Source organism: Pomacea canaliculata, linkage group LG9, assembly GCF_003073045.1.
Source record: "Pomacea canaliculata isolate SZHN2017 linkage group LG9, ASM307304v1, whole genome shotgun sequence".
Lineage (NCBI taxonomy): Eukaryota > Metazoa > Mollusca > Gastropoda > Architaenioglossa > Ampullariidae > Pomacea > Pomacea canaliculata.
In genome coordinates, this window is record NC_037598.1 from 23,350,006 (window position 1) to 23,461,950 (window position 111,945).

At 42.3% G+C, this 111,945-nt stretch overlaps 2 protein-coding genes across 6 annotated transcripts; one reads left to right on the forward strand and one right to left on the reverse strand.

Annotated features, from left to right (window-relative positions):
• Positions 1-4,734: 4,734 nt before the first annotated feature.
• LOC112571578 (filamin-A-like) lies at positions 4,735-88,201 on the forward strand. Of its 5 annotated transcripts, none has more exons than XM_025250660.1 (42): positions 4,735-4,887; positions 5,664-6,149; positions 29,154-29,405; positions 29,753-29,850; positions 32,403-32,669; positions 32,898-32,975; positions 33,353-33,515; positions 34,086-34,292; positions 35,465-35,470; positions 37,959-38,096; positions 38,500-38,763; positions 39,086-39,276; positions 40,553-40,810; positions 41,122-41,242; positions 41,495-41,719; positions 42,226-43,362; positions 44,465-44,638; positions 44,966-45,076; positions 45,401-45,613; positions 45,834-46,004; positions 46,235-46,358; positions 46,887-47,040; positions 47,601-47,790; positions 48,516-48,760; positions 60,565-60,609; positions 64,396-64,510; positions 65,783-65,923; positions 66,401-66,529; positions 67,618-67,791; positions 68,019-68,180; positions 72,900-73,103; positions 73,445-73,597; positions 74,752-74,880; positions 82,344-82,508; positions 82,704-82,805; positions 83,405-83,542; positions 83,817-83,947; positions 84,201-84,318; positions 84,718-84,891; positions 85,379-85,594; positions 85,966-86,163; positions 86,291-88,201. In XM_025250660.1, exons 2-42 carry the CDS (start codon positions 5,807-5,809, stop codon positions 86,476-86,478), a joined length of 7,812 nt encoding a protein of 2,603 aa, XP_025106445.1. In that variant the 5' UTR covers positions 4,735-4,887; positions 5,664-5,806; the 3' UTR covers positions 86,479-88,201. The 5 variants fall into 5 exon arrangements, with proteins under 5 accessions (XP_025106445.1, XP_025106444.1, XP_025106447.1 ...); XM_025250659.1 differs by lacking the exon at positions 4,735-4,887 and adding an exon at positions 5,028-5,330; XM_025250662.1 differs by lacking the exons at positions 4,735-4,887; positions 60,565-60,609 and adding an exon at positions 5,028-5,330.
• A 101-nt stretch (positions 88,202-88,302) lies between these two features.
• LOC112571580 (pseudouridylate synthase 7 homolog) lies at positions 88,303-107,903 on the reverse strand. The gene is made up of 17 exons (XM_025250666.1): positions 107,843-107,903; positions 106,989-107,188; positions 106,409-106,601; positions 106,212-106,299; positions 104,116-104,223; positions 103,539-103,668; positions 102,757-102,889; positions 102,252-102,329; positions 101,770-101,835; positions 100,793-100,855; positions 100,345-100,470; positions 99,930-100,143; positions 99,238-99,385; positions 93,226-93,345; positions 90,906-90,975; positions 89,547-89,698; positions 88,303-88,837 (listed from the first exon to the last, which is right to left on the reverse strand). Exons 2-17 carry the CDS (start codon positions 107,185-107,187, stop codon positions 88,710-88,712), a joined length of 2,016 nt encoding a protein of 671 aa, XP_025106451.1. The 5' UTR covers position 107,188; positions 107,843-107,903; the 3' UTR covers positions 88,303-88,709.
• Positions 107,904-111,945: the final 4,042 nt, after the last annotated feature.

The window sequence follows — 111,945 nt, forward strand, 5'->3', positions numbered from 1 at the left end:
CAGTTGCTTCATAACATTACTGAATTGCTTTTTAGCCCTCGAGAGGTCAACGACACGTCGGTCAGTAAAGGTGTGTTTATGCCGAATGTGCTGATTATGATTCTCTGGCACCTGTCTCAATGTTAAAAAGTTTAAACAAATTCTTTTACTGAAACACATGTTCCTTAGAATGAAGTGGCTTTATTTTTATCATCTCACATTCCAATGAAGCACAATGATGAAGAATTGAACACTTTGATGTTGTCAAATAGTATTCGGTATTCTGACCATGAAATACTCTGTGCGCGCGAAAACAAGAATTTCACTTATCAGATACTTTTATTTTCATCATGATGTATGACCACGTGGACGGAGGGGTAGGGAACCCGAGGTGATGCATTTGTTTGTTTTCTTGCATTTTTGTTTCCTTGTGAAAGCTATAAGTAAGGAGGCAGATCCATCAAAGAAAAAAAAAAAATTGGTTGGATAGCCAAAAAACGGGCAGCAACCGTTTCATTTCTATCTCTTCAAGTGCTTCTAGGCCATATTTCCTGGTTTAAGAGGGTCTTGAGGAGAAAAAAACTTATTTGAAAGAGCAACTTTAAAAATCTGGAGTGGTTGTGCGCAGTGGCAATTTTAAAACGAGCCTTACGCGAGGTTAGTTTACGGTGATGTAACTAGAGTAGTCACTGGAAGATACAGTCCTGGCGGCAGAAGACTACACGAGGCCATTTGACGATAAAACCACTAGAGCGGGTAGTCTGTTCCCGGAAGAGAATCTTATCTAGTCTGTAGCAAGAACCGACAGTTAGTGATACGGAGGGCACATCGCCAGGCATTGCCAAGGAACGGATGTGTCTTGGGGTGTGGGAGGTGCTGATTTCTTGTACAGGAGTCCTGCACTGCGAAGCGGGCCAACGCTCGGTCATTTTTTTGCTAATTTATACATGAAACTACAGGTATCTCCTACAGTAACACGCTTTTCATAGCAGTTTCAAGTTGTTCATGGTTAACATGCGTGTAATGTGTGTGTACGCGCGCGCTTGTGTGCGTTGTGAGAGGCAGAGTACTAAATGTTTTCAGAATCCTCTCCCATCAACTTCTGTTTTTGTATTCTTTATTGGTAATTTGACCCAAATGCTAGGAGTCGCTGCTGTACAATAGGTAAATATTATACCCACCTGTACCTCCATCTACCCCACCGCCACCACCACGGCCTGTCCATCCTCCTTCATCATGATAGGTAACAATATTTTTTTTTAATTCAAAAGCAGAATAAGATACAAAGAGAAGAAAACTATGTGCATCTTGTACCGGGATAAAACCTGAGAGTTGAATGTAGAAAGGAAACATGGCGTGATTGGCAATAAAGTACACCTCGACCCTCTCTGTGCAAACCAAGCGGCATCTCTGATGCACATCGTGGGCGGCACTTGCCGGGGCTCATGACCTTTGCCTTGCGAGGTCACGTTTACGGAGGGCGGAATCTCTGTGGAGGCGAAAACCTACACCGAGCGACTTGGCGAGCCTAATCGCTGACCGGAGTGTTGAGGAATGCAAACGTATATAATACAGCCTCAATCCCCCCTCCCACAGTAATAGTTCATGCACTTATATATATATAGGGAGCTACTTGAACAGAGCACGCAGTTTAGAATCTTGCATCAAATCCAAATTTCCTGCTCTCTGCAAGTACATCTAACTCTTCTTTGGTGGGTGTATCTGTCAGACTTCGTCGGGGGGAGCCCAAGTAGTCTACACTGTATTGGTGTCCACACTATAAACCTGTTCCTTGTCAGCAAGGTCCCGGATGTGGTCTGGCTTCATCAGGGATTATCAATCATACAAATAGTCCATCGGTCAAAATAGAATTTTTTTCAAATATGTAAAGAATTAATGTAAAAAGGAAGTGGAACGCACGCTGTCAATCAATTTGGCTATCATAACTTTGGACAAAAGCATGCTCTACTGTGCCGGAAAACCAAGCAACCCAAACCAACCAACCAACCAACCAACCAACCAACCAACCAACCAACCAACAACAACAAACAAACAAACAAACAAAAAAAAAAAAAAAAACCAACAAAGAAAACCTAAGAAAATTAAAATAATAATTCATCAAAACGGAGGTTATAAATTAAAGTCCAATCATAATATAATGTAATTTTAAGCAAATCTTATTGCAGTCGACGGCGGGCTCCATGTCTGGCTGTACGTCACAATGCTCGCGGGTCAAGCATCCCCTTGCTGGGGTCATGTAAAAGGCACAGTTAAACAAACATTTGCCGGGGAAAGGCTAGGCTCAGCCTCACAAGGTTAACGTTAGGACGTTCACGAGCTCTCACGAGGGTTGGGCAACACCAAAGAGGTGTGAATACCCAGTCATACATAAAGATACGTTTCCCCACACACTTATGTACATTTATGGCAATCTTATATACATGTGCATGCTGGTGCAAAGATGGGTTTAAATTTCTAAGCCAATCTAAGGCAAACCTCGAGACAAGATGTTTGTATGTGTGTAGGTAGTGGGAGGGAGGAGAGAGAGATGGAGTGAGCAGAAGTGGTAGTGGGGAAGAAAGAAGAAAGCGCTCGTGCCTATGCCTGTGCCTGTGCCTGTGTTCGCTTGTGTGTAAAAGTAGGAGATGAGAGGTTGACTACCTCATGTAAATCAACTTAATGTCATAGTTTGTGTAGCAACAGCTCTTAGTGACACATTTCAAATATAATGGAGGGGAAAGGTTGCAAAAAATATAAACTTAAACAGGAAATATTATGTCAAGCAACCACCCACACCTCCACCACCATCATCATTATTTTTCTGGGCAGCCCTTGAGTTTATGATGCTGAGATTAGGATGACAGAATATTTTCCCCTAGCATCAGTTCCTCATTTGTTAACGGTTAAACAGTTTGATGGGAACTCTACACATCAACACAAAACGCGGAAGGCTTACACCAGCCACCCACCATCACTCTCTCCTCCTCATGCCAAAAAGAAAAAAAGACAGCTGTTCTGGAAAGTACTACACACCCCAATACGTGCAGCTGTGACTGCATCTGTTGGAGAATGCTGATACAGCGGCTGCTGAGGGCGCATGCGCGGTACAGGTGTTTCTCTGCAGGTAAAATGGCGCTGGCGGTGTCGGTCTTCAGGAGGCAGGTCCAAGGTTGTTAACATAGACACACTTACTACTGCCACAGACCTCGACAGTAACATGACCGTGAGATGACACTCAGTCTCGTGCCCCTAGAGGTTATCTTGTAGCATGCAGACGTCTGGAGGAGAGAAGGGTGGGGAAGAGAGAGAGATTGCTGAAGGGAGAGATATGGTAAAGGGTGGGGGTGGGTGAGGAAGAAAAACAGTGAGCAGGACGGCCCAGAATTCTGCTTGTCTGTGGCTTATTAGTGGGCAGCCGAGGGTGTGTAAGACTAGCGAGAGCCACAACACCTCACTGAAGGTGTTAGAGAGAAAGTAAGAGGTGTGTATGTTTGTGCGCGCGCGTGTGCGTGTAAACAGTAAACATGCTGCGAGGAAGGCGGTTCATGCAAGAGTTCTACTGTGATTCCTCATTTGCCAAAAAGGAGTTGATACATCCTCCGTGTGCACTTGAATGGAGGTGGAAATGAAGGAGCAGGTGTATTTTTTCTATTCTTATGCATACATGTGAAAGCATTGAGATCAGTAAGCACGCACGCACGCGCGCCACCGCGATGTCTACATAGACACATGAGGAGAGAACGAGCGACACACACTTTCTCGAGCCACCAGGGGGACAATGCACAGCAAATTATTAACAAACAAAACAAAAATAAACAATAATCACTAGACCCACATTGAGTGGCGATCTCGTTGTGCCTCGTCACACACAAACGCAGTCGCTCACCTGGTGTTGCCTGTTGAAAGCTTTCTCAGGTAATATGGCGTATGGAAATTACGGGTACCCCATGCATTTCCCTTACCCACAAAGTTTACTCTGTAGGTGCAGCCTTACATACATTCACGTCCTCAGGTCCTCCATGACTCACAGGTAAGGACTGACTGCAGTGGTACAAGAGGTTCACTTTACCTGGAGGCTGTCTGCCTCTGCATTTCTACACAAGGGTGATCACAGGTAAAGACACTTACAATTCCATCCTGACTGCTTTCATTCCATAATTTTATTAATTCTCTCACTTCATTTACTTTCTTTTATATCAGAGCACAGTTTGACAACCGTTCTGCTTTTTTATTGTAAGATAAAAGGGTTAGACTCTTTTAACTGCAATGGTCTCTCATTAAGCCCTCGGCTTTACTTGCACCACTAGCATGGAGTGTAAGAGTTAATGCATTTTGATTTAATTTAAGAGATCCACCCGCCTACCTGTACCCGAACTAACACACGTTCAGGTTCTGTACATGGGGTGGCGGGGAAAGAGTAAATAACATTCTCTTCTAACATCGTTCCTTTGCTATAAACAGAGCCTCCAAGCATCCCTTCAGGTCACGTGACCTCTGCTACGATTTTGTTGCAGTCGGCAGCCGTGCAGTTCTCTACAAGACCTCTGTATTTTCTTACAAACAAACAAGCAAACAAACAAAAACAAGTGTGTGGTTGTCTTTAGAGTTGCGCAGAAGGTTGTTGCGACTGCGAACACCAGCTGAAAGGCGTTTTAGCTCGTGCGAAACACCACAGCACCAAGTTCCGCAACCACTTGGAAGTGCTGGGAGTAGCCGCAGTGCTGTGGGCGAGAGCTGCAACACGGCCGTTGCCGATATCTGAAGTACATCAAAGTGATTAGCAACAGTTTGTCGCAGCATCGTCGAAGGAGAGAGTTTGTGTCTCCAGAAACCTCGGTGGTTGCACTGGCGTCTGCGTGCCCCAAGCTCGGGTGGTAGTGGTGGCGGTGGTGGTGTTCGAGGAGGCAGGTAGGTGGTAGTGATGATGAGGACAGCAAGGCGATGGGAGGGAGGAGGGAGGGAGATGTCTCAGTTTACATCCCGTTTCCAAATTAGGCAGGAACGGTGTCGACAAGTGTGCGGTGCACGCGCCGCGCTCTTGTTTTATCAGAAGCCGGCCGGCTCTCAGACAGCACACTCACAACAGAAGGCACACACACTCGCACACATACGCGCTCGCGCGAGAGCACGCGCGGTACAGTGGAGTCTTACTGCCATCCCTTAAGTCTTGGGCCTCGGAATCCATCTACTTCTGCCCTTTAGGGCCCAGGGACGCAGGCAAGCCAAGTCTAGCAGGCAACATTCTCTGCCTCTTGGCTCCTCTCATTTCTTTGCCCGTGCTCAGCCTCCAGTGGGTTCTTGGCCTTGGAAGGAGGAACGGCTCATCGAGCTTACTCTGCAACGAGGGCTTGGTATGTACCACAACAACTTTTCACAACTTTTTCCACGACTCCAAAGTTTCTGTTTGGTTGTGTTTCCCAGACTACTCGGTGCAGGAAAAGCGATCCCACGATTGTTGGATTGCTGCTATGCGAAGGTTTAAACAGAAGACCTTTGTTGTTCGTTGCTTTCCTAAGTTTTGTATCAGTCGGAAAAGGCGTCGTCTGCTTCTTCCGGTAGCAGACGACGCAATAAGCCCTCGATAGTGTGACGGTTTGTCAACCCCAAGCCCCTTATAGTTCGCTGTAAAATTGATCTTTGTTGGTGTCTATTGTGAGAAATAAAGTTTCTCGTATTATTTTCAGGAACAGAGTGCAGGAAAGCTGAAAAGGGTCAGCTAGGGACGAAGAGAGGACAGTCGGCAGGTGACACTCCTGCCTTAGCCACTCGCTACAAATATTCAAATCATCTGCGCGAGTGGGTCACCCAAGGGGGATAAATAAGCAAGATGCATGCTAATGATGACGAAAGAGAGGCCGGCTTCGAAGACGAAGAGGAGATGCAGACGACAGAACGTGAGCTCGCGGACGACGCGCAATGGAAGATAATTCAGAAGAACACCTTCACGCGCTGGGCCAACGAACATCTGAAGACCGTCAACAAAAATATCTCCGACTTGGAAGGTGATTTTTGCGACGGCTTGCGACTTATTGCGCTGGTCGAAGTGCTGTCGGGCAAAAAGTTCAAACATGTCAACAAGCGCCCGAACTTCCGCACGCAGAAGCTGGAAAATGTTACCTTGGTGCTCAAGTTTTTGGAGGAGGACGAGGGCATTCGGATTGTCAACATCGGTAAGTCGCTGCTTTTGCTTGCTCTTACCTGCCTGCCATTTTTCTCGTCATATTGCTGACTCAAGCGCGTACCGGCAGACATGTGGCCTAGTTAGGAGCAACTCAGTACACACAGCACTCGCACACCAGCCTCGCCACAGCTACTGGGCCTTTTTACCGGTTACCGGCCGCCGGGCCACTTTCAGCAGGTATCCACATCCACACCAGCATTTTATTTCTTACCGATACCCACTACCTCGGTGCCTAAACCCTTTTAACAGTTTATGTTCAATCCTAAATTCCAGTTGGATCGTGAAGAAATGGCCCAACTCGGCATTCTGTACCTGTGCACACTAACATTACTTGGCACCTGTGCTATGTCACTTTTATCTCAGTACCCTCATGATAGTTATGGAAAGATAATTTGTAATAATATTATACGTATTAATTTAATTTTGTTTGAGTGGAGGTTGAAAGCTGTCCATTTTAGTCGTTGCGAGGGTCACATTTATCAATAAATAATTCGCTAGGAGAAACGAGGCTGTTGAGTAGTCGAGTGGTTGGTACAGGACTATTTATTGATTGAAAACCAGTTTAGAAAGTACTGCACATCGCAGTTTTATGATTAATTGTTAAAATTCATATTATTGCGTGAGCAACCGGTTTACAGTTCTGTATATAATTTGAGTTGTGTGTGTGTGCTTGCTGGAGGCTTATTGACAGTAGTTATCTCCCTTGAGGTAGCAGACGACAGAGTGAGGGACTAGGTGTGCGGGTGAGGAGTGAGGTAGGTGGAGGAGGGGAACTCGCTAGACAGGAGGTGCGGTAGGAAAAGGGTGCAGGGACGTGTCCCTGGTGTAAAGTGGAAGAACCGGCCACATACCAAACCCTATATAGTCATTTACACAGCGCTCACCCCACCTCCACCCAGTGGCTACATGATAGACCTGTCAACAAATAAATAAAACGGTGAGGGTGGGTGTATGTGAATGTAAAGGCTTTTGAGTGGGATAGGATTGCTGGTTCATAGTGAACAACAGCACGGGAAATCAAAAACAACCCCAAACAAATCAGATGGCAAAATAGTAAACATATGTGTTTGTTCACTTCGCCTAAATATTACAAGGATCAAAAAAAAAAAAAAGATAAAATCCCCTTTTTTTCAAAACAGTTTGGCTTTTGAAAAATAGAACCTGACAATATTCTTTCTAAGGAAGATACTATAGTGTTTTGGGGTCTATGGAGTACATTGTGCACTGTAAACAAAGTATAGTTCCTTGTGTGTTCGTCATGAATAAACTACATTTGTTTTTCAGAGTTGAAATGTGTCCAGAAACAGGGATAACATTTAAATGTGCATAATTTACTCTGAATAACTCTGTTTTAAGGAAAAGGATTACTGAAGGTGTGTCAGCATAACTGCTGTAGATGTCAGAAACTACAGATGACAATAATGAACATATTTGTGAAATTGTCACATACAGGCATAGCAAGCTGTGAACAAAACAAAAATGCATTTCCTTCTATCAAAAGAAGAGTTGATTGCATGTTGAGGTTATTAAAAATACCATTTCCTGTATGTGGGAATACTGCAGTGTACGCACAAAGTTTTAAATTTTAATATTGGCATTTAGTTCTTGAAAGTAAAACTTCTTTACATTATTGCTCTATTTCTTTTATGAGAACCTACAATTTGAGCCTTGAAATTAAGCCAACACAGGCAACTACACATCACAGTGCAACCCACTCCAGGAATCTAAACTATTCCTGTTCATTTACCTGGTGAGATAATCCCCAGACCTCATTGCAATACATCACCCTTCCTGTCCCCTGAAGCCACATTCAGTCAGTGAGGTCATGTAGGACACAGAATTTTACATACTACACTTGATAATGATCAAAAAAGTCTGTCTACAACTATTTTATAAGTTATATATGAAGGTAGCAGAGAAGTAGATCAAAACTAACAACATCTTTAGTAAAATTGTAATATCTCTTCTAAAGTGTCTTAGTGCTTACATATGTTTACACATTTCATAGATAAAATCATTTTTGTCTATAAAAAGCCATATTAACTATTATTAAAAGTAAAGGAAACAGTAATCAAAGGGTAAAACAATTTGAGAACTGTTTTCTTAATTTTATGAAGCAAACAGAAAGTTGATAATAGCTTCATTGCTTAGTTTTGAAATGTAATGTTTCTATGTATTCTGTAGGACAGTTATTGACAAATTTATTTCTTCTCTTTTATATTTTTTTTTGGATTGCTTATCCATAAAGGGAATAAGCTAGAAAAAAGTCATATGAGGCAGGTGAACGAGTTTCAGAGTGTGCACACCATAATGTACAATTAATAACTCCTGTTTCATTTACCATCCATGTTTACTTCACACTGCAAACAGTAGTTATACTTTAGTAATTACATTTCAAGAGGTTTGACCTCTTAAGTGAGTCCATGGTGTGTTGAGCTCTTGACTGCATGTAAGTGAAACAATGTCTAAAAAATGTGTTCAGCGAAGAAGTATTTTGTGAGTAATTTTAAGTGTAATAACTCTACTTTTCTGGAGCTACAGTGAATGAAAATGTAGACCAAGTTATTCTCCATTTAACATGTCATGCAAAAAAACATTTTGCCTACAGCAGTATACATTAGTCTGACATTCCTTAATGCTACAGAGTTTGTGTCAGCAGTAAAATTTCATGCATGGAGTATTCAAGCCAACACTTTACAATGTCATGTTAGAATGTAAAATAGGACTTGGAAGACAAGAAGCTTACATAGTTTGTGCAATCACTGTTGTAGCAAAAATCCATTTGCTGTGTTGGCTTATGAGGACAAAGTATGAAATTAAATCAACAAGTATATCTTTGTTCTTATAAATGTAATTCAATTGAGCTCATATATTTATATAAAATATACAAATGTATGCACATGTCTTGAGAGCATACACAGTAGTGATTTTATATAATCATCTATATATTATTATTCTTTAATATCAGTATTGGTACTGTTGAATAAGATGTCTTATAAAATTATTTAGAAAGGTTCAGTCCCACCCCAGGTAGTCATGGACAGACAGGGAGGGGGAGAGACCTTGTGACAGATTATTACCGAATATTAACCAGTCTCACATTTTTGTACAGCTGTTAAGCAAGCTGTATTTTCTTGAAATTGAGAGTGTATTTGTGTGCTGGGGACTTTGCTGTTCAGTAAGTTGAAGGAACTGGGACAACGGAAATCAGTTCACTGAAGCGTTCACTGGCAGGATGTGTGCTGCAGTTGTTGTTGGGAGTTGTTTGCGGCAAGCGTGGGGCACAAGAACAGCTTCGTAGTCAATGTTAGCGGGACGCCCGCCATTATAATAAATTCATGAGTTACCTGTGAAGACTACCTGAGGCCCACAGATACCTGGCTGAAGCGTGCCCGGACCCCACGCGCTGTACTCGCCCCGCCCATTGATGAATGACGGCGCTCGTTCCTCTAGATAATTAATCGGTTTATCAGCTTTACCTGGCAACAGGTAAGTATCGCAGCAGACACGCTTGACTGCTGAGAGACTGGTCTGACTCAACCCCTGGACGTAAAATTTTGAAATAAATTCCAACCCTCCTCCCGATCTCTATCTTGTCTCGGATTCAGAGCTTAAGGTCAAGGGCAAGCGGAGCGTTCCTGCAGATCAGCAAAAACATGTTTCCTGTTTTCTGTTTACCTGACAAACATGCCAAGCGTGTACAGAACTTTCCAAAACTGACGAGGCGGGGAGGGTAAGGTCATTTTCCAGAAAGTAACGGTAGTACAGGAGAGTTGCCAACCACCTCTTACGTCACTAACGTCAGGGGAGCCATCCCCCTTATCTCTGGGTGGGGACGTGGGTGCAGGGAATACCGAGAGAATACACACTCAGGTGAAAAGAGATCAAAGGTTCTAATGACCGACCTTACCGTTCCTACAGATAATAAACCCAACAGTTATTTGCCGTGTTCAAATAGTGGCGATATTCTTTATTTATATTTAGGAATTTATTTTTAAAAAGACAAACACTAAACTATTTTTGAAAGTTGTGTATTTAATAGCAATGTCAGCAATGGCCTTCGTGCCACGACCCGCTCGACACGGCAGTTGCGTGCAAGCCTCGCGCTGTGATATAACTCAAGTGTCCTCTTCCTGGCTCCATCTTGCGCGCGCAGATGCGTACAGACATCCGACCTCGCTGACCCCTGCAGAGGTGCCAGGAGCTCACGGCAATAATCCCCCCTTGTGTGGGACACAAGGACAGGGTTTGACCGCGCAGGCCCCTGGCTGGGCCGGCGATGTGAAAGAATGTTATCTCCCATGATTCAGGCGTTGGTGCATGTCTGCAGGGGGCGTCAGAGGAAGGGGTCAAGGGGAAGGTTGGGGGTGGGGCAGGTCTGGTATGGGGGACGCAAGCTCAGCGAAAGGATGGCTTTGTCTTACTGTTGTCGGAGTTGTTCGTCGACACAGCAGGTCGGTCGCGAGACATCGCTGGATGTCGGTCGTCATCCAGGTGGCGCTGTGAACTGTTCAGAGAACCAGATGACTGTGTGAACTGGTCAGGCTGTTCCGATGAATGAGCACACTTTGCAGACCACCTAGAGTGTCAGCAGACTAATGAGTTGGTCGAAGACTCGAAAACACACACACAGCCTACTACAGTGTATGATGACAGGTGATAGTACATATAACGATAATAATGACATGATGACAATGGGGAGGTAAGGATAGTTCCCTGACCTTTTGGTCCTTTGAGTCTGAGGTGATTAGCCGCACTTTTCTCGGGACCATCCTGGTTTTTTCTCCCTTGCTGTCTTTTCATCCCCAATCCTTTTTGAAAGTGGGATGTAGCCATTGGACAGCTGGGTCAACAGTGGGAAGTAAGCCGCATCACATGGGTGTCGTCCCACCTGCGACCTTTCCCACATCGTTTAATCTGTTTATTGAAAAAAACTTTAATGTTTAGAACATAAGGTGTTAACGTTCACCCCTGTATTACAGCTAAACCCATATCAATACTCGGTATGAAAAGATAGGTCGCTGACCAGCTGGAGTTCACACTTCCGACCTTTGACCCCGGTGGGCTGTTTGCTCCCCCCTGATGTTGGTGGTGCGGTCTGGTGACGCTGCGTCTGAACACTTGTCGCCAATGCAATGATGTTCTTTGTCTGCACGTGGCACCTGTTTACCGGTGATGTAGTCGTAGTTGCTGGCTTGGTGTAAAATATCATTACATAAGAGTGAGGGTGAGATAGGAGGGTGGATCCAGATGAATGCTGCAGATGAGGTGAAGGGCTGAGGCCGTATACTTACCTTGCCTCACACCGTGAGGTCACCCGAGGTTCATTGACCCCGAACGCTGCACAGGAAGAAGTAAACTGAAGGAAGTGCGGACTGTGCTGTCTGGCGACAACATCCTATCTTCACACTGTACAAGAGAGTTCTGTTCACTTTAGTTGTGACACAATTGAGTGGTTATCGAGTTGTTGTGTCAGGTATCTGGCATTGTCGAGGGCTGAAAATTAGGCACTCGAATTTCATCGCGAAAGGCAGATCCTACATTTTAGAGACCGTTTATTGGCGCCGACATAATGTAGTCAGAGACCGGAAAGCTGGCTTTTATTGGTCAATTAAAAGCATGTTTTTTGTTTAAAAGAAAGAACTTGTAGTCGGGTTTCATTTCGTCGTGGGGTGGAGAAACACAATTAACAGGGTTGATATTATAAAATGAAAGAAAGCTAAAACCAGAGTTGTAGAGTTGACCTCGCGTGACCTGAAATAAACAGTTCTGAGGAAACAAATGGCGTGAAAAGGAGAACATGGCTTTTCCATAAGAGTGTAAAATAAGAGGGTGATTCGATCTCATTAGTAGTTCAATCATTAACTTCAGGCAGCCGTTAGCAGAACCGAAGTATTGTTGTGAACAAGGTGAGTAGACCACAAAAAGTAAGATGAGGTATCGCGCCAGCCTCGGTCGAGTTGTTGCCGCGCCTGAGTGAGTTCACACCGAGAGTATGGGCGTGTGTGTGAAATGATGAAAGCTAAGTGTTGTGGGCGAGACACAAAGCGCAGTTTTTTGTTGGTGTGTGTGTGTGGAGTCTCGGGAGTGTGTGACCTGTGTGGGTGGGGTGGGTAAAAGGTCATGATAGTGTTTTCCTTCAGTTTTGGTGGGCGCAGTGTGCAGGAAGAAGTAACCCTGCTACCCAAGAGTCGACAAGTTTATGTCTCGAAATAGGCCCGGCCCTCATCATCACACCACCACCAAATATTCACCTAACTCACCCACACACTCGCCCACCGATTCACCCACTCACTGGGACATAACCGAGACTCGTGCACGTCCATTGTCGTGGGCTTTACCGATGGCAGACGTCTCGTCACGCTGACTCATTCTGAACCTTAAGGCTGTTCCCGCGGCTGCGTGCTCGTGCATTCCACACTTCTCCCATTAGTGTGAACTGCACTCACTTGAACGGACGTTACGGTGGAATGTGCTTGAGAGGCGTGGTCGCCTATCCTACCCCCTCCACCTCCTCAATATGCAAGAAATAAAAACATCATGCAGACACTGTGTTCGCACACATGCACACGGATGTGCGTGCGGAGACACGCGCATCCGCATACACATACGCACGCACTCGCACGTGCGGGCTGTTTCCTGTGCTCGACAGCGTGGAGACGCCGCCTCTTCCGCCTGCAAATCTTTGCACACTGGTGTGCCAGCATGCACGTGCCTTTGTTCGGTCTAAATTGTTCGCAGCTCCACAGGCGCACCCAAACTTACAAAAACTTACAAACCAACTTACACCGTGTAAGTACTTTGTAAGTAATTTTAAGTGTAGCAACCTCTTGACACCTTTGAGGTCACGTGGAGGCTACACAAGTCTGCTGTTTGAGGGACGTAATCCAGACGTAATCCCGTAACTGCTGTAGCGTAAAGGGAATCGAACGTCACGTGTAGAACGGGCCCACGCGCCGGTGCACGCACACCTTCTGTTTGTTGACGCTGATCAATGGAGCGGTCGCAGCTTTGTGGACTGCAGGTGACATCCATACAGTTAACGGTAGAAGGACAGCCATCGAGCTTAACTGAGGGTTTTATTGTGTGGAAAATCACACGAGCATCTTGAGGCCGCGAACTCTGCAGATATCTTAATATTTATACCCACTAAACGGATTTACAGCTATGGTACACTCTTCAAACATTGGTAAAATAGATGATGTATGTTTTTAGCGGGTCAGAGCTGTATAAAGCTGTATATGGTATAGGTGCGAGATAAGTAACACTATCGTAATACGGAAAAATGGACTAGCAACCTACACAATTGCACTGTTACTGGCGGAATATCGTAAGAGTCTAATAGTAGCCAACACAATAGCTGACTTGTGTTGGCTTGGAGGGCCAGGAAGCAGCGCTGTTGTCATAGAGATGACCGAGTTGGGCATTTACCTTCATCTCGCACCTAGACAGACTGTACGTTTCCCGTCCGTACGTTTTGTACGTTTCCCGTCCGCCCCACCCTACCTCACAACCACCCACTCCCACCCGGTTGTTCTCTCCTTCTGTGGAAGCGATGGCCTTTCGGATTGTGTTTCCCTCTCCCGTCCTCTACCTTCTTCCCGTGTGTGCAGAAAGTTCACGTGGTGACGAAACTGCTCACTTCCGGCCTTCAGGAGGGGATAACTAGGGCCGACTATCATACGTGCGGCAAGTGTGACACTGAGCTTGGCCAGCAGATCAATGCCTGTGGAGGTCAATGAGCTACCCCGAATAATGTGGGAGGAAGGAATACCAGTGCGAGGCCAGCTATCTTTAGCATCACGAGCATGTGCACGCAGGAGGAAGGGTGGTGGTGGTGGCGGTTGTTGATCTCCTAACCCATTCTTCCTCCGTCATGGGTCGATAAGGTTTCCTGCTCCGAACTGTTTTATTCATGAAGGGGAGAGCTGCAAAATTGTAGGATTGGGAAATATCGTCCAAAGAAAAATATATGAAGCATGCAACAGGTGCAAATTTTTTCTAAAATAGTCTAAAGTACCTTTAAATCTTGACATCACACCCTGCTCACGTGTTACCCCCCCCCCCCCCAGTAACGGTTCCCCTTGGCAATCAGCCAGAGAGGTAGCACTTCCACAGGATTCTGCTGATGCGGCTTCATTGCGAAAAGGGGGTCATCCTATTGCAGTTGCTTTTTAAGGGGGTTGTTTAGGCTCAGCTGGGGAAGCGATGGATCAGCCCTTCGTCGGCCCTCGTCAGTGAAAACAAAGACTGACAAAATGTGATGGAATGTTATCGCGCGCTCATACACGGCGAGCTACTACGTACGGCGCTGTCCACGTGCGCAACTCGTTTGCGCAGCGTTTCCCCTTTCCACGCCCGCAATTAATCTTAATTTCCGCCTGAAAATGATAGCAGTCATCCTTTTTCTTTGTGCTGTTCTACCTGTCGTTCCAGCTTCGCAAATTGTCAGGAAGTTAGCAGAGGACGGAGATATTTTTAACCACGGGTAGGACCGGATCGTATTCCTGTTTCCCCGAGGAAAGCTCTGAAGAAAACAGGGACCTCTGTTTACTTTCCACTTTAAATACTCCTCAAAGAGTGGGGTGGTGAAACTATTACACGACCTTTTTTGGTGTCAAGGAGAGCTTTCAAGCTGACTGCATCATGGGTGAGGGCGACCCTGTGACCTGCTGTGATCAATACTCGTCTGTCTTATCGTATGTAAGCAAAAAGCCAGATAGGAGGAAGAGGAGAAGATGGAGGTGAAAGCATTTCAAGCATTTGGAGCTACACAAGAGACAGGGTGGGACAACCCACAAGCCTCCCATTGTAGCAGAACCCTCGCAATGGCGGCCACTTGGAAGACAAGCGGCGCTCGGCAATTGTAGAGACAGTTACTAAGTTAGGCGCGGTTGTGCAAACTGTATAGCTTGTCCTATCTACATGGCTGATCGATGATAAACATTTAAAATCAAGAGTTCCGTTTCCGTAATAATTCTACATAGTACCGTGTGAGCATGATACAGTAAAATCCGTGTCAGACCACCCTAGGACAGGAGCCAGCCGCCAGTAACCTCACGAGTGTGCATCTCTAGACAAGTTTTGCCCTCGACAAGGGCCCACAGTTTCAATCGCCTAGGGACACACCTTTTCTGGCCATCCTGTAGATACAGATGCAAGTTAGCAACAACACACCCTTTTCCTCTTAAAGATTATGCGCCAGCATGAATCCTCTCACTGTCTGGCGTTGGGTTCTGTTTGCACGTGCATACGCGCCCGCGGACAGTCTTCAGGGAGAATTCATGTTTGGAGATAACTAGAATATAAGGTTTCAGTAGTTTAATAATTAACGAATCATCTGCATTCCATTATTTACAATAATTGTTTCCTGCTTCTTGCAATGCTCATAAAAAAATGTCTGGTCTTTTCTTCTGTCCGTGTCGCGGGGGTCAAGGGACATCATCATGACCACTGTGACAGGTGTGCGCCCTCTGTTACTCTCCTGTGCAATTCTTTGTCTCAGGTTCCTCTCTGTGATTTTCCTGTCACTGCAGTGTCGATGCCAACAGTCTTTCCTTTCGGAGAGATTTTTTGGCAGTTGGTTGTACCGTTGCCAAGTAGACTCCAAGTAGTTGTTACTGGTAGTCAACGTGCAACATTATGTTTAAAAAAGTTGCTGCCGTTGCGTGCATCCTTCAGTTCATCTCAGATTACCACTTGGAGCTTGGCGACTGTGTCTGGCATATTGTGCATGTTGTGCACTGACGATATATGGGGAAAGGCGCGCGTACAGAACAACACAGACGAGCACCCTCATCCGTCCGAGAGTGCGTGCGAACGTGAGTTTGTGTGCAAATATAGTTATCCACATTTTGTGGAAAACCCACGATGACAATCTCGTGAACTCTCACGTGACTGTGGAATTCCACAACTGAGAGAGGCGGCCTTGGGCTGGTCCTGGTCGTCCTTCAGAATATTTATGTGAGTTTATGTAGAGGATGTCTGTTTGTGTGTTTGTGTACATGTGTGTGTCCGTCTCTCTTCCTCTCACATGTGTGCGTGTGTTTGTTTGTTTGTTTGTTTTTAAAGAGTGCGTTCATGCATGGCTTAGATGGCCAACGAAGGTTTCCCAGCTCACTTGCATCAAGGCAGCGGCAAGATGGAGAGCATCAGATAAAGCGGGTACACACAAAGCAGCAGCTTGTTCTGCTTGATGCTCCACGAAAACGCGCCGAGAGCTCGTGGAATGTGAAACACGACAGGAACTTCACAGATAATCTACAAAATAAATTTTCTTCTCCCTTTAACCCCCTCCCCCTCATCTCTCTCTCTCTCCCTTTCTCTTTCTTTTCATCACACACAGTGAAATCCCGACTTCCGGTTTATAATTTCCCGCCTTAAAAATAATTTGACTAGAGGAAGAGTGTTGCCATGGTGACACTGTTGTTATGGGGTTTTGTCCAATGACTGCAGGCATTGCAGGAAATATTCCAGTAGTTGGTAGTCCACTGTCAAGGTATCATCGTGTCTTGGGTGGTTCCAACTCTACCTTCTTCTTTCTCCAGTACCTCGACTGGATTCCACGACTGGGATGATATTTGGGGTAGATATGTCATTACAGAGTCCTGGGTGGAAACTGCAGGATGAACAGGTGACATGGCCGTTCAATCGTCACAATGGCGCCGTTGAGATTCTCTCTCTTGCAGACGAAATGCTCAGTAGAAAAAATTTTGTTTACAGCATCAAAAAAATAAATTTTCTGTATCTGCGTATAACCAGCCTGCTCATTGACAAAACTATTTTTCGAAACAAATTCTGGAAAAAGCAGACCGTGATCCCGGCTTGCAATCGCAGCACTACTCTTTTTTCCCCACTTCTTCCAGCAAAGGGAGGAGGGGGTGAGGATGAAAGTGCCTAAGGTGCGTTATTTACCTGTAGACAGGTATCACTGTTACGGGCCGACCAACATGGCAGACAGACACTGTACTGCAATCATTATTAGGCTGAGTTTGGCAACGCTCTTCCTCTCCCACCTCCTGGTATTACTGTTTACCTGAGCTAGGAGGGTTCATCTGCGCATGCGCCTACTCGGCACGCTGGCATCCGAGAGTTCCGCTGCTGTTCCAGAAATCTGTGCTGTCAGCTTTCTTTTTTCATTTTGGGAGGAAAATAATATGGAGGATGGGCTGGCGGGACAGGGCTCGCTGTACCTGTAGCTGCTTCACACGTGGACGAAAGTTACCTTTCCTGGTTTGCACGCTTGGCTGAGGAAGATTAGCCCGGGGAAAGGTAGATAAAGTGCGGATGATGTACAGGCTTTAGGGGCGGAGGGATGCAGAGACTCCCTGCTATAGGTCTGCAGTATCTGCTCTTGTGAGCTTCTCCCACCTTGGGTCGAGTATCTTCTACCTGTCACGAGAAACATTTTTGAACTTGTTAACATCCACTAGGATGCCGCCTGTCCTGGGGGGGCTCGTCATCATGGAGGAGGAAGGCAGGAAACGAATAACCCCTACAATATCACTCCATCATCTTGCGACAAGTTATTGCCACCTGTTTCTGTACCACACGACAGATGTCGCCGTGTTCGTCAAAATTGTTTTTTCTTGAATGTGATTGTGAGAGAGACATTGTTGATGACTGTTGAGAACACGTGTCACAGGTTAGCGCGAGCGCAGCAGAGCGAGAACAAGACACGAGTGGCTGCAATGGTGGTTGAGATGAGGAGCAACACAGCTTTGTGTTTGTCATTCAACAGGGAAGCATTGAAAAAAAAACAAAACAAAAAACAACCTTGAAATCGAAACATGTTTGTTTCCATGTAGGAAACTGTAGTACACGCATGAGTAATTCACCACAGTGGAGTCTTGTTCAGAGGGTGGGTGGGCACCGAAGAACTAAATAATTTTTTTTTACATCGAAAAGAAATCTTTCACACTGTATTCCTCTTTCTTTCTCTCTATATATAGATATGTGTGTGTCGGTGAGAGAGGGAAAGGGGGAGGGAGGGAGGGTAAGAACGAGGCTTGTTTTCGAGGTCGACAGCACGGTGGAGGAGCACAGCAGGCGGTGGGTTGGAGGTACGTGACACCTTTCTTCACGAATGGTTTTTTCAAGACCATGACTTGCAGTGCTATTCTTCTCTCTCTTATGTGTGCGTCCAGCCGGCTATCTTTCCTGTTTATTTATTCTCTGTTATGGAAAAGGAGGATTGAAGTACAAAGAGGACACTCCCTTGCATTCGTACATCAGAAGGTAGACAAAGAAATAAGAAAACAAACGATAGTCTCACAGCCTACAGGCTATAGGGCATGGGTGGGAAATGTGCTGCCCGCGGACATCTTTGGACCGGCCCGTCTGCCAAAATATAAAATACACTTATTTTCATTAAAACAAATTCAGCCCAGGTTAATTAATTGAAAGTTACTCAATAAATTCAGTAAACGAACTCCATATCGACTCATTTGTTGTTCATACCATTATCACGAGGTATGTTGTGTAGTCACCTGGCCTGGTTTTTTTTAAAATTTTTACTGGGCGGCCACATAGCTTAGAATTTTAAGACCGGCCCGCAAAAAGTAAACTTTGCAAATTCCTGTTGCAGGGTCAGTGATACTGGTTCACTGTTTCAAGGGCTCGACATAAAAGCCAAACTGGTCTCCCTTCGCTGGCATTATCTCCCCCGATAAATACTCATTCCTTGAGAAAGATGGAGTTAAACTCATGGTTTCACTCCAACGCAAAAGCTGAAGTGTGTTCCTCGGCGCCTGGCAGTTCAGCTTTTTAATCCTCTCGTTTTTCCCTCGACATCCCTGGCTTCAGCTGTGGGTAGTCGCAAGCTGTGTCGCAGTTTGGAAAGTGCCACACTGAGATTCACGACTCTACTGGCGCTCAGTTGAGGAAGGTTGATGATGATGATGATGATTATTGACAGTATCCGCGTCTTCTTTATAGCCGGCTGTCGGCAGTGCATAGTCCACATGTGCACGTGCACATCTTAATCTCTCCAGGGAGGGCGGAGCGGTCACGGGGAGCTTGTTGCCGCCATGTGAGCTTGTGCTACAGGTGCGCGACCCAACCTTTCTGATGAAAACCAAACCACCAGAAGTCAACGGTCGCTTTCGCTTTCCTTTCCGTTATCCCCTCCACCCACCCAGCAACATTCCCTTCAAAGGGAATGTTGCCGCGGGAAGAGTGCATGACGGTATTACTGGGCTTGCCTGCATCGGTTGGGCTTGCCGGGAAACATGCGAGTTTTGGGTTTAGTAGAGAAAAACAACAGGGAAATTTTCTGCGAACTCTTTTTCCCCCATTCATTAAAAGAGAGGTGCAAGGTTGGGTTTTGTTAGCTTTTTGCTAAAGCAACATATATATACACACTTTACGGAAAGTTCTGTGTTTGTGGAAGAACGTGATCAAGCAGATCAAGCGTGACCTGAGAATGAACTGTGTGTAAATTGTAAAATATTCCTACACAAGGCCCTCGCCAGATTAAGTTCTTGGCCAATGTTTACGGTATGACGGAGTTAGGCTCCCCGTAAATACCTTAAATATTCGTCAGTCAGTTATCCTGGAAACAGGAGATGTTCAGATGTTATTTTCGGACACAGAATGTGGAATATAGACCCGCCCACCCAGAAAGACGAACACTAAAGGCGCGTGCACGCATGCGCGCTCACCTCTGCACCAAGACTTTATTTAGCATCCCGCTGCTGGTCCCGTGCTGGTGGGGGGAGTGAGGAGGGGGATGTGCTGTTGTCAAAGCACAAATGTTCCCCGTACCTACTTGAAAGTGAAAGTAAAGTGTTTCGTATCCTGCACAGAAATGTTTTCTCAGAATTGAGGATTGGATAACGAAGATTTCGATAAGACAGGGAGCGCAGTAACAAACAGGAGTAAACAAAACACTTTTGTGAGATATGTATCTGTTTGCGAGATATGTATCTGTGTAGTATGTAGCTACCTGCAGCACTCACTGACACTGCAAGACTTTTATATATCGGATTTGTATACAATCATACACAGAGATTGCCTTGGGTATCTGTCAGATCATGATATCTCTTTCTTCCCCTTCACTTCGCTTTCTCTGTCTGTCCGTTTTCTGAGGTCGTATGTCTTGTGTGGTTTAATATCAGCCACTTATGTAGGTCAGTTGGAGCTCAATCGTCTTATCCGAGGGCCGTGCTCAGTCCGTTTCGTTACACTTGCCGAGTCTTTATGATTTAACGAGGCATGATTCCGTGTCTACGTCAGTCGAAGGTGATCTCGGCTACCTCTCGGAAGGATAGCTTCAACGTTTCTCTCGGCGGACTTCCTAACGGACAATTCCTCGTCAAGGAAATTTAGAACTAAAGCTGTAAATGCAGCAAAGCTTAGTGAAAGTAGATGAATCATTAACGATGAGCACTGCACGTGAAGTAACATGCCGGTCTAATGCAGACTCTAGCGCTGCTGCACCTGACATTACATGTAGAGTATTTTTGTGACATCTTAACAGTTTGCATTACTGTGTAACGCAGACCTGGGCAAACGCCGGCCCGCGGGCCGGATCCGGCCCGCCTCCTGTCTCTGACCGGCCCGCCCGCTGGCCGCCCACCAGTAAATATACTATATATACAGTATTGGGTAAAACTGAGTTAACTATATTAGTCCGGCCCTCTAAAACCATCCCAGTTTCTCATCCGGCCCCTTGGGAAAATTAATTGCCCACCCCTGGTGTAACGTATATCATCCAGAGACGTTACATTCTACTGTGACGTCACAAAGAGCTGATGTTCTTCGTTGACGTCAGCAGGACAGTTTATTCCGTTAGAATACCGTCTTGCACGTTTCTTGCACGTTTTTTTTTTTTTAAATAAATGTCATTCACTCTATCAACAGTAGTTTGGAGAAGGGCATAGTACAGCTTTTCGAACAAAGTTTATTGAGAGTTTATGGTAGAGGGGTTATCTTGAACACACCTGCTGGGGCTTTGAAGACCAGAGAAATAAGTTGTTAATACTGTGGTGAACAGTCAACAGAATGAGTGGGCAGCACATGGGTGGCCACCTGACCAGTCCTATAACGCCTAACATACGCAGGTAAAAAGGGTGGGTGAGGTGCGGTGAATCATTATATAACACTTGTAATTGTAAATGTTAATGAAGTGTCACGTGTTCGACTTGTGAAACTGGAGAGAGAGTGAAGAGAGAGAGAGCTTTGTTGGAATGCAATGGTAGGCAAGACGCGTGCTTGTGTGAGTACAACGTTACCTTATATGGATGGGTGGCAATGGCGGTATTTCCGCACCAACTGTATATATAGGCTGGGGACAGCGCGAGCACACTCCTGTCGGCTGCTCATGTATGTACTCAGGGCTCGGTAAACATGGAGGGAGGGACGTAGAGAAGGGATGGGAGGTGAAACGGCTTGGTGGTGGTAGGCTGGCTTTAGAAGTTGTTGGGCCCTCTGCACCACCAAGCCACCATCTAGGAAAAATACTAAAGGGAGACCACTGTCAGCCTTTACGACGGTTTGTGTGTGTGAGGTGGGTAGGGGAAGGGGGAGTGAGGTCATGACTTATTCTAGTTTAATTACAGCCGGTACTTTTGTGTCGGGGTTTGCTCGCGCGTTTTTGCGTGTGTTGCTGTTGATGTGGACCGTAGCTATGAACCACAGGTATGTCCGACCTCCGACCGGACCTTCACATGCAGTCAAAAACAGCCACAGTTTGCACCTGGGAGAACTTCCTTTTGCCTTGGGTCAACAGCTGCCTCGGAGGTAGTTCTACTCCCAGCTCACAGCTCCAGTCTCAAAGACAGATCATTCGCACTGCGTTGTTTTTTTCTTATAGAAAAAAAAACCAAACTTCTCGCTTCCAGTCTGGTACACGGACGGGGAGTGGGGAGGGCGTCGTGAATTTAGGGAATACACAATGCAAAAACAAACAACACCTGCAGCTTTGTTCCCGTGACCTATCCCTACTATTGAAGTAGAACCAAAGTTTCCCGAGTCTGTGTTCAGCTGCATTTGTTTGCCGCCAAGTGAGAAGACCTCCATTAACGTCCACCGGAAGTAAGTCGGGGGAGTAGCGCAGCATCGTTAGTTGTTACAATAATGGCATTGTCAGTCCCTCGCACTGAACGAATGTTGATCAATTTCGCGACCACCAGTCATCGTCCTGTGGAATGCAATTGTTTTAAAGCAGCTGAATTCGAAGTTGGTCTTTCCAGTAGGTTCTGTCGATCGCAATACACGCGAAATGCGTAGTAGCTGGAGGATCAGTGCGCGTGCACCTTGTTATATTATCCAACCACCGGCACATTCACCCTCCCCTTCTCAAGAAACATCTCTCAGACCCCTCCCTTTCCGATCATTGCTAGATTAGCAGACGGCTGTTAAAAAAGTCTTCTCGGTTTCCATTCATCTGCTATTCCCTTTCTTGTAGCGACGCCCGTCCGTTCTCCAGCACGCCCATTCATTGGCTTCTCCCTCGACACAGCCTCGTGCCTGCGGGTTAAAATAAGTTCGAGCGGCGGTGTTATCAAATTCCTGTACCCGTTCGTTATCGTGAGTTTGCCGTAGACACCTTGCTAGCTTATGTGTATAACATCAGGGTGGTTCACTCACCCGCACTCATCCTAACAACTTGTTATTGTCCTGTTATCGCTTGTTATTGTCATCGTTTCGGGGATGTCCTGAACCTGAGATCAGTCCAACAGGATGTGTAGACAGTCGTCGGCGGGGTGAGGCTGGATGTGGGGCTGCAACCGTGGCAAGGTCCTTGCAATGAGCGACCTGACCTGAGTTAGGCGTGGTTGGAGGCCTTCCAGGGCAACATGTCTGCTGCACGCCGATGTGCCAACTCTGCTCCTGGCACCTCCTCGTGCACTGACGGTGGGCAACCTTACCACGTGACGTGAAGTAACAACAGAATAAGTACCTCGCGCGCATGCGCACAGATGCAGTTACATCACTATAAGTGGTAAACAGCTAGGAGGCAGATCCTGGAAGTGGCACTTGAAATTTAATGGGTGTTCAACGATTACATAAGGTGAGAAGATCACGCGCTGATTAACTTCAACCAGCCTAAGCACGTGCGCGCACGCGGACATCGACACGGGTGCAGACTCCTTCCCTCTCGCGCATTCCATTTTACATGCATTTACATAGATAAACACCTGTTTAGTTGTCAGTGAAAATACACAAGCAAAGTGCATTCTTAGAAGATGAGCTCAACCCACCTACCCCGTCCTCCCCCCATACACGGGATGCTCATGTACACACACACAGAGAAGTAGAGAGAGTGAAGGAGGAACATTTCTCAAGCCACTGATGTTTTCCAGTCTTGTGGCTAAGATCAACGAGTAATGTTTAGTCTTATCGCTCGGTGGCTCCCAGACCAAACCGTTCCCATCCCCGTGACTGCTTCGGTAACTCGTCGCACGTTGGACCTTGAACATTGCACAATCACACCCCCACACACACACCACCGCCCCCACCCACCGCCTTTGTCCAGCCCACACCTTGTTGACCTCCCGGGTTGTCGGCAAAGGTCGTTTTGACCTCGCTAGTTATGCAGTGCAGGTGTCTAGCTATGCTACCAAGCATCCTCTGTTTACCTGGGTCCAGGTGAGTCTCGTCCCGCGGTCTCTTTACCTCGTGCATCGCGCTGGCTTGTCAGGTTAGGTTTAGGTTCTCCCCCTCCCCACCACACACCTTGTTTAAGTTTTGTTTCGAACTGAATTATGTCGGTTACTATGTAGCTTAGTTTGCTGGCCCTGAGTGGTTAGGGTGGTGGAGGGAGAATGGAGACATACGAGCCAGACGTACGTGAGAGTGGAGATACGGATGACGAATGGATGAAATTGGTGCACACCCTGATAGATATCTCTCAACATCAATGAGTGTGGAATGAACAGCCACTAACTACCTGGCTATGGTCCCGCCCAAGATAAGTCGAAGGATGTGTGACTGTGGGTTTGTGTGGAGGCGTGGTCACGTGACCGAGTACCTCAACGGAGCGATTCAATGCTCAACCCACTGTTATGCTTGCACTTGGAGGGTTACTCATGTGTACACAGTCGTTCACACGTGTAAAGCGCATCCCCTCCATAGGGTTATGCTGACTCAAACGACTATAACAATTCAGTTCCATCTGTCAATTACCTTTTATGAACAAACCTGATTGTACAGTGGAGGGAAAGGATAGTGAGAAATAGAGAAATAAAGCTGTGTGTGAGAGAGAGAGAGATGGAGGGAAGAGATGAGACTGAGAGTGTGAGAGTGTCTGCGAGTGTGGCGACAACTAATGTAAAGAGTTACAAGGTGGACGACATTTACCGCAGTAGATGTATATATCCGCCTCTTGTACTTACTGTAAAAAAAAAAGCAGAGGAGAAATGTGTGTGTTGGGGGGGGGGGGATGGCAAGTGGGGGAAGAGAGATAAAAACGCGGATGTTTTATCACAGTCACCTTTAACCTCCTGACGAGGAGGGAGTTATGCAGGAAAGGCTGACATGTCTAGGGTAGTACCAGGGTCGAAGTCGGCGCCTGGCTGATACTCCTGGGGTAGTACTAAGCTGCAGGTCGGCACCCGGCTGATACTCCTGGGGTAGTACTAAGCTGCAGGTCGTCGCCCGGCTCGACCTGGTGGCAAGAGTCGCCAGGCGTGTTTACCTGAGGGACTGCTGTCAGTGGCGGGCTTACCACCTGTTGCTCCCTGGCGCATCTTGACAGCGTGAAAAGCTGACTTGGCCGATCTGCCTATGTACCCAGAGCTGGGGTGGGACATTCCCCACAATGGCACCCAGTCACTACACAAACAGGAGGAATGGTGTTAAGAGCCCTCATGGTGTCTTTTTACCGCCGTTGTACAAACTGTATATTCCTCACCACGAACTATGGGGAGGTCACCCTGTCGTCTGCTTAGTACGCGTGTATTGTGTGTGTCGATCGCTTCTGCAATTTTTATATTTACAAATAAGCAAAAAGCAGAAAGCGAGGATTCCGTTGCTTAGAGAACAAAGAATACAAGTTCCATAACGATTTAATAGTGACCTGGATAATCTAAAAATAGTAAACCACGCTGTGAGGACTTTATTTAGAAGGTTCTGAAAACAATGTATCGTCCTCAAAATAACTTATTGACTGTAGGACGGGCTGACAGTATAGCAGGTCTGAAAGTTTGTCTGGGAAATACAGTAACGGGCATTGTACCTGGTGTAAACAACTCTCCAACTACCACAGAGAGGGAGGGCAAACTGCATCAGGGAGCGAACTTTGACCTCGTGGGCTTATTGGCATCGGCAGTGGGTAAGGCAGCGAAATGTCACCTCGTCACATTTTCTCTTTCAAACTGGAGGCAGTAATATGTCGGATGTCTGTAATATCAGCCATTGCTGGAATCGGTAATGGCACTTAAGGTCGAGAGGTGGCCTTATATAGACTTCTGCTCCAGCAGTGATTTCCTGAAATAACCTGTTTGTATTTTTGTACAAGTAAATGCCACATGTGTGTATATACATACTGTGGTTGCTATACGATCTTCAGCGATTTCAACCAGCCACATTCACAACCCTTCATGATTAACACATGGACATAAATACTTGCTTCCACAGAGTGGTTGACAAAGCATGAGACAGAGAGGTGCGAGTGTTGTTCCCGGGTTTTTGTCCCAACTGACATGTCTTAAACTGCATTAAAAAAGCTGGCCTAGGGGAGCCACAGGTTTCATGTAAAATGTCAGAACTAAGTTTCTAAAGCACACCTCTGCTCTCGTCCTTATGCCAATGCAATCAACTTTGACATTTTATATAACTCCCACATCCACTCGAGACATTTTCGACTGGCCATAGGTCTTACAAGGTTCCCCGTTCTGAATGTATCAGTTTTTTTTTCTCTTATTGAGCTCGTCGATTTTTGTGATGAATTATTCTTTCAGTCTGGTCGTTGATATTTTTTTTTACATTAATCTTTCTAATGTGTTTCCTGTCCTGCTGATGCAGACCTTATATCTGATGTGAAGATGCTATCATGTATTTGATAACGAGAACTCCAATACCACATCGACAACTCTTCAGAATTCACATCATTTTGTCTTCAGCAGGTTATTTTAATGTTAGTCTTAATTAAACTATTTCATAACACTCGCTATCATTGACTAAAGCTAATGTAACATGTGAGAAGCTAGCAGCTGCACACAGCAGTTTAACAAACCTTCCTGCGTTCAAGATGTAGCAGCTGTCTGCAGCCAACAATAATAAGTACATATAAGCTTTTCCTCTTCACCTCTGCCATGTTCTTTAATCCTCTTATGGGAGAAAGTAGTCCTGATGACTTCCAGCAAGAAGTAGTCCCACTGACTAAACCTCTGATGCTCAAGGCAAAACCACTTAAAAGATGAACCACGTGATCACAGACAGGACATGCGATGGGGGTGGGGAGAAAAGAGTACATGGCTTGAACCTGATGATGATACCTATGTCAGGCTATGTGTAAAACCTTCTGTTTCCCGCGTGTAGCAGGCGCGAGGGTCGAGGGAACATCCCACGTGTGACCTTTGCAAATATCGCGAGTGGCGAGTGACCTCCGGTGCCGAGAGGAGCTGCTGTTAACAGGCCGATGATTTATTGGCTATTAGGTTGCGGCTGGTGTCGGCGAAGTTAAGATAGTCTCATATCCAATATCCAAAGTTGCTGGGCAGGTCGTGTTGTTGATACGCTGAGCCGCGAGGTGTTGAAACCTGATATTATATTGCTCGGCAGATGATTCGTGAAAAGCTGCTGAACCACAGGTGTTGATGTCCTGCGTGAATAGGAAAACAAAGTGAGGTGACAATAATGGTTTTGAACTTGTGAAAGCGATTCTACTCCGAAAACCAAGGCGGATGTTGCATACATTTTAATATCATTTTAATAGTTTATCGACTAAAACTGCATACAAATTGTACAAGATGAGCGGGGCTTGCGGGCATAGTCATTGCTGCTCCATAGCTACAAGATCACTATAAAAAAAAAATTTGAAAAATAAAGGAAACAAAAATTCAGTGATACCCCATGTAGTTACCACCTTCAGCCTGCACCGCGCGAAGTAGTTAACATGCTGGGGATTACATTTGAAGTTGAGATTAGATATCGAGGGTTCATTTGACAAACAAGAATTTAGTGCCAGACCCGTCACAGCTCGTCAATCTTCTGTTTAACAAGTGGTTGTGGGATAAGTGAAAGGTAATTGAGAGAGAGGGAGATGAATTGAACAGCGGTTCCTATAAGCACCAACACCTCCACCCGTCTGTTCCCCCAATGATAGATTTGCATGTAATACCCGTTTGCTCGAGATTTTATCGGCTAGCAGAACGAACAAGTCCTGTGTTCACACAAGTGCATTGTACCTGTGTGTACAGAGCATCGACAGGGTGTGTACCTGTCAAGTTTGCAGTGAGCGCTACGGTCCGCCAAGCAGGTCGCCACGGTGTGGTGGTCACGCCTGAAATAATCGAACTTTGATGACTAGCAAATATTGCTGAAGTCGATCGGAAGTGGATTGGAAGTTGTTAGGCTGTTATGTTCTTCAGACAAGCATGTTAACTAGATTTTTGTATACATGGTGGGCACTGTATTGTATAGCAGCATCCTGCGCAACCAAAATATTATAATTTGACATAATTCATCCACAAATCTTACACACTGTACTGCATGAGTTTAATGGCAGATGCTGCAGGGCCTTGCATGCACCTGTTGTTTGGTTTCTGATCGCATCTGTGATCGATCTTCTCAAAACAAACACACACATAAGCACCCACCCACGCACTGACAAAAACGCGATCAGGCAATTATTGACATAGTTGCAACAGAGAACAGGAGGTGACAAGCTCAATTCTTGCCACGTACAACAGTCTATGCATACTCTGGTTGTCCACATCCTTGTAAATGACTCATCTTAGCACACAGGCAAACACTCCGTTTGATTACACATCTTGAACCTGCCTTTTTTTGTCACCAGGGAGTGTCACTCTGAATTAATTTAAATCAACAGTATACGCTTTCCTTCTGTAAACTTTTGTTTAGAAAAGGGTATGGTGACATTTCCTATTAAGGACATTTATTCTGTTTATTTTATGTGTAAAGGTTGTTCAAATGTGAACAAATATTTGAGAAAGGTTTTATACAACAGTCATGTAAAAACATTGCCAAACTTGGTCAAAGTTTCCCTGGTTAAGAGAAGCCTTAAGAAAACTGATAACATAGGGCATTGGTAAAATAAAAATGTTTAACAAGCATGGAAAGGACAGTAAATTGAAATGAGAGAAGTAAGATGTTACTATGCTAAGGGCAGATAGGGAGTTACATGACTAGCTTTGTAAACATGCTTTCTAAGAACAGGAACACCATCTAACACAAAAATGGTTGACTTGAAAGGATTTGGGGGTCGCCTTGATTATGCAGTTAGAAAACACATTTATAATGTTTTCTTGTTTACAAGACCTGGATCATTTTGATTGAAACTGATGTTAACTCCTTCATAACACTTCCTTAATAAAGCCTGCTGTAAAATTTGTGCAGAAAATTGATTTTGAAACTTTACAATACTCAAGTTAATGGGAAGCAAACATGTGTGTGTAAATGCATGCATTTTGTTTTTGTTCTTCCTAGAAGGCAAGAGTTTAAATTGTCCCATTAACCGACATCTACCATCCAATATGTTCATTTTTGTAACAAACATGTCAACAGCTCTTCATGACATACTTGTGCTGTTGACACAGGTGTTTGTAATATTGCAGTTTCATGATAGATAAATAGCAGAATTAAAAAAAAAAATTCATTGATGTTTCCAAATGTGCCGTGTCTGTAAAATAGATGTTCTCAAATGTGTATAAAACCAAAAGATAGGTACTTAAGAAAGACAGACCTAAATACTTCATACATGAAATACCTTAAAGTAGTTTATTAGTGCTGCAACTGCAAATGCAAAATAAAGAGAACAATCCATTAATGCATGATAATTAATCTTTTACATTTTGTATTTTTACAGACAGCTCCGACATCGTAGATAAGAAGCTCAAATTGATCCTTGGTTTGATATGGACCCTCATTCTTCACTATTCCATCTCCATGCCTATGTGGGAAGGGGAGGAACCCACCCCTTCAGAGGGCGGTCCCACCCCCAAGCAGCGTCTGCTCAACTGGATCAACAGCAAAGTACCTGACCTGCCCATCAAGAACTTCACCACTGACTGGAATGATGGCCGCGCTATTGGTGCCCTGGTTGATGCCTGCGGACCAGGCAAGTAGATATTATAAGCAGAGTTTCTTCTTAAAAACCAAATTATTGGTAGTTAAAAATGGTTAAAAAAAACTCATATGATGAAATATCTTTGGTAACAAGTTCATTAAATGTCAGAGGTCACTACCACTGTTGTCCTTAGTTACAAATCTTTTTTTTCTTTGTTGACAGTGAGTGCTGTTGCCTCACTTCCTGTAAAAGTGACTTGTGCTTAGATCGGCTGCAAAAAGTGATGACATTTGCAAAAATCATTTCAACCTATTTGTTATCTAAGTGCTGGATGGTCACTTTAACTGTCTTGTTTGTTAAGAAAAGAAAGTGAAGACATTATTTTTCTGTCTTTAAAGGTCTCTGCCCTGACTGGGAAGATTGGGATCCCAAGAAGGCCAAGAACAATGCTAAAGAGGCCATGGATGCTGCTGAGAAATGGCTGGATGTTCCTCAGGTGGGTATTGGCAGTAATTTGCCACCTATGGATAAGACAGCATTCCTCTCACTTCCTGATAACAGAGCTATGGCAAATGGAAAATGCACAAGGAAGGCTTGTTTGATGGGCAGCAGTGCTCCCTGTGTTTATCTGGCAGCTGGATAATCAGATGTGACTTGATCAGGGCTTCTGCCACTGACAGAGGCATGGTATCTGGATGATTAAGTGATAGCCAGAACCAGTGATGAGGATGAAGACGATGGCTGTACCAGAGAATGTTTAGCTATCTAAATTATGGGGAAATTAATGCAGAATAACAAAAGGGAATAAAAAAGATGAAATGCATCTAAGCAGTAGAGAGTTAACCCATATCTTGAAAGTATTGGATGTTAAGCATCCATCCTGGCTATAACAATTGTAAATACAGTTATCAACAAGCAGTCAAAATTTTCCAAAACTTTCAAGTTTCTCATTGTAGTGAGGTACAAAAAGAGTTGATGAACAATGGAGACCAAAACAAGCGACCATAAAAACAATATCAAATTCACTGTGTTGTATTTAAAACATTTTCCAAGCTTAGCTGTGCCAGAGTCAACTGAGTACAGAGAAGCTAAGAACATTTGTTTCTGCAGTTTTGCAATGTTTCATTTTATAACAGAATAGATTTTCCTTTTTTCTAACAATCCCCCTCTCAAATTTGTTAAAAGCAGCCTTGACACTATGTCATAGCATCCTAAAGGGATGCCTTCTTTACTTGCAGTAGGGTGGTGGCTCTTATCTGTGTGGGATGCTCTTCTGATAATCAGCTGTAAACATCTGCTCTCCTTTGGCATTTCTGACCTTCCAGGCATCATGATGCACTCTTATGCATCCCAAACCATCCCCATCCTCTTTGTAGTCTTGTGTAAGGGCATTAGTGTCACTGGGAAAAGGAAAGGAAAATGTTCATGATAGTGGACTACTTTGAAGTTAATATTCTTGCTTGCCTTGTGTTTTACATGTGGACTTAATGTTTACACGCTTTCTAAGCTTTTCTGTGGGGATTAAGGCTAGATAGTCTACTTGCTTGTTTTCATTGGTGAAGTTGCAGCTATTACTAAATCCCTGGCAGTTTTTTCCAGTAAATATAGTGAGCAGAAGGCTCACTCGAAAGGAGACATTTTCTAGTGTGTTTGGGAAGTTTGAAGCTTTTCTTTCTCTCTCCATGGCTGAAGCCCTTTGCGGCAGACAGCATTGATCTTAACTTAAAAAGTTCCCTTGAAAACTGGAAATAGCTTGGCATAATATGTATGTCATTCACTGCTTGCAGGACATTCTCTCTACTCACATGTGTAAGAGCAACATTCTTGAGTGTGGGGCAAAGGGGTCTTAAAATAATATGCAGCATTTTCCATGAGAAAAGGTATCTTGTCAGGTCCACAGGAAAGGAGTGAGCAGAATGTTCCATTTTGGCTAAGCTTAGTAGATTAAGTATAGGAGGTGGCATAGGGATGGAGGGACAGTTGTGAGCTTGTGCAGAACCAGCAAGACAACTTAGCATTTATAGCTCTTTGTCATGATTACTGAGGAGGAATATCCCAGTGGACAGGATGGCATAAGTTTGGAAGGTTGTCTCCTGCTGACTTAAAAAAATAGTTCTTCATTACAAAGGGAAGGAAGTCATGTAGCATGACAGGATGTGTCTGTAGATGTAAGAGAGAGATATGTGCAAATTCTGTGCTATGCCCACAAATGAACTGGTTGAAATGATCATTTTTCATATTCCCACAAAGTCTGTTTGAAAACAAAAGCATCCCCTCCAAAAGAGGCACACAGAATATGTTTCCGCTAACTTTCAGAAATGTATAAAATTTTTAAAAAGTTATTTTAATATTTTATATATGTGTGTGTGTGAGTATGTATGGGTCTGTTAATGCTTCTAGGGATTACATTTTGTTGCTTGTGCACTGTGTATTATCCATATGCATTTCCTACCCAGGCCCCACCATTTGGAATTCTCTTCTTCTTTCTCTTTGAGCTGTGTCTACTTTTGAAGCCGTCAGCTATGGGTTCAAATCCCATCTCTTTAAGAAATATCTTGTTTAATCAAAACTACTCCTTAGCAACATAAAATATTGAAAACAGATAGGTCCCATAGAAAATATATGGACCTACATCCTTCATCAGGAGACCCATGTATTTTTGGCACTCTGTGCTACTAGGGGTGTTCCACCCACTTCTCAAATCTTCATCTATGCACTATTTTTGTCATCTGTTTGTCAACACTTATGTTTATTATATGGTTGACTGTTGGTTTGTTTGTTGTCTTCTGTGTGCAGTGCATTGAACTATCCACATGGGAAAATGCACTTTCCAATTCTTCTTCTTCTTCTTTTTTTGCATGCATGTTATGTGCTGTTAACGAGTTTAAGTTTTGATGCTTGGAAAATGTTCTCAGTCCTTTGATTTGTTTCTGTCATTTTGTTGGTAGTGGATGGCTTTTATCTCCCCTTGGAAGTGCGTAGACATTTTCATGAGCTATAATTACATGAATTTGTTTATTGATATATGTTGTGGTCTTTCTGTCGCAGCTTATCAAGCCAGAGGAGATGACCAGCCCCAATGTGGATGATCTCTCCATGATGACATACCTCTCGCAGTTCCCTAATGCCAGGCTCAAGCCTGGTGCACCTGTTCGTCCCCGTGTCAATCCTGCTCGTGTGCGTGCCTATGGTCCTGGACTTGAGCCCACTGGCAACCAAGTTGGAGCACCAGCTCGCTTCACAGTCGAGACATTCTCAGCTGGAAAGGGTGCCCTGGAGGTCGCTGTCCTAAACCCCAAAGGTGTCAAAGAACCTGTAAGTATAGCCTTTGGATGGTTCTAGAAAAATTAAAAAAATTATTAAGAATATACTCAAAAAAGAAAGTGAATGTGTATTTTTGAACAAAACATTTGCCTAAACATTTTTACATGTTTTATAATCCTTTTAAATCAATTTTTTCCTGATGTAACTGATACTTTTATACTGCTATTTATTCATTTTATGATTATGTTGTTCTTACGTATGTTTCTTTCTGTGTTTCAGTGTGAAATGATCTTCAACAGTGATAGGAACATGACCTACTCCTGTGTTTATGTACCAAGCATGGAGGGAGAATATCGGGTGTGTTGAAGAGACACTTGTTTGAAAAAGAAATCTTTCAGAGCCATTAATTTTTTTTTTTGCTGACATGTTTGTAACAGTAAACATTTATCTGACTTTATGAGAGTGACAATGATAATGAACAACTTTATTGCTGCCTGTGGGAAATTATACTCGAGAAGTGTGCTCAGATACAAAAAATAAAACAATAAACAAAACAAGTGTTAGTTACAAGATAACAATTATGACAAGATAAGGATAAAGTTGTGCATCATAGAAAACTTAAAAAGATATGCAGGAGGAGAGCACTTTACTAGTATTTATTTAAGGTTATCAACAATCAGAAGTTGTGATGCTTGTCTTTAACAAATGCTTGTTGCTGATATAACTCTTTTCAGGTGATCATCAAGTTTGCTGTGAAGGAGATTCCCAAAAGCCCATTCAAAGTCGTTGTGGAGGGTGCTGCAGGTGATGCTACCAAAGTTACTGCCAAAGGTCCTGGTATTGAGAAGACTGGTGTTGTGGCCACTAAGAAGACCTATTTTGAGGTGTACACCAAAGGTAAAAAGCAAACAAGTGTTATGTCACGGTGTTGTTTTCTCATGCTGTGTGCAGGATCTGTATTTCTGGTGTAATAGCAATTGCTGGTTCACCACAGTCCTGTAATATGTATAAACCATGCAACACAAGGAGGAAAGAGTTTATCCTGCACTTGCCCATCCCAAGAACAACAAAGCAGCCCTGCTGGATTGATTGCACTTGGTGCACACTTTGCACAAGAGTTGTTCTGTAGAAATGTATTCATGCTCTTGGACTGCCACAAGGATGCAACAAAAGGGAGACAACCTCTCATCCTACTTGTAGTTCTTGCAAACACGCATTCATGTCACACAGTTGAATGCAGACTGAAATGTGCATTTGTAAATAAATGATTACAGGCACAGACAAACCATGGGGAAAACCTTTTAGTAAATATTTTATTTGATCTTGAATGGTGTTAAGAAATTTTTATTTTTTTATTACGAAAAATATTGTCAGGTTAAAAATTAAATAATGTTTCACTTTGGAAAATCTTGTTTTTTTAAAAAAAAAAAATGTTACCACTGCTTCTATTTTGTTTTGCTTCCTCAGGTGCTGGGAAGGGCAATGTTGATGTGGTAATTTTGGATCCACATGGCCGCAAAGACACTGTCCGACCTAGCATTCAGCCAGTTGCTGGCAAGGAAGGAACATTCTTGGTTGAGTATATTGCCATCGAGCAAGGCCTTCACTCTGTCAACATCTTCTTTGCTGGTTCACAAATTCCCAACAGTCCTTTCGGGGTCCAGGTTGCACCTCGTAAGTTTTTTTAAATTCCTTTTTAGTTATCTGTTTGAATTCGGCTGGTTTTCTTTAAAAGGTTTTTGACTTTGGTTTTATGTTGCATTTGTTCGTAGTAGTATTACTACTAGTATCCGTAGACGTTTCTCAATCCCACCACCGTTATTTATTTTTTTGGATAGTTTATTATCTTGTAAGGCATTTTATGAGGCATTATGACCAGAAATATGATGTCCTTAGTTTGTGAATTCAAGATATTAGGCTCATAAATCTGTCTTTTTCAGTTTCGGCACTTTTCTGATAAATGCTATTGTCATTCATTAATAAAAACAATCCATATTTTTTTGTAGCTATTACTAAATTTTTATTTGCAAATTGTGAAAGGAAATCAAAGTACTAAGATATAGGACAAGTTTCCATTTGCAAGCTGCCTTCCAATCATAGAACCAGAAACAGAATATTAAAGTCAAAGGCAACATCTTATGCAGGAATCACTGTCATAACCATTGCCAGTGGGATTAAGAATGAAGATCTTTATACTTTCCATGTAAAGCCATCAGCACACTATAGCCATATCTTGTATAAATGGTTCAAAATTCCTGAACACATATTTAAGCAGGTTTTGTTTTTCTTTTTTTTTTTTGAGAGAGAGCTTTTATTATTTTTTTTCGATTCACACACTTAGTTTCAAAGGCACATGTAGATATGTGTAACTCTGTGTGCATGTAGTTCATAAAGGTGGGGCAATGTAATTAAGGTAACAAGTCTATTTCATGTGCTTCATTGTCACCAAACTTTCGTCATGGGTAGAACTGACAACAACAGTGTAACAGTAGAAATAACAGAATAGTGCTTGTAGTAATAAACTGGATGAGCTTGAATTTAGAGAGTTTAGGAAGAACATATAACTGCTGTCATTGTAGGTTGTGGCATACGTCTGGAGCTGCAAGCTATATTTTTCTTTATCTTTTCTAGAGAATGGTTAACAAGCATTATTGTACACTAGGTACTCAGTTGTCATAATCTTAGAAAATTAATTTCATAGTGCCAGTTGTGTGGTGTTGGGCATAGTTTGTGGTGTGGGAGATGCTGTAGTTGTATTTCTGCAAATGATAGTAGATAAATTTGCTTGGGGCCTGGATGTTAGATTTGCATTTTTACATTTTCTTTCATTTATTTTATTTGTGCAGCAAAGAGTGAGTAGTTTGCATTTTGATGGTACTTGTTTTGTGTCTTGAGTCTGTCTTTATTTTATGCTTGCCTTCCCCTTTCTTTATCTTTTATTACTTAATGTAAAGAAATGGCTAGAGAAGTTATGTGTTGGAAGAGAGGGAGAGGAAGAAAGAATTAGGCCAGGGGAAAATAAAAAAACAAGATGTTTTCAATTTTTCAACATCCATATACAAAATTCATTATTTTTATATATATCTATAGTTGACGATAAAAGCTATAACATTTTTTTTTTAAAAACCCAGAAAAATGTACACCTCTGCGCCTTAATTTTTGTCTTGGTAATGATATATCTTGATACTGTACATGGCTGTAAATCTGAACAATTTCTTTGCATGCTTCACTGAAATTTTTATGGGTCAGGTGCCCATGGCCAACTGACTGACTGACATTTAAGTGTTGCCCATGTTGTTTATCACACTTGAGCTGCTTTTTGTAGATTTGTTGTTGTTGGTTTTTTTTTTTTACATTTTTCTAAAGCATGATGAGGAAAGTACTTCTTCTGTTGTTGTCAAGAGTTGTTATTACTGTCAGTGGCTATTTTTAACAATAAGTCTGTTATCCCACTTAAAGGAATGCAATCATGACAAACTAATTTTTATTATCTTTGAATTTATCAGTGTTGTAATATTTAACATACATCTGATTAAGGGAAATGGTGGAAACATGGCAGAAAGGATAGTTCTCTTGAAAGTTATCAGGAAAATCAAATAATATGTGACTGACAGCCTCAAAGATATAGACTATAAGGAACTATGAATAATTAAATAGGAACAACAAGCAGAAAAGGTTGATGAATAGAAATAGATTACAGGGAAAGAGAGCAGACAATTATGACCAATAATTTCAAAGTAACAAGGGGACACTATTAATGGATTAAATCAGTAGCTTCTTTTTCCAAGACCTAAAATGATATCACTCTGCATAAGTCCTTTATTGCTACACTTTCAGATATTTCTTTGCTCTGAACATCTGCAGTACTATCAGCAACCATGACATCAGCAGTCATATGATACCATGCAGTAGTTGTAGTGATAGTATATGTTGCTTATGCTATAAAGTATTAATGGCAGCTTCTCAGCTTAAATCTGTGCAGGGCTTCTGCTTACGCAAAAAATTGTGTACAGTACGCATTAAAAGTTCGGAGGACCTCTTCAATTTTCGTCAATGGGGTCCCCTTCAAATTTGGGCGAAGAACAGGAACCCCTTAAAAATCTGAAGAAGGGGTCCCTGGGACCCCAAAGAATTTAGCCTTAGCAGAAGCCCTGCTGTGTATCATATACTGCTGAAGCTATCACAATACAGTCCATATACCTGATTTCACAAATGAAACATAAAAATATCCATGCATATCAATTACAAATTTATCACAATTCCATAAATTATGATTATCAGCAATATTTCATAATGTTCATTTCTTTTTCATTCATCTGTCTTAAGCATGTGGAAGAGCGCATGGAAATTTATTTTTCATTGACTCATACAAAAGTGTCGACATACATAATCAGTGTAGTATACCATTGACTTTACCACTCATCGAAACTTTGTAACATTTGAAAACACAACCTTTATCATGTGTACAGGCTTGATTGTGTGTCACATGTCGTAGATGTACATGTTCAATGGCAAAGCTGAAGATTCGTGAGTTGTGAACTTACAAACTCACATACACCTTCAAAAATTTATCTTCCCTTTTCCACCTATTAATTTTGTGTAAATTTTGAAAATACTTTTTTCTTCTATTGTTATTGATTTATGTTTTTGCATGAAATAAATAGCTGCTAGTGACCTCTCAGATGTCTTCACATGTATCCCTGGCCAGTTGTCCCTGACCCTAATAGCATTCAGTTCATTGTCTTCACATTCTTTGGTTGTTACTTCTTCCATGGCTTGCATCATTGTCTCTAGCACTTTTGGAATTCACATGAAAATCTGTCTGGAACCACCTTTTAACATTTGCATACAGCCTCTGCATGTCAGCTAAAGAGTCACCTTCACTTCTGTAATCCGTCGAAAAAGTGGTGGATTTAAAAATTCACTCAAATGATTAATATTCATTGAAAGCTGATATAAGTAGTACAAAAGTATACAAATGCCAAACTATATAATTATTTAGTGTGCAATTTTAAAGAAATAAAGACATAAAATTAAGTAAGTTTTAGCATATTTTTTTGGTATTGCAATACAAAGTTTTTAGCATCATTCTGAAGACTGTTAACTTCCATGTTTTTCCCATCATTATATTCAGCATTTCCATTAGAATCTGACATTTCGTTTCACCAATAACTATAATAAAGAAGGTTTCACCGATATTAAAAAATTAGTAAACATAACAAGACCTTCATGCCTTACAATATACTAGACAAGAGCATTATGTTATGTATCATGTTAATGCAATATACATGAAAAGTTATGTGTATTCTTTATGACAACCTACTTTCATCTTCTAAACAGCATCTAATGCCAAAGCTTGCTATGCAACTGGACGTGGCATACAGCCTCGTGGCATTCGTGTCAAGGACAACGCAGACTTTTATGTTCACACTAAAGGAGCTGGTGAGGGCGAAGTATCCGTCAACATCATCGGCCCAGGTAAGCTTTCTGGTGGCAGTGCTTTTAGTTCCGTGCAGGGTTCTTTTGACTAGTGTGAAGAACAAGATCCAAGAGGTGTTAATACAATCAACACAACTTACAGATTGGTGAGAGTGATTTCTTTATACATGAGGCTATATCTTTGTTATCAGGACCCTGGACTTTATATTTTCAAATAAAGCAGATTTTTCATTTCATCATACGACTCATAAGATTTACATTAGCACATTATTATGTGTTTAAAGAGTAACATATGAAGTTCTTATACTTAATAAACCTTGTGCCCACTGATGTCTTAATTACCTCATTCCCTTTATCTTCACTTGACAAGTTTATCATATTCTGGATTTCTCATGCCTCTCAGTTTACTGATAAAGATCCTGTAAAAACTTTTCCTTGATAGGAGGCTCAGAGGAGAAGTGCAAGATACGGAAGTTGCCAGATCAGCCTGATGTGTGGGAGTGTATCTATGTGCCTTCAAAGCCTGGCAACTATATCATCAATGTCACCTTTGGTGAGCAGCACATTTCCAAGAGCCCCTTCAAGGTTGAGGTTGGCCCAGTTTGGTCCAGCAAGATCGTGGCCTTTGGCCCTGGTCTTGAGGGCGGCGTTGTGAACCAGCCAGCTATCTTCACTGTGGAGACCAATGGGGAAGTGGGTGCCCTCGGTGAGTAGTGTTGCTGTATGTGGCCTGGATACACAATGTCTAAAGAAAATGATCAATTTTGTGCATGTTTGTGGGTGTGTGCAATCATCTGCATGCCTATATGCATTCATGTTGTATGTATATGTATATGTGTGTCTATATGTGTGTGAGGTGCAGTAGAAGCAGAATATGTATCCAGATGTGTGTTTAATTTTTTCTTTTAGAGACAGACGCTAACAACACTAAGTTTGTTAGTGCATTGAAATTTCAGTCAAACGACATCATAAATGAAAAATACACAGCAGATTGTGGTATAAACATGCCTGTCTTTGTTGTACTGTAGGCTTCTCCATTGAGGGCCCCTCTCAGGCCAAGATTGACTGCAAGGACAATGGTGATGGTTCTGCTGATGTGACCTACTGGCCAACTGTGCCTGGTGAATATGCTGTGCATATCCTGTGCAATGACCAGGACATTCCAAAATCTCCCTACATGGCAAACGTCGTACCTGCTTCGGACTTCAATGCATCACGGGTATGTACTCAGGGAATCTGATATTTGGCTGTGAGAGTAATTGTTGGCAATGTTACAAGAAACAGCAGGATTCTAGCTAACTGAAAGTTTCAACAGCTCATGGCTCTTCTTACTAATACTTTCCATTTTTGTCAATTAACATTTCTTAAAAATTCTTCTTCTTTCTGTAACATTTTTTTTATTTTGTTAAAATCATTTTCTTTCTATTATCCATTATTCTTCAAAGTATTGCTTTCTTTTGACAACATAATGTGCATGATTAGAAATGTTTCAAATGACTTCTGGAAAAAAGATGATGTTTATAATAATATCCTATTTTTAATACAGTCAAATCTCCCTACTATGCCACCTACCGGGACCGAGCAAAAGTGGCATAGTAGGGAGAGTGGCATAGTAGAGAGGGTTCGTAAAAACGGCTTTATTTGCTCAAGTTACCCGTCAGTCCAAAGCAGGGGTGGGCAATTAATTTTCCCAAGGGGCCGCATGAGAAATTGGGATGGTTTTAGAGGGCCGGACTAATATAGTTAACTCAGTTTTACCTAATACTGTATGTATAGTATATATACTGGCGGGCAGGCCGGTCAGAGACAGGAGGCCTTTGCCCAGGTCTGGTCCAAAGCTCTCAAGAATCGTCGGCTTCGCTAGCTGTCTCCTCTCATTCTCCCCCTCACCTCTTCTTCCTCCACCCCTCCCAACCACATCCGCGCACCTGCATCCTGTCGCTAGTCGACCCCCTCACACCTTCCCTCTGTCACGTGGCTGTCACCCGGCCAGCGACCACCCCCCCCCACATTGCCAGCCTCCACCCTCCCTGTGTGCATGCTATGTTCCATCCCCACTAACAGCGATGTCCCACACTACCATACAGTATAATAGTCGAGCACTGCGCGGAATTTCACAACTTGTGTCTTTTAACAGTCACAAAAAGTGGCATAGTAGCGAGAGTCTGTGGTGGCATAGTAAATTTTTTTTTACATTGAATTTATAGTCGGGACCGAGCAAAAGTGGTATAATACCGAGAGTGGCATAGTAGCGGGGTGGCATAGTAGGGAGATTTGACTGTATATGCCTTTCTACCTTCTAATGATGTATTTAGTATGAAATAATTTCAACTCCTTTGTAAAAAATATTAAGAAATAAGGAAAAAACATGGAAACACAACCATTATGCATAAAAGACCCACCTTCTTTATTTAAGACTATAAAAGGGATGCAAACTTCCATAGAGACAACAACACTCAAAAGATTGTCTTATGCACCTATTTGTTTTTAAACAGGTGATTGCTAAAGGGCCAGGTCTTGAGAAAACAGGTGTAGTGGCAAACAAATGGGCAGAATTTACTGTTGACACACGCGCAGCTGGCAAGGCCACCCTGAACATTACTTGCTTCGATGTGGAATACAAAGCAGTGGAAGTTCAAGTGAAAGACAACCGTGATGGGACCTACTCCTGCAAATACATGCCCACTCGCAATGTTAAGCATACAGTGTCCATCACTTATGGCTCTGTGGCAATACCCAACAGTCCTTTCAGGGTGAGTTTACCTTCTGCTGGTAGGAAAATTCTGTTACTAGCCATTTGACTTTGTTTAGAGATTTAGAATGAATTCACACTTCAGTGGCTTCCATAGTACATCTGCATGTAAAAAAAGTCTGCAAGTTATTTGCGTTAATTAAAATCCAGTATTTCTTTTCCTTGGCATTCCTAATCTAATTATCTAAAAATTCTCTGGAGTATTTCTCTAATTTCTTCGCAGTTTACAAGATCATAGTTGAACAGGAAGAGTAACTTGGTTGCCTTATTCTCTTTGGGGTAAATGAAAAATGTGATTGTTGATTTCACCAGGTGTATGTTTCTGAACCAACAAACCCAGCAAAGGTGAAAGTGTATGGTCCAGGAATAGGTAAGGATGTCAAGACATTCGCCAAGACCTACTTTGTGGTTGACTGCAAACAGGCAGGACCTGGTGAGTTTCGTCTGATTTTTCATTTTATCTTGTGAATTAAAATTCACATCTATCAATTTTCTAATTACTTGTTCTTTTAATCTACTCATCCTATCTGCTAATAGCCTATCTACAGTCTGCTGCTGGCTGCATCTAGCCATCATTCTACTGGTTAGTCTTGGATACAATGTTTATTTTCCACCGTTTATGTCGACATGCAGTGTTTCTCTGTTTACTTTGGTCCAATGTTTTGTTGACCATTTGTGACAACAGGTGATGTTGCCGTGGGACTGACTGATGAGCGTGGTATGGATGTGCCAGTAAACACCATCGATAATCAGGATGGAACTTTCACTGTAGAGTATGAGGCAAAGTCACCAGGAATATACACTGTTATTGTCCTCTTCGCTGATAAGGAGATTCCTCAGAGTCCCATCAAAGTCAAGATTGAGGCAAGCATTGATGTCAGTGGCATCAAAGTGGAGGGCCTTGAGCCAAGTAAGTTTTATCTTTATTGTTGTTTATCTTATCTTGCTCAAAGAGCTGGAAGAAGGCTTCAACCCTTAGATGATATGTGAGTTGAGATTAAATCAAATTGAAAGATACTTGGATTGGTTGGGAAATGGTACAGGAAGCTGTCTTAACTCTTAAAAAGAAATCTTCATTTTCTTGTACAGGAGCTGAGCAATGCAGGGTATATGTACAGTGATCTTTATGTTTGGAACATAAAGAATATACATGCTTATGGAGAAAATGGAATGTGAGGGATCATGTTTTGGCTGTAATGGGGTAATGGCTTAACTTTAAAAAGCTTTCAGACTCTCAATGGTCACTGACTCAGACGTAGAATATTTGTTTTAAGGGTGACTCCATTTAGAAAATATCTCTGAAGCTTGGTGGCTGTATTCTAAATGGCAGATGGTTGATGTAGAGTTCATAGTCTGTCAGTGCTTATTGCTGAACAGCTAATTATTAGGTCTGTACCCTTATTTCTGCTTTCAAAGAAATTCGTGTCGGCACGCAACGGCAGGCCACTATCAAAGTACCTCCCAAGCTGCCAAAAGCGGCAACACAAATGACCATCACTACACCTAGTGGTCAGGTAGTGGATGTGCCTGTGAAGGATCTGCCAGACAAAAAAGTGGCACCCTTCGTTCTGCAGGAACCAGGCCCTCACAAAATTGATATCACCTATGGAGGTCTTCCTGTCAAAGACTCTCCTTTTAAAGTTGATGCTATCCCTGATGTTGGTGTGCCCAAGGTGAAAGCATATGGCCCAGGACTGACAAGTGGGGAGGCTACTGTGCCTGCACAGTTCACTGTTGATTCCCGTGAGGAGACAGTGCCTGGCAAACTTGGTGTGACCATCCAGGGCCCCAAGGAGCCAAAAGTAGACATAGCTGACAAAGGAGATGGCACTTGTGGTGTCACTTACTTGCCCCAAGTTCCTGGTGACTACAAGATCAATGTTACCCATGCTGACAGACCCATTCCTGGATCGCCATTTACTGCCAAGATAAAGCCTGAATCACCACCTAAGGTTAAGGCCTCTGGCCCAGGTCTCACAACTGGGGAGGCCAATTCCCCAGCCAAGTTCACCATTGATGCCCGTGAGGAGACCAGGCCTGGTGACCTAGGTGTGACAGTCCAAGGCCCCAAGGAACCAAAGATAGATATTGTAAACAATGGAGATGGCACCTGTGGTGTTTCATATCTGCCAGTTGTCCCTGGAGACTACAAGGTGAATGTTACACATGCCAATCGACCAATCCCTGGCTCGCCATTCACCGCCAAGATCAAACCAGAGAGTGCTGTTCCTAAAGTTAAGGCATATGGGCCTGGGCTGACTGGTGGAGAGGCCAACAAACCTGCCGAATTCACCATCGACACACGTGAGGAGACACGACCTGGAAATTTGGGAGTCACTGTGGAAGGACCCACAGAATCGAAGATTGATGTCAAGGACAATGGAGACGGAACATGTGGCGTTACTTACACACCCACCGTTCCTGGTGACTACAAAGTCAACATTACACATGCCAACAAACCCATCCCTGGCTCACCGTTCACCGCTAAGATCAAGCCAGCAACACTTGATGTCAGTGGGGTCAAAGCTTATGGACCTGGGCTTTCTCCTGAGGGTAATCATGCTGTGCATGATGTGACGCCATGTTCTACCCCCTCTTGATGCTTGAAACGTGGAGTGATGTCCCTTTTAACTCTCCTAGCCATATCTGAAATCTCCCACATCCCAACAACCTCCTACTGCTTTTTTTTTAACAATGAAAGTGCTGGCATGCCTAGGCCCCTTGTTAGCCCGACAGACTGCAGGAAAACTGCAATGTAACGCATTTCCTGCTGCTTGATTTTTTTTTTTTAACTGTCCTCAGCAGAGCATAATGCAAAACAACACTAATCATTAAGATGTTCTTAAATATTGTTATTAACTTGTGTACTCAAAGCATGATTGGTATAGCTACTTCAGTTATAGTAAGTTTCTTGTTGTGGTCACAGCTAGTGAACTATGTTTTGCAACATTTTATAGGTGAAGTTATTCCTGCTTCTTAAGCTGATTTATTTTCTGAGGTAATTTTGTGTAGGTGCACTTGTGTATCTCATTTTATAACTACAAACTTGCAACAGAAAAAATGCAGCAGATTTGTTGTTGTTACATTTTACACTTTTCTGTATTGCGCATACTACAGAAAAGGCTGTTCAATATGTCAATAATGAAGCTAACAACTAACAGTGTTTTCTGGATGCTTTGCTGCCCATGGTATTGGAAAATTTGTAAAACAACTGTGTATTAATATGTTCATTATTTTTTGCTCATTCACCTTATATACCGTGTTGAAATATTTGACAAGGAACATTGGATTGATTATTGATAGAAAATGTACTTTGTATGGTTTGTGTATTTGTGTGGTATGATGTGTGTGTGTGTGTGTGATGCAATGTGTTGTGTGTATGTGTGCGTGAAGTGTTATGCATACATCAGTGTCCATCAATTTAAAGCTAAAAATAGTAATGGACAAAAATGATAATTTTTAGAGTTGCAGAACACTGGCTAATTTGGGCGGCTACTTTTTGTTTATATCCTACATGTTTGGTAGATGCTTTTCTAGACTTGCTAGTCATCAGTTGATCATCATTGTCTTATCTAATTTTATATTTAATCAGAAACACAATTATCTTTTAAAAATGATTGCTACTTTACCTTCTGTTTCTTCTTCTTTATCCCAGGAGTGTTTACAGAGGCATTAACAGAGTTCACAGTAGATGCCAAGTCTGTCACGACAACTGGTCAGGGTCAGGTCAAGGCCATTCTTACAACCCCTTCAGGCCGAAGAATGGAGACAATCGTGAAGAATAAAAAGGATGGAACATACCCTGTACTCTACACCCCTATGGAACAAGGTGGATAGATGTCTTTGCAGTCTTGTTTGTAATGACTGAAAAATATCTTAGCATTCTACATTGCCTCTTTGAATCTTGATAAAAATAATGTAAATGTGATGTTAAAAAGCAGACACATTTCAAAACATGGCCTTTTGTTGGTGTTTCAAGGATGACATAATATTTTGATCACATTTTCCATTTGTTTTCAAAAGTAATAGTTATATGAATATTACCCAATAAATGGACATACTCCCCCAGTGTATTGCCAGAGTTAACTGTTGGGTGTATGATGACATCATCTCTAGATTGCTAGACTGCATTCATCATTCAGTATGATGTCTACAGGGCCTCAGACTTTGGATGTCACATATGAAGACATCCCAATCCCTGGCAGCCCATTCAAAGTCAATGCTGTTCCTGGCAATGATCCCAGCAGAGTCCGAGCTTATGGACCAGGTGAGTAATTATTGCTTGAGCCAATTTTCCAATACTTCACTTCTGTCACTTCATTAATAATATTATACAACATGAATCAGAATAAGAGTAAGGACTCACGATGAGACATTACATGAAACTCATAAAATGCGGCTTCAGTGGTGTTAGCAGAATGAAAAGGTTGTCCAGTTGCGTCAATTACAGGAAGGTAATATGCAAATTTGCATACCCACAAATGTGCACACACTCTCACACACACACACATACACACACTGTGTTTGTTTGTTTTTTTTCTCAAGATTTTACCAAAAATCAACAAAATGCTTGATATTTAATGTCATGAAGGTCTTGAGGGAGGCTACACCAACCAGCGGGCAGTGTTTACTGTGGACATGAAGGGAGCTGGCAAGGGAGGCTTGGGCCTGGGTATTGAGGGACCTGTGGAGGCCAAGATAAACGCTCGCGACAATCGGGACGGCACCTGTGAAGTAGAATACTTCCCAACCAAACCTGGCAACTACAACATCACTGTCAACTTTGCTGATAAACCCATCCCAGGTCTTACATTTTAGAGATCTTGTGTTTGACTGGTTTTCAGACTGTTCACAGAGACTGTCTATGGGATGTGTCTGAAAAATAGGTTTAGAGATAATTCCCTCCAAGAAAAAGTAATTCACCTGGTTATTCTTACTTGTGAAACTTCATTGAGTACCAATGAAATTGGAAGTATAAAATGTTTCATGTTGTTGAACATAAGGAACTTTCTTTTTGTAAACAGACAGCCCATTCAAAGTGAGGATCCAGAATCCTGTGGATGCTAGCAAGGTGCAGTGCTATGGCCCTGGTTTGGATGCCAAAGGTGTGGTGGCAGGTGTTCCTGTCTCTTTCACTGTTGATGCTACAGAGGCAGGAGAAGCTCCTCTGCAGGTGACCTACACTGACCAGACAGGTAATTTAAAAACACATTTGAAAACATTATGCATGAAGTCTGCATGTATGAGTATGAAATGGATCATTGGAAGAGAGGCAAGGTGTCAAATATTCTAAATGAATCAAATACTAAAATAACAGGCGCAGAGTGAAACAACTCTTGTAACTTGTGCTGTAGCAGAATTGTGGATTTTTACAAGCAAGATAAGAGTAGTTTGAATTCAAATACCTGCCTGCATCTGTTCACAGGTGCCACCCGTCCAGCTGAGGTGGTTCCTGTACAGGAAGGTATTTTCCAGGCCACCTATTTGGCTGTAGCAGAGGGCAAGTGCAAGATTGATGTCAAGTATGGTGGCTCAGAGGTTCCTGGCAGGTGAGAATCATGTGAATTCAGAACTTCTTTTGGTCATTATGTTGGTTTAGGCAGGAGAGATAAGGCACCTTTTAATTCACTGTTTATGGGGAGAAACAATTCACATGGGTGAGAAATTCTCAAAGTTTGAAGCTTTGCTCACTGAATGCTTCTTGATACTGTTGTTGTAATGTTAGAGCATTTTTTTTCAAAGAATGCATCTGTTTTCTGCAACAATGTATAAAACACTTGTTTCTTCTAGTATCTTAACTTCAGTGATGTCATAGAGGCTGTCCCAGCTAGATAAGTACTGACACTAGTGAAAATCCTATTAATGATTAAAATAAACCATATAGAGTGCGTTTCCCTGTTTGGCAGCAACCTCAGTGGCCTTCAACAAAAGAGCAACACGAGAAGCAAAGATAGTTGTACAGTTGTTAACTACAAAGAAATACCCCAAAAGAAAAATATCACCAGGAAATTATACAAGTCTTGTCCTTATTACCTAAAACCTTTGTGCCACACCAATACTTGTTGTTCTAATTACAGCCCATTCCAGACACGCGTATTGCCAGGTGTTGATGCAAGCAAAGTAAAGGTGACTGGACCAGGTGTGTCTGGTGCCATCCCTGCTAGTCTGCCGGCCCAGTTCACCATTGACACCCGTGAGGCTGGTATTGCAGACCTAGAGTGCGTTGTTCAGGTAAGGTTCACTTAAGGGGTGTTGACATGCAGCTTGTGTATCTGTAATTATGTGTAATTTGTTTTGAAAATTTAGTGTATTGTTTCATAAATTATGTTCCACCGTTTTTAGAACTGGCCTGTAAACAAACATTTTCTGTACCATTGTCGTTGACTGCTCAATATTTTTTTGATATTATTATTTTAGGTTTGCAAATATTTACTAATTAAATTGCGTCGAGAAGTGTAGATTAAAAAGAAAATTCTTAAAACTATTGGCTGTAGTTGGAATCCTTAGTGAACACCGCGGCAAAAGGGAGAGAACTCTGAAAAAAAAATTTCATGCCTTGAAAATGGAGGTTATTTCCCTTAGACCACAGCCCATGCCAGCAAACCTGAAACCAGAAATTGTCCAACTTAAGGTCGAGGACAACTATCTGTCTCACTGAAAGTGAATGTGACTAAAACAGCAAACACAGCAACAGATTCAGAGTATCAACAAAAAATTAAGAATTCGAAATCGTAAAATTCACTTTGGGTAGGTTACTTCAGAGCTCTGCAAACTTTGAACTTTTATTTCAGCGACCTGACGGAACTTTCATCAGACCCTACATTCAAGACAACGCCGATGGCACATTCAATGTCATCTACACTCCAGAGGATCTGGGCGTGTATGACGTCATTGTCAAGTATGCCGGTAAAAATGTCCCAGGTGCTCCCTTCCCGGTAAAAGCCACACCTACTGGCGATGCCAACAAATGCAGAATAACAGGTGCGTTGTATAATGCTGATTTGGGTAAATTATTGTGTTACGCGTTTGCCTGCAAGTATTCGTTAACAAGCTGAGATTCGCATAGTTTTCAAAAGTGATGATTGAGTAGGAATTTAGCCTGTAGTAAGGGCCTCTTTTTCTATGCCCTTGGGTAAGTGAGAAATGGTCGTATTTCCAAGCAGAATCTGTCGGTGGTTGGTATAACAGCACCTCCTCCCACCTTGTTCTTTTGTCATTTAAGAAATTATCTTCCTTTCTCACCGTCAGTACAGCTCATTAACAAGTTCATCTCAAAGAGTTATACTCCCTGGTTTGGAGAGTGATTAGCTCAAACAATGTCAGCCTTCGATACCTTGTCAGGATCCTGGTGTATTAGACTGGCCATGACATGCACACACCTTCCTCAGATATTTTTCGTCTGAAGTGTGAGACTAGCTTCGTAACTGACTTTTCTTTTACGAAGACCTCTAGTTATGATTTTAGTACTTTCAGCTAACCTTAAAACAATCAGCGATGACGGAGATAGTCGCTGCACAGTTTTACTTAGATTATGGAGCTTCGTTACCGACATACTGAAATACTACATGCCCATCACGAGTTATTTCTTAATTTTCTGGTTACTTTTCTATTTTCAACACTTTTGGCTGACAGTGGGAGAAGGTTATGAGTAGTATAAACTGGTGTGTGCTGGTGCTGGAAGTCTGTGTATTCTCTGACTGTGACAGAGGCGCCTGAGAAGAAGGTGCCCATCAACAAGGAGACAGTCATCACTGTAGACGCCTCACAGGCCGGCACTGGCCAGGTGACCTGCCGTATCCGCTCGCCCAGCGGCAGCGACATCGACATCGACATCATCGATAGAGGTGACGGCACTTTCACCATCTCTTTCACACCCCAGTTCCCCGGCGACTACACCATCAACATCAAGTTCGGCGGAAATCTCGTTCCCGATGGAGAATACACCATCGAGGTGAGCCCTCTTCGTCATGCTTGAGTGAACTCAATGCTAGAAGATTATTATTTACTTATTTATTTGAACATTGCTTGCTTCTTGCATGAGACTTGTTTCGCTTGGTCTTCGTTTTCCACTTTCCTTTAATTCATGTTGATGACTGAAGCTTCTACTACTTAGAGGCTAACACTTTTAGAGACTAAAGGAACAGCTACTCTTCCCTTTTAACTATACTTTCACCGTAAAATAACTTCACGGCTAATTTTAGCGGGAGGAGAATATGGCAGTGGGTCTGAGGCCGAGGGTTGACGGAGGGCTTTAATAATCGTCAGACGCAGAATTTATTCTCGAAGAAAATGTGGTAGCGCAGCTGACATGAATATTTTTCACACCAACTATTATTAGCATACTCATCTCCATAATCTGCTTAGCATTATAGATTTTTTAAATTAAAAAAAAACTATTAAACTACTTCTTCAGGCCTCCCACATCTGCTGGTCAGTCTGTCTGACGTCAGGTGTTGAATAAAGTAGGTTACAGACAACTTGATGTTAGGTGTTAGATAAAGGAGGTTACACAATTGTGTCTGATAACTTTGAAGTGTTTCATGATGTAAGTTACCTCAGTGTCTGAGACCTTGACGTTTGGTGTGATGTAGGTTGTAGAAATATGCCTGAGAACTTGGCATTCGGTGTTGAATGCTGAAGGTTACAGAAAATAGTCTGAGAACTTTTTGGTGTTCAGTGCTTAGAGAAAGAAGAAATGACTAAAAGGTAGGCAGCCAATACTTTAGCTTGGCCCGCTAAAAAGTGATGGATTTTCCCTGTCTACCTCCAGCCATGCAACTACTGCCATGGACGGCAGCCACAGGTGGCGTTTTGGCTGTTTTGTGGAGTCGGGTTCTGTCGACAAGTCCAGAATAAACATGAAGCTTATTCCTTTTTTTTTTAAGTCGGCAACCGTTGGCTGTTTTTTTTTCTGAGTAAGTTCGATGGAAACAATACCGACACGAAGGTGATTCAGGTTATGAAGAACGAGGACACACACACGCTCGCATGCACGCGCTTAGGTGGGCTAGCTCGATGCCTGAAGCGCAGCAGACGGCTAAGTGGCTAACAGTGTCTAAACATTTAGCTGCCTGCTAAGCGTTAATCACTCAGCTGACGGCAAGCAGTTCCACTGACTCAGGGTAGTGGCAGTCTGCTGACAGTCTCAAATAGCTCGACTGTCAGTGGACTGTTGAGCAGGAACTTGGCGCGAATCGCCGAACAGTCACGGTGCAGTCATGTTTTCGCATGTTTGATCAGTCTTTGGAACAACTGTTCCAGCGGGATTTTTTTTGTTTTGTTTTTTTGGCGTGTGAATGGAGGTAAACAGAACGGGAGATAACTGCAGCTTGTGCCATAAAGATTTTGTTAGAAGAGTTGTTTTTTTTTGTTTTGCAAGCGTTAAGTGAACCTCCTGTCTCACATCCCGAGACTACGTTATGGACTACGTGATGCTGTGCATTGCCATTACCTTTCCTAGACATACCGCATGCTGTGGACTCGCCTACGTGATGCCGTATGGCGCGCGCGCCACGTGAAGACGAGACGCCAGCCTCGCGCAGGTCTAGTGGCTGCTAGCGTTGCGCCTGACGCCTGACAATAACGAGGTTGTCGTCCTTTTGCTCTTCTGCTGCCGGGGGATTCCTAACATCGTTGATGTCTCAAGGTCTTTGCTCACATAGTTCCCTTTGTTAAGTCTACATTGTCAAGGCGAGGGCTGGATCGCCGTAAAGAGCGAACATTATTCATTTGGTTATCAGATACAGCAGTTCTGTGAAGACCAAGTAATGTGAGGACGTTTAACGGGCGGCCCTTGTCAATAGCGCTCTTCATTCGTGAAGAGTTAGAGGTGCCTCGAGCGAATTTTGAGAAAGGTCACGTGCGTTATCTTCAGTTCCAGTCGCCATGTTGTCGGTTCTGCTGTGGCGGCGCTTGCAGTCCGCTGATCGAGTGTCGAGAGAGCACGCTGAAGAATAAAGTGCACCTTCCTCAGTGTTAAAGCATCAAGACCCGACTACATGAGATAAGCCATTTACACGTCCATAACCCACAATAAATCACTAGCAAGTTCATCGCACCAAAGGTGTGGTAAGCGACGGGTTGTCGGCCCCTGTGAGGATCGACTCTGCGCGCCACACTTGTTAACAGTCTTGGCTACAGGAGTCATCATCGTGCTTCTTTTTTCAGCATTAGTAATCATTGGGGAAAAAAACATCGGCATTTTTCTCGAGCTTTTTCAGAAGTTTGTTTTGGAACTACGTTGCATTGTGGACTGGCAGGTGGAGGTGAACCAGGAGGTGCTCTGTTGCCATGCTCTCCGTAACGAGAGCGGGTAGCTGAGTGATTTGAGCACCATTGTCGGAGATGTTCACTCATTCTGACAGGGCGCAACGAACTTTTCCCAGTTGACCCTTGCTGCTTTCTAGCACCTGACCTCTTTAGACGGGTTGTGAAGGAAAGACAGCGAGGGTGAGAAATGGGCACTACCCTCTCAAACCTGGCTTCAGGAAAAGTGAGGGTTCCAATTATCTCTCTCCCCAACGACTAGAAGTCGCTGAGCTACCTCCTACCCCGCCTCCCTTTCAGACTTTTTATCCTTTAAAACGCGAGCTTTCTGAGTACGAAAACATCCTTTGTGCCTTCCTTCATCATTTCTGGGCGGTCTGGAGGCGCAACGGTTAGCGCCTGTCAGTGAGAGTTGGCTGTCCCTGGTTCAGATCTCATCTCGGGCATGCCGTTCTTTCTCTGCGTATTGTGTCTTTTTACAAGGCTGGCTATTTTCCCGTGATACAGCCTTAGTTGCTAGCTGGTATTCCACCAGTTCCACCGCCTGCTTTTTCTTCCATCTATCCTGGGATCAACCTTTGGGCGTCCTTCGATTTCTCACTGTCCACATTAGCTTCGAACTTGGCCAGTTTTCACAGCCCTTCACATCCAGCTCGATCATTCCTTATCGCGACATACAAACTTCTTTATGTCAGGATGCGAATTTCCTCCATTTTTTCCCTATGTCAGCAGACTGGTGAATCGCGATCCTCTTTGGCAGCAGTTAGAACCTTCTGCATTGGAAGACAAAACACGATAACTCTGGCGCACGAGTTGTGCTGGATTGCGGTTCTTTGCCAGACGGAAGGCAGCTTTTCCAGCAAATTGCCAAAGTCTTTGGACGATGAGTTGCGCGCCTTGACTGACGCCGCGCTGCTCGCTGGCAGTTTTTTTGTCTTCGCATCTGATTTTTGAGCTTTGAACATAGACACCGTCCGTAGTATCAGAAGTTGTTTTAGGGGGAAAACATTGCTCGCAAAGATGAGAGTGGGAGTACCTTCTCTGTTTGAAGGTGGATAACTCTGGAAGTAAGCGAAGACAGGGGGTTATCATCAGCTTTTCTGGAACTCTCGACTCTTGAGGGTTGAAGAAGGAGACTGTATGAAGAATTTCACTCAGTGGTAGCGAATATTTTTTAAAGGCTTTCTTTGGCCCATAAGTATAATGCGCTGATGATCCTGAAGCTGAAGGGAAGGGGTGTTGAGAGAAAGTGAAGTTTGTGGGCGGTGTGTAGACCCTGCATATGAATGGCATCATTCATCAGTTGCGATTGAAGTCCTCCCATCTTTAATCTTTAGTAGGACAATAACAGACGCCTAGGAATGTTCAAGTTATTTTAAGGGAGGCGCAAGAGATTTTTTGTCGATGGCAATGGAATGTAATAAAAGGAGAGCTCAGTGAGTAGAAACATTAGAATATTCATTTCAAATATCCAAAACGCAGCATTACAGTCGAGCAAAGAACCGGAAGTAAATATAGTCTGAGAATGTTTGGTGATTCGGTCTTTGCAAGAACAATCGGTGGAACTTGCACTTCGGTAGTTAATAGTAACTCAGGTTCAGTGTAAATCGTTAGTTCCTACTCTTATTAGAGACAAGGAAGATTGCACGCGCACACACACACACACGCACACACAGCGCGTGCCTGTGCCCAGTAATGGGGATAGAAAGTGTAGTAAGTGCTTTAACACACAGATACCGGGCTGATGGCAGACCTGGCTTCACAAGCATCTCCACAAGATTGCGACACCATCCAGCGGCAGTTTTCTAAACTCGCCCCTAATGTCTAGTGAGAATGAAGTTTAGGCCTGGTTTTCACATCGCCTGACGATGTACAGTAGCGGTTAGTGAGCAGATGACGAGTTGTGTATAATGATATTTACTTTCCTCTTGCCCTCCGCCATACTTTGCCGGCGAAACAGCGCTGCATCTTGTTCCTGACCCGACACCGAGGGCCGCACCACACCAACCACACCACAGCCGGCGTGGTGCTCACCGCTCGCCAACACTCGCTAACACTCGCTCTCCACCTTCACGACCAGTGCGCCAGGATTCACTGGCTCCATTTCACCCTTCCTTCTAACTTTCACCACACCCTACCTGCACGAGGAACTTTGGGGGGAAAATTGAAAGACAGAAGTTTGTTGAAAGATAGGGCCATCTCCCAGATGGAATCGGTGGGGTTGAGATCGCTTTTCAGATTAGAAACCCGCAAGGAGATGTTTGCTGGCAAACCTTGGGCATCATGGGGGAGGGTAGCACTGGAGTAGTGAGGTAGGATTAAAAAACAGAAAAAAAGATGGAGTGAGGGATATTTTTTTACATGTCTTTTCACTGTTCTGCGCCATTCCTCATTCTTTAGTGAGCAGACAGTTGGCGTGATCTGCTGCACGTGCTATTGTCCTGACTGCGCGTGTGAATTATTTAGGTGCTTTAAATATCTACAATGTGTGTTCATTAACCCTTTATCGTGAAGATGGTGTAGTCACGTGCGTCTCGCGCTCCAATCAGTCACGTAGCCGCTTAATTCCAACAAGCCAGTTGTCCTGAAAGGAATATTTTAAACTGTTAAGTAGATGAGTCGCTTTCCATCGTTTCAATCATCTGGTGGGATTTTTTTTTTATTCCCAAATTGAGTTATCTTCCCCGCGTAAATGGTCAAATTTACTGCTTCATTTGTAGGTCTGGACGCGCGCACGTCTTTCCCTCAAAAGGAATAACAAGAACACTACAACTTTGAACTAAATGTTTTCTACCAGTTTCGTTTTTTGGCCGTTCAAAGTCGAGGCCCCGCCTCCTGTCTTAGCCTCCTTCCCCCGAATATTTCTATCAGCCACCCCTCTTTCAGGACACCTCCACCCCGGTTGGACGATCAGTGCTGTTTCATTGGTCCAGAATCGCGTCAAAGCTGTATCTTGGAGCTGTTGGCGCCGCCCATTTCAGAAGCTTGAAAGGACATGACAGGGATAACTGGGAGTTTGGAAGGAGGGGGGTGAGATGGGGGATTTACTGGAAAACTAGTCTGCTCAGAGCGGGGGAGAAAAATACCTTTTTTCTTGGTCCCCTTTTTTTCTCTTGGCGATAATGGGAAAAGACATGCAAGCGCCGTTGTGATACCTTGCTTGCCGTTGGAGACAGCTTGTAGTAGTGGTCCGTGTGTGTGTGTAGGGGGAGCCCAGGAGCCCTCGCCACAAGCGTGCCTTGCAGTGTTTTTCAAATTTCCACACGCAAAAGAGTTCCGCCGTGTTCGGTCTGCTGCGATTCGCTCCTCCCTCTGCGTTAGCGAGTTGTGGAGTCTTCTGCCCCTGACTTTGTTGGATGTAACGAGTGTGGCCAACAGTGCCTTTGGAGTGTTTGTTACAAAACATTTAGCAGCATTCCTTCTTGAAGCTTTGGATTTTTGTTTCTGAGCGAAAAAAACCCTCAAATCTTTGAGACGGATTACGTGAGTTTGATTTGTATCAGAAGGTAAGTTGCGGACATCTTTTGGAAGTGATTAGTTGAGTGATGGAAGCCACTGGGCATGACCACTAAAGCTCTTCCACTAACAGTCGTCCAAGCTTGTTGTCCTTGTTCGTCCTTACTCCATTGAACTATTGTCTAGACAGTCTCTCAGGTGACCTCAGAGCATCAGTCTATGGAGCGGTCCTCTTAGGCCATCTGAGACCATCGTGAAGACTTGCCAGATATCTTATGACCAGTAATATTGACACCTTCAATCTGAGGTCAGTAGACTTTTTCTCCTGAGGTCACTCAGGAAAAAATGCGGGCTTTTGATTTCAGAAAGTCACATAGACGTGGAAAAAAATGACCGTAGAGTACTTTTGTAAGATTTCACACCGAGTTCAAATGTATTATATTCTGGTGAGCTCGTTTGAGTACTTTTGAAGACATAGATAAAGTCTTTGCCCTCCCAACACGATGACACGATTAGAGAAACAGGCTCTGCGAGCAAGTCCAGTGACAGTCCAGGTTGTAATTTAATTTGTATCTCGGTAACAACATAAACTACATGGACATTAGGACATAAAGAGAAGTAAGTCGGTCTTGTCCTTAAGAACCAGTCAGATGGACTGGGATGTGTCCTCACGCCTTCGGCGCCACACAGAAAGAAGGAGGTGTGCTGTGAGTTGTAGAGTTTCTCTCGTAAGTTATCGCGGTTTTCACATTTATTACACACATCGTTTTATTAAACCCCTCAAAACCAGCTAGTTACCTACCCGTGGGTAGACTGCCCATGACCGTAGATAGGAGCATGGGTTGGAGTCTTTATTCTGGGGATTGTGGGAATGGAAGGAAAGAGAATGGTAATCAACACCATCTTTTTTTCGCTCCGATGTATTAATCATCATCAATACGATAACGATACTTCTTTCATTCTTTCGTGGTTTCACATATTTATATGTGCGAGCCTTTTGTCTTTCTGTAGGTCAGTCATTAGCCTCGTCAGGTGTGTGTGTGGTGTTCTAAGAGGGTCCAGGAGGAGATTTCCGTAGATGAATGACATTCAAAGCCAACATTTCACATTTATGATCGTTGTGCACTTATTCAGCCATTCGTCCAGGATTGGTGGACTATTAGAATGTCACGTGCTACATCGTCAGCATCCTGACTCCCCAGAAGATCATCATCTGTCTTCCCGAATGACTTAGTGGTATGCCGAGGACATCGCCAGCTTCTGATGGTTCCTAGATACCAACTTCCCTGATTCGCACAGTCATCGCTGATAACACGTGACAGCGGGAAATGGCGCCGGTTTCTTCGGGTGCAGCTCATTGGACTTCACAAGCAGTGTACAGGCTCAGACCCTCAAGTTTCTGAAATATCGCTTTGGCGGGTTTGAGAAGTAAGGGCAGATGGCCTTGCGCGTAGTTTCCGACTGAGTCAGTCCCGCGGGTTTGTAAACGGGATCCCTATCCGGGTCATAGGTGTCCGGCGAGTCTGAAGATCTTCTTAAGAAATATCTGAAGAAGTTCTTACATATCCGGAAATTTCCGAAGATATCCGAAGATGGTCGTCGGTGTCTAGAGACATGGGAGGATCTTTTATGTCCAGACACGCGCATTACCCACCAACATTATTGTCATATGCTTATGGGTTACGGGGGAAGACGGGCGAGAAGACCTCAGACGACAAGGTTCATGGGTCAGCTGTGGAGTTGTGGTGGGGTTTGGTGGTGAGAAGCGAGTACAGAGATTCTTCGACAGCCGTTGAACTCAAGGCCACAAGGAATGCCGCCGACCATACTTTTACGAATAGTCCTGGTAATTCAATTAGAACTTGCACTTCCTGTGCATGTTGGTTGCTTCCCCTGATTGGACCGGATAACCAAAACGGTTTTATATCTCGATATTCTCGCCGTCTGACGGGTGCTTTCCCGCGGGAGTCTCGCAGTTACTTCGAGATTCTTGATGCCTGACGCATCATCGAGATTCTTGCCTTCTGACAGTGCTTCTGGCGCCGAGTGTTGCCAGCATGTTCATGTTCTCACAGCGAGGGCAACACCCCCTCCGGAGAATTGTTCATTTCTTCCTCAGCCATCGTCTCGCGCAGCCGCACTGAGCTTTTGTCCCATCAACCATGGCCAGAACAGGGAGACAAGAATTCTTACTAAATTTTGTCACGCTAAGAACGGAAGCAACAACCATCAGCATAAAGGGAAGTCATCGGTGACTGGCGGAGGAATTCGTGCTTCTCGCTTACGACAGGAATTACTGGCTTTTTTGAACGACTTCATCACGAGGGGAAGGGGAGGGAGAGGGAGTCGAGGCGTTGTTGGCTCAGACTCGGTTCCATGAGTTCAACTCCGCGGTCGACAAACTCCCCCTCCCATTCCCCTTCCCCTTTTGATGTTGCAAGGCGCGTTGTCTGCCCATAGAAGTTTTCCCACAAATGCTTCAACCTCCACGGGGTCAGGGACTTGGGCAGAAGATGGAAGCCGGCGGCGTAGGGTGAGCGGAATGACATAGAGATATCAGGCCCACCGAGATGCTGCCAGCGCGAGAGGCTGATGAGTATTTACAGCGGAGCCTTATCTCTTGCCGCCTCGCTCTCAGACTCGGAAATGCGGTTACACCTCTTGAAAGCTGCGCGACTTCGGCGGTACGGATGACGTGGACCTGCAGAAGTGGCGCGTGCACGTCTCAGCCCTCGTTCCTGACCCGCTCCTTTCATCAACCCGCACGCGCGTTCGACATCACAAAGGGAGGTTTGGGGGGGGGGGCTGCTTTCATCACCGAGCTTGTCTTTTTTTTGTTTGTTTGCCGATAAGTCGGTATTCCGGCAACACGGTGTTATCTGTGGAACTCTCCATAAACAAGCGCTTCGACGTGCACCGGGTCATGGACTTCTGGCAGAAGCTAGAAGCGATGGTTGTACTTTAAGTGTTTAGCTCGCTGCAAGAATGTTGCGACTTCCAGAACTTTCTGTACATTTGCCTTTCTCCCCGCCATCTCTCTTCCCATCGCACGCGCCTCGTCGCACCTCCTTCCCTCGACCCCAGCCTCGTTTTTCCTCCTCCTCCTCCCGCGGGCTTCTGAGTGACAGCAACACACGACAAATCATTCCCTCAGTCTGAAATTTCTGATAAATGGGTCTGTGACTCTACTGTCGCCTTCATGCACGCGCACACACTCTCTGAGCGATTGAGTTAGTGTGAGCGAGAGATTTTAAAAACACTTGGAGGCTTTTAGCTTTTCCTTTTTGTTAAACACGATGTGGATTCTTCCAGACAGCCTTCCTACCTTCTTTATTCCCTAATCTGATTGTCTTTCCCTCTCATGTCAAGTATTGTGTGAACTCTCTCCAACCTTGCCCTGTGACATTGTAGCCTAGACGATAGGTGTCCGCGTTTAAACTGGTGTTATACAAATATGCGATTTTGTAAAACACTTTTGATGTCAAATTCTAGCAAGAATGACAACAACAACTCACAGCACATCTCTGTTCAGTGTTACGAGGCAGCAAGCAGTTTGTCAGAGCAGTTAGGGGGAGTAATGAGATGTTTTGACGACCCTGCGTCAAGACTGGCTAAGTTTGTGAATAAGTATAAATTATTTCCCTTGGCATCTTTCCCCATCTCATTATGTTTGAGTATAGTGTCAGTGGGATGAAGCTTTTTCAATATGAATTAGCAGGAAAGAGATGTTTTCTTGACAGTTATTTCGCTAACCTCGTAACAAGAATGACGATGGAAAAGGAAAATCCATCAGAATCCCGTTATCAGACGAGATTTCTCTCCCTTTATGCCAGCTTGTCCGTCTGTCCGTCTGACTGATGCTAAGACTGGGTCAAGGACTTTTATGTGCTCACAAACATGCGCACACATGCGCGCATTATTCAGACTTATTGGATGAAATTGTATTAGACATGAGTAGCACACGCACACATTCCAACCATTAGCTGCTGTAGCACTGTGAGATAGATAGAACACTCACTGGTAGGAATATTTTTTTAGGGGTGAGCTGTCTTCACTTCTAAACAATAAATGCAAGGAAAGATTGAAAGAAGTGAAATCTCTTCAGCTTTCCTCTCAACTCTCGAGGTTCGAGGAGCTAACAAACGTGCAAACGTGAACATCGCAGCCGTACACAGTCGCACGCAGGAGGGTTAAAAAGGTCAAGGCCTTGTGAGGGTGTGTGGCTGGGAGGGGAGGTTGCACGCACGCGCAATCTCTCATCTTTTTTTTTTTCTTCCATTCCTCGAGTCCCAGCCTGTGAGTCATCGTACCGCCTGATGGCTTGCACAGGTGCTTCCTCTGGCACATGATCGCCTCCCTTTCCTCCCATTATGCCCCTTTCATTCATCATCGATGCCATCCAATCTTTGAAGAATGAGGGACCCTCAGCATCGTCAGGAAAATTTGTTTTTGATAAAAGCCTGCACAAAGTACCCCGGGTCCTCGTTTGTACCGAGACTTCTAACGGTTCTTTGAGGGTTGATACAATCTCGTTATCCAATACACGACAATCTTGCGGAAGGCGTTTGAAGATATATTGAAGTAGATAAATGTATTGACATGTAAGTATATTGCGACCCTTTTTCAGGAATACAATTAAGAAAAAAAAAAAAAACAAAAAAAAAAACAAAAATACTTATTTTTGCTGACGTTTGCAGTTTTTGGTATTAGCCTGATCATCGGTGCTTTAAACATCACTAACTTGAATTTTTCTCTCTGCACTTTAAAGAAACCCTGCATGACCTAGGAGGAGCTTCAGTAGTCGATGCATGTTTGTTTGTCTCAAGCCCACTGATACAATGTTAGAGCAGTCAACAGCACTAAACGGGTGTAGAACTGCCTCCACACTGGGTGTTCATCCCCTTCAGTTAACAGTTAACTCGGGAACAGAAAGCTTGTACTGATGTCTTGCTGAGGGCTGTAGTGTCTGCTCGACTGATGTTGTATGAATAATGTTTGTCTGTGGTGTAGACAGTAGATAGTGCAGACAGAACATAGTTGTGTTGGTGCTGTGTGAGAGAGTGATCGTCTGCCGCTGTAGTTTGCTATTATTTCACAGTGTTGTGGATTTTGAGTGTAACAGTTCAGTGCTTCAAACATTTATTCGCTCGAGCTTATGCTTTGAGAAAGACATTGGCTATTGTTAAAGACATTGGCTATTGTTAAAGACATTGGCTATTGTTAAAGACATTGGCTATTGTTAAAGCATCATTTTTGATGTTTAGTTACTGATTGAGTTATTTTCTGATGATCAACTGAAATGTGAGCTTTGGGGAGGTTTCAAAATTCATTTATTATAAGCTGCTATATAACAGAGGTGGTTGTAATCGTAGTCAGACAAGATTGCTAAGGAAGGTGCTTTGATAGGATGAACTTTTAAAGGGAGAATAAAGTGTTGTTAGAGCAATATGAACTCCAATACTCTAAGCTTCTTTATGTATACCTTGCATAACTCCCATGCTATTTGGTAAAGCGTGCAGTTCGTTCGTAAGTGCGTACCAGTGTGTGTATGTGGAAGAAAGAGTTAGAGGTTAGAGGGATGGAAAGATTTTGAAGCAAAGGCTCTCAGCCCATTTCTTTTTTTTGTTTTTGTTTTTTTGTTTTTTTTGAAAATGAGTTGTCCTCCTGAAGAGCGATTCACCGCAGGATGCTATTGGCTGGTTTCTGTGCACAGTTGAGGATAGTAGTTGACTGCTGTGCAAGAAGATAGAAAGGAAGTAAACCCATTTTAGCCTCATTACCTGCAAATTACAAATATTCCCAGTGAGAGTGGAATTGTCGGTGGTAGCCACAAACCTGAAATAACTGGTCACGTGTGTGTGCGTGCGCGCGTGCGTGTGTGTATTTCTCTTACTCTGACCACTGCACATTTGCCAAAGTTCCATCCATCCACTTGTTCTGGTCCTCCTCCCACCTCCCCCCTTGCACTCTGCGTTGATTGACATGGTGCATGCGCATGACCTTGACCTGTGTGACCTTTGCCTGTCCCTGTAGGCCGTCACCGAGGAGGAGTATGCGGAGTACGTGTTACAGCAGGAGGTAAGTGTTCACCCTCTTTCATTCCATACCATTAACCCATTAACTAGTGTGAACATTAATATCACGTGGTTCTAATATTGAACACCCGCGTACCAACGAGTTCTGTAGAGAACACCCACCCCTATGTACAGCACCCTTTTAAAAAAAAACCCAAAAATAATTTTCTGAGCGACGATTAACATCTCTATGAGCAGCACGATGTTACATTATCTTTTCATTGTTGTTGATATTGTGATTTAGTGATATTGATGACTTAATGAGTCTAGCACGACCACACGACAGTTAATATAAGAATAATTTGGACATTTATTTCTTAAAGTGATAACACTGTGTATTTGCTAACATTGTGAGATAACATAATGTTCGATTGTTTAAAATATTTCTTTGTCGACTCGTCAGCATCTAAAAAGTCTGTGAACATTATTGTGGAGACATCGTGTGATCCATTACCATTTCCTTTGCAAACATCGCCTCGCTCACCGAACCACCGCGGGCTTAGTTTTGAAGAAAAATCCATTAACTTCAGAGCATCCTGCGCGGTCCTCTCAATTTGTGCCAATTATAAAAGGCATAAAAACATCCCCCGAAGTTGTAAGCTTGTAGTTTGGCAGAGAAACATGGAGACCTTGCAAAAAGGGTCGAGAGAGGGAGAGCATCATTATCAAGAGAGCTCCCTGGGAGAGGAACCAGGCTGATGTTGCCATTCGTTTCATTTTCTTTTCCACCCGGTCCACAGCTCATCAAGTTAACATCTTAGATGTTGGTAGAAACAACATTGTTTGTGTCGACCCCTCGGCTGCGGTGTCCATCGATAACAAAATACAAACTTCTGATCATCGTCTGTTGATGATATGAACTTCCAGCTTGCACAGAATTCAATTTTTCTTCTAAAAAGAGGCAGGAGTAGATTATGTCCACTATAACTAGTATAACGAGTACATCGTGTCTACCATGCTTACAAATGTTACCAAACAGTCATTGAGGTGAGTGGTAAGCACTAGTATGAAGGCAGCGCGCATGCGCACTGGGCCCCAGGATGTTCAAGGAGAAGTTAGCAGCAGGTGCCGTAGTGTAAACTGAAATATCGTTCTGCTTTTTCCTGAAGGGATTAATCATTTGGATCCCGAGAAGAGGTGATCTATAGCTGTCTAGCACATTCACATGTTGCTGGTGGCATGATGGCTTCATTAATTAGCCTCACCATCCAAGTGCTGATGGCGGCAGCTCGTGCCGTGGCTTCCTGTTCTAACGGACGGAAGGGTTCATCGAAGACATTGGGTCGCCAGTTTTGAGTACCGAAAACACCCGTGGACTTGAAAATCAAAGAAAATTAAATCCTCGGAAGGAAATAAAAATATTTTTTAGTGTATCTACTAGTTTCTCTTTTGAGTTACAAACTGTTTTCGTGGACGATTTGAAACTAGCTTTGGTTTGATTGGACAAAATTTGTCTGGATGTTAAAGTTTTTAAAAAAATAGAAGCCATGAGCTTCTTCATCATAAATTGTTGTTAATTATTTTTAAAAAACCATCCCAACTGCCTCCGTCTGCTTGGTCAGCGCGAACTTTGGAGAGTGGCAGACAGGAACAGCCAGCGACTTGTGCTGTGCGAAGAGTGCACCAGAGGGCCATTAGTTCATTACCAGGGTGATCAAAGATGCATTTCCTTCACTGGGATGGAGCTGAAGATCTCAATCTCAAGAGCTAATTTAAGGTCACCTGTACCCGGTGTAGACAAGCTACAGGAAGTGCTTGTGTTCAGCGTCGATGTGCGGTTCTCAACACGCGCCATCTTCTCGTCGTGTCTGCCACAGGAACTTGTCCTCACAAACAGTCGCAGAGGAACACCTGCTGGATAAGGAACCGGCAGAGACACTCCTACGCACCTGTTGGGCTTTAAAAACTATTTTAAAGTCTGTTTGTACACTAGCTTCCTCTCTCTACTTCCGGTATGTGACCTGTGAGAAGTGGGAGAGCACTGCGCCGAGAGCCTCACATTCAAAACCTCGCTGAACAGTTCAGCCTCCATCTGACTTCTCCACCACGACTGATGCAACGACATTTTATCAGACATGGCAAAACCAGAGGACTATGGAAAGATGACATTGTGCTTTAGATCGATGAGATTGCAAAGGAGAAAAATATTAGCTGACTTTCTGGAGTGTATTTCTCCGTCAGGAGGCGAGTTTCAGTGCTCCTGAAGGAAGACATTACAAGTGGAGTGATGACACTTGGGTGATGACATTACAAGTAAACTGAGGACATTACACAATGGAATGAAGACATTTCAGAGTGAAATAGTTTGAATTATGTAGTAGAGAGATGTAATTATCAGATACTTCTTTGGCCTTTTGTAACTCGCCCCGTTCACCAACACCAGTCTGCCAGTCTCTTAACTGTGGCTTCTCACCCAACTCCTGTAGAAATCTGTCATCTCCATCAAGCGATGTGTTGATGTGCTTGCACCCCTAACCCTCGAGGTGCGCACGGGGAAAGAGACTAGCGCGGGTGTAGGCTTTACCCAAATATCTTCTAGTCTTACATCACCGGTTATTTATCTAAAGCCTTCTCCTGTTTAACCAGGCGGGGAAGCTGAATGCCCGATGTAATAATAAGCTTTGGCCTGTAACGGTCCGTAGCAAATTTTGATTGGCTGACAGCTTGTGTGTACAGAGATATGAGTCTTATGACTTACTGGTCTACACACCATTCTAGCCTTTTATTACCGCCTGTAGGAGATGGGTCATTTGCGTCAGTCGGATGGAAGGAGGAATGGAGAGAGGGAGGATATGGCGAGGAGCACTTGTGTAAATTGTAGATCATGGATAGGGACGGGTAAGAGGGGGAACTACCTTCAGAAATGAGCAATACGCAGTTAAATGCTAGTTTTTGAATACAACCAAACAGGATGTTGAAACCGGAAAGAATCTTCGTGCACCGCTTGCTGAGTGCAAAGTTTTACTGATGTGTTAGGGATGTGATCGTGAGGACGATTTCGATGAAGACTTAGATGTCTTCTTGTCTGATTTGATGAGCTACAGCGGGATGTTAAAATAGATATTTTAGAGAAAAATTTGCCCTTTCTGTGACTGAAAGATACGAGAGTCTTGTTTTCGTAAACTGACTTTTTTAGAAGAATGAAGGCATGGAATGGAGACGAGCGCCTTTCGTTTAAGCGCAGAACTCGATCATCCTAAAACAAACAAACCATCGAGCGGCAAACACTTGTGGGTCAGGAACAGGTGCAAGAGGACAAAATATTCTCCAAGGATGTCTTCAATCTGGAACTAAAATGGCAGGAAAACAAGTTTGTTCGTGTGTAAGCTCGGAGTAGTAGGCACAGAATTTTAACTGAAATGATTACTTCAACAACACCCGTCCACTGCATGTACACAGGTTTGTCCACACCTGCCTAGTTACCTACCTAGCTAGGGAGATACAAAAAAACTAGCACTACCCCAGTGTTGACTTTACTGCAGGAGTGCAAGTCTGTACTAGAGAACATAGGACCATACAACATGGAAACATCCTCATAAAATCAGTGTAGGTATAAGATATTAAGAGGTATTTTTTTCACTAGAGACAGATGCAAGGTCTATTTCTTGATTAGGTATTAGTTGGTCACCGGGTACCTTTGTTGACTATCTTTAGGTATCAGGTGATCTTCAAGTACCCGTAATTAGCAGCTGTGGTAAGGAGTCGATTACTGGAGATCTCTCAAGGAGAATGTATCCTTTAATGTGTGTGTGACCAGGTAGATTACCCTGTATTGTTTTCTCTGTGCTAGGTGGGTGAGGAGGTGATCACCCAAGATACTGTGGACACTGTTCACGCTGCGCCAGGTCTCCTCAGGCCCGTTGACTTCTGCTTCCAAGTTGGACCCATCTTCAACTTCGTCTCAGGTATGTCTTTAAACCTCCTTCATTCTTTTTCAATCTGCGACTCAGCCTTCTTCTATCGCTCGCTTCTTTCATTCATTCTTTTTTTTTCTCATCCGTTAGCAGTTTGTTGTAAAACACTAGTCTTGTAGGGGCTGCGCCCCCTTCCTGCTAACCCTACTTCATGTACACGAAGCGAGAAGTGCTGCCAAGAAATGCTTGACTGCCGAGCGCTCAATCTGCCTGCACACTCGGCGCCCATCATTCCACCCGACCGTTGGTAGACTTGGCGCTGGGCGCGCGCCCGCAGTCACAGTGGAGGGAATAATTGTGCTTAGCACGCTGTCTGGCACGACTGGAAGCAGGAGAGGGTGGTTTGGTAACTTTCAATGTTTGCAACCAACACTCCTCCTCTCCTCACCTGCCTACCCCTCCGCTACTCTCGGGCAAACTAGATGGCGTCTTCGACATTTTTTTCTCGCTGGCATCCTCCGTCTGGCGGAAGCGGCAGCAGAGCGGAGCGCTAGGTACATTCCTGCATATCAAGTCTTTGGTATTCGTGTAGAAAGCCAGGGAATAGTGCAACTCCTTTTTGTTTTACCAAGAAATGTGTTTTCATTCCAGCAAATCTTGGCGAAGGGGTTTTCTTGCATTCAAAGAAAAACCTCTACGGCTGGATTATGTTGGTTGTGAAGCATTTGCTATGTAGATAAACATGCTTAAAAGTTTCCCTCCCTCGAGCGTCACCTGGTTTTTCTTGTCCTACATTTACATCTCAGGTGTGTTTTTGTAAGTTAGGTCTGGGAATAAAAAGATCTATCTTTTTTCTGCTCCGATAGTTGTGGTAATGACAGGTGGTTTTCAAACCGTCGAAAATTGTAATAACTGTTGTGGTGGTTGTTGTGGTAGTAAGAGGAAGACAAGTGGCAGCAGTAATAACACCATCACAATAACTGCAGCTTCGTTGTCAGTGTTACCACAGCTTGATTTATTGCACCTGACAAGCTAATATAGAGGTCTGAATTAAAAATTAAAAAAACATGCACGCGAGCAACTTTTTAATAAGTTAAATAGTTAAATAATGATGTGAACGCGTGAAAATGTTTACAGACATTTGGCTAATATTTCATTTTTTAAAATCCCAGTCAGAGTAAGCGGTAAAAAAAGAGTAGACGAGAAAACATTCACGGTAGTTTGTCACGTGTGTACATTTGAAGGAGTGTTTCTACCCACAGTAAAACGATTGGACACGAGTGCTGACGAGGTTCTTATTGACTTTGTTGTTTTGATTGACAGCTGTTGTAGTCATGCCATCCGGAAAGACAGCTTACCCCAAGATCGAGGACAACCGTGACGGCACAGTCACCGTGCGCTACCAGCCCACAGAGACCGGCCTTCACGAGCTCCATGTCAAGTACAACAACGAGCCCATTGACGGTCAGTGAGGTCAAGGGAGGCGGGGAGATAATGAGAGGGGAGACAACTACTTTTAGTGCTTTACTGGAGTGCTCACGTTTTAGTGCTCAAGTTTTCGGCTTGTATGTTTATTGTTAAGGAAGAAAGATTGGTGGAAGCGACAGGTGAACGGACGTACAGAAAGCAAGAGACTTAGTTAAAGTAGTTGGTTAGAAACAGCTTGAACCGAGTTTGTAATAAATTGTACATCTGTTTTAAAGCTACAGGAGAGAGAGAGAGAATGGGCGGGTGAGTGGCGAAAAGAGATGAATTTAAAAATAACACATCTGTAGCACCCTGGGATGTGTAAACTCTCCACGTCAGGGGTGGCTACTGTTGTCCGCAGACAACCCCTGCAGTTTGCTTGGGAAGCTTCAAGGGTAAGGGTAGGGGGAAACTCAAATGATTGCTGTTAGTATGAACTGTGGTCGCCTGACGGTCATGTGCTTGTTTTAACAGGAAGTCCCTTCGTCTTCCACGTGGATGCGGTCAACAGTGGCTATGTCACCGCTTATGGTCCGGGCCTCAGTCACGGGGTCGTGCACGAGCCTGCCTACTTCACCATCAACACCAAGGAGGCCGGAGCTGGTGAGTTCAACCTTGCATCGTACACGTTCCTACCCTACCAAAAACAAAAAACAACAACAAAACAACAAACAAACAAAAAACAAAACAAAACAAAAACACCCCCCCCAAAAAAAAACAACAACCAACAAAACCAAACCAAAACAAACAAACCCTCAACAACAACAAACCGAAAGACATGATGGGAGAGTCAGGATATGCTAGTCTTGTACAGCGACAGGATAATGTTTGCCCAGATTGGTCCATCCAGCCTTGTGATATCTCGCTTAGTTCGAGATTTGAGACATGGTTTAGGTCTCTATAACAGCAAAGTTACTACACCTTCATCAGACTAATTACTGCAAGCTGACAGAAGACAAACTTCCATATAAACATTATACTGCGTAGTTCATATGTAAATTACAGCCTGTAGTTCCTCCATCAAACCGCAATTTCCTATTCTCTTTTCTTTCGATCTTAATGAGAAACAAATTTTAAATGCTTTCACTCAGATGACAGAGCTTAGCACTGGACATATCCAGGAAGTTTCATTGTATAAGTTTTTTTTATTGCGTGGAAGGGCGTTGATGTACACAGATTATAAAAAGTAGAAACTATTTGTTAAAAGTTGTATTAGCCAGCTTACGCAATTTATTGTCAGTAGGAATAGAAAACGGGAGATGAATTAAAATAATTAGTCTTATGGGATAGTTATGTCCCTTGCTACACGGGGTGTCAAGTAGTAAATCAGTTTGACGAGGGCTGGTTGCTGTTTTGTTATGTCCCTTGAGTTCACTGCCCTTGAGTTCCTTGGGCATTACCCAAAGGGAGGTTATAGAAGAACGCTTCTGTGGAATGATTTCTGTTGCTGAATTCACAGTTTCTCGTGATATAGTCTCAGCTGCTGACAGCAACTCGTATTGGCCAATGGTTGTTAGCACAGACTACATCAAATGACTGGAGTTTTCGCTTTGCTAGTAATTCCACTCGTCGACTTTTTAACCTTTGCCTGTACAAAGGTGCTTGTGTTGGTTTTCTGAAAATGGTAACCTGGGTTTAAGTGAATATTTTCAGGACATTCTAAATGTATTTTTTTTTTTTTGTTGCTGCAGGTGGTCTCTCGCTGGCTGTGGAAGGACCCTCCAAGACAGAGATCAAGTGCGTGGACAACCAGGATGGCACGTGCTCTGTGTCCTACATGCCCACAGTGCCCGGCGAGTACCTCATCACCGTAAAGTTCGCCGAGAAGAACATCGTGGGCTCTCCCTTCACTGCCAAAGTCACACGTCAGTTGGCATTGATGTTGAAAATCTTTAACATATCAGCTTTGTGATTGACTCTGTAGCTGTGGACAAGTTGCATAACACAGAAATAATTTTCATGCACTGGCATTCCTCCCCCTCACGAACACACACACATATTCTTGCGCGTGCATCCGTGTATAAGAGGAGGGTGGATTAGCTAGCATTGTGAGCTGCAGGCTACCTCATGGTGGGTGTCTTGTCCCTCACAGCGGGCGAGCCACGCAAGCGTGCTCAACTGTCGGTGGGCAGCAGCAGTGAAGTGTCCCTCAAGGTGACGGAGACGGACATCACCGACCTCACTGCGACCATCCGCAGCCCGTCTGGACGGCAGGAACCCTGCATCCTCAAGCGTCTGGCCAATGGCCACCTGGGTGAGTCTTGCGGGTCTTTTCCAAATTCTTTGGTGCTATGTCCCCTACCCCATCTTCTCCAAAAAAAGCATAAATCTAATAGAGAACACAAATAATTTTAACACACGCTTCAGTATCCCATTCCTGCCCACCCCACACCATGGATCAATGTTCGTGAACACAAAACTTTCACGGGAGGCAAATACAGTAGCACAGTTACGAACTACAAAAACAAGATGATGAAGGGAGATGATGGGAAAGGAGGAGACAACAATTATATGTCTGAAAGTTTCCAATGTACGAAGCATCCAGACAGTGCCACAGGCAGAGCCCAAAAAGGAGAATACGAGACACATGCAAGAGGTCCGCATGAGCAGATCGCAAGGACTGACTTGACTGGTGGGTTTAACATCTCAGACACGTACCAAAAAGTTTAGCATAGTGACTATAACATCACCTCCAGCCAAAGCTGTTTTTGATGGTTTTGGTAGTTAACACAGTAGGTGCCTGATGGAAATATTGGCTACGAGTCGAGAGCGAGGCTCTGGGGTACTGTGCATTCAGGACTGTGGCTGCAGTTTAGCGTTTCACAGGAAAAGTCATCACAAGTCCTCAACACAGGCTAAGTAGCTGTAGCTGCTGCCTTGGCACAACACCAACCACCCCGCCATCAGACCGTGGACAAACACACTTCTCATCGGGATTTCATCCATGAAGCAAGAAGCAGAACTAACACGCTTTTCATCGGGAGTGCAGTCCACGTCCTGGACACACACCGATCCACAATCTCAACATGAAGAAATAAATATAGGGACGAAGCTCAAGTCCGTTGAGGAGAAACTGTGAAGAGCGCATGCCCCGCAGATCAGAAACAAAAAGTTTAAATCACAGAAAAATGGAAACAAAACCCTCGGGCAAGATTGCCGAGGCGAACAATATTTTTCAGAGGTATACGACACAACAAAAAATCCCAAGACAATCAATAATATGTTTATATACATATGTTCGTTTAAGTGTTTATGAGTATGAATGCACCTGCGTGGGCGAGAGGAAGAGAGCAGGCAGAGGCATTCATATCCGCGTGCATTATGCATGAAACGCATTCCTCGAGCAGAACTGCACGCGTGTTAATACAGATCAACATATCTTGCTAGCAGAAGCAAGGAATGAAAAAAAAAAAAAAAGAAAACAGAAACAAATGCCAGTCACTTGCTTATCAGACTACTCGGCCCGTGCCAGCCGATGTCTCACGTTGAAAGGATTTCATTTTCGCGATGAAAGGAAAGTGTGAGTGAGTGGTGTTCAGCAGGCGCCGAGGGCTTTGTCGGCAGGGACGTGCAGGTAGAGACGATGTCGTTTTCAATGAGGTGAAAGATGCTGAACCAGGCTGCGCCTCCCTGTTGAGTGTGTTCCACCCCTTCTTTGCCGCCTGCGCTTTTATTGTTTGCCATCAGAAGGAACGCAAAAGATTTTGATGAGCTTCTATTTTTGTTCTCACTCCAGAAAGAGGCAGCGGCCTCGCTGTGAGCTCGCTAACCTGGAATCCATTTTCTGTTAAAGTGATCTGCGAAGGTCGCCTTTGTGTAGGAATGAAAAAGCTTTCATGGCCGCTTCATCGCCTCTGAGCAGGGGCAGAGCATCACGTGGTGTTCGTGTTGTTTACCTGTACCTCTAGTGTAGCCTTCTCTCCGACTGTTTGTCTGTGATTTTATGTGTTTGTTTTCGTGTTTGTGTGTTAGTCCGTCTGTGTTCGTGTTCCTGCTACGTGTGTCACTAGGTGCACCCGTCATGTTCGTCTCCATAAAGATAGGTCTGATGTTTTTTTTTATTGTTCTACTATTATTGGGTGCGTGCAGACGAGATCAACTGTTTATCACCGTTTAATATCCCGAGATAATAATGTGTTGATATGTAGGCTTACAAAACCCCGTGTTATGTCCGTTATCCCTCCACTTTGATACCTGTAAAATGTTCCACTGGAGGCATTGGTCTCCGCCACATTCTCAGAGTTGTTGTCGCCGGACGTTCAGATTTAACGGTCTGTTTTTGTGGGGAAGGAGAGGAAATCACGTGACTTGGGAGCTGCCTAACAGAAAGCTGCGAGCTCGCTGTGCAATAAGCTCAGTGGGGAAAACCCAGTGGGATGTTGGGCCATGATGCTGGTGGCGTTTGCTTCCCGGTGGTGGCAGGCGCTGCGAGCTGCGGCCAGCAGTCGTTGCTGTTGTCAATCACTTTCACAGCGGTTGGGCATCGCGCGCTGTCTGTCCGTGAGGCTGACTCCCTCGCTATAAGGCGCCTCGGAAAAAAAACCATCTTGAGTCTTTGAAAGTGGGAGCTACCTCCCCTGGCTACCTTCATCTGTGGACCGATCCTTGCACACACATACGTATATACACGCACACACATACGTATATATATATACACACACACGCACACACGCTGGCGTTTGGCGGAAGGAGAGTGGCTTACGACTTGTAAGTCCTAATGGTGGTAATTTGGTGTGAAGCTGAGGAGGAATGTGGAGGCTGAAAAATCGCTTGTTGCGAGACAGAGAAGACAAGAGCAGGAAAACAAAATTTGCAGACGACGTGGAGACCTTGACTTTCTCGGCTGTTCGGACGCCGGCACCTGATCGTCTGCTGCAGCCGAGCTCGACCCATTTACCTCATCGAGGGCAGTAGTTGTAGCAAGACATCTCCCGTAAACAGAATCTCTCAGATCTTTACCCAGCAATCTCAGCGCAGGCCCCTCGTTTCCGTCTTCTCGCAGGCATGAGAGCCTGAAGCAAGATCCAAGAAGCTCCCTGCACCTGACTTAATTAGGTGTCTTGTAGCTTTCTTAATTTGGATTCCCGTACCTCCCTCTATTTCGCTTTGCTTGTACCCGGCATAGCATGGTTACTTGTACCCGGCTTAATATAGTTTCTTGAACCTGACTTGATAATGTATCTTGCACCTGCCTCAGTTTGTTTTCAGTAGAGTCGTTCACCCGCGTAGGAAGGGAGACACACAGGTGGACATGCTCTCCTCCCCTGTCACCCCTCCCTAGCTTTACTCCTGATGTTTTATTTCATCTGTGTCCGTGTTTATTATGCAAGACTTGTAGCTACATTACAGCAGCAACTATTCACAAACCTGTCGGAACAAATGTTGTGTAAGGAAATGGAAGAAAGTCCATGCCTGGCTCGTGGTTCTGCCTTGAAATGTGAAAGGTAGACTGAGGATAATTCGACATGGAAAATAGTAATTGCTAACGCAAAGAAAGTTCAAAGACTGTTGAAGGTAGGTCAAGTTGAAGGTAACAGTTAAGAGCTGGAAGAACAAGGTTAAAGAAAATGTTAGATGATAAGGAGATAAAAATATAATTCATTTAAAATGAGTCATATTTTGGGTAGGCCTAAGGCAACAAATGTGAAGAGTTTTACTACGGTTTTTCTCATGATCGCATGGTCGGAGCTGTGGCAAGAAACGAATCGTCGAGGAATGTTTTCTCCCTGAAACTGAAACTTGTAAACACTTGGGTTCCCTCGCTTTATCTCCCTAGATTGTCACAGATCTTCGGATTCCTCCTCCTGGCTACATCCTGCCGTCTGCAGCAGAAATGAATTCCCCACACCATTCCCCAGAACAGAGAAGGACTCACTCCCCTCTTTTCATCTTGAGTTCGCACAGCTGAGTGGCTTCTACTCACCTGCCGTGCTCCGAGTGAGCTGACAGGTAGGCACACCTGTGTGCCGCAATTTGCCGGGGAATGACTTCGCCGAGACAAGACAGTGCGGCTGTAATCTGCCTTCAGATAGGCAACTTAGTCATGCCAAATTTATCCTGGCATCGCAGAATTGCGAATACTCGAGTTAAAAGAAAAGCGGCCTCAGAAAAATCCTAGTCCTAGTTTGGACTGAAGCACCTCTAGAGTGTTTCCCCGATGACGAATTGTTCAGATGCTAGCTGCCCTGGGATTGGCTGGCGGCTCCACAGTCGAGACTTCTGGTTGGTCAAGACGGACTAACCACATGCTTTTTCAGCTGTGCACCACGGGAAAAAGGTCGCGGAAGAGGAACCGATAAAAGTTTTAATTTAATTGGAGTCTGTAAGGATAGTTCGTGCTGTGAAAGATAGTTGCAAAGTTACCTGCACGTGCCGCAATGTCTAGACAAGAGAGAGTGTCAGTGACTGAAACGAGAACTACCACGACTACCAAGGGTAAAGACGGCCCTCGTGTTGCTTTTTATCCATTTGTACTAAGATTGTTTATTAACCATATTTTATAAGAAAGCTTATCGTCTATAAAATAAGATTATCAAAATATTATGCAATGTAATAAGATTGCTGATTAACCATCTGTACTTTTTTTAAAATATAGTTGTGATATACTTAGTTATTTAAAGTGCTTGATTGAATTATGCATTATCTACATTTTCGCTCGGTAAAAGAAACATTGTATACCTTGTTTAAAGTTAAGAAAACATTTTGAAGTGTTCAGTCAGAAGTTCATTCACATTTTGTTATTTGTATTTCAAGTTTTATTCCGTCGTCGATGAAAATGTTTGCCTGTCGGAAGAGTCCTTCCAATTCATTAAAACCATAATGATAGACAAGAACGAGTGAAAGTTTGTAGTTTTGCACAAGAAACTTTGTGTTAGGCTTAACACCGATGTCCACCAGGCTTCGAGGACATTGTGACAAGAAGGAACCACTTAGACTGGGTTGTGTAGTGATGTGCTTGTGGATCTTGTTCCAGGAATCACCTTCACACCTCGCGAGACTGGCGAGCACCTAGTGGATGTCAAGCGCAATGGCAAACACATCGCCAACTCGCCCTTCAAGATCATGGTCGGCGAGAGCGAGCTTGGCAATGCCAGCAAGGTCAAGGTGTATGGCAAGGGTCTTACCGAGGGAATGGCCAATGAAGTGAATGAGTTCATTGTGGACACCAGGGAGGCAGGTGAGTCGCACATTGTCATTTTCGTCCGTTTCGTATTTTATGAAAAAGATTCCCGTTCTCACATTTGTGTTAGTTTATATGTGTGGATATTGGCTGTGATATTGGCTATTGATACTGTGTGATAATGAGATCACCGAAGAAGTAAACAAGTTGTTGGTGGAGCGTTGAGAATGATAGGGAGGTCCTGTCGAGGGGATGAAAAATGAAAGCAAACGCAGGGAAAGTGGAGGGCGCTAAAATAAATGGGCGGGTGTGAGTGTGTGTCAGGAAGAGGGGAAGTTCCGCCCAGTATGTTGAGGACTGTCTTCTGCTGCTGGTGACCACTGCATGTGTGTGTTTAGGCTATGGCGGTATGAGCCTGTCCATCGAGGGGCCGAGCAAAGCCGACATCGAGTGTCACGACAACGAGGACGGCACGTGCCGCGTGACCTACAAGCCCACAGAACCAGGCACCTACATCATCAACATCAAGTTTGCCGACGAGCATGTGCCAGGTGTGTATGACCACGTAGACCTTAGTAACACTGGGTGGGTAAGGGTACTGAGTCTCTTGTAACACCAGGTGTTTATCGCCACATAGTCTTTATCACGAAGTAACAAACAGCGAATAATTTCTGCGTGCTAACAGAAGTATATATATATATTGAAATTCGTGTAGGTATGTCAGCGCGTGCTCTAGAGAAGATGGCCTTGTGGGAAGATAGACACCATGTGGTCCGTTGTGTCTGTGTTGTTATTGACACAAGCTCGTGCTCTAATGGACAAGTAAGACACGATGCAATCGCTTGCTTGATACTTAATGACATCAAGTGGTCTTGATGCTTTATTTTAACGACGACAAACAGATGAAAAGAGATTGAGAGCAGCAGCAAATAATTAGTATCAAACAAAACTGTACTGTAAGAGCCTACTACACAGTCACAGCTCATTAACCAGACGAGGGCCGTACTGTCAGTCTCTCGGCCACACTCACCTGTACAAATACTCTGTATACGCAAGCTAAGCACATTTCTGCCAGACGAGGAATTTTCAGAGAACAGGGTGGGTGGGTAGTTGGGGGGCAGCCCAGTGCATTTAGGCGTAGAAATGCCTCTCATAGTCTTGTGGGGAAGGACATGCAGATGTAACCACTTGGCGGACTGAAGTGCAGACGACATGGCAAGTTCTTAATAAAGTTTTGCAGACTGCGGTAGGGAGGACTGGTTACACCTGGCAGTAAATGATTAGTTACTACTGTAAGGTAGTCGGGGTTGGTTTGGTATACCACTCCTAGAGCTGCTGACACATAATTCACCAAATGCCTGGCATGCCGGTGGGTTTTTTTTTTAAACCTCTCGCTGTGCAAGTATCATGACAGCTGTTTGTGTTTACTCGGTGTACATTTTATTGGAACCCTAAACCAGTTACTTCATGCCTCTGACTAAAAGTTGTTGTGGATACTTGCATTTCCCTTGACAACGATTTTGTAAAGCTCTAGACATGTCGGTATCTAAATATAAGAAAACAAACTCAGGAAGTTCGCTTCAGGACTGATCGAGTTGACTGGTTACACGTTGCGCTGTTTTCAGGGATGGATGGGTGGGTTAAAAAATGGAACAGCTGCATGGTAGAGATGCTTCTAGTTACCTGTGTTATTTCTGACATGCAGGTAGCCCATTCACCGTCAAGATCGGCGGCGAGCCCTCGGCTAAGATCACAGAGCGCATCACTCGCCACAAAGCGGCCGCTGACGTCACGCACGTGGGCAGCGTGTGCGAGCTGAGCCTCAAGATACCCGGTGAGTAATTTTTCTTTTTTTACCGGACATACATTGCGAAGTATGGACTATATCTAGCAAATGTTCACTTGATAGCATCATACAACATTTACCAACTATAGTCATGTATTCGACAGTCTTTGTCTTCTTAAAAATGTCTTTTAGGCTCCAGGTACTCAGAGGTCAACTTTGAGGTTACGTTTAGTGTTTTCATGGCATTAGTAACGGTCCATGGATACGGTACCAGTGGTATCCCAGGGTTAAGGCAGTGGTAGTGGCCAGTATGATACCGGAAACAGCAATCCTTAGTGTTTATATGCTTATCCTGTTGTCTACTGTTATATGTTGTGGTGGCATTCGTAAAACTCTAAAGTGCATCGTTCTTCCTTCTAATTTTATGTTTTGGTTGTCCTTCCTGTTCTGCTTTAAAATAATTTTAAGTAAAGACGTCTGAGCGCAGATCGACAGCATGTCCTGTTTCTCATTTCCTGTCTGTGGGTGAGTAGGCGAAGGGTTTAAAGAAGAAATTCTACAGCTCTTGGTGTTTATGGGAAAATTTAACTCACATTTACCCGTATTTTCCTTTCACATTCCTTGGCTTCGTGATTGCTGGGAGCCAGGTTTCTCTTTTACACACACGCGCATGCTCAGTGAACATTTCCCAGGTGTTAGCAATAATTTCGCAAGGTGGGTAGGCGTCGGCACTAGGACCTTTTGTATTAGTCCACGTAGAGCTCGAGTAGAACAGGAGGTAAAGCTACCTTGGAGGTGTCTGTGGACCAGAAGATCGTGACACCGGGTTAACATATTTCTCATTATACAAGCTGACAACAGTCGAGGGAAAGGTGCTGCGACCATGACTGATACCGGCTGCCAACAGGTTGAATGAAAGGTTTCCAACAAGTAGCAGCGCCGTCTTTTTTTTTTTTCTACATCCGATCGCAACCTCAACATCTTCATTAGGGGGCAAGGTGGTGTCCCTACGATGCTGTGGGGGGAAGCTCTCGACCAGGTGTGAATGCGATTTTCGCGGCAAGGCTATAACAGTCGTTGGCCACTAATGTCCCACTGAGTGATGGAGGTGAGGCTGGCACGGTTGAGCTGCATACTATGTTTCTTCCGCTCCATCGTTATCATTCTTTCCGTTGCCGCTGAATTGTAGGCGTCACCTGACTAGCACCACCACCAGCACCACCACCAGCACCACAAGCTTTGTCAGCATCTACAATACACACCTACACTTAATGCAATACCAGCTGTTGATGTTAAGAGGAAGAAGTCTTCACTAGGGCGACACGCTGACGGCAGACGGACAGAGAGGTCACAACTGCACCTGTCCCCACACCCTACCCCCTTACCACCCGATCTCTGTTCTCAGGTAAATGCACGGAGCCAGTCAGCTCTGACGTCACCCTGACCCCTCTACAAGAAAGGGGAATAGGTCACTGGCTGTGAAGATGATTTCACGAATTTTCCAGTCTGAGTTGTTCCGGAAGGGGTTTGAAGCAATGTAATTTTGTTCAACTAATGTTTGTCTGGGTCACTATGCCAAGGGTTAGCCATTCTGCAGCAGATTAGAAGCTGGCTTCAGTAGCTGCTGTCAGGTCTGCACGACTCCGCCGTCGATGTAGTTCTCTCTCTTATTCTGTGCAGCTGTCTCAGGTGTATCTCCATTTCCTCCCATCTCGCCAACTTCTCTCGCTCCATCTCCGCATCTTGGAGCGATATTTTATAGTATACTACTCTCTACACTCGATGCTTTCCTGACATTGTCACATTTCCATATTATGTGTCGTTGCAGTCTGTGACCTCACATTCCCTCCTTTGCGAGGCTCTGTTCCCTCGTTTTGTGAGCGAAACCCATCAGTATGTTTGTCGGTCTGCCTGCTTGCCTGTTTGTGATTTCATGGCTACCTCCCCCTCCAAGGCTCTGACTGCTGCGCTAGTCTTTGCCAGATTCCAGACATCCAGCGCGCCATGTCTGGTATCGGCCTTCAGTGCCAAGCAGCTGTTAGCTAATGCAGGGTGTCCTCCGCTAAAGAATGTAAATTCCCACCCCACCCCCCGCATCGGTGACTACAGACGATTAGATATTTTTAGCACGTGGCTGCTATCTTTAGCTCATCAGGCTATTTTGAGGAGCGCCCTCGCATCGTCTTCATTGAGGCTCAAGACGTTTCTCGATGTCAGTGGACGAGGAGCATTTGGATGCACGCGCGCACTTTTAGCCCACCTGCTGCTATTCTTGGCTTCGTGCAGATGTCACTGAGCGGCTTGTTTTCTCTTCGTCTTGACGAGTGTAATTATCGTCCAGACTTTTTTTTATCTGCTTTCTGAAGCCAAAGAGCCGAGTTATTTGCCCTTGTGCTGCAACCGTTAGTCTTGGTTCAGTAACATATGAGTGACCCTGTTCCTTTGACGAGAGACGGGGGAGGAATTGGTGTTTAATGCCGAGCCAGCAACTAAAGCTACATTCACAGCAAAGCAGCCAGCACTGTAAACAGATGAATGAACAGCGCACCCCAAACGAGATTTGAACCCAAGACATCCAATCCTCACTGTATTGGTGACAGGTGCTAACCGCATCGTCCCAGCGGCCTAGCTGTACTCCCCCCACCTCTCCATCTCTCTCTCACAATCTCATAATTAACATAATTCTTTCATAGAAACGGTTTCGACGGACGATATCATTCCGCAATTTCGCCCACGGGAAGTGAACTGCCGATGGTGTTGTAGCTGTAAGTGCTGTACGTCCTCGCGATAAACGTAGGCTGACCCGGGGTCACGGAGAGTTGCCAGTGAAGTTATTTTCGTGTTGGTTTATTGCTCTAATAATGTGAAATCGCAACATTATTTATTTTTTAAGAGGTCGTTGCCGGTGTAGCAGTGGTGGTGGTTGGTGGTGATGGTGGGTTTATTAGATCGGCGGAGGGTACAGGACGAAGAGGTGAGGTAATGTTGAGCAGGGAAGCGGGAGGAGCGTTGGGGGTTAGACAGGAAAACGGAAGGTGACGATTATCGAGGGAAGATGTGCCGAGTGTTGAGAGTTGCTAGGCGCCGAGTTCAACCGAGAGAAAAGTTTCGAGAAAGTTAAAGAATGCGTTCCACGAGTTTCTCTCTCTAAGCCAGCAGAGAGAGCTGACTCGAAATTCTTGGAGTTCAAGAGGGATTGAAACTGTTACGAAAACGAAATATGACCGTGCGGTGGGAGTGGAAGTTGGGGGAGGGGAGGGTCGAAGACTGGGAGGAAGTTGCTGTTTTCGGCGAAGAGAAGGAGGGGGCAGGGCCGAAAAATGGAAGGTGCCAAGAACGTAGCAGTGGTTGATCTCCCCCCGCCACCCCACACCACCCCTATGCTCTTGTACCGCCTGGAACTGATAAGGAAGCAAGTGATTGCCTCTTGAAGACATAAGGCCAGGTTATTTTCTGCCTTGCCCCTTACTTTCTTCCTGCCTTTCTTCGGCTTTCTATAGCCTGCAACAGCGGCTGAGCGTCCTACCTGTTAGCCGGCGCTGTCCATATCTACCTGTTACCTTTTGGCCAGCAGTTAAGGCAGACTCTGGTCGTTTGCCCTTTTCTTGCCAGACCTCGGCTGTTCTCTGCAGCCATCCTTCTTTTTAATTGTGCTGCGAGGCGATACAGGTATGCGCTTATTACCTGCCTCTTGATAGTTTGCGGCTGCTTGCACATTTCTTGCTGGACGCCTTGGTGGGAGCATTTCGACTGGAGGGCTTTCTGTGAACACCGAGCATATTTGTGAACGTGCAGGTTCTACAGGTGTGCTGGACAGTTCTAGACATTTCTAGAGCTGAATACCTACAGTGTCCGAGAATATCGCTAAAGCAGACGACTTGCGCTCGTGGACAGCCAGGAGGGAAAAGACAGTGATTTGTGTTTCTCGACAGGTTTTTTGTTTCAAATCTTCGATCTACAGTTATTTTTTCTGGAGAGCACGATCTTGTGTGAGTTGTTCCTCGCTGGACGAAAAGGTCGTTATTTTGTTTCTTCATTTACTGAGGACTGTACAGTTGAGACTGGTAGAAGTCCTCCTTGGGTTAAACCACTGTGAACAGGCGATCCGGGGCTGTTTCCAGTTCGTGCTGATGGTGTTCGGAGCTACCTGAGTCGTCTGGTCACTTTCATTGGGGTCAAGGGTCAAGAAAGACGAGACGTGGATCGAAGAAGACTGTCGGGTGCAGCGGACTGGTCAGAGGTGACGGCAGGTGACTGCGCTCGACATCGTTCTTCGCGAGAGCCACACGCACTGTGCGCGCCGCTTGTGGTCACGTGGCTGCAGGACAGCGTCGTCGATGAAGATGAAGATGCCTTGCATTGGACGAGAATACCGGTTCTGCGCCAAACCGAAAGGTTGGGTCGCGCCTGCACATTGTTTTAGTAAATAAGTCGACTTACTTAAGTCCTTTCCTGTATTCGTCATTGTAGCCGACTGCTTAATGGTATCAACGCTACGACTGCGGACTCTGTCTTCATCTTTTTCTTTTCTTTCATTCCAGGTTGTTCTCTCTCTCTGTGTGCGTGTATGTGAGTGCACCCTTTGGGTCAGGTGATGTGCACCATGGTTTACTTCTGACTGTCGCCTGTAGCCAATACGAGCCACAGGAAAGTGTGTTTAAAACAACCACGGGTAGGACGGATGAGCAGTGTGTGCCTGTGGAGTAGATGGGAAGGAATTATTTAGGTATCTGCTTGACAGATGACTGTATCTAAAGGTGTCCACTCCTCCACTCACACCCGCTGTGTTAAGTGCTCCTCAGGACTAAACACAGATCAAGGCTGCAGTTATCGCATCCTCACATGCACCTCTTTGCTTCACATTCATAAAAATACTTTGACCCATTAAACCCTCTAAAATCATTTTTGGAAGCTCTGTAATTTTTCTCAAACGCACACACCAAGCTGCAAAAGGAGAGAGGCAGTTCGGCAGTGAACTGATATACCTGTGGTCAGACTGCCAGCCTCCCGTGATGCCTGCAATCACTAGAAGAAAATGTAGTGAGCCAGGATAAGAAGCAACAGTGATGATATCACACTGCAGGGGAAATCACAGGAAAAAACATTGTGAAAGGACAGTATGACGAACGGGCAGAAGCATGACCCCTGTCGACCGCCTGTTGTGGAAAGATGACAGATAGCCATCTCATGCACCCTATGCTATTAAAAGCAGTCATGTAACTCATAGCGATGAGAAGCACTCAAGAAATATGTCCGCTAATATTATTTCAGCCGCTCTGCCATTACTAACACTTAACAAGAAACCAGCATCAATAGTAGGTAGCACCCTGACAAGCAAATTCGTCTATCTCAGACCAATAACCTCTGGCCAGGATGTGCTTAGACTTCCTTTTACCCTGCTGATACAGGAGGTCTGGGCCTGTATTTGTCAACTCGGGACAGACATACTGTGCAGTTCAGGGAGAGTATCTAGAAGTTTTCTTATCAGTCAGGAAAGACAACTATGGGGTGGAAAATGGGATTTTATATTTTACCTGTGGGAAAAAATGTCTGTAAAGATCTTAAATGTTCTCGTTGCCATTTGCATGACACTCTGCAGGTGCTCTCAATCAACATATGAAATCTGAAGTGGCAGCCAAAACAGTTATTTGTGATAATTCAGAACTATTAGATTGAAGGAAAACCTCTTTTTAAAAAAATAAAACATGTAAAAAGACTTCATTTACAGTAGAGTAGGGCAGTGCAGCAGAGCTGAATGTAAGCAAACTTTTTCTCTCACTGTTCTCTTTTCATTTGCGGGTGTGAAGATGACACAACAACTAAAGAATTGAAGATCGGGATGAAATATTAAGAGCAGTATTTATGTAATCTTGAAGTTTTGAACCTGACAAACATTATTCACTCATTTATCACCTTATACATGTTTTATGTGAGACTGCTAGACTGTGCCGGTACCCGTGTCTGGCACTTTACAATTGCCTGTTTGAAAACTGTAATATTGATGTAAATGTACATTTGTTGGCCTTTTAAGAATGCAGTATTATTTCTGGATTTGTGATTCACTGAGTTGCTGTGTAGGGAGTCTTGTTGCTAGAGAGAACTATCCCACAGCAGATATTCCTGCCACAGCAGATAGATGAGCTTGACAGCGAGCAGTAGGTGTATTACACCGCAGTGGCTGGAGCCTGGCTCTGTTCCAGAAAACCAGAATTCCTGGAAGAAAAACGAGCGCTCCATCTTATCATGATTTAAGTCAATTCTGATAAAGAAGGATTTTTTTGGCGGTTTTCTCACATCATGAATTTACACCTTTTTTGTTGCTTTTTTATTCAGTCTGGCGCAATGGCTTGCAAAAAATAGTTAATGAAATGTATTTCACAGAAACAGAGTTCTGAGTCTGCAGTGGTTTTGATGTCTGATAAGTTTCCTCAAAATATATCTTTACTTAGTTTATTTGGCACCATTTAACTTTTTTTGTCTGCTGTAAATTTAAAACACTGAAGAGGTTATTCATGAAGACAAATTATAGTATACTCTGTTTATTTCCTGCTTTCTGGGTAATCCTTGTCAGAATTATTCATATGATCTTGAACTCCTCTGTGTTCCATGCATTAAATATTTCTTTCAGACTTTTTTCTGCCTTGTGGTTGCTTAGTGCTCTATTCTTGGAGCTTCCGTTATGAGGGGTGATCAAGCGTCCTTTATGGTTAATGCACATGCAGTTGGTATCCATTTTCTTAATTTTCTTTGGCTGGTATAACTACGCAGCTTTTCCTGGGTGGTTAATGCACTCTGCCATGAAGCAGAAGATTGCTAGTTTAAGTCCTTAGCTGGGCTAGTAGTTAGAAAACACTCCTTGCCCACCATATCATCTGATTGTCAGAAATGGGTACACAGTTTATCAGGGAAGGCAAAAGTGGCAAAAGCAGAAGGTTGGGGTCGGCCTTCCACTAGACACAGTGAACCACTTGCATTCACTGCCTTTGCAGTCGCTAGCTTATGGGACTCCTTATCTACAAGCTTGTAGATCTTACAAGGCTTTGATCAAGATTTTGTGCATTATTTATTTTTTGTGAAATATCTTTACCCTTTAAGCCTGTTGTGTTATCTCTGCTGCTCTCAGATAATGTTTTATCTTGAAACTTCATTTTCAATAAGAAAATGTTTACTTCAGAGCTTCTATCATTTTTATTATTTCATTTCATCTTTTCATTTATTGTTTTCTTGTTAAGTCTATAGCATTGTCATCTCCATTGTTGCTACCACCAACATCAATAATGGTTTGATCATGCCACTAACCTTTGCACCCACTTACTGGCATTTATTTCAGATGAAATTCCACAAAATCAGACAGCTTTGTAAAGTCTGTAAGACTTCGATGATGGAATAAATGATGGTCATGTTCATATTTTCTCATCACAGATAATTTCAGGTTCAGATAATTCATTTATTGCTTTCTTCCTATTGTGGATAATTCCAGATTCTTGAAGTCCAATATTTTTCTTTGGCAGGTACAAGTCCATTTGATATGACAGCCTCAGTGAAGAGCCCCTCCGGACTCTCTGAGTTGTGTGATGTTGTCAGTCTGGATGACAACCATTACAGCATCAAATTTGTTCCCAAGGAAATGGGCATTCACACTGTCAGCGTCAAGCATAAGGATATGCACATCCCAGGTAAGACCTCACAGGTCACAGGCATGGAGCAGTGGATGGCAGATTTTTATCAACTTCTTGTCACACTGACAGATGATACACTGGTTAAAGGCCATTTTAAACAGCAGATAAATGCATTCTTATGAAAACCCACTCCCTAAGAATGCATGGAAGCACTGATAGAACTGTTCACTGTGTTACGTTGTGTCGTTACAGGCAGTCCATTTGAGTTCACTGTTGGGCCCATAACTGGTGGAGGCTCTCACAAGGTGCATGCAGCTGGTCCTGGTCTGGAGAGGGGAGAAGTGCAGCAGCCCTGTGAGTATATCTAACACATTAATCTTCATGGAAGTAAGGCTGTATTTGTATATTTTTTCTTAATTTTTTTATTTTGTTAAGTGATGCCAATTTATTTTTCTTTGGTTTATAAATGTGCTTGTCTTTGGTCTGCCTAATTTAGTTTTGCTTCTTCTTGTTATCTTCACTTTGAGAATCTCTGTTATGTATCTGCACTTCAGAAAGACATACAGTAAAAGCTTTTAAACCACAGGTTTTGTCTTGCTGCTAATTAGATGTCGCAAAGATAAGTTTGTTGTTTCAGTCCAATTTTTTATCTTTCAGGTTATCTTTTCAGTGTTTATAATTTGGCATTTAGATCCTGGCTAAAAGATTTCAAATAGAATGTTTGTCTGTATTACTTTGATGACTTGCAGTGTTTTTCTTAGTCTTTGTTTAAATTATAGCCGTGTCTCACTGCAATGTTAATCTTGTTGATCTTTCTGACAACATTCTTCTCTTACAAAAATCAGAGTGAGTAGTCCTAAAATAAATGTTGAGCCTGCATATTTCTTCCCATTTACTGGTGATAATCTATACATTGCTGGGATGGGAGATGATGGTGTTGACATCTGCCTCAGGTGACTTCAACATCTATACCCGTGAGGCAGGAGCGGGTGGTCTGTCCATTGCTGTGGAAGGTCCCTCGAAGGCAGAGATTGACTTCCAGGACAGGAAAGATGGCTCTTGTGGCGTGACATACACCGTCTCTGAACCTGGTAACTTCTTGTTATCTGTACATGGGTGTAGGATAGGAAATAAGACAAACAGATGTCTGCATTTTTGTTAGTGTGCAGTTTTTTTACAATTACAGTATTTTAAAATCTGGTTCTAATTCACAGTATTTTTAAATCTGATTCTAATTCAGACAGGAAATTCACTCTTCTGATGTAACTAGCTATAATTTACTTTTTAAAAATATACATAAACGTCATCTAAGATTAGTCTGTGAATTTTTTAAGTGTGATGTTTGCAATTTTGTTGTACAACCAGGTGAATACTACGTTTCGATCAAATTCAACGATGAACACATCCCTGAGTCACCTTTCCGTGTTCCTATTACACCCAGCATTGGGGATGCCCGCAAACTGTCAGTGACATCTCTCCAGGACAGGGGTCTGCAGGTAGGCTCATCAAAACCTCATTCATTTCTGAGATATTGAGCTTGTCTCTTTAAGTTGGATGACTATTTCTCTGTCACAAGTAGCAGCTGAGAAAATTATGTGAATATTTGGGTTCTGTTCAGGCCCATCAGTATCCTGGAAATGTTACATTTATGGAAAGATGATCAGAATGACTAATGCCATTGCTGTATTATTGGCACATGTATCAACTTTAAACCTACTGATGCTGACATTTGATGTTTTGTTTTTTTAGGTGGGCAAACCTGCTGCTTTCGTTGTCAACTTCAATGGTGCTAAAGGCAAGCTGCGAGCTCAGGTGGTGTCGCCCTCTGGTTCACAGGAGGAGGCATTGGTGCAGGAGGTAGACGATGGTGAGTTTGGGGACTTAGTTCGGTGTTGGTGACTTTTGTTCAGTGTGGTGTTGCCTGCTTCATTTGTAAGGACATAATAACAACCTTGCAAGAAAAGATGTGTGCTTGAGTAAAAAATTAGCTTCTGTACAGTAAAGAGGTGTGAACTGTTCACATATGTACAACAAATAGGCTTTAACTGTTCACGTGTGTACAATAAAGTGGCAAAAACTGTTCATACAATACAATCAAGGAGTGTAAAATGTTCACATGCAATAAAGAGGCCAAACTGTTCACACATGTAGAGGCATTAACTATTCATATATGTACAATAAAAAGGCATAAACTGTTCGTGTGTCCTGCAGTCCTCAAACAAAAACAATGAGATGCACATGAATCCTGTGCTGTATGTTTTGATAGGCCAGTATGCTGTGCGCTTCATCCCACGTGAGAACGGACTGCACTACGTTCATGTTCTGTTTGATGGCTACCACATACCTGACTCACCCTTCAGAATCATGGTTGGCAAGGTGGATGCAGCTGATGCTGGCAAAGTCACAGCCTATGGTGATGGACTTCATACAGGCACCACTGGTCAGTGTTTTTCATTCTTTATTTGCTGCTGCTTGAGTGATTCAGAGGAATGCATACATCAGGATTTCCATTATTTAAGCTTCTGACATGTCTGCTTTTCAATATCTAAATGACACTGTGATCTAAAGAGTTAATGTATCATAAGTATGTGTATACAAAAGAAGATTTATAAAAATGATAAAGTAAGGTAGCAATATGATGACATAGTTTTACACCCTGTCTTACATGACAGTCATTATTACTATTACATAAACTGCAACCTTAAGATTATTACTACTTACAGTGGGTCCTTATCATTACCATTCTATCTTGAATGAGAGTGTATTTGCTGATCCTGAACTGCAGTTAATGGGACAGGCTAGAGGTGTTCCTAACTTTAATGAGCAATGGCAGTTAGAATTTACGTAACATTTTATCACCTGCATATCTGTTCAAAATAAAATCTAAAAACAGACATGATATCATTCTGTTAATCTTGCACTTTCAGGACAAACATCTAAGTTTATTGTGAATACTGTTAATGCTGGAGCTGGTGCACTGGCTGTTACGGTAGAGGGTCCATCAAAGGTCAAACTAGAATGTCGGGAAGTTGATGAAGGATACGAGTTCACATACTGTCCGAAGGCTCCAGGCGACTATCTCATCTCTATCAGATATGCTGGTGTCAACATAGCCAGCAGCCCATTCAAGGCTAGAGTGGAAGGTAAGTGTGGAGAACGTTGCGACCTCCCCTTCTGAGCTGACAGATTTGTTGCCACAAAATAATATAAACAAAATATTAAAGTCTGTGGTGTCTGTGTTAAAGGAAATTACAGTAGCATAGAACTTGAAATAAAAGTAAATGTTGCATAGAATATTCACAAGAGTACACCACCAGAACTAACGGATCTGCTTATAAATCATGTAATTTACGCAACGCGACATACGCATACAATTTCCATGATGCAAGGCTGCATAAACTGGTGTTGAAGTGTGTAGGGTTGAACTTTCCTTGACTATTGTTATCTCCCATCTTGGATGTATAGTCAACTTGTAAGGGTTTTGTATCTCATCCTTTGACCTCTGCCTTCTTAGGTGCTGGTCAGGCAAGCAGCGTTCAGGAGCATGCTTCTGTTGTCGTGGAAACAGTGACCAAGACAAGCACAACCACTAAGTTCAGTGGCATACAGAAGTTCTCATCTGATGCCAGCAAGTGTGTCGCCAAGGGCAATGGTCTTACGAAGGCTTTCCGTGGAAAGACAGCAACTTTCACTGTAGACACCACTGGAGCAGGTGGGTCTTAACACCGGAATGTTCCTCTCTTTGATATATTACCTTAACTTTTGTCCGCAAAGAAATCTGCTGACTTTGTGCAGTAACCTGACTTCTTGACACATCTGCTGAATTTTGTTATTCACAGGTAACAACATCCTCTACGTCGGCATGATGGGCCCCAAACAGCCATGCGAAGAGCTGGTGGTGAAGTATGCAGGCAACAACCAGTATACCATAAACTACACAGTCAAAACGCAAGGCAACTACATCCTTATTGTGCGATGGGGTGAGGAGGACATCCCTGGCAGTCCATTTGCTGTGGAAGTTGTCTAAAGGCACTGTCTCTTGACTTTGGTCATGTGATGCAAAATCTACCAGTCAGTTCCATCCGCAATATATCACAGTTTGTAGTCGGTGAGAGCAAGTGAAAACAGCCACTGCTACTGGAGACACTGCTATGTTTGTTGGGACATCATCGAATGATACATCATTTATACACTATAAACTTTGAACTTTTTCAAGTTAGATAATGTGGCAACGACACCACAAAGTGTTTACTGTGGCGGTTTTCAATACGAAATATTATAATATCTGTTAATTTTGCCTTAAACTTATTTTATTACGATATTGACAAGGAGCTTATGCAGCAGCAAAAAATTAAGAGTTTTTGCTCCTTTTTATAAAGATAAACATCAGTAAAATTTCGTCCAGACATTCAAAAACATATGCAAGCATATGATGCTGTTATAAGTGCTCTTGTTTGTTGTTTGCTGTCAGTGTGGTAAGACTGACTAAAACATGTTACATGGAAGATAAGCAGCATAGAGAAAAAATTTAAAAGGAAATTGCAAAAGAAATGTTTTATTTAAGAAGTTTAACATGTGATGTTTATGAGGTTATTACTGGCGATACTTTGCATTAATGACTTTTTAAAATAAACCCAAGTCTTTTGGATGCTGGGATGTATTTCTCTCCTTTTCCTGTGTGATAAAGCATACCTTGCCATCATACATGTAGCATATAGTATACCAGTTGTAGCAGGTGAGAAGATCCCTCCACCCTTTTCTGCTCCCTCCCCCACTCTCCACTTCATGATGTCCGAGATATGAAGGTGCTGCTACAGATTTCAAAAACTATAAACATCCATGCAACTTATGACTCACTCTTTTCTTCATGAACAAGATTTGTTTTACAATTGTATGATGCGTCTTGAGTTGATATGCAAATTACCTTCAGTCACAGCTCGCAAACACAGCTAGTTGATGGGTTAACAACATGGAGTACATACACCTCGCGCATACATTTTTTGGAACTTCATTTTCAACTCTAAAATAACAAACCAATCTATAAGCATTGATGTTTGGATGTTTTTGCCTTGGAAACCTGGTCTTTACTCAAGGACTTATTCTTTCCACTTTTAAAGCAAGACATCTGTCTATATTTGAGGACGTAATATTTTTTAACTTTATTTTTTTGTTTGGCGTGTTCTTGGAACAGGGTTGAAAGTATATGTATGTGTATTGTATCTTTATTCCATGTCAAAATACATTTCAGGTAACCATAATATGGTTCTGTTTTGTTTCATTTGGGATTTTGACTGTGCTTGTTGAAAATTCATCATGCTTTGATGCTCATGGTATAACTGTGGTTTTGTATTGCTCTACCATTTCAAGGCAAGAGAACATTTATTTGGTATTAGTTATTATTCTGCTCTTTTCGCCCACCAACCTGCTTCCCCCCTCCCCCTCCCAATTGTTTTCAGTTGGATATTGGTGTGTAGAGCTTTCATTAGGTGACATCTTTTTGAGCCCCATCTCCCTTCTGTACAGATATTAGAATTTGAACATGACATTAGTATTTCTAGCAAAGATTACCTTTTTTTGAAAGTATAGTTTTTGCTTGCTCAACAGTCGCTTTGTTGAGCCTGCTTTTCTTGGCCTTCTGGGCAACATTACAATGTTTTAAGATGTAATCTACATTTTGAAAACTGCTTTTAAAAAGATATAGCACGAGCGTTGTAGGCTAAAATTTATTGCAATAAAATATTGAATTTGTACGACATTTGTGTCTTAATGAGGGATGATTGGATGTACACGTAATTACATGATGTTTTAGCATTCATGCAACAATATAGTTCACCAAGATGTGACTCTGAAGGCCAAATTAAAATAATTTTATTGTTCTTGGACAAAATTCACATTGTTAAAGGCAAGTTTCTTGTCATCAAAAGATCTGCACAGGCACCAGGCAAATGGTCTTGACCAAGTTTAAAACATGATTAATACATCACAGTATGTGTGTCAGTGATGTCTCTAGCGGGTATAAAAGCTAGTTTTGAATATTCATCTTGACATGCTAGTCCAAACATTGACACATAAAAGGCCAGATGACATTTGTTACATATTCATCATACAAACGTTATCCACATTGCACTCCTGAACCTGCTCAGTATAAGCCCAGAGCATAAACACCTTTCTGTATGGTGCTTTCACAGAAACTTTTTAATCATATATCTGTGCACACACTAATGATGTTTTAGCCAGGAGCAGACACTAGCAGAAGCATCACGTGACATTCAGGGTGATCTGGTGTGATGGAGAGGTGTCTGTTTTCAACACCTCTCTTAAGGCCATTGTGGCATAGCAGGAAGAGGGCAAGGTGAAGGACAATCTCACAGCACACAGTTTGCCTCCTGCAAGTTAAAAAAAAAAATGCACCAAAAGTTACAAAAAAAAATCATTCTACTACAATCATGTTGTCTGTGATTCATTCACTACAGGAATTTGGGTCATATTATAAGGAATGAATTCCTCCCAGTTTTAAATTCTTAAGCGAAATCAAAACATAACTTGAATCTTCTGTGTGTTCCCTAAGCAAAATAAAATCCTAATTCCTTGTAAACAAATGCAAAGGTTGAGATCCTCACTGTATTGGTGCCGAATCACTGCCTTACCACACTGTATGGTCAACTGGCATCAAATCACCCCTTAAGCCCCAGAAACCCCACCTAAATATGCACGCTAAATTCATCCTGTAATTAAAAATATCTTCACAAAAGTTTAAAAGAAATACCTCAAGATTGTAAGATATTCTTTAAATACAAACACTTACTGTTTTTTTCCAAAATGAATGCTTAAAATCATTTGTTTGCTAATGCATTTGTTTGTTAATGTTCACTCTGCATTCTTTGAGGCAGCTCTAGCTTTTTCTTGTTTGTCGAGTGCATACTTTCCATAAATCCACTGAAGCATCATAGCAGGTGCACAAGACATTAACTAGATGCAGTACCAGAACCTGCTCATGCAGTTGTAATTTGCATTAAAAAATATCCAAGCAGCTTCTATAGGGAGGGAAACAGTTTGATACAATTTGTGGAGAAACCAATCCACAGATTACCTTACCTGGACACGACTTTGGCTCTGAGATATTTTCCAGCCTGTCAAGGTCACTGAGAGCTAGCGGTATGGTGTAGTCATCATAAAGAAAGGTCCGCCACTCCAGGTCTGCAGGTCTCACAACCATAGTCCGATATGCCCCAGGTAATGAGTAATCTCTGTTGAGTAAACACTGATATTTAGTTTTCAGTCATACAGTCTGTACACATAAAAATATCTTTACTGCCATTACCACCTCCTTCTCATCTTCATCAATATCAGTCTCTTAACCTGTTGGCTCTGAAAGGATGGATGGGGTCCTCTGACTAAGATACCACAAACTTGCATCTCTCAGTTTGTTTTTCACGCAGGAAAAGAGACCAATGTGGAACCTCTTATTCTCAACAGTGAGGCTAGAGCAGGATGGCCATTTTTGGTTCCTGGGAACTAACATCTCAAATGACCTCAGCTGGGACAACAATATAATATCTATCATCAAGAAGGCCCAGCAACGACTTTATTTTCTGTACCTGCTGAAAATGTTCACCTTAGTGGGGACATTCTGGTCCTATACTCAGCGCATTTTGTATGAATGATCATGTCTGACAAGTCACACCCAGCCAATGATTTATTTTCATGTATCCTCTCTTAGGTTAGGTACAGACATGTCCCATCCAGTAAATCCCACCTGAGAAACAGTTTTATGTAAAAGTAATGAACTCCACTGTAGCATGAGTTAGGACTAAATGTTGAATGTGTCTCCTTGAACCCTGTGAGCACTGTGTGTAGTGCAAGCATTTGAATGAGCATCTATGCATGTCTATGAGTATGTCTATGCATGCAGTCAGTAGAGGAACAGATATGCATAGGCAGTGGATAAATAAATGCAGTAAGTAGTGGAACTGATAGCTATGGGCAATGCATGAATGTAGATCTGCTGAATGTCAGATTTGTCTGCTATAGGTTTTAATATTTAGGCAACAGCCTAGTAACTACAGTCATTTTTGTATGTGACTAAGGATCTCCGAGGAAGCAGTTTAGAAAACTATGAAGGACCAATTAACAGATGGATAATCATAATGATGACAATAGAAAAAATCTTATTGTAATATCTTCCACAAAGTAGATATGAACCTCAACATGCATGCTCACACTCACACAAACACACACACACACAAACATTCATGCACCCAATCTAATGATTATGTCACTCACAGTAGCATACTTTGGTCAGTTAGAAACAGAGTCGAATAAACTTGATCAGAACCCCTCCCCTATCGCCCCCTCTCAAAAAAAAAAAAAAAAACTACAACAAAACAGACATATTATAATAAATAAAAATTATGTTTCTGTGAAATGAATACAACTCAAGAGTATCACACTCACTTGTTTTTTCTTTGCAGATTGTTGATATCAAAGCCATCTTTGGAAAGATACATCTCATACCAGGTTTTAACTACAGAAAGAGAATCACAAGATTTTATCAATGAACAGAACAAAATTTTAAAAAAACCCGATATTTGCTACTGTGGCCACTATATTATGTATCATAAATCATAAAGTCAGTGAGAACTGATAACTCTTATTATTCAGGAAAGATGAATGAAAAATGTGAGAAAGGACTAAAGACTGGTTGCTTTAGGAGTGTTTGATGAGAAAGATAGTCTGGGTGGTTGCAACAGAGCTGTCACTTTTTTTGGGAGGGTGTAGAGGTTGAAAGACGTGAACGGTAATGTCATCGAGGGAGAGGCAGAAAAACTACAGCGCTGGAAGGAACATTTTGAGTCGGTTCTGAACAGACCAGATCCCCCTCAGCTTGCAGACATCCAGCCAGCAGCTATAGACCTTGACATCTGCACAGACCCACCAAGCCTGGAAGAAGTGACAGCAGCAGTCAAGACAATGAAGAGCGGCAAAGCACCAGGGGCAGATGGAATAACAGCAGAGATGTTGAAAGCAGATATAAATGTGACAGCTCCCAAGCTGACTGAAATCTTCAAGCAAGTTTGGGAATCAGGGCAGCTCCCTGTTGCTTGGAAGACAGGGCTCATCTTCAAGTTACCCAAGAAAGGAGATCTTGGAGACTGCAATAATTGGAGGGGCATAACACTTCTTTCCCTCACCAGCAAGGTCTTCAGCAAGATTGTTTTGTCAAGACTGACGGCAACTCTTGAGAAAGACCTCCGACCACAGCAAGCAGGATTTCGTCCTGGGCGATCCTGCTCCGAACACATCTTCATTCTGCGACAGATTCTGGAGCAGAGCAACGAATGGAACACACCGCTGTACATCAATTTCATCGACCTGGAGAAGGCTTTTGACAGCATCCACCGCGAGTCCTTATGGAAGATCCTGAGGCATTACGGAGTCCCTGCAAAACTTGTTCAGGTCATTGCAATGCTGTACAGCGATTTCAAATCCCAGGTTGTCTGTGACACGGAGCTCACAGACCCCTTCAACGTCAGTACCGGGGTGAAGCAGGGCTGCATTCTGTCGCCGTTCCTCTTCATCCTGGCCATGGACTGGATCATGAAGACTTCCACCGACAGTGAGAGGAGAGGGATCAGATGGACCATGACTATGACAGCAACAACAACGCTGGAAGACTTGGACTTTGCTGATGACATTGCCCTGCTGTCACACCGCCACCAAGACATGCATGAAAAAACAAAGGCCTTCTCAGAAACAGCTGGAAACCTTGGCTTGAAGGTCAGCACAAAGAAAACGAAAAGTATGAGAGTGAACGCCAGAGTCCAAGACGGCATCAAACTAAATGGAGAAGAGATTGAGGAAGTTGACAGTTTCACCTATCTTGGGTCCAAAATGTCAAACACCGGGGATGCGGAGGTGGAGATTCGAGCCCGACTGGCGAAAGCCAGCCAGGCCTTCGCCTCACTCAGGAGCACATGGAAGGCAAAAAACATCAGCCAGAAGATCAAACTGAGAATCTTCAAGTCAAATGTTATCAGCACCCTCCTTTACGGATCAGAATCATGGAAGATGACCAAAACCATCAGTAACAAGCTTGACGTCTTCCAAAACAGATGCCTCAGGCGCATACTTAACATCTTTTGGCCAAATACCATCAGCAACGAAGAACTCCACCGAAGAACTGAAACCGAGTCCATCACCACGCAGGTTCAACGAAGGCGTTGGCGATGGATTGGACATGTGCTCCGCCAGCAGACAGCAGACCTTTCCAGAGTCGCCCTACGATGGACTCCAGACGGCCGAAGAAAACGAGGCCGCCCAAAGGAAACTTGGAGAAGAACAGTGGAAAGGGAGATGAAAGGAAAGGGCTGGACATGGGGTCACCTAGAGCGGGTTTCAGCCGATCGACATCGGTGGCGGACTCTGGTTGAGGCCTTATGTGCAACCTGATGCACGAAGAGGAATAGATAGATAGAGGTTGAAATATTGTGAGGTGGTGCAGAAGCTGATGTAAAAGAGGAACTACATTTGTAGGCAATTAAAAAAACTTTTGATACCAGCAATGCTTTGGAGTTTTTTTTGTTTTCTTTGTAAGAAGCGAAAGGAGAGTGGAAAATAGAAAAATAGCCATGCAAACATGCTGACATCACAGAAACATTTCAGAAAATGTTGCATTGCACTTTTGAAGAAAAGGAAACAAATGTTAATGAAGTACAAGCAGGCTCTTCATTCTATAAGCACCACTACTCTATGGAAACTAACAAAAGATAATTACCTTCATTAGCTGGATAGACAATATCATGTCCTGGGAGAGGTAACACAATGTCGTAGATAGAATACAGTGATAGATTGCTTTCATTTAGAACCACAGGCTGCACTTTCTTTGGCTCTTCATCTGAAAATTGCACACACATACAGAGTGAATGAATAGACAAATATAAAAAACAAAGTAGACCTCCCAACCTACTACAGTGCATCTCTCTCTCTTACACACACAGACTGTAATAAATGCTAACAGGGTTTAAGATACTCCACTGGAAAAAGTCCAGGACTGTTGTGTCATGTCAACAGTTCACCTCATCTCTTACAGAAATAGCAGTAAGACATATTTACTCAGTATCTGCCTAAACTAAGTTTATCAAGCCTTTCTTTGTTTAACTCCAGAGCTCACTCCTTCTCTCTTCAAATCATCTAAGTATTTTGTGCATGTTGATACAGCAATATTTTCTTGTTCAGTAAACAAATTATTTTCTTTTTAGGTGAGAGCTAGCTGTAAAAAAGCACACTGCTTATACTATCACCCTATTCAATAAATGAATTGTTGTTGTCAATGTCTCTACCAACCATGAACAGGGTCTTGAGTTCTGTTACCTCAGCTCCAGCATCAGCTAAACAAAGTTACTCTCCCAGCTCATCCTCTTACTGCTCTCTTGGATAAATAAAGTCTTATCTAACTCACAAAGAATCTGAGCAACTCTGAAGTCCCCTGCCCATACATGGTATCTTGAATAACAAGAGATAATAGCATCATCTTATCATCTTACTTCAACAATCATCTATTCCCACGCCCCCTCCCCCAATCCAAAGAAAAGCACAACAAAAAAAAAATAATAAAATAAAATAAAACACCCTGAAATTTAATGGAAGAGTACAAGGTGCAGATTTTGCGTTTTGCTTGTGATCAAGTCTGGTGCCAGGAAGCGTGATGGTTCCAATGTCAGCTGAATTTATTGCTTCAGGTACTATAACCTGCTCAAACATGCTAGTCTGTTTGCTCACAACCATCTTCATTCCACAAAAAAGTCTCAATAAGGCTTGTACAAAATGGCTAAATACACGGAACCTGCAGCCATGGAATTCTTTTTTTTTTTCACACTCACATTGTTTCTGTCTAGCCACATAGCAAAAGTTTTCAAAACTCCAAACATACCTTTCTATGTCCTATGCCCTCAATTTCCACCCCCACCTCAGCTTTTCTTTTTACCCAAAAGAATCTCTTCATTACTAACAATAATGAACCATAAACAACTAGTGTTAAAAATATGCAGCCAAGCCTTTCTCATTTCTAGCTCCCCCTTGAGAAGCACAGTCAAACCTGCTGTGAGTAATGGTTGCACCCTAAGAGTCCATTCAGATAACTGCAATGATTCAGTTTCCAAAAGAAAATTGTGGAGGCTGCTCTGAATACTGCAGCAAAAAGCCTGGTTTGCAGAGGTATGCTGTGTCATGGTCTTCTCTTCTTGAATACAGGTTACACGAATGCTTCTAAGTTACAGGTATAGCACATGCTCTAAACTCGGGTGCTTGAGGTGCTTTGAGTGCTATTTAACAAAACGATTGAAAAAAATGTAGACGGTACAACGTCCCTTTACCCCTTGCTGACCATCCTTCAAGTCAAACAAAATGTCTCACTCGAACTAGTAATTCTACTCCATGGAAAATGTTATATGCTCATCTAAATTAAAAAAAAAAACACCAAACTTTTATTAGATTACTACAATCTATAGATAATTGTAAATGTTAACATAACAATGGAAATGAAAGCAATACAATGGCTTCCCTATAAGCAGCCTGTGCGGTTGACATAAATACTAATTCTATTGATAAATCTGTTATTCTGTTTGTTGATTCTTTTGCTTTTTTACTGTTAATATTAGATACAATATGCCTTGTAAATGTAATTTATTGTAAATCATTGTATAAACATACTGTAATGTGTAATAAATGTTTAAGCCTCCCCCCCCCACCAAAAAAAAAAAACAAATTCAAATGTGAGATAAGAAAATGGGTTTGGGGATCATCTTTCACAACAGTTTTAATTTTGGTATAGTAGGTTATAACAAACAACGTTAATATTCTATTGCCTAAACTGCAAAAAACAAAATCAAAAAAGAAAAAAAAACCCATTTAAAAATAGTTCACATGTTATGCACGCGAAACTATTCTCATCTCTCACATTTTTTCACATTTGAATGAACAGCATGATTGATGAATACAAGACATTTGGATTCTGAAATCTGAAGCACCTATCAGTGTTAAATCATAGTCTGCGAATTGCAAGAAGAATTCATCTTTTTGCATTTCTCATGTCTAAGAAGGAGATCATTCACTTATTTGTGTAATTTGTGAACATAAAACTGTACCTTTTAAAAAATGTTTGTTGTTTTGAAGGTCTATCTAGCATGACCCCTAGTCATAAATTTAGACAGTACAAGTTGTTATCAGGGTAACAAAAGCAGCAAAATTGTTTCTCTTAGATTTATCTTAATGTTGATCTAATTGGAGGTTGATTTATCTGTTTAAAAATAATCTTTTTGTTCCTGAGGGTAGGTTACAGCTGTCTGTAATGTGATGCCAAGCTGACTGGTCTGCTAATTGGTTGCTTATTTTTTTAACTGTTAGCTCCCAAAGAGTGCCAGCTGTAAGATATCGACTGTCTGGTAACATGCTAAGGCTCACAGCCAGCAGACTGGCTAAAACAACACACTGTGCTTAAACACCAGTAACTTGCCGTCATGTAGAAGACTTGGGCAGTGTATTAATGCAGAGAAGCAAGTGGTCTATGGAATGCTGATTCCAAAATTATAATAAAATCCGCCTATGAGATGTTACAGTCTGTCCCAGAGTACATATTGTAGAACACTGACTAATGTCACTATACCTCTGTAACTAAGGAAAGTGCTACAGACTGTTTCCAATTTTCATTTTGTGACATGCATCCAGGAACAGAACATCCAGGGCAAAGTGGCCAAAAGCGCATCAGCAATTATATTTGCAAGCACTCGCACACAATACAAAGCACACATATGTGCATGCTTTTCTTGTCCTGTCACAACATAAATCTTCGCTGTTTATCTTGTGGTCTATTTCAGCTCTCAGCTGATGGTAGGATCCTTCAGGGAAAAGAAAATGAAGCTTGGAATGAGATGACAAGTGTTGCCGTTTGATTATCAAAACAGCAATCACATCACAGCATAGCAAGACAAGCTTGACTGACACTGAAGATACAAAGGCTTCTTTTTTTTCTGAAATGAGTGGTTGAAGTTCTTTTTGACATATGAGAGCTATTCTGACTACCCATCCATTCTCACATTCAGTGCAAACTGTCTGTGCTGTGTTTTCATTTCTTTGCAGGGAGCCTGCAAAACCTCAGTGAAGCTTCATGATCAAGAAGTGTCCTTGTATGCGGTAGTGTGTGGTTTTTTTTTTTTAATGTTTTGTATATGTATTGTTTAATTAAAAAACAAAACAAAAAACGAAGTGTCCTTTAGATCGAAATCACCAGCGTGGAATTTCATGAACTGTTGTTGGCTCTATTTCTCTGAACTTCTCTTCCCCTACATCACAGCTAGACAACTCCACTCTTCGTCTGATGATGGAACAACAACATAGGGTCAAAGGATTTTTAATTTATGTGCAGCAAAACAATGAAACTCTTTCACCTTCCATATTTGCCACCTACCCACCAATGAATCCTTTAAATGTGCACTGAAAACACACCTCTTCCTTGAACATTACTCCTTACAACAGTCCACACAATGCTAGTCCGTCTCCAAACTTCCCTACTCATCTTCCTCTCCAGAATCACGATACTCTCAATTCTTTTTACCTGATCCCTCTTGATGTTTTCTATATTTGTCTTTAGTCATTAATACTGCGTGTCTCCATCAGTCTCTATTCACACAGGAGTCCCCACTTCAATACGTAACTTAGGTTACATAATGTCTGCTGACATGTCTCTTGATAAGCATGTTTCTCACATCTGTCATTCTGCATACTATGAGCTCCAGAAGATCAGCTCCATTCGTCATATTCTGTACATTTCAGACAGCAAAAGTTTCATCTTTTCATTTTTGTTCTGTCTAAACTAGACTACTGCAACTCTCTTCTTGCTGGCTGCCAACAGTAACTCATTGGTAAGCTTCAGAAAGTCCAAAACTCAGCTGCTCGTCTTGTTCTCCGAACTTGCAAATCCGAACGTCACACCACTTCTTCACTCTTTTCATTGGCTAGCCAGTTAAAGCTAGAATAGATTACATGCTCTCAACTCTGTACTATGGATTCTTTGATGGCTCCTCCTCCCACTAGTTTACTGAAATCTTGTCTGTTCTCTTTCTTGCCTGAAACCTTCACTCCTAATCATATTCCCGCATTCTACCTCTCCCTCCCACAAAGACAGTCACATACGGACAACTGCTAAGCAGTGAAACTCTCTTCCACATCACATTCGCCACTCGGACTACAAGGCTACATTCAAATGCTCTCTGAAAACATGTCTGTTAACTAAGTACTATCCCTAAATTGCTATTCTTAACTCCCTTGCAATGCTGCCAGTCATGTGAACCATCATGTAACGACTCCATCTTACACTGTTTACAGTACCTACATCCCTTCATACCCTCACCCACTGCTTTATGTTCTACTCTTGTACCTCATCTTTATGTTATTTAACGTGTCTAAACATATCTCACCATCCACTGTCTGCCATCTTTCATTTATCATGACTGGCATGCACAGAGAAAGCAATCTTTCTTGGTTGCGATGCTGCATAAGTATCCACTATTATTATTATTGTTAATCCTTCCATCCTTATCTGTTGTTGATGTCTTGTTCTCGTCGCAAGGGCTAAAAGCACACTCCTTATGAACATGTGTATGCACTTTATAAATTCTGCGTTGATTATTATTATTCTGCTAAATAAAAAAAACAACTGATAAATAATAATCAATCTTTATTTATAGAGTGCCTTATCCAACAATCAAAGACGGACTCAACTTGATCACATACACATGAGGTCCCACAAGCCTATACTTATCAGAAGGCATCAAATGCCTTTCACAAATTCGTTCATCATCATTCAAATCCTTTCTCCCTCTCTCTCTCACAAACAAACCATATCAAAGTATCTCATACTACCATAGTTTAGGTTGTCTTTTTAACCTGGGGGTACATTTTTCTGCTTAGCATTGTAGAAGTGTTTCATTTAGTCATGTCACCTGTAGTAATCTCCCTTGATTCAAAAATGCCCTCTGTCCACAAGGAATTATTATTATCATAAATTTCGGTCTGCTGGAAGCATCTGTAAGCCAACTTACTAAATGTTTAAAAAGTCTCTACTTTTTTCACAATAAGCTGCAAATATATGCAGCTTGAAAGCTGCATCAAAGGCATTTCATCTTCTTTGGCGTGATGAAGGTATGTGCTTTAGCAACTGATCTGAATGCCTCAGTTGCATGCAGCTTTGATTTAAAAACAAGAACAGTTAACACTGTAATAATGTTAACAAAGATTGTAACAAGGTGCTCATCGAATAATTAATGGAAATCTTAAAAAAATCTGGAAAAATCTGCAAACAAGCCACATAGCTATGCAACAGGATTAAAAGTTAGATGGACACCTGATGACATCACAACATTTTGTCACTGTGCAAACAAAACCACATATTTTGTACCCTTAGTCCTTAATTTTAAGTGTGGTTGATTTCCTACAAGATGGCTTTTGCACAGTCCCAGTGATTTCAGAATCATTGGTTTCAGCAGCAACACTAGTAGTTTGACAACAAAAGGGAGGCAACCCTTTTTTTTTTTTTTTTTTTTTAAGAACAATCAATATTTTTGTTATGATGAGGTCAAAATGCATATGTTAATAAAATCTGAGGAAGAAATAAACTATTCATTTTATGCAAGAGTAGCTGATTTCTTGCTTACCAGTCATCATTACTGAAAATGCCACAAGATTGTTTTCGAATGTTTAGAGATTAGTTTTCAGACAAACAATATCAACATACCCCTCAGATCTTGGCCAGAGTGTGAAGGTAGAACTATATCCCCTTCAACCGGCTGCAGACCATATGTTTGGATTCGCTTTGAGACCATGGTGTTCCATACCAGACTCTGGTAACTGTGCACATACATCATGCGTGTGTTCCGCGGCAACTGAAATTACCCACCATGTGCTGTGATAAATAAGTATCCACTTCACAATTTTATAAATCTTGTAATGAAGTTAGAGTACTAATTTCATAGCTATTCACATCATGACTGCAGCATTTAATGAGCACTGCTCACTCTAAATGACTGAAAATGTTACATCAGATACTTTGCTGTCAATGTAACCAATCAGCAAATATTTAAACTACATTCAGATAAAACACTTAAATTCTACACATCTTAAAAATATCAAATCATTTATACCTTTTTTTTTATAGTGTAAAATTTAGCAATTAATAGAAACATTTTTTGGATGTCAACCTCAATCCACAACTTCTGCATGGTAAGGGTTAATATGAGCAATGGCTGTAGCATTTTGTTTATATTTTTACAGGTAGCAATTGTTCCTTTTCTAGTCAGGCCTGCAGAATGCTTGTAGATTATATAAGCTAATGTAGAACAGGAAATTTTGTCAGTTTTTGCCTTCTTTCAAGCAAAATATAAAAAATTATGAAAAAGGATATTTACTTTAACATGACCAAAAACTTACTGCCTGTATGGCACCCTGGAAATTCTTGGGAGATTTCTGCAGTGCTCTGAGAAGTGATCGTTCTATGCTGCATCGACTGTCTGTAGCCTCCAGGGTTTGTAGTGGGTCTTTGGTTTGTGACCATACATGGCGGAACCTCTCACTTGATCCGTTACTTGTCCGTGGACACAAGATAAGATCTATGGCATCTGCCCATTCGCCCTTCAGCAAGGCCCTAAACAATACAAGCTCCTGTCAACAGCCTCAGACAAGCAAATGTCTACTCAACCCTCCATTTCTTTCCGCTATTCATTTCTCATTATCTTATCTTCTCTTTCTTACAAATGTTTGCTCCTAAACACTCAGTCAATTAAAAATAAAACTTTTGAGAAAAATATTAATTACTTAATGTAGAATATAAAAAAATTTTACTCACCTACCAATCTCATAAGTTGGAACTGAAGTGGTACCAAAACGCTGCATGCCAAAATAATTTATGAAACCCTTGGATTTTAAAGAATTCAGTCCCCTTTGCAGGTCTTCGTCTGAACCCACTGTATTTCTGCAAGAATTAGACTACACTAAAATATTGAAAGAATCCAGCCCTTGTGCAATCAGTAACTTACACAACATTTTGGAAGCGAGAGTAAAATTATGTAACATACAACTGCTGCAAGTAAAAGAAACAGCTACATCACACATACCAGTATTAATAAAGATAGCTGAATGGAGATAAACACACACTCAAACAATTATCTCCATTACTAATTTAAGCACTCCTTGTATGCAACAACACATCATGTTATAAACAGTGACAGCCACTCATCTCACACTAGCACAAAATGCAAGGCACACTTCAAAAGAAGTTCTATTTACTTGCTTACCTGAGTACAATTGTAAAATGATTTCCTTTAAGTTCACCCAGTTTGAGAGGTTTGTCCACATACCTGTAAATAGAACAATTAAAAAATTCTACAAATTCTACTTTGCACATTTGGTCACCCAAAACCATAAATTATGATTCTTTACCACACTCTGGTATTGCACATATTTTGTTACATAATCAAAATGCTCACAACCAGGAAAGAAATGTCCTGATACAGTTTACCAGAATGTGAATATTGTGAATCTACTATTTTTTTTCCATGCACATGGATAACTGTATCTCCATAAAGCGAGCTCTGAAGCTCTTTACCATGTAGTGAGTATGAGGAACAGAGAGGGAAGATGTGTGTGAGAGACATAGATAACCTTTGCAAGACCTTGGTGTCAAATGTACTGAGGACAACCATTTTCATATGTTTATATGTTCCTCGTCTTAGGTTTGAACATGAGGTTTATCAATATTTATCTGGTAGTAAAGGCAAACAGTCACTGAAATAGGCAATCCCTGTCCTTAATAATAGAACAGTTTTCTATTGACTATGTGTCATGTTACATTTAGTAGGCAAATACATATAAATACCATGTTTATTATCATCTCATTAAAAACCCTTTATTACATATTACTTTGTTAATTACAAGTGTAGATATAATGAATTTCACCTCGTTCCTGAAAAAGTATACCAAAAATGTTTGCATGTGTGATTAGAAGACCAAAAAATCAGTTTGACAAACATTTGGCCAAGTGCTATTTGGCAAAAAACAGGTTAGCCACAGATTTTGGCGTCCTGCATGTCTAAAGCCTCAAGTATTTTGACTTTTTACCACAGCTTGATTCAGGAAAACCAATCTTGTTTCTTTCTGGCATGGCCATTTTAAATATAAAGACATGATTGCAGCTGAAGAACAGACTACACACACACTATATGTATATATAAATTGTACCAAATAATAAATATTCTCAAAACATAGTTATCACCTAAAATTTCCCAGTTTGATGTTTCGTAAAACGTTGTTTAGACCAGAAAGCTTTTTTGGATGTATTCTGCAAAATAGTAAAATATGAACACATCATAAAAATGACACAAATGGAAGCACTCTGCTAAGAACACATGGTTTGAGATGAATGCACTTATAGTTTATATGAATATTTCTTAAAGTAGCGAGCACAATATTAACAACAAAGCCTTTTCTTTTGCATGATGCTGTGCATAATGACCCTGATGAAAACCTTTTGAATTTTTTTGTTGATTACAACAGATTTTCCAGAATCATCCAGTGGCCCAATGCTGGTGGCTTTTCTGAGTAGCTAGTGAAAAAAAATATTCAGCAGCATTCTTTATAACTCTGAAGGCCATGTTTCGGTTCCCCTACAAAACACTTTTTAAAAAAAATCTTCAATTCAATTACTCAAAAATACTATGACTCCCATTTCAAATTTAAACAAGTAAATTTACACACTTGTATGCTGTGATTTCCTGTGACGTTTTCGCTCGTCTGTCTTTTGTCCCTGCATATTGAAAGAGCCCTTCCTTCACCCTGTTCAGCACAACAAAAAAAATGTGAACAATATTAGAATGCTAATAATATTTTTTCAAAAACACGTTTATATCAGTATAGCTTGTTCTCTATTTGTGACATACCCAAACCATAGACATCCTCAGCTATTTCTTCCCAGGTCCAACCAAAACCTGCTTCAATGAACACAAAAACTGATGAAAAGTATTGAAAGGTCTTAAAAGGGTTAGCTGATTGTCTGGTGTAGGAGAGATTCCATCCTGTTATAAGTGTGCACTAATGTAAATGGTGGTCAGGTGCTGATGATTGGGTGGGGGGAGGAGTTGGAGCGTGTAGTTGTCAGAAATACAGTGCCTTGTCTATCCTCTACAGATTTTCTAAAAGAAGATTAACAAGTAAGAACTATATATAAACAAACAATATTTCATAGATAAATTATGATACTCACTTCAGAAATTTAGCCATAAGACTAATAACATCCATAGTGTCTTTGTTCTCCTTGTACAGCACAAAGCGGCAGTAAGGGAGTTTACTCTTGTTTGCAGGCCACTCTGGACAACTGCTCTGTCGACTGTCTTTTCCTAGGGCAAAAATAGTTGCATGATGCGTGTTATGTTGGGTAAAGAGGAAAGTAATCCTAAGAAATATTAGGTTAACAATGTTACTTAAGCAACAAAAATATTTAATGATATTTCAGCTTTGAAAAGAGAGCATGATGACACAAATGAAAAAAGATCTACTTTTGGCTCAGTGGAAATTAATTACAGCATTTTAAAAGGTGCTGTTGCTGCACAAGGCAATAAACTTATCCCAGAGGTAAGGTGAGCATAATATGAATGTAAATCTTGATTGCAATATTTTAGTTAAAGTGAAGATGCCAGTAAGAATATAATGAAGAAAGATAATCCATCCTTTTAATTGATTTCATCGTTTCAAGGCGTTTAAATAAACAAACACAAAAAAATGATCATGCAATAAGTATATCTCTGACACCCTCAAAAGAAAACACATGCACAGATATATGCAAACTCTCTATTCTCATATGCTTAAAAAAGTGATGTGTAGACCTTTAGGATTGTTTTCTTTGCATCTATTGTGACATCGGAGGTTTAATAAAGCGATTACGGCCAGAGCATAATAATTATTTTACAAACCTAAAATGAGTTTTGGTGTTCAATATGTGTCATAAAAATGCAAACCCTTCACAGACATCTGGTGCATAAAATTTACCTCCAGACTTTTTGTAATTGACGACAATAACTTTCTGTCCATCCCTGACATCTGTTTGTGTCTCAAACATAGGAAATGCAGTCTTTACAGCCTTGTGGATATTCTGTCGCATTTGCTTATCCTCACCAGCCTACGCAAAGCATGACAGTACATGTAAATATCCAGTCATCTGATGCAATTCCCAGGAGGAGGAGGGATACATACATATATATGACCCTCCCTGTAGTTATACACAGATTTATGCTCATATATGCTTGCAAATCTAAAGTTGTTCATACATCTGTATTTCATTCTTCACCACTAACAAAATGTTTTACAACAAAGCTGATGTTATTTTACTTGCACTGTAAATGTAGGTAAATATTTTGCTGAACCAATCTAACAGAATCTCTAAAAATGTATCCAAATAAACTGAAAACAAATGATATTTACTTTAAAAAAGGGTAAACAAAAGAAAGCAATAAAAATAAATGAGGTTACAAGAAAGAGACACAAATCGTTAAAAGAAGCTACTTTTTCAAACAAAATTTTTATCTCACAGAAAATGAAATGCACTCAGGGTGTGGTCTATCCTTACAGGTATTTCAACAGATCGTGTTTTGTCTTCAGATGTAGCCAGTTCTGTCAACTGCTCCTGCACTTCTCTGTCAAGGACTGATACTGTTTCATCATTGGTAACCTTATCCTGTTAAAAAGAAAAACACCAAAATACAGGTTTCAGCACCTTTCTCTTCTTGTTTGTAATCACTGATATGCCTTAAAGACCTGTCAGATTGGTTTGAGTTATAAACAGATTTCTAGTAGGCAGAGATAATATATATATAATGTTAATTTCAGTGCCTGAAACACAGTGGATTATTTATTATCTTATTTGAAAGTTAGCAATTTGCACCTGTAGTCAGCAAGTCCTGCAAAATCTTGCTCCCACGTGTGAATACATGACGTCACAGCCAGTGGCATCCACGCTATGTCTTGATAAGAATATAACGCCCAGAACGTGGAGCAATACATCAGCTTGATTTGAAGATTTTGATTTATCGTGCTTTAGTAGCAAAGACGAGTGTAAAATGCTGTTCTCTAGCCTTGAAAGTAATAAGCCTTACCTGTTTAAACCTTCGCAATCTTCAGGTTCAAACACAATATGCTCAGGCAGCAGACAACAAAAAACAACTTCCCAATACCACATGGTAAGCATCATTAATATTCATCAAACTTTGCAAGCTGCAGGTGATCATTAAAATTTATGTTTGTTTGTTTGCTTACATACTGTCACAAAAGCCTCAAGTGTGAAAATTTACTATTGGGACTGATTTGCACATTGACATGGGCATAGCAGTTTGTGCGGATATTGGTATAAATAACAGAAAAAAGCAGAGAGACTTTAGCCCACGTGAATTAAAAAAAAAAAAGGAGGAAAAGCAGAGATATATTTTTGGGAATGATGTTCCTTATCATTTACCATGTGCATGTTACAAGCAACATATTGTGTTGCCATTAATAGCTATCATACTGTGGCTTGAAAAGATAAATTAAAAGTATAATTATCAAGATAACTTCAAGTGTTTGTGCAGCAACTCTGTGTTGTTGGATGAGAAAAAGCATGCTTCTTTATAATAAGCATGGCCCTGGAAGATGATGCTTTTGCAGTTCCTCACAACTCTCTTATTTGCTTAGCATGTGTGCATGCTACTGGCTAACATTCAAGAGCAAAGTGGCGTTTACAAATGACAGAAGTAGATCTACACACACCCAAATGAAGTTGATCTATTTTCTTTTCAATGATGAGTCTGCGAATCTATGAACTCTTATTCCATCACTATGCTTTCCTGTATGTTCAACAACACAATAGGGTTTCAAGATTCAATATTTTCTGGGCAACTTGTATCACCCATGCTGAAGTCAGCCATTATGCCACCAGTACTGGTGTCACACAAAGCTTCATGCCCAAATGGAGATCTGAACAGGTGAGGAAATCATTTTTATTTGATATCTCCAGATTTGTATTTCTCCTTGTGATTTTATGTTCAAGGAATTAATAAGTGATATTAATGAAGTCTTTTGCGCATGATTTGTGTCACCAATCAGGTAAGTCTCTAAAATGTTCTTAACTTAAAAAATTGCATGTTAACTCTGAGCATTTTAATGTAAATGGTAGAATAGTGAAGCTGAAATAGTGAGAGCTTGCTTCATGTAAGTGTATGAGGGACAGCAAGTTATAGCCCTTTATCCAATCTTGTTTCAACATATGGTTTATTTTACAACCACTAAGAAGACGGCTCTAGTATATTACATGGCATCAAACATCATTTTGAAAATCCTATGATTCAAAAACTACAAAACTGCTTTAAACAGATGTTCCAAACAAGACATGACCAAACTGTGTGGTGCATACATGTGTATGTGAAAGTGTGTGAGATAGAGAGTGTGTGTGTGTGCATGTGTTTTTCTTTCATTTACATACACAGTAATAGGCATATAAATTTTTTTCATGAGGTTGACTGGTATTGTAAGATTGAGGTGTCTATGTGCAAGGGTCTGGAGTACATATGCCAAAAGCTGTATCAAATTATGCGACCACTGCATGTTTACTGTTTAAAATGCCATGTTTTCATCAGTATATGATTATCAATTTGGAAATTAAAACTATAAAAATATTTTTCACTGCAAACACACCTCAGGTTCTTCAGAAGGAAGTTCTGTTGAGGTAAGATGAATGGTCTCTCCTGTCAAGGAGACCTCATGGACTATAAAATCAGAGTACCTGGACACAAAAGATGAAAATAAATTGTCACTACTTACCCACATGCTACCTAAAAAAAAAAAAATAAAATCAATAGGCTATGGAAATGCTTCTGATTTCTTAAGCTCACCTTTGTTTGATGATGGCAGAGATTCCTGGATGATTGCATAGGAACTCTGTAATTCCAACATCCAATTCTGACACATTGGTACCCAAGTGTATCTTACTAGATTGGTCTTGTATATCATCTGTCCTGAGCTGTAGGCCATCATTTTGCTTCTCTTTGCACGTCAAAGTTGAGTTTTGAGTAGTATTTTCGTGTTCTGCCATTTGGATAGTAGAAATATAAGTTTAGATAATAATATCTGGTCAAGGACATGTATTAACTACAATATACTCTGCTTTGCACTGCATGTTTTAGTACCAATAAAACACATGTTTGAGTACAAGAGTGTTGCATATCTTTATATTTAGGTATACTATGTTATACATTATGTTCCTAATGAAGTTAAGTTTAACCATAAAAAGAATAAAGCCAAAGAAAACTGAAATTGTTATAAAAAAAAAATCGTATAACTTTCACGCCACATGGTATATTGATACAAGTTTGTGTCCCACAAACACTTAGCTGGCCATCACATGAGGGACATTAAATATTTTCAGCCTGAAACTAGCATTGGCTACTATCATTTTTATATTCCTAGTCATACCTGCTGTAGCACTAATTAATTCCACAGTACTTTCAGTGCTGATAACTGGCTGCTTTATACAATGATCACTTTCAGTAGGAAGTCCATTTCCAGTTGAAAGGATGACTTCATGTGCATCTCCATCGACACAGATTGCACCACCATCTGTTGTCAGCTTCTGTTTTTTAGCCGGTGGGAAGTCGTCAGGTGAGCCTGACATGCTAAGAAATAAGTGAATGTTGTAAATAATAAGCAAGGGAAAAATCTGGACTATTTCACATTTTGTGTCGTGTCCGTGTGCTTACTGTTACACTAATGTTTACGATATTAAAAAGTGAGCATAAGATTCTTATCTTTATAAAATTATTATAAATAAGTTCCTTCTGGCTGTTCATGATCTATGAAATGGTTACACGCGAATAATCAAGTCACTTGTGCGACTGGTTATTTGATTTGTGAAGAACTAGAAATGTTGTCAGTTATAATAGTAGAACTCAGTAGTTTTAGAATAATTCAATAAAAATAATGTAAACTATAACGCACAACATCACGACTAAGATAGATCGTACTCTCTGATAAGACCAGTAATGATAAATAAAAGATAACGGCCAGTGGACAATGAGTTACGCATAGTTACGCATGAACAACATAAAGACGAGGCACAAGAGTAGAACGTAAAGCAATGGATGAAGGTATGAAGGGATATAGGTACTGTAAAGAGTTTACATGATGGTTATCGTGCCAGACAGTATTGCAAGGGTTAGCACTTTCTACCAGTAATGAACAAACGTCTTGAGATTTCTGCAGGTAGGTTAGTACTCTCACTCTCTGACATGAAAACACACCATCGACAGTTAACATAGAACATATCTTACTCGGTATGAGTAAAACAGAGATCTGCAGGTACAACTACTATATGAAGCACATTGGACGAAAGGGAAGTAACTAAGGAGAAGTAGTTAAGAGTGACTTTTCTTGAAAGGTAGTCGCGCGCGCTCCTGTGACGTCTTCACGCCTGGAAATGGAAGATCTCATTCGACAGAACGCTCACTTCGATCGGCGCTATACCGTTGCTGTGATAATCATGACTTTTGCTTGGTGCTAGGACTTGTTCAGTGAAACAATAGAGACCTTGAAGTTACAATATTTGTACTCAGAAACAATAGCACTTTTGATTTTTGGTGGCTAGACAGCTGAAGATGAATTGTATCGTCTGCTGATTAAGACGTGAGTTGAACCGCAAGTTGTCAATGGAAGGGAGAAATGGAAAACTGCGATTCAATAACTTTAAACACATAAAATATACAACTTATGGTAAGAATAACATTTAAAGCCGTTAAATTTTGTGGAGGTAGGCTGTAATTCTGAGGAGACAGGTTTACCTTTACAATCACAAGTACCGTCGATCAGCATACTGATCATTATAATCTGTTACATTACGTGGCGCAGAAACCAGGTTGGTGTGTGCGTGTAAGTACAGTGATACCTCGGTTCTCGAACGCCTTGACTTTCGACCAAATCGGTATTCGACCAGAAAATTCGAGAAAATTTTGTCTTGAAATCCGAACAAATATTTGGAACTCGAACATCCGAGATGAGCCGAGTTGAGCCGAATGGCGCTCATTCAGCCCAGCGCGCCTTGCTTGCGTCATCAGTGTGAGTGCAGAGAGAGAGTCACGTTTTTGTGAAGAGAGTCATGAAATGTGTGTACTGTACTGTATTGCAAATTACTGTATAAAGTGGTAGCAAATAGAGCAGTTAACATTTTTAATGACAATGTTATGTCCACTTTCCGCAAAATTTTGCAAAGGAGAAAAAAACAGCAAACAATTGACAAATTCTTCCGTAAAGAAATCAGACAAGCAACTGCAGAGCAAGATTCTGATTCTCCTCAGCAAAAGATACAGAGAACAGAAACACCCGAAGAGCAGTTACCCTCTGTTTTTATTGAAGAAGACTCCCCTTCAAAACAATAACCATCCCCCTTCCCTCCTCCCTCCACATTCATTCCCTCCTGCCATAAAGTTTGGTACAGGTACAGTAAATGAAACACAATTTACTGTACTGTACTGTACTGTACATTTTATTATTTCTTTTTGTTTTAATAAATACGCTTTTATTTCTTATTTCTTGTTGAAACTCATGTTTTTCTACATATTATATACAAATTAGGCCAGTAAATAGGCATTTTCTGGGGCTTGGAACGAATTAATCCAGTTTCCATTATTTCCTATAGGTTTCATTGCTTCGGTTCTCGAACAATTTAGTTCTCGACCGTTCTCCCGGAACGAATTATGTTCGAGAACCGAGGTATCACTGTACAATTAAAGGGATAGAAAAAATACAGAGGAAACAAGTGAGCGTCGTTCACTGTCTGCAATGTGTTCTAATCTGGTTTCTGTGCATTTAATGCAACTCACAAGTGTATTCCTAGTCCCAACTTGTCAACTATAAAGCACAGCTTTATACAGACCACATGGTATGGCTGATAGCATTGTACATGTATAGCTGTCTTGTATATATATAAAACAAAAGCTATAGCGCTACAGAAAGTAAAGGGCTGGAAAGAGGGTTAATGGGAACCTAATATATATATTAAAAAAAGTATCTGGGACAAGATTGGTGCAAATTTAAAATATTGGGTGTCCCTGAAATCTTAGCAAACCAATGGTCCAATGAGACCACGAACTTATAAATACACGTTCATGATTAGACGTACACAGACCATCTTGCATGGCGAAGAAGGCTGCTTAACCTTATCCATTTTTATCTATTTTTATGCTTTCTAAGCTCGAAATAGATCTATAATCTTCTGTAGACAGTGTTGGGCCATTAAGCCACGGTGATTGGGATCCAAACTGCGTAGCCGCGGCTTAAATATTTTTTGATAATGCATAAATTACAATAAATAATGAACAAATATAAAATATATTAATTAAAGTTGAAGCCAGCCAGGCCTTCGCCTCACTCAGGAGCACATGGAAGGCAAAAAACATCAGCCAGAAGATCAAGCTGAGAATCTTCAAGTCAAATGTGATCAGCACCCTCCTGTACGGATCAGAATCATGGAAGATGACCAAAACCATCAGTAACAAGCTTGACGTCTTCCAAAACAGATGCCTCAAGACTTAACATCTTTTGGCCAAATACCATCACTAACGAAGAAATCCACCGAAGAACTGAAACCGAGTCCATCACCACGCAGGTTCAACAAAGGCGTTGGCGATGGATGGACATGTGCTGGAGCAGGTTTCAGCCGATCGACATCGGTGGCGGACTCTGGTTGAGGCCTTATGTGCAACCTGATGCACGAAGAGGAATAGATAGATAGAGATAAAGGTAACATTTAAGAAATGTTATTAGTAACACATTATATTTAATGACATACCACTTTTGTTCTAAATCCCTAGTCGCCTGATTCAGTTTAGGAACCACATTCTGTAGTGCTTCACTCTGCTCACCAATTTTGCTGAGAACTCTGTTCAATAATATATCTGAAATAAAAAATATTATTTTCCGTCCTTGAAGTAATGACAAATCTAAACTATGGTTGTAAGTCTATTGACAAATTTTTTAATGAATAGAAAATGTTTAGATAGATAATAATGATGTGCATGTAGACCATTAAAAACTCAAAATGTGTGCTTGTATAGCGGTCATCATGAAATCATAGAGGGAGACAAAATAAACTTACTGGTAAAATTCACTGAGCCAGACCTAAAGTCAGTGTGATCTGCAATTTAAGATTGTTATAATTAGTTCTTTCTGTAAATCATGTAAAATCAAATGAAAAATGGCATGCAACATTTTAAGAGAATAGAACATGAGTGATTGTGAGAACAATGACACACTTTGACAAAGTTCATTGCATATTTTGGTATTTCCCACATTTTGTTTTTAATTTCAAAGTGTATATTTACAAAAACATAAAACTGTTTCTTCTGGTTTGTATTAATTTTATAACATTTTTATTGTTTGGAAAGCTATGTGGTTGTCTTGTTGCTTTCGTCAGAATGTACCAAGACCTACACAAACGTTTGGTAATCGCCGCGCCACTGTTATTGACAAAGCAGACGACAAATTTCGAGCATGGCTCAATAAGTTCATTTCATAGATTTCAACTTCGAAGTTAATTATGAATAGTACACAAATACGAGAGTGTGTGTGTGTGTGTGTGCTTTACCCTCAAGTTCTAAACTTTTTGACTTGTTAATTTGAATCCATCATGCACTTGGTTGCCATGCTGCTTCCGCCAATCGTATTCGTGCTGTGAACATTTGATTTTGGTAAATACGTACAATTATAGTAGTCAAGAGATACCATTAAGGAATTTGATTATTTACAGCAGTGATGCCCAACCTTTTTCGGCCTGCGGGCCATATCCATTTCGGACAACCGTGTCGCGGGCCACTTCACCGCAAAAATACAAAAAGGAAAAAAAAATATAGAGCAGATACCATTTTTTATTAGAAACAAGTTGTACTTACCATTAATTATGTAGTAATTAGTGGGATATTTGAAGTTGTTTTCCCGAAACCAACTTCTGAATGTCCGGCCTAATCGTAGAGACACCAAGTCCCAGCACTGAATCGAAATAATCGTCCATCGAAAAAAAGATTGCGAAACGCCCCTACGTGGGGTAAATACTTCTTCCTTTTTTTCTTTTTTTTTTTCGTTTTTTTAAGGTCTTCTACTATTACTAACATGCCGATTTCCTGCACTGTGGGCAGAAGTTTCGCGGGCCGGATGGCACCGCGTCGCGGGCCGGATATGACCCGCGGGCCGTAGGTTGTGCATCCCTGATTCACAGCAAAAAGCATGTAGTCAAGCCGTTTAAACTATTTACAAAAGACCAGAGCACCAGACCTGCCGGGTACAACAAGTTAAACATTTCACAAAAAACTCTACAATAGCTATATATGATCATAAATTATTCATGACTATGCACTGTTATAATGTACAGTTGTTTAATGGCATC

Bases quoted from the DNA above. Each gene is read 5' to 3' on its own strand.
- LOC112571578 (XM_025250660.1), top strand. From the start codon at position 5,807: ATGCATGCTAATGATGACGAAAGAGAGGCCGGCTTCGAAGACGAAGAG. The intron at 47,041-47,600 runs GTAAGGTTCACT...CTTTTATTTCAG, and splicing joins ACCTAGAGTGCGTTGTTCAG to CGACCTGACGGAACTTTCAT. The intron at 48,761-60,564 runs GTGAGCCCTCTT...CTGTCCCTGTAG, and splicing joins ATGGAGAATACACCATCGAG to GCCGTCACCGAGGAGGAGTA.
- LOC112571580 (XM_025250666.1), bottom strand. From the start codon at position 107,187: ATGTCAGGCTCACCTGACGACTTCCCACCGGCTAAAAAACAGAAGCTG. The intron at 102,330-102,756 runs GTGAGTATCATA...TGTGCTGAACAG, and splicing joins CTTATGGCTAAATTTCTGAA to GGTGAAGGAAGGGCTCTTTC. The intron at 88,838-89,546 runs GTAAGGTAATCT...TTTAACTTGCAG, and splicing joins AGAGCCAAAGTCGTGTCCAG to GAGGCAAACTGTGTGCTGTG.